This window comes from Dromaius novaehollandiae, chromosome 13, assembly GCF_036370855.1.
Source record: "Dromaius novaehollandiae isolate bDroNov1 chromosome 13, bDroNov1.hap1, whole genome shotgun sequence".
NCBI classification, from domain to species: domain Eukaryota; kingdom Metazoa; phylum Chordata; class Aves; order Casuariiformes; family Dromaiidae; genus Dromaius; species Dromaius novaehollandiae.
In genome coordinates, this window is record NC_088110.1 from 21,294,602 (window position 1) to 21,437,652 (window position 143,051).

Sequence of the window (143,051 nt, forward strand, 5' to 3'; positions counted from 1 at the left end):
GCACATGGTGCCCGGCCCAGCAAGGTGCAAGAGTGCCTGGCAGGACGGTGGAGCCTGAGGACGTGACTTCTCCGCGCCGCAGGTCACCCTCTGCTGCTCCTCAGGCTTCGCTGCTGAAACCTCAAGGGGAAAAGGCAGATGAACACAACTGAAATCATGTGCTAAGAAGCAATAATTAAGGGATATTTTAATGCAGTAGTTTTAATGGCTTCCCATTTCCTGCTGGAGAAATGTGCAACTAATTAGGTCTGTGACATTCATTTAACTCAAACAATAAAAAGTGCTTCGTGTCATCAGAGCTGTTTACTAAATACACATTTTCCTGATGGAAGGAGGGGAGAGCTTGTAGATGAAACAGAAAGTATTTGTTTATCACCTTTCTGGATTACAGATAAAGCTGTTGCTGACATTAATTAGCACTGAAGTGTCTGCAGTAGCAGGAATTTTTTCAGACTATGAAATAATACTTATTTTAAGATGAGGACTTGTTTTTAATACCAGCCAAGGGAGTAAATCTTGTACTTCCAGTACCAGCTCTTGGATAAGTGTGTGCTTATTTGCCCTGTTACTTGCTTGCACCATGAGAAGAGCTCTCAACATGCCGCAGAATGGAGCGAACGGATAGCTGAGATTACCCAAAGGTGTGAGAGAAGGAATTCCTTACTTATTCCTACAGTGACATCTTAAGTAAGGGCTCAAGGCAAAATTACAGCAAAAAAAACCTTTAGTTTGGTGGCCCAGAAGTTTCAGGCACAAGCAATCTCAACTAGTAACCTGAAAGTTATTGCAGATTGTAGTATTAAGTGTGGATTGTCTCATTGAACACTCCAGACTCCTGGTCCTGCCCAGCCCTGTAAACTGGACTAAGTTATGGATGCACCATCTCTCTAAAGCAAACACTTTAGAGGGCCCCTGTGAAGGCCTTTGAAGCCCTTTCATAGGCAGAATGATTCCTGGTATCGCTTCTGTGCTGGGGAGCCTGCAGCTCTTGTTTGCCTCTGGACAAACACACGCTCCTGGGCCGCTCGTTACCATCAGCAGCACTGACAGCACCGGGATCTCACTGACGCGAGGAAATCGCTGTGACTTGAGAACAGGAGGAGGCAGATGTTTTCCATGGAGCCAGCGGGACGTGGGCACCGCTGCTCTTTGCCCTTAAGACGGTTCCTGCCTTTGTGCGAAGCCGAGGAATCTGCCCGGTGTCTCCTCGCATTGCAAGGCCTGCGTGCCAAGAGTCTGACACCTCCGCTTCGCTGCTGGCCTACATAACATCGCTCCCAGCAAGTCTCATGGTGTCTAGTCAGGCACGGTGGCAGGGGGACCCTCGAGTGCATTTCGCTTAGTCTGCCCCTTAGCTTCGGTGCTCGGCGCTACCGGGTTTGTGCCTGGTTTCCTGGTAGAATCTGTTGCGTCTAATTGGAGATTATTCCAAGTGTCACCACAGAGACCAAATCTGACAGTTCAGCTGAGCACCGAAGTAATGAGTTAAATAATGCACCTTGGAAAAGTTAATCCTTAAAAATCTGTCAGACATATCTTGTTTTCCAGGTCAAAGCAGAGCTATGTTTAACCTCTTAGAGGATTCCAGGAATTTGGGGATGGGGGAGAACCAGAGGGCAAAGCTGTTACGGCTACGCTGGGAGCATGCAGGTTCCTCTCTGGGTGCTGGACAGACTTTCTCTAGTGCAGAAGACACAGCTAAAGCTGGATTTTGTTTCATTTCTGCCAGGTCTTTTCCCAGCAGATGACAGCCAGACACAGAAATAAAACAAAGTGCCACATTGAGGAGATATTAAATCCTGCTGCAAACTACTGGCTTTATATTTCCAGTTACTGGTTGCTGTCTAGGACCTGCGTAGGAAAGAGGATACACAATCCTGGTTTGTGACAGGTCGCAGAAAGACAAAGTCTTCAGATTCTTGCTCTGAACACATTTATATTTGCCACTTAAGTACTCACACAAACACTGTTACCTGGTTCCTTAGATCGAGTGGTCCAAGGAGGTGGAAGAAGCAGGCAGCAAACTACTCAGTGTAGTAGTTGCAGCAGTTTGGGGGGTTCTGTGTGAGCACTTCACACAAACAAAATTTGTGCATTCCCCAGTTCCCTCCTCTAGCCAACAGGTAGGGTTTCTTTACTAAATGTGGGGAATCTTTGCAGAGATTGAAACCCCATTCATTTTTTGCTCACAGTTGTTCCATTTTTTCCCTCATCTGTTTCACAGAGGGAGACATGTGCTAGCCCAGTGTACAGCCCTTCCTTTGATCTGTGCACCAGAAAATCTGTATCGAGTCAGCCGCACATTTCTAAGGAGATTAAATTTGCCCTTGTGGTTCATCTGAAGCCTGGCAGATCTCCTTTGCGTGCTTTGTGGTCCAAGATCCCAAACCAGTAAAACCCTACAGACCATCCTTAATTTTAAACATGTGAGTAGTCTTTCTGGCAACCTTCCTTAACATGCTTAAGGTTAAGCACACTCTTAAAGCCTTGCGCAAACAAAATGCTCCGCTTTTATACACACGAGTGACCTTCAGCTGAAGATCACTGAAATGCTCTCGGGCTGTAGTTTAATTCTTTTGTTGGGACTGCTTTAGAAAACTGGAAAATGCCTGTAGCACTTTGCATGGTGAAGGGTCTTAGGTGCTTGTGTATGGTGGAGACACAAGGACATGCAGTAGGACGTAAGTTCAAAGGGCATAGATAATAGTTCTTGAGAAATGGGTAAAAAATTGTTTATTGCAAAATATCTCCTCTTTGGCTTCATGAGGTTACAAGTTCATTTACTCTTTCTGCAGCTCAGCCTAAGTTCAAAGAGTGGTACGTAGCCGTTTTAGAGACCCGAGGTGCAGGAAGGTGTGGGGACCTGAGGGAGGAAGTTATCCCGGGCGTGTGGGAAGAAAAAGGCTGGTCAAAGTGATGTGGCACCTGTGGTTGCAGGCAAAAAGACTGCTTTTCGCTAGCCAGCGTGGAAGGGAGAGGAGTAGCTCAAACATGTCAGACCTTGCAAGGGAACACCGTGTGAGACGAGACGATTCGAATCTGCCCCCAGTGATCTTGTACCTCGCTACCTGTGCACATATGTGAGAGGCAGTAACTAGTCTGTTGTTTGGGAGCTGATAGTTTGAGTATTTTGAGCTGGTCCCAGGTCCCTCTAGTGAAAGAACATACTAACATCAAAACAAGCTCAGCCTGCTGCAGAAAAAGGTTCACGCTCTCCCAAGGACAGCCCAACATTGCGATTAAAGGAGGCATAGAAATTGTAATGCGCGGCTTGCCCAACTGCAGCAAACACAGCCATTGAAAGTCTGTGTCTAAAGAGCATTGCTTATTTGTCTGGGTGAAATGAGGGATGCAAAGTAAAAGTCTAAGGTGTGTTACTGCCTCACTACCTCCCTCAGACCTGGAATAGGAATCATCACAAGTAATAATCAGAGAAAGCCCATTTGGGGATCTGACACCTATCCCCAGGTCCAGGAAGCAGATGTATCACAAAAAATGACTTCTGATAGAGATAAAGGCACCAAACCAACTCTATGATGTCTGCTAGACTCAGCTCCATCCAACAATTAACAACAGAAGTGCAGTGTTCTCCTCCAAACCCGAGGAAAGAAAGAATGGCAAAGAAAAGAACTAGAGACCATATAATATTATCAACTGGTGATCGGCACCGTAAGAATGTAATTTGTTAACTAATTTGTCTGCTTTCCAAACACTTTCTTTATTGCAAGAGAAAATTGAAAGACTCTTGTTCCTGGTGAAATTGATGTTTTAATACGTTCTACTAAAAATGACTTTTTTGCTTTGGCTAGCTATATTTAGCCAAGCATGTCCAGGAAGCTATGTCTGAGTGTGATTCACAATTGAAAATGCTTTTCTGAGGTCAGGAGCAACCAAAGAAGGGCGTCACCCTCAAAGGTATTTCTGTGGACTGTGCACATCCAATCCCATCAAATCTCATCAGCAGAAATGCTCCTGTTTTGGTGCAAATTGCTGTCTGTTAAATGGCAAATGTGAAAATAAAATGTTATGAAAGGAGCTGGAGCAAGAAGAAACTGTGCCTAGTTTTCTCCTCCTTTTGCACTGTTTTACAGCCTTTTTGAAACCTGAAACTGTTTTCTTAATGTTTGCTCTGAATGAACTGGATGTTTTTTTGCTGTTTCTCCTCTGAATCTGAGCTGCTGATAGCTTAGATTTGCATATATATGTATTTGTCGTAAGAAAAATAGAGATCAGTTGCTCGTATGAATCTGTAATGTATTACAAGTGTCCCAATTCTCGACTATGGGCTGTTCAGTGAAATACTTTATCCAAAAGATGAATTGCTCCTTTCAGTCTTTCAACCTGCCAGAAAACAAACAAACTAACCAAAGAAATGCAAAATGAAATGAAAAGCAACAAACCACTTTGTTTCGCGTCAGGTAGAGGAAAAATCTGAATTGATGGGGGAAGAAAATCGGTGATCTGTCCGATCTGCAATCTGGGAAAACTGAGGAAGATAAGAGGACATCTTTGACCTAAGTGCCAGGCCTGAGGGGATGAGCAGCTCTTGCCACTAACATGAAGTTGGGAATGAGCAGGGATTTTATATCATTTTGATGATATTGACAAAGCCATTTTGACTTTTTGTGCCAGCGGCTTTAATTTCCGAAGGGGGAGAGCCCAGTGGGCTATGCTAACGCAGTGCCTTCGACATCAATCCAACCTGGATGCTTCCAAACCCGGGTCTAAACTCCCCGTGATCCCCGGAGCATGCGCTTCCGTATTTATTCACTGCGTAGAAGTAAATGGCAGCGTAACTCTGTGGAATTCGGGAGATTTGTGCTTGCTGACATCAAGATTGCATTTGATATTTAATCTTCAGCCCGTAAAAATTACAGCCCATGCTTTTAAAATACGCTCACAGAAGCTGAGCTGATTGAGCCTCTCCAACTAGAGCTGCTGTACATAGCTGGCCAGGAGGAGAGGCGAGGCACCGTCTTTCACCAGCCCGCCCTCATAAATTGCCTCTGCTTTGATGTTTTGGATGACCCTAGCATAGATCAACAGTTACAGCCCTCAGTAGCTTATTCAGTAAGCTGATGTTTGTAAATAAAGTACAGATTTCAATCCAGGGTAGCAAAAGATCAGTTTGAAAAGGAGAAACGATTTCCACACAGTTTGTGTCCTCACAGAAGTGGGCAGCCCTTCAGGCTCCGAAAGAGCCACAAGCATTTTTTGCACAAAATCGTAAAGAATTTAATTTAATTAGATTTACAGAATAAGTTGCTGTAAAGCTACGGAAGCAACGGCAGGGAGGAATTTCATGGTCTTCATTTGCAAACCTTTAAAACTGCGAGAGCTCTCCTGACTGTGTGTCCCCAAATGTCTTCGGCATTGCTCATGGTGACCTCCGTGTGCGAGCCGGCTTGTGCTCCAAAATACCTTTCCTCCTCAGCGAGTCCCTGCCAAAGGTTGGGGTCACAGCAAGGCGCCGCGAGCAGAGGTACCCCGCCGGCAGCTGCCTTTTCTTTCCCTGAGCCACCAGCTCTTTGCTGACAGTTTTCTAGCTTTTGTGATCTCTGGAATTCATCGCTTTCAGGAAAAAAAAACAGCATCTGTGCAAGAAATGTGTCCTTGGTAACTCGGCGTCGAAGGACGCCGTGCACATAAACCACGGCTTCCCGCGGCAAGCAGCACAGAGCTTCCCTGCAGTTGAGGCACTGATGACAGGAAAGGGAAATCTCCCATAAATTACAGTGGCATTTTTAAAAGTTTGTAACCAAACAGTCCTGAACCTCCTTTGTTCTTCACAAGCGTCTGCTTCTGTGGTGTGCAGGACAGCTGCTGTGTGGGGAGGAGAGCCCTTGAGGAGCCGAGGATGCCCGCGCTCAGCTTCTTTCGTGAATGCCCTAGCGACAGGGCAAAGCAAGCGTCTCCCACCAAGAGCAGAAGTGTTGTGGGGAAAGGAGAAACCTTCTTAAACCAGGCAACTGCATCCCCTGCGGTTTGCAAGAAGCTGGTTTGTTTAGGGTGAGGAACGAGCCATGCGTTTTGCTGGAGAATTCAGAAAGGTTTGCATGGATTTGTAAAGCAGCACAGGCCGGTTGAAGGAGCAACGGGCTCCCTGGGCACTGGTTGCATCTGCTGATACGTCTGGCCTCAGTGCACTAAAGTTTTATGCCAGTTGTGTCTGCTCCAACTCTGAATGGCCATAATGTCTTCGAAACCCATGCTACTGCGGATGCAACGGGTACCCAGAAGTGCTGTGCTGACCAGGACTGCCCCATCGTTTCCTCCTCCTTATATCTCTGTCTGCATCTGCCTGTCAGCAGTTGCTTTATAGTCAGTTGTGAGGTCCTCGGGCAGGAAATCTCCCTCTATTTTTGTACAGCTGACGGCATAGTGGATTCTCAGGGATACCACAATACAACATAACAACCGGCTATTCAACGGGCGCTTGCTCCGGAAAGCAAGCAAAGCTATTCTCTGCTCCTCCGCGTTGGGAGTGCAAGTCTGCTAATGCTCGTGAGCTGCCCAAAGGCAACGGTGACCAACAGCACTGAGCTGTCTTCATCACACAGCTCCTGCAAACACAGGCTTTAGCCAGCGTAGGAAATAGCTGTGAAGCGTGGGAGCTGAAGAGACAGACCCACACCACACTGCTCACGCAAGGGCTAGATGTTACGGTGACCTCCATGTAGCTGTCTTTGCTGTTGGACAGGAGACTGCTCTCTACCTGGCTGCCAAGCCCATTTAAAAAAAATATATCATTATTTTAAGCAGTGGTTATTTCATTACCGTGGTAAAAGAGATTGTGGCCATTTAAAGCATCGTGATAGAGTCTGCAATGTAATTAGATGATCCTGAAAAAGCAATACTGGAATTCAATCACTCCGAGCTATCCGCATTGGCTTCCTGAAAGCAATCAATCCATGTGTCAAAGGAAGCCCATTGTTCTCCGGCCCCCAGGGTCTCTTTCTCCTACAATGTACAAAAGGCTCTTTTGTCAGGACCAGCAGATCTATTTCCCCAGCTTAGCTAAAGATACAAAAACAATGGCCGGACTATCCAAACGATTTGTCCTCCTTCCGACTCTTTGCTTTTCTCTTCCTAGGTTTCAGTGTTTCCCTGTTTTGGGGATCACTGATGTACAACTGATTATACGTCTGGTGGGGCAAGGCTCTGCTGATCTCTGCACCAGTGTAAAACTGTCAATCAGCGAAAATCATTCTGCATTAGGAGCAGGGTACCGAAGGGCAACATTCAAATCCCTATCTCCATTAGCTTTTATAGAATTGACAGAAAGCTTTTAAAAATGTAAGTCACTATCCAAGCTCCTCTTCTGTGGGCCTTACTGTAGAATTAGGCTTTTTTATTGTCGTTAGTATCGTTTCCATGTTATACAACACCCTGCATGCATATATACTGTGAGGTTTGATCTGTAAATATTGGCCCAGAACTTGTCATTCATTCATAATTCTACCAAAAATGTTCTACTCTAATTTTAGGACTTCCTACTTGGTGGCTAGGAAATTGAATTATCCAGGTATTTTTTTCACTTTGTAATAATATACGACTTGTCTGTGTTAAAATACATATGCTTTCTTTCCACCAAGTAAAATTCCACCTGTTTGATACCTGTCCAAGCTTGTTGAGGTTTATAGGAATTACACCACTGAAACCAAAGACAAAATTTAGTCAGTGTCTATCTTCAGTGGATTCTTTCTCCCTGAAGGCCTTCAGGGCTCAAAATACCTGGGAGAAGTAAAATGAAGCATCTGACTCAATGAAGCTACCACGGATTCTAATTATTCTAATCCCAATTGCAACTGATGCAGTTTTTCTAAAGGAAAAACTTTAAGGATCACATCTGCCCTGCAGTGGTGAGAACGCCAGCAGGCCCCCTCCATAAACATGCACTGCTGCAGCAGTCAGAAGAGATTAACAGCGTTTCCCCAAGGCCTTCCAGGGGAATCAATGCTTGCTAATCTTTAGAAAATTACACTAACAAGCTCCAGGCCTGAACTGCAGGAGTTTGGCACGCCAGTCTCCGAAATCATGCACAGGCCGTTAATATATCAAGGCTCTAATGAACCAGAAAATCTCTAGTAGACAGAGGCCAGAAAGATTCCTTAAGGTTCCCGTCTCTCCAGAGCTGGTGTTATGGCAGAAAGTAAAGTCTGAAAGCAAAAATGCTACTTTTGGGACTGATCGAGTCTGGGGAGCGACCCCAGCTCCTCAAAGATATTTAGGCTTTAAAGTCCACTAAAGAAGATGATGATCAGCAGCCCTTGAGAAATCCTGAACTTACTCGGCTTTCTCAGAAATCCTAGAATCGCAGCTTCAGTAAAGACTAGGGGTTGTTGTGGCTGTAGATACTGGGTATCGTTTCAAGAAGAAAACTCACCTCTTTTCTCCTGCTTCAAACCCCTAGGCAGAACTAGAAGATGTAACTGGTCAAAATATGATTGCTAGAGACTGGAAACATGAAAATTAATGAAATCTTGCTATAGCTTGCATTAGAAACCTCTTTTTTACCAATCATTAAAAATACTAATTTCCTGAGCAATTTTCTAATTTGCTTGGTGCTTATGAAATATATTGCCTGATTTCTACTCTGTTTCCTATTGGACACTCTGCAAGGTTGACTAATCTCTAAAAGAAATAAGCATCTGTTTCCTTCATGGTTTGTGTCTGATTTAAGGTAATTATACTCCTACACAACATATTCCAGAGAAAATAAGAACTGATGGGTTTTTCTCGGAAGACTTTCTAGCTTGTAATCCAAGAGGAATGCACTTTGGGTTTTTCTTTAAAAGAATCAGCCTGCAAACTTTTGTCCCTGGTCCTGGAAAGAGTTCAGCGAGCTGGTTTCAAGTTCTTGAAAAGAAACAGGTGCCGACGTCGTTGCAGAATCGGGACCCAACGGTGTCCTGCCTTTAAACTTCTCACGACTAGCACGTCCTCTGCCTGTCCTGGTACAGCAGTGACCTGAGCAGCCCACGGGTGTGACGATAGAAATAAAAAAGCTATTTTGTGCCCAAAACAAAAGGAAAAAAATCCAAAAGTGTTGAGAGAAGAATGCAGAGTGCAGAAGGCCAAGTCCTGGGGCTAATCGCACCACCTTTTGGAGGCAGGGAAGATATTTTCCCTCATTCTTGCCCCTGTAATTTGAAACACTCTGAGCACAGCTCCCTGTGTGTGTTAGCACTGATGGATGGCCCATCAGAGATTTCTGCAGAACATCGATAGACAGACTACTGTGTCCCCAGCTTCCACATCGCGTTTCTCGATCAAGAACACCATGAGAATCTGCATCTTTATGTGTGGTCCTTGTATTTGCACTGATTTAGAAAAATAACATAGCGTCTTTATGTTTGTTTTTTGGGTCAAGTATTTAGCTTTCTAATCCCTAGGGGACAGTTCCTCTAAAACAAAAAACACTCAATATCTCAGCTCCATCTTTGTTTTCAGATTTGGGGCTTTTCTTCATCTCTATCAGCAGCTATTGTTTCCACTCTGCAAACCCTGTCATTTAAAAGGCAAAGCACTGTTCCCATTCAGACAAAAACAACCAGACATGCATCGTAAGGATTTATGTTTTCCAGAGCTCCTTAACCTCTGTGACCTCACTTTCAGATTTTAATAAGACACCTTTTGTCTTTTTTTTTTCATATTGCTCATTTTGACATGGGGAAAGGGTAAGAGCTTAAATTTGGCTCCAAATTAAAAATGCTGTGGAACCAGCATTTTTTTAATGCAGCCCTTGAATAACTGGGATGTTTCCTTGCATAAAATCCTCAATGAAAACTGTGTCGAAAGCCAGTATTTGACCCCCCTGCAGAGTGTGAAACCCACAGATTTCAGCACAGATGCTGGAATTCCTGTGCCAATAGAATCAATAGCAGTTTTGCTTTCAATGGCAACAGGATTTCATCTTAAAATACAGTGGTCCTAAAACATTTTGCCCCAGCTGAGGATCTGCCATTAAGTGGGAGAATTAAAGCAGAGGGACATAACTTGAAACCTTGCCACTTGAAAAATGCATTAGAAGTAGTTTCAGGTTCTTCACTCCACTGCCAGTTTTCTCACTTTACAATCCTACATTTCTACTTTATAGGATTGGGTTTTTTTCTCTTCTTTGTTGTTTCCTGCAACGTGCACTCAAACAGCAAGGGAAGTCGATCATAAATGGGAACCAATCCCAAAATCTTGCCCATCTATGAGGTGGGAGGGCAAACACAGACAGTTGACTGTAGGGCCCTCTGATGGACTCTGGTTTCTGTAAACTAGAATTTCACTCATATTCTAATGTAAACCCTTCTTCGCCCATCCAGAGTGGGATGGGGTGGTATCGCATTACATTTCAGAGTGCCCTGACCCAGAGGAGCCCTCAGAGCCTGTAAATACAACTTCTTCTCATCCCTGAGTCTTGGAAACACTGGTCTGCTGTCAGCTCTGGTCTGCTGTCAAGCATCAGTGATCTTCTAGCATTTCACTCTTCCCTTTCCTCCTCACTCCAGGACACCAGAGAGTCAAAACTTGCAGACTGGGGAGCCCAGGTTAAGTGTAATTCCAGTTGTTAATTGTGCTTTGGGGTCAGGACCATCATTGTGGTCATTTGCACAGCGGCTCAGACCGTGAAGTCGTGCCCTGCGACGAGACCTCCCCAGTGTTACAGTAATTCTTGCAATCTCAGCGGATAAGACGTTTTCATGCGGACGTGTTTTGGGGTTTACCTTGATACTGCCATCCATTAATTCTCACGATCCGAGCTGCCTGAGACGCTACGTCCATCCGCTTGTATCTTAACCGCTTACATTAGTGCTTTTCTTTGTCTCATTTTGGACATCATCATAGAAGCCTCTCTCTGTTTTTCTCCTTTCCTTAAATAGCAGTTTCATCCCCTCGGAGGAATAGCTGCAGATTCCTGGACGTGCCCTGTTCTGCCGACCTTGGGCTCCCGCAGACTCCCCAGCGCGGTGGGAGGGAGGCAGTGGCACCATACAAGGATAAGCAACAGCAGCAGTGGGGCCGATCCACCCCCACTTTGGCCGATGGAAAGACTCCAGCTGGCTCCAGTGGGAGCTGCGTCAGGCCCATACCGGGCACGGTAATGAGCTAGCCAGTTCGCCTGGCATTTATTAGGCCACAGCAGCAGCAGAAGTGCAGACATTACTCATGTCCCAAGATATGTAGGGTTAAGGCCAAGATTTCTTGTGGATCTGCAGGCTCAGTGGGGCTCTTTGGGGCCCTTTCCACATCTCTGTGGCTTCGCCAGTAACCCCTCGTCTTCAGGACAGTGCTTCAGGGCACTCACTAATGTTCGATCAGCAAGGCCCTCTTTTCCGGGTGGCTCCAAACCTCAGATCTGTAAAGGGTTAGTTTACAAAGCTCTGAATCAAAAACATGCTGCTCATGTTTCAAAGAAACCAGAAATTATTTTCTACATCTGCTCTCCACTGAGTTGGGAAATTTAAACCACTTTGGGCTAGTGTATAGTGAGGAGAAGGTGGAACTGACTAAAACGTCTTGCAGTGAAGCTGGTCAGCACACTCTTTGTCTCCCGAGTATTCAAAATTCCCAGGCTAGGCAGAGTAGAAGTTGATAGGATTTTTTTCTGGAAACTAGGGAACTGAGGTTTGCTATTTGGTTTTCTGAATACCTGTCAAAATGTCAGAATTTTTAGTAAAAATGAGTATTAGCCTCTGAAATGTACATTTTTAGGTGGCCTCTTTGTAAGTAGTGGCAACTTAAAATAGTGAATCCTCTTATTTGGCATAAAGCAGTCAGTTATTCCTCTGCTAAACATGTTTTCTCCATGTTTCCAGAAGCTGCTTTGTTTAATGAATCACTGCTCCAATGGGCATATTGTGTCTAATGTGTTTGCGTATGCATTCCTGAGACTTCGCATTTGTCCCAGCAGCCCCTTGGAAATTGCTGACTGCCACCCTCACTAATGGGCTGATCTGGCAAATAGTTATTCGGTTGAAGGAAGTTGTATTCTCAGTTATTATCTGTACCAATCCCTTCGGAAATAATCACTTGCAAAACAGTCAGGATGATATCATGTTACATGTAATTATAAATCTAAGTTCATGTCAGAGGAGGGGGAGCAGCATGTTTTCTTCCTAAGAGAGGGAGGAAGAGTGTAGGAGCTTGACTGCTGTGCCAGGTCATGTGTGACCTGTCTGTAAGTTACAGAATTTCTGACCCAAATTCCAAAGTTTTCACGTGAGTATTGGCATGCCTTCCTGTAGTGTAGGCTGCAGGAGTGGGTTATTAGTCTTCACTCTCCCGTAATTTGAGTAACTCCCTTCAAATTGTTTAAATCTGTTTTCCTTGATAGACCTTTGAGAATGAGGAGTTGCTTTGTAATAATTCACAATTATCACATATGAGCTGATTTTTGAGATGTTTAAATATGCCAGTTTAGTTTAGTAACAGGCAGTGTGAAAAGCAAGTGAGAATTCAGGACCACAGCTCCAAACAAGGTTTCTCCTTAAGAAACAGCAACGAATCCTAAGCTATTAGCTGGGGAAGATCCTACTTCAGCTGAGTTTTGCAGCTTGCTTTGCCAATGTTGATACAGAAATGAGTACAAAGAATGAAGGAACTCTCTGGTCAAGCAATCTTTTGGAAGATGTTTGAATGGAGATGTTTGAATGGAAGATGTTCACTGCTTTGAAGTGTCTAGAAGCAGGCCCATCCAGTCTTCCAGATGGCAATCGTCAGGTAAAGAGCTATGCAGACAGTGCAAATTGCTTCTAGCCCCTTTGAGCCTTATGTTTGGAAAAAATAATTATTTTGGTTTGCAAAAGCTGACTGGGACTTAGGGCTGGCAACAAGCTCCCAAAGCAGAGCGCTGGAGGAGTAGGTGGAGCTAGGAGGGTTTTCTACAAAGCTAATGTAGGCGCTTCGTAAATTTAGGAGAAGTGTGACTTTACCCCATTGAGACAAAGACAAGAGGGAGGTACATCCAGAGATGAAGAGACACAACTAACACTTCCGCTGTTATATTTCAGTTAAGAGTCTGGGAAAGCTCAACTGCAAATGCCATAACTTTTCAATCACAGTCTGAAACAGCTGTTTAAGTCTGCACAGAAAAATAAGTCTTCCCTGCTTCAAACAGCATGTCCTGGGTTTTTTGACAGAAGCATTGAGTTAATGGAGACAGAAAGTTTGTAGCAACTGCAGGTTCTGCTGAACCGAAGCCCCAGATGAAAGGCCTTGTACAGCATTTGTCTCCATTATCACATCATGACAAGGATTTTCCCTCTACATACACATATACGCTCGGTAAGAAAAATGAATAATGGGTTTGCAAACCTCAGTGCTCCCAAATCCTCTGGGACACCCAGCACTGACTCTAGCTGTTCCAGTGCATCCTCCTGACAAGGATCCCTTGCTATGCTAGGGCTGCTCCAAGGAGCTGTGGAAGGTGTCCTTTAGCCATTAGCAGTAGTCTTGCTGTTTTAGCTCTGAAGAAGTTGGTGGGATAAAGAAATGTTGTGAATCCTCTTCTCCAGGCTACCAAGTCTCCTCTTACTCCCAGCACATGGGCTTCAGTCAACATCAGTTTTTGCCAAAAAGTCTGAAGGTGGAAAACATGCAGTGGAGGGCCTTTCGCTCCAGGCGGAGAAGATGTAGCTGAGAGCCCCCAAATATACGTGGACAGTAAGGGACTTGGTATTTAACCACACAGGAAGCTATGATTAAATTAGTCCATCATTCTCGTTTTTGCAGTTGTTTGGAGGATTTACATCAGGAAAGTAACAAAGGAATGCCACAGTCTGCCAATAATGTAATTAAGGGATCAGGCCTCATCTGAGCTTTCTATTGCCAAAGAGCTTGCTGGATAGAAGTTGGAAAAAATCAGATTCAAGACTTTTAAGAGCAGATAAAGAGATATTGTGAAAATGTATTTGAATATTCAACTATTCCCTCTCTCCAGCCCCCTAAACCCCATCAGAATGCAGGAAATGTGAGTGGTGGAATAATGCAGCTTCTGCAGCTTCTGAGATGATTAAGCACATAAAGTGATTTGTTGGGGCTGAATGTACACACATGAGTAAGTTAATGGCCTTGAAAGACAGGTAGACTTGGAAAGGTGTCTGGAATTCAAGCCAAGTCAACTGCAAATGTTTATCCCACACTATGGAAAACTGCTGAAAGAATGGACCAGAATGTGGGGCCAGATGTTCTAGTTTGGCCTGGCTGCTTCTGATGTGTCCTGATAATAGTTTTACGGGTCTTATTTTATTCCTGAATTTTGCCTAAGATGCGGTGTTTTATCTTGATCCCTTTTTCAAGCCACAACGCTGGGAACTTCAGCAGACAAGAAGGAGGCAGAGACCTTGGCCTGTTTGACACCTGAATGGGGTGTGTTGCTCATCACCTGAGTCTGTGTGTGGACGTGTCTCATGGCCTGATGCAGGAGGCAGGCCCCTTGTCTCGATGCCTCTGTCAGACCATTCGGTGTATCCTGGTGTGGTTTTTCACCATTTGTGATTCCATGGACATTGATCAGCAGAAAGTCCACCCAGCCTAACTGGCCCATGGGGCTAGCAGATGAAATGTTCTCTGATACTTAGAGCATATTCTCCTGTTCCTGCTAATTAGATACCTATTCACAGAGGACTTATGTTTGCCGTATTTCAGACTGGACAAAATATATAACTACATGCACTGCAGAAACGATTTGCACTGGAGCATGTCCAGAATTGCTGGGTGCTGGAAATCTCACACAGAAGAACCCTGATGGAGCAACAATGTTGTCAAGTGGGGCAAAACTTGAGCGTAAATCTAAACTCAATACCTGGCAAGCCTGTTACCTGCTCTACAGGTATTAAATAGCCAGCATTAGAAAGAGCTATAATGTACCAAGCAGCTGTAGATAGAGCGATTTGATGTTTCTCCATGACTTTTCAGGGGAAGAAAGGGGGCTATAAACAAACAAGAAACATGTTGGAGATTAATATTTATATATAAATATTAATTTATATAAATGAAATATTTAACTAGAACACTGAACTAAAACTGAACTAAATGTTTTCCAACATATAAAGTTCACATGGTGAACGGCAAAAGCCACTGTCTCATGCAGGGCTGGAAGTATCCTCTCATGAGAGTCAGAGATGTGACCATTTTCTGCGGCTACATTCAGTGCTCAGTAATGACAGAACCCAGGTCTGCAATACAGACTGTTTTTTAGCACTGCTTTTAATCTCTGCCTAGTGCTAACAGGGTGTTTAGAGAGTTTTTGCTTTGTGCTTAGCTAACAATACCCAGATTGTTTTGCTGCAGAAATAGGGTCACCCATTGCTGATGTCTCCATGCAATATTCAAAACATTGACTTTGCAACAGAGATGTCACCATTTCTCGTGCTGTTGTTTGCCCATAACTTAAAAGTCCCCTAGTCCTTCTCAATTCTCCTCTCTCTTCCTTGCCGAAATGCTTTACAGCCGCTGTCAAGAGCAGACCGTGGAAGCAAGCTGAACATGGCAAAGCGTGCAAACCAGCAATTGACTGTGGTTGAGGCACAGCGTGTCGAAAGTACCTTCCTGTTTCCCCTTTATGTCAGGAATGGGAAACTTGGTAATAGGCAACATCTGTGGAAAAATGCAAGTTACTCTCATCCTAAAAATGAGCGGCTCACTGGAGGACAATAACTATCCCGTTAAGGAGACTCTATTCAGATGGAAAGTTTTCTGCTGAGATGAAAGGCGGAAACTCTCCATGTATCTCTCCCAGCCAGTTGAACCATTCAGAAGGAATTCAGGTGGAATACTAAACTTTTCCGTTCAGACCCATTATGCAGAGGCCTCACATGGAGACACAAGGGGAGGAAACCACATATAGTATTCTTCTTCCAGCACCTTCATAAAAAAAGTGAGCTATGTCTGACAACCAAGAAAGTGCCTTGCTCAGCTGAGGAAACAAAATTGGCCAAGATGTAAACTAAGACATGCATCTCTTAATTAGAGGTACATATAGAAAGAACACTAGCTGAGGTCTATTATGTTTGCCAGTCACACTGAAGCTTATAAAAGTGTGGGCTTTTACAGAAGGCTGATCCCCAGGTATTCAAGGACACGTGTGGCTGTCAGCAAACTTCCTTTTTGGAAGTCTTCCCTGCAGGAACTTTTTGCCTCTGTAATACCAGTTTTACACAGCTTGATTTCTGATTTTGGGATGACATGTAATTATATTTTCAGCCCAAGCCAAGACAGAATTCAAAGCATTGCCTAGGGAGAGCACAAAGACAGGAGCCAGATTTGAATCTCTTCCTGGGCACCCAGAAGTCAGTGGAGAATGAGATCTGGCCCACGTAACGGTATCCATCAGAGCTGTTAGATAGCAGAGACCTTCATGTCCCTGTCAGACCAGGTGGATGGTGGAAACACATGTACTGACTTCCAGACACTGCTTAAAGACATAAAAGGGATAAGGTACTGATGACTAATGACTCCCAGATAAGCCTAGTCTGCCACAGCTCGAACTACTGCTGCCTGTCATCAACCAACTTTCGATAAGACCTTCTTTCTCAAGAGGTCAAAGGCAAGTGGGATTTTCTATAGCTTGTTTAACCCTGCTCTTGGGATAAAAGAAGCAAATCCATCTGCCTGCTCATAGCAAACTGAGCAATGGGGTGATACATCAAATGTGACTGTCAGGCTCCAAAATCCTTGGGTCTCTTTTAAGAAATTCTGGAGCAAGATTACTGACGGCAAGTCTCTGTTTCCCCGCACGGCTGCAGCGATGCTCTGCGCCCTGCCGCTCCCTGCCCGGCTCCTGGGTCTTGCAGAGTGTGGAGGCTGTGGTATGTCAGAAACACAGCTCAAGCTGCACATTAGCAGCTATTCTGGAGAGTATCAACACATGCCGGAGGCCAAGTATAGACATCACGCTTGTGGAGGATGCGCTCAGAGCTAACGTAAGGAGCCCTGGCTTTCTCAGAGCCCTTCAGACATCTGCCCTGTGGCTGGACCTGGAAAATCACTTATGGTCCTTGCCAAAGTGTTCATTGCCTCAGAGCAGCCACAGCAAAGAATGAGAGAGTTAATTTTTAATAGTACGTGGGAAGCTGAAGTGAAAGGTTGCATGAAGGAAACCATATGTAAGCACAATGGTGATATATATATAACTGGCCCTTCATCTGCCTTGTTCTGTGTTTGCAGGTGCCACAGACAGGCACTTTATCTATGCAATTACTATTTCTGGATGTAGGCAGGACACTCTTGTAATGGGAAACCATCTGTCTCTGTGGTTACAGGCAGGCATATTTCAAACGCAGAGACATGCAGCCCCCAAAACAAGCTGCCTCGCCATGGGTAAGTCTTCGAGGGTAAGTGCAGGGAGTCAGACACCCCTTCAGGCAGCAAATATCCCCTGTTTCGATGACTGGTGTAAATCCATGCCTGGGCCCATGAAGTGTGCCTTTCAGATGGCTGTATTTGTGTTGTAAAATCCATGTGAATCAGTAGAGAGAATAACGCTCTATGCCTTTTATTTTTGGATGAAGTCTTTCCCCCAGTGAGATTTCCATGAGGTTTCCAGTCCAACTCATCTGCTCTTGGTGGTTGCTGCGTGAGAGCTTCACAGTAAGTTCCCCCCATCCAAAACATGCAGCAAACCCCACTTGCCCATGATGGAAAGGGTCCCGCTCCCCGCAGCCCCTCACCCTGCTCTCCCGCCTCCCTTGCAGGAGCGCTGACTGCTCACAGAGGCCTCTTCGGAGACAAAAGAGCTTGGGACAACAACGCCCCAGAGGGAACAAAATGTTGTGTTCGTACAAGGGAGCCTGTGGGCAAGAACCGCCGCGCTGGGCAGTCCCACCCAGAGGAATTGTTTGGGCTTCCCAGCAGTTTCCCTGGGGCACAGTGTGTCTTGGCAGCCGCCCGCTGCGCGGAAAGGCAGCCGTCCTCCCCGCACTAAGTACCTTTCCCCCTTATAATTAATATAATGTTTTGATCGTATGTTTTAAGACTTCCTGCTAATTTTGTTAGTGGGATGCAGCATTCATGAGAGTGCTTCTCTAATAACATTCTGCTTAATTTATCTCTCATATGCAATAAAACCAGTTAAAAGTAGAAACACTTTATATTCTTCATTACAGGCCGTTCCAAATGGATAGGGACCACTTAACTTAGACCTATGCCAGACTCTGGGAGGGCTTGAGGCCAGATGCTTAAAGAGAATCACCTGTCTGTGTTTTGCATTGCTTTTGATCTTTTATTTCATCCTATAAATTCCCACTGGAGTCCGGCGTTAGCAAACATCTGGCACAGACACAATGGCCAGCTTTTCCTGCTCAGAGGAGGAATGAGTCCATGCTGAAAAACCAGATTTGGTGTCTTCCTGTAGGGCTGCACCTAAAATAACCCCTGGGTGAGGAGGTGTACTTATATGCACTCTGTGTAATAAGAGATCGTCTTCAGTCCATACTACTCCACAGAGATGTTGGAGTTTCTTTTATTCACTTGTTTGCTTGTCACATTCACACGCTTGGCAAGGAACTCTTTTCGTTGCTAGTCCATGCAGTGAGTAATCCCAGTCACTGGTTGGGGTCTTAGACTAGAGAAAAGTAATGATTACAATATTCCTGCTTTAGGATGACTTAGGCAAAAGACAGGTTGGAGGGATGACCATACAGATACAAGTGCTGCTGTCTGCATCATCGCTGGGAAGTACAGCACTTCCCATATGTTTCCCTGCATTTCAAGTGACAGATTTGGCTGATGGAGGCCGGATCAGGGCAATGGTTTTGCTGTGATCACATCCACAACAAAAACACTCTCTGTTTATTTGCTTTTGCTTTTGCTGGTCTCCTAAAACAGAGTCGGAGTCTGACTGATAAGCCCTCAGGGCACAGCCTTCACAGACGGCAGGGAGTAGCAGGGAGGAGTATTAGCTTGGTTTTTTGTCACTGCGGTCAATGTTGTGGCTATGTTTTCCTGACGTATCTGACCCACAAGAAGGTCTGGAAGTTCTCTAGCACACTTTGCTGATCCCAGTGCAGACTTCCCAGGTCTCCCCCAGGACACGTGAACCCATTTCCCAAGCCCTTGCGGTGTGCCAGGCGGGCCCCCGCAGGCTGGCCGGCGGCAGCTGCATTTGCAGGAGATGTGTGGGAGGCAGAACATGCTGCAGCCTTTCTTTCGTATTAGTACAGGTAATATCGACAGTCTCTGTCCTGATTAACCACCGCAAAACCATTGCCCTTTTGTTTTTGCAAAAGACCTATGTAGGGCTGGCAAGAAAACAGCAGGCCTGTAGGCTTTACGGATAAGGAATTGCAGCAAACCCTGGCATGAAGGTACTGTGATTATATCAAGCTAAAATGAGTCACCCCATGCTGCCAGATTGGAGTAAGACTTGTGTGCTCTGAGGAAACTCTCTCTTTGACATAATCTTTCTCTAAGAATCAGATCTTTCCTCTGGGAAAGGGGAAATCTTGGCTTGGACTGACCTACCTCACTTGTTTTTGGCTGCACAAAGACATTTTTCCATGGCTGCACAAACACCCCGTGACTTTCACGCAGAACCTCCCTGAGAACATTTTTTAAAACCATTATTTAATTCATTCTAATTGGGCAGCAAGAATCCTGGTTCCAAAAGTGATTTTGTTCTCCTAGCCTGATAGAGTGCCTGTCCTTCTCTTCAGATACATCTCCCTCAGCTCTTCTTCACTGCACTATAATGAGTGATGCTGAACATTTCACAGGTCCTGGGGATACACTCAGGTCTAGGCCACGTTCTCCTACTATCACCTGACTGCAATTTGTGTTACTGCAGAATCTGCCCTATTGAAGCCATTCATGGACTGGAAACTTGTACAGATCCGTACACAGAAGATGACTCTGCTCAGGGATGGTGTATGAAGCTGTCTCACCTAACGTCCTTGGCGGCCACAGGAATTTTGTGTGAGGAACTGCACCACAAATCTTGAAGCAGAGAAATCTTGGCTTATTGATGTAGCGCGTATTCCCAGTGCATATATCTGCATCACTTATTCCACCTCGCATATGGAATAGCCATTCAGCAGCTTTATATGGAGTAGCTCCACTCAGAGTATATGATCATGGCCCAACTGTTGTGTACAGATAAGATGTAGTTCTATAGAAAAAGGCAGTTAATTTTCTCTCTCTGTTGTAATAACAGTTTTAAAAGCATCATTCATCATTAAATACCTAGCACTTAAAGTAACACAACTCCGAAATCTGGTTAGCAGTAAAGTCATTAGACTAAAGACCTTTAACAAACCATGGAGGAAGCTAGAGGATATTCCTTTTAAACTTCTAATTATTGCCAGTGACTCTTGTTTCCTAAGTATTTGTGCCTGATTCCCACAATTACTTCACATGCTGCTAAGAATCCCTTATAGTACTAGTTGGAGCCATAAACCTGCCCAGAACTGCTTTGATCAACAAGGAATTCTTTACAAAGTCAAAGCTTCTTTTCTTTTTTTTTCCTGAATGGGCTATTTAAGAGTGAATTTTACAAAACACGAACCTCTATAGTAGGAGCAGGAAGCCTTCATGACCTGATAAGCTAGATTTTCTCTTGGTTTAGGTACGTACTAGGCTCCAAAAGAGGATGGTAGTGAGGCTAAGAAATGGGATAAAGCTGTCCTGCAGATGGCTTGTGAAGACACAGCCCCACCGTGGGACAACCAGGAGAAAGAAAATCCAGAGAAGCTGAGAAATATATTGCCTTTCCAGTGTATCCAGTTTTTCCTAGCTCTATAAAAAAGATAAAACCCTCTGCCTAGTGTCCAAAACAAACTGAAGGCAGAATCATGCGAGGACTGGAACTGGGTGGTATGGCGAATTAGCTACTGACCATGAGGTTAGTGCACTCAAGTGAAGGGCCCTGGCCTAGTCTGCAGCACTGATAAGTCCAGCAGTTTGGTCATGCAGACAGGAGAACATCTAATCTGGGCTGTGCTGATATTGTGTAAACCGAGTCTGTGATACCAGCTAGGCAATGAGGTGAGAACATGCTTGGGAAGAGCTTGGGTCTTGAAGGCTCAGCAATAAATCAGGCTGGGCTTAGTAGCTTGGCTACCCTGCTATTCCTGCAATCTTGGAGTGAGCTTGTATATCCATATATATATATATGTGTGTGTAGATGTGCTGCAATGCTCAGCAAATAGCCTAGTTTGCGCCTCAGTTTCCCCAAACAAAAATAGGGATAATCCAGTCCAGGCATTGCATGTGGTCCTTTGAGAAGTTAAAACGAAAACTGTTGTGCACGAGGCCTAAGTATTATAATACCAACATGCGTTTTTATGTAAAGTCCACACCAGCTGCTGCAAGGAGGAGATGCAGGAGGATTCCCACTTTTTCAGCATACAGTCCATGAACTATAATGTACAGACTCTTGTTTCTCCTGGGTAAACGTCAAAGCTACATATCTGCCGAAAGAAAGGCTAGTAAATGGTTTTATGTACTAGCTATTAATCTTTAGAATTAGTTGCTCCAAAACCAGACTGCAAGTATATGAAACAAACAAAAAAATGAAATTAGGGAGATTTATCGAGAACAGTTGTTGTTTCATGCTGTTTGGGGTTTCAGCAAGAGAACAGATCAGCGAAATATCAGCACAAAGGCGTAAATTAAGTGGGAATACTCTAATAAAAAGCACTTGTTTATTCTATGCAACCAGCCCTGTCATTTGTCACCTTACAGCACAGGAGCCAGGACGTTAGTGGTAGCTCCCAGTTGTGCCTGAAAGATGCTTCGTCAAGGTGCAGATATAAATAATTGCAACAAACAGGGGAAATTTGTTCTTAAAAAGAATTGGAGACATCATGTTGTGTGAGACAAAGCTCTGAGCAACAACAAATAAAGCCACAAATAGAAGACTCAGAGCAGTGATATGGATGTACTGGACTCTCAGCTAAAGCTGCCTCAGTGGGTCTGTCACAACTGCTGCCCAGCTGCTGATTTCAGCCAAAATGTAGGCGAGTTTGGGGTGGAGATGACAGTGACTTGTAGGTGCTGAGCTCTGCCTTTGAAGCTAACACTTTGGTCATTAGAGAGTCACTTTGCGTAGCCTTGGACTGAATCGTGAACGTGAGCTGGCCCTCACTGAATGCGGAAGAAATGCGATACCCTGAGGGAAATGGCCCGTTTAAAGGAAAACCAAGAAAGAACCTGTTTTAAAAGTGTGAGCACAGTTCTGGGAGAAAGAAAAACCATCCGGACGGTGTAGAGCACGTAGCAGGGACTTGGAGCTGGGTTTTCTGCTGATACGCTCTTCTCAGCAGGACGGTGGCAGGGAGGTGAAGCCTGTGCGCCTTGGAGGGCTCTTCAGCTCCGGTGGCTCCCTGGCCTGGTCTGTGCCTCAAACACTGGTGGAGTGAGATGCCCCAATCCTGTCAGCCCCCCCAAACCCTGCCCACACCATGAGGACCAACTATCACTGTTACTGCAGGAGCAGCCTATGGATCAAGCAGTGATAAAAAATACACAACCCAAAGCAATATATGGTCATTGCATCAATGAGTTGTGATTAACTGCTGTCACCTCTCCGTTACCCAAGATAACGAGGGCTGAGATAGCCTGGAGAAGGGCGAACAGCCAATAATACTCTTCCTTTCTAGCAAACTAATGGAGCAAGCAGCAATCCTTATAGATCCCTCTGAGAGGTTTGCTGGAAGGACACTCCTGTCCTTTGGGAGGCCGATGACTTCCACACACAGGCACCACGACACGGTGCAGCATCTGCCGATCCCAGGAGGGCCTGCACGGCATGCCTGCAGCTGGGAGAGAGGTTTAGGGGAGAGAGGTGACCTTCTGTGTCCCAGTTTAACTCTTCCTTCTCTTTCCTCGCCCTTCTTCCCCAATTTTCCTCCCAGAGCAGCAGTCCGTGCTTGGCTTTTCTCACCAGTTAAGTTCTCTGGCATCAAGTAAGCAGCTTTTGTTGCTAAGGAGCTTCCTACAGCAACAGAGATGTGGACAGAACTGTCTCAAAGCCCAGTTCCTGTTGGAAACCCTTTAAACCTCTTATCTCTAAATAATTCAAAGGTATTCACTTAAGTACAGAGCTTTTGAAACCTGAGTCTCACTTGTTCTTCAGATTCCCATCATCATATTCCAGCACACTTGAAGAAGAAATCCTTTGGCTACCAGCTACCTGCTGCTATTGACACTTAGGCGTGGCTCAAAGTGACTTATCACAGCTTTCAGGTATAAGGAAGAACTGGAAGTTTTCTGCATATTTGTCCACAGAGTACTGACCTGTGCAACACTCCTGTGCAGGCCCATCTTGCCGGAGTCATGCAGTAAATCCAGTGCGTCCCGCAAGCCTCCACCCTGCTCTGCCTGGGCTAAAGAGTGGAGCTGCACAGGGTAAACCAGAGGCAAGCAGGACTTAGTGCTCAGATGTAGCATAACTACGCGGGTCCGTTTCTTCTTTCATCGCAGGTGGGATCTGATGGAGGCTGAAATGGAGCAGATGGCTGATGGAGGAGAAATTCTTACAGAAGGTAATAAAATACCCATCCTCACCTTTGCCTCAGGAACAGCATGTGATTGAAGGCTGAGAAAGTAATATGTATACATTATATACATATATATATGTAGGCGTATATGTGTGTATATATATACACATATACACACACACACACACGCATACATACACCCGTAACAGTTGCCCTGTTCTCTTCTTTTTTCTTCGGCACCTGCTTTTGGCCCCTGCAGGGTGCTCGATGCTTTCAGTCGGATGTCATGAGGTCATTCTTGTTCTTGAGGCACTTGGGTGCCTGCATATTCACGTAGGTGTCCAACACCCTGCGTCCAGTCTCCCGTCCGTCCCATTGTCAGGCACAGGCTGACTCATGTCCCCTTCCTCACTTTCCATTTGGTCATGTCGTTTCCAAAGCACCTTCCTTCCCTGTTCCCCACCCATGCTTATGGATTGTGTTTACCCTAATGGCCACATCTTCCCCTTCTTCAAAATCACTTGCAGAAAGTTAATGTCAACTTGGTTTAATTAAAGCCTCTGCATGTTTATCATGTTTTTAAGTCACTTCCATCAAGCAGTCTTCATATGAAGTTATCACTTTGTCAAAACATGATCCAAAACCACAGCTCAGGGCACAGAGGGAAGCACATAAAGGGAGCCCCGAGTTGCTCAGAAAGTTTTGGTGAGCTGTATGCTAGAAGCTGCCAAGCCCACCCCTCCAAGACCTTTATTTCCCCCTGCGGCAGCTGTCATCTGATCCCACGCCTTGGCTTTGAATGGGGCTCTCTGAGGATGCCAGATGTTGGGAACAAAGGTCTAAAAATAATCTTTCCAAATAATCTTTCCATCTATCATTCAAGAAGAGCATGTGCTTTGTGTGAACATGTGAGCTGAGAACCTGATCTAACTTGGAGTAAGGAAGTTCAACAGCAGCTTCTGGCTTCTGCTTGTGGGCTCCTTTTTTTTTTTTTTCTCTCCCCTTTCCCTTCCCAGAAGCTGCGCAGCAAAAAGCGGCTCTCTCCAGCGATCAGCCCTCGCTCTCCCTCCCTCTCCGTCTCCCTCCCTCCCTGCCAAGGCTGAATCGTCTGGATCCTGGAAAGCTGGGCTCCTTGTTTGGTCTCTCATTGGGAAAATGGATTCGAGGGCGCTGTCAGAGATGCATTTCTGTAAAAAGATCATCGCTGCAGCCTTGTGTGTCTTAGTTTTACTCCCAGATTCGGGCTGTGCAAGGAATCTCTGGAAACGTGCTCTACATCTGAAAATGACGGAAAAATATGATGTGAGTAGCCAACAGTGGGGCTGTTTTGGGGAGCTGGGGGTGTTTGCTGTGAAATGGGGGGTTTTCTTTATACGCAGTGTGTCATTTTTAGCATAAGAAGTGTTTGAATTTGCAGTCTCTCTCTTTGTAACAGGGCTGCACTAAGTTTCCCAGGCTGTACTAAACTTTTGCCACCTAGCTGCTGCAGTGGGAAACTTGTAGATAAAGGCACGCTTCAGCCCGCGAGAAATACATTGGTGTTGCAGGGATCACTGCTTCTCCTAGAAAATTCGTAGAGCAGCAAGAGAAGCCTGAAGGGAGAAAGGGGGGATGTGGCTGTGAGTATCAAAACCTACATATGTGAGACTAAGTTTACTAGAAAGAAGATGCTGTGCTTCACTGCTTAGAGCAGGGAGCAGGGTTGCCTGCCCAGTTCCTCCACTGTCTTTTTGCGTAAATTTGGGCAAGTGCCTCCAGCGCCCAGTGAGAACGTGTGCTGTAGGGACAGCAGATAGTGGCGTTCCCCAGGGTTGTGTAAATCACTGGAGCACCGAGGTCTCCAGAGGCACAGTGTAACATGCCCATCACACTCGTGGCTCTGCCTTCCCCGGCTCAGTCCCCGGCGGTGGCAGCTCCCGGGTGGTCCTGAACGCTGCCACACTAGTTCCCACCTCTGCTGTGAGTGGAGAAAAGGATGGAGCTGAATCGCCTTCTGCTGTGGGCCAAAAGAGCCTGTCAGAGATCTCCACGGAAAAAAAGGAAAAAGACAGGAAAATAATTTACTAGCTTGACATTCAGGACCTGCTGTTTAAAAAGGAAAAAATAAAATTTGAGTTAATCCACTAAAGTCCCCTGAGAAGCCGGCACTGACCCAAGGCTTTTGCCGCCGGAACGGCTCAGGCAGGAGCGCAGTCAGTGGGCTTTGCTGTGCTCGGGTGGGATCGCACCTCCAGCCACTGCGCGTCCCCGAGCAGCCTCGCAGCGGGGCTTTCTTCACCTGCTTTCTGCAGCCCCCTGCAAAGGCTTTTCGTTTAAAATGGAAATTTTTGGCCCGTGACATCTGGAGTGATCTGTTTGGGAACAGATGCATTTGGTTTGCGTAACTCCTGACTCAGAAGTGTGGCACGTGTGTTTCACCTGCGCTGAATGAGATGAAATACGGTGGTTTGGTCTCCTTGAAGTTTTGCAGCAAAGTTGTACTAACATTTTAAAGGTACGCAGTTATTTTCCAACAAGAAATTTGCTTCATTTCAGTCCCCTTTCAGACAGAGTATCTTCTGGTTTCTATTTTAACTGGGAGATGATGAAGTGCTAAATCACTGATTGGAAAATGTGTTTAGTAGTGTGTTCTTATGCCATTTTTTAATGTAAAGCTCAAATTCAGTAGGAGCTATAAATTAAATGACCCAGAGAGGTAGAACAGGAGTAGAACAGGTATTTACATGTTGATCTTCAGATAATGTGTTGTATAAAGGCACGGAGCCCGCTCCCCTAAGGATATATCCTCTTCTTTCAGCGTGCCGTTCTTCAAAGGAATGTTTTCTCTGGCAGCTATGGATCCAGGTGCTACTGATCTGGCAAACTCAACTAGAATTGCTCATATTGACAGGAACATTTTGTCTAGGGAAAACAGAAAATGCCTTTCTTTTTCCTTCTCCTTAAAAGCAGTCCGCTCTCCTTCCCCCCGCAGCGGATTTGCGAGTCGCTTGGATAGGGAACAGAGGGAGGTACTGGCAGTGCAGTGCGGCGTTACGGGAGATGGGCCGCGGACATCCCCGTGGGACCCCCACGATGACGTGGGCAAGGTCTCTGACGAACACGCTCTAGGAGGAGGTGGGGGGAAGGACGTGAACTGAGAATTACCTTGTCCGAGTCCAAGAAATGGCAATCCGCAGTAGGAGGAACCCGTCCCCCAGGCTGGTAGCAGCAGAATGACGAGGAGGAATGACGATGAGGAACTGGCTTGAGGTCTGGGCAGGAGTGGTTCATTACTGACTTTGATGAAGACTGTTGGTTGGAGAAAAAGGGTCAAGGGGGAGCAGAGAAGGGAGGGGAGGGAATGGAATAAGAAGAAAAAGCTTGAAGTCACGGTAGGATGGAGGAACTGGGGTTCCAGCTGTTAGCAAATACATGTATTTTACAGTCGGAGGGACACTCGTCAGGTTCAGTGATTGCAGTTGGTGCTCCGCAGCCCCCTGCACAGTCTGTGGACTACTTCCAAAGCACGGGGGGGGGGGGGGGGGGGGGAAGCCAGCTGAGCAGAGCAGCGTGCTGTCAGTGGGCTTGCGTTCATTACAAAGAACTTTTAAAAAGACTGGGTAACCCATACCTGGAGACAACCTTAAGCAGGCTGTTTTGTGAATGAGGGAATCTCATTTCCCACTAGGATTTTAGCATACATAAAGCAATGGCAACAGTTTTATTAGATCAAATTTGCAAAAATATTTTCTTGGCCATGAGGTTTTGGAAGAAAGCGATTCAGAGCAATAAGTGATCAGAGAGAAAGGGCAGGGAGGTCATTAGGTACAAAGTGATTTGGCTGAAAATTTTACGTTGTTCCTGAACGGAAATCTCATTCTTTGAGCCAACTGTTCATTGTAGTTTGGCCTTCTTGGTGTGTGAATCATTTGTGAAACAACTGCATTAACTATTTTTTGATGTATCCGTCATTTGCCAGTATTATTTTGGTCCCTACGTTTCAGTCTGTAGCTGACATTGCAAATAATAGAACAGTGAACTGTGACCTTCCAGTATGAACATCGCCAGGAACAAGAAGACCTATTGAAACGTTTGGAAATATTTGCTGTTAAATGCTATCTTATATCCCCAAATTATACTTGGTCCAAGAGTTTTCTGGATTTAAAGACCAACAAAAACAAATAAGTTGTATTTTAAATATCTTCACTTTAAAAACACGTTGGTTCAAAGCTGGAGTGTTTTCAGCTTTTTGAAGAACGGGGATAATGTGTTAATGGGCAGCTTGTCACTTTAAAATTCAAAACATCATCAAAATTTTGAAACAAATTTTTTCATACCTGTCCAGTGCTTCAAACAGCCCATCAATTCATTGCAAAACAGGCTCACTGCAGGGTTTTTGAGCAGTTTCTTGTTCAGTGCTTGGAAACAGCTGAGGAAAGAGCAGAAGGAAAAGCTTTACCCATATTAGGGCCTGGCTGATACTGGGAACAGGGCGTGAGGCTGTCATTTGTAGAAGTATTAGGAATCAAGGGATTTTTTTTCTCTCTCTGTCACACACACACGTTATTTACCAGCTGTAAAAATAACCAGGATTGCATTTTCCTTAACATACACCTAGTTCCATAAAGCAAAACTTTAAATCATTCCGAGTTTGCTCTATATCTCCTACATAATTTTTGGCTGCATCTCGCAGCGAAACCAGGCGTGTGAGAAGGTTCGCTGCTCTCTGTTTCCCCCTAGCTATTGCACGGAGCAACGAGATTCGCTTCGATGAAAGAACAACCCCGTTATCAGTGTGATTATACGCTGGGTACAATACGCAGCAGACCATGGAAGCAAAATTTCTCACATCAGCAGCACAAATGTACATCATTATTTCTTTTTGTGCCCCTCAGAACTGCCTTCGTTTTCTGCGTTGTGAACTAAGCCGAGTGAAGGGGGAATTAGGTTGTTTTCCCAGTTTGCGATAACTGGTTACTGCTCGGTTGTATGGAGTGGCACAGGCCACCGGCCACGGCTGGTCCCCAGGGTGGGGGACCCCAGGGGATGCAGGCAGTCCCCGGCACCACGTGTCCGTAGCTGCAGGGGGGGATCCAGCTGGGGAGAGGAAGGCTGCAGGGACCTCCCCGAAATCAGGGACTGTTGCTGCCCTGTGGTGGGAACACCCCAGTGAAGGGCTCATGATGAAAAGAAGACAGGAAAGGGAAAGGGAAAGAAAAAGGGAAGGGGAAAACCGTATTTTGTGCCCAAAACATGCATTTCAGAAGAAGATGACTGCATAACTTGGAGAAGAAAAGGAGGAAAAATTGCAAAAAGAGAGTGACAGATAAAGGAGGGCAAAGCTTTGGCAAGCCACTTTATTCTAGATCTGAGTGACAGTCAATATTTATTCCCTGTAGTCGCCACCCTGCTGGGTGTATTCAGACTACCAAGGGAGCGTTCAGCCGGTGGATTTTGGATGTCTGTAAAATGCCTCCTTGGGCCTCTCCTAGGACATTTACTTGGACAGCACCTGTGGCAACGTGCTGTTTCGCAAAGGCAACCGTGCTCCACAGGAGCTGTTCAAGTGTGTCAACGATGAAGATGTAGCAGCACCTAGATAAAGAAGGATATTAGCCTCACCCCAAATTTCTCCGCAGCCTGATAGTGAAATTTCCTAGAGAACCCCTTGAGGACAGTTGCACCACACTATTTCTTGCAATAACAAGCCCAGTTGTTTATCAGTGATTTTGAAACACAACAGTGATGAGTCCAAGTATATACAGGGACTCAAGCCAAACAGCCTGGCAGGGAGCGCGTGGCAGCTCTCGCTTTGTACCTTCGGCTAGATGCTGATCTCTGCTAAAAGCACACACTCAAGATCTCTCTTTTGATTTGGCTAGAGCTTATTAGTGTGGATTAATAAATCTGTGCACTGAATTTTGCCCTTTCTGAGTACTGTATACTGCTCTGGGGGATGGAGCTCAAGCCTGGAGATGAATCGTTTGGCCACAGGTGAGAAAGGAATAGGCTTGGCTGATTCACCAGCTTCCCTCTGATGGAGGGAGTTGGCTGCTCGCTAAAATGCCGTCAGTATGAATCATATTGTCTAAATGTCGCCTCTTATAAATGTTTCTGGTAAAATCCTGGGCCTGTTAATCCACTTTAAACCTCCCATGTCATTTTGGTGTGCAATAAACAGCTGGGCTCTTTCTGCTGTAGTTGGTCACGGTCTCATTTTCCTTTTGATTAAATTGCTGTCACCCACACAAAGCCTACACAGATCATATCATGTTTTAGAAAAGGTCTTTAATTAAACAGCCCAGGACCTCATATTGGAAAGCCTGGAAGTGTTTGCACCTCTTCCCTCTAAGTGCTGGTCAAGGAGAAGGTGACAGAGGGAGAAAGAGCCTGTTCAGGAGATAGTCACTGCCTGGGACATTAGCGCCAGGGCTCTTTGGTGACATAACCTTAAAAAGTGCAATGGCATTTTTTCAACCATGGAAAATGTTTTGCCATGGAAATGTTTTAAGGTGATCATCATGATGATGCTTGGGATATTTCTCTCTGTTTCCAAGACCAGCGCAAAAGTCATCTTAGGGATTTTCACCTCCTCATTGCCATTACAATACTGTTAATTACAAAATTAGGCCCACAGCTCGTTTTATGTTGCCAAAGTACTGTGCTAGGTACAAGGTCATGTAACTCTCCCGTCAGTGTATCGAAGGCAGGGCCGGGGGAACTGAATAGTTAATTCTCCTGCTTGAAAGCTGCTGGGAATTCCCTCTTCTGTTGAACTAGTGGGATGTTTGGTATTCGCCTTATGCCAAACTTTTGTTTCCTTTTCTTTTCTTTGCAAGGATTATGAGTACCCTCTTCATTCTCACAGTGCCCACTACCAGAAGAACGACCGCTGCCCCCCACCGCCCCAGACCTTGCCCGACCGAGCCTGCGAGGTGCCCAGCTGCCGATCAGATTCCGAGTGCGAAAGGCACAAGCGTTGCTGTTACAACGGCTGCATCTATGCCTGTCTGGAGTCCGTACAGCCACCGCCAGGTAGGGTGGACCCAGCGATCCAGCTGCAAGAGAGAGAAATGTCAAGAGACATGTAGAAATCATGGTAGTCTGTCCCCACGTGCGTCTGGCCACGGGTAGGACGTTTCAGTGTGAGTCAAGGATGAAAGTTCAGTTGCGTAGCTCTGATTTCCTGGAGCTGAAGGTGTGATGAGTCTTGAATCAAGAGAGTGGAACTGATCTATGATCAGTGGCTGCTGCAAAATTTCTGCCAGTACAAATGGCAGAAATCTTTTGATGCCAGTTCTTTTCCTGGGAATATATATTCAGGAAAAGAAATAACCCCCATCTGAGGAAGTGCTCATTGAAGCCAGGCAGCTACAACCGTCTCATCTCATCCATGCCATGTGAAAAGAGGATGAGAAACAACAGTTGCTTTGGCCATTAAGACACCAGGATCTTGGGGCCCTGGATAACATCCACGGTTGTTTCACCGCTGGGACAATGGGAACATGAATACAAATATCTTGCTACAAAACTGCCAGCCAGATCCATCCTTCAGGAGCCTGGCAGCCTCATCATTGGCTCTTACAGAATAATCAGTGACTTTTTAATAACTATGTGTTCCGGGGCTGTTTCTCCTTGACTATGTGGTTTGCTTGTTTCTATCTTTTACAGTTTTAGACTGGCTGGTTCAGCCCAAACCCCGCTGGTTGGGAGGAAACGGGTGGCTTTTGGATGGCCCTGAGGAAGTCTTACAAGGTACAGTACATTTGACTAAGTGTCTTCTCTGCAATATGAGTAATTGAACACTGTTACACAAAAGGCACTAGTTTGGAAAGTGATATATTCATCACCTACAGGGATGTGATTGGAGCTGCTGGTATTTGTCTGGAGTTTCCATGGAATTAACCCTGTGTTGTGCAAGAGTTTCTCGGGCTGTAAATCAGTTGCTTTTTATGGATATGGCTGGAAATCCTGACCTAGGATAGCCTGATCAGATGTGCCAAACCAGCACAAAATGCCCACACAGGGGAAAGCCTGGAGACGGCAGAGCACTAGGAATACTCTACAGAACTGAATTTTTGTCCTTTTTTGAAATAAGTAGAAATATATCCTTTTTAGAAAAAAGCTTTGTCAACATACATAGATTTTCTGCCAGCTCCCTGATAGCCAGTGGGCAGACTTGCATTTGGAGGTGTCCGGATCCAAACAGGCTGCCTCAGGATGAGGCCTCCACTGTTTTCCAGTTCCTTGTGCCTGAACGCTGCTCGAAATGAGAGCCCTGGCAAGCTGCTGTGAAGATATGTCACACTGACATGGAGCTAGGAGCATCAAAGCCTGGGGAACGCTGTTCAGATTGGGCTTCTCGGGTTAATTCCGTATAGAAGTATCTTTTAATTAATTTTTTCAAATTCTGCAAAATGAAAAAAGGAATGTGTGGGGAGAGGAGAAGAGGATTTTTCTTCTGCAAGACACCCCCGGTCTGTATGGCTGACGTTTTGGATTTCTTCACAGAAGAGCTATTCCAGCTTTTGATCAGCTTTAGTCAGACACGGGTAGTGCCAATAAATTGCCCTCTCTGGAAAACTGGTCTCAGCCAAGAGCTCCAGGCTGTCCTGAAGCACTGTTTTGTGCATGCAGAGACAGTCGAGCAGTTGGAATGGAAAGTGAGCGAATTGCCCGTTAAAGATAGAAAGCGCAAAAGGCCATGCAGCAACAGGTTTGTGAGCACAGCACCAGTGCAGAGGTGACATCAGAGCTTTCAAAGTGACCGTCATATTGCAGTTAAAATAGAAGGGCTTGGCTGTTTTATGTGGCTCTCTGAAAACCTCCAGAGCAGAGACAAAATTGAGCGCTTCTGCCCTTCTTTCAGATGCCTAAATTGCAGTTGTCAGTGCATGAAATTTTGATTCGTGTCAGAGTGAAGTTATGAGCCAGGGATGGATTGCAAACACCTAGAAAGGCAGCGCAAGTTTGACGTTACCCTCAAAGGGCAGGATGCCAGGCTGAGAAACCGCAGGTGCCATTCACGGCAGGAGGAGATCAGCAGCTGGGAGACACCTTCCCTCTAAGTACATAACTGATCCTTTAAAAAGTGAGATCTGAGTTCCAGTCTTGCCTGAGCCTCTAGGAGATCAACAGGGAGATCCAGAACAAGTTGCCTTGCCATCTGCCTCAGTTTTCCACAATACAAAAGGGGCAGAATTATACTCTTCTCTTTTGTAAAGGCTTTGAATTCCAGTAATGAAAAAATCTTCTAAGAGTTATAGTATTCCTGGCCAGGATTTCTCTAATGTCCAATCTTACACAGATAGTACCAGATTCACTGAACCCTGGTTCTCATCTGTTATGGAAACTCCTAGTTCTTCAAGGGAAAATGCTGCCTCCAGCTCACTGGAGTTGCACTGACAGAAATAAGATAAAATAGGTCCCTTCTCATCCATTCCTGTCATGCTTATATTATTTGGTCTTATTTTATCACCTTTATCACAACTTAATGGAGCAATTAGTGGAATAAGAACCATCAGTCATGGCATCAGACTTACAGCAGGAGCCCTTAAAATTAAAATCCCAGCAAATGAAGGGGGAGTGTCCCTGCATAGTCTCTGCATTTAATGTACACAAATACTGCCTGTGAGTCCTGCTTTATTTTCTTATTCTGCTCCACACTTGCGAGATACCAGGGGTCAAGGCAATCAATGCCTATGTTTGTAGCAGGGGACGGTACTGCCTGACCCCATGGTGAGTCACATCCGAAGTTTAAATTCGTCAGTGAGTGAATGGGCGTGGAGCAGAGAACAAAGTGGTAAACTCCAGTTTCGTGGTCACTTCTCCCTGATTCCTCACCCAGCCCTAAACGCTAATTACAACAGATTTACACCTGCTCTAATCAGAGGGAATAACAGCTTGGAGGGACCACCTGTCAGTGAGAACATGGTGGGCAGAGGTCATCTGCCTTCACTGCTTTCCAGCCCTCTCTCAGACCTTGCACAAAAGCTGTGGGAAGGGTGGCACTGGAGGTAACTGGGCTCTGCAATGGGATCTGCAATCCCCATTTTGGGGTAGACAGGTCATTTTTTTATGTAAGGTGTGAACTGCTTCAGCTGTGCTGCCAGGCTTCTTTGGATGTGTCAGCTGTTTGGTATCCTTGCTTGGAAAGTAATCTGAGATCTTCTCTGGGAGGAGATGCAGAAGGGGGTGGCCACATTGCCACGCTGTGGCTGCCTGCGGGTGATGAAGGTGAGGTGTATGACCTGCAGCCTTCTCTTCCAGCGGAGGCCTGCAGTACCACTGAGGACGGCGATGAGCCTCTGCATTGCCCCACTGGATACGAATGCCATATCATCAACCCTGGCAACACCGCCGAAGGAATCCCTAACCGGGGCCAGTGTATCAAGCTGCGGGGAAATCCAGGTCAGCTGGCTGGAAATCACCCTTCTTTTCTTGTTCTGTCATGCAAAAGCAGTAAGATATGGCTCGTTCACTGGCTGCAAAGCAGATCTGGTGGTACATCTGGCCTTGTGCGCTTCCCAGGTTTTGGGGCACCCCAGCGCTCCAGGCAGCTTACAAACACCAGTGCCTGCACCAGCTCTTCATTGCCTCGGGGGTACATGTGCTTTGAAACCCAAATTTCTCTGCTTCCAGCACTGGCAACCATGTGATGTAGCTAAATTACTAAAAATATAAATGGAGCTCACAAGGCAAAAATTCATAGCTAAGTGAACACTGCATAAATGCCAGGGCAAAAAGCGACCTTACCAAGGATGATTAGGTGCCAGTATGTCATTGGAGACACTTGAGGCCATCTGTTTTTGTGGTTTATAAGGAGTGTCCTCTGTGAGCTGTATTACCTGATCAAAACTCCAGAGCCCCAAGACAATGTAAGGTTACAAAGAACTCCACTGAGTAGTGGCAAGCTATATGTAGGTGATGCCCGGACATTAAATCAGACCTTTGACAAATATAGACGGGACCATCGGAGCAGCAGCTCTCTGCCTGGGCACCCTTAAGGAGCTGCGCTCTTGGAGGAGGTGTTGAACGACTGCTGATGTGGGAGATGCTGGACCGTAGGGAGGGCTCGGCGGTCCTGGGACTGGGTCCCCCTGCCACCGCTAGCCTCAGTGAGTGAATGCTGGCTGTGAATCGTCCCAGCCTGCAGAAATCGGCCTCGCCTGGCTGAAGTCTCTAATGCTCTTGGCAGCGGCTGAGCTATGTGAAATACCCATGGAAGGGGACACCATATGTTTGTCCCCTCTGCGATAGTGCAGGTAGAGCGGGTAGGAACCTGCATGTCCCTTTATTAAGCTGCACAGTAAATAGAAATATTTATAATATTACTACACACTTCATTAAGCAGTGTAAGTCTCAAATTCCAATTCTGTCTTCAGACCTTGCTTAATGCATCCAAAACATTATTCTCTTGTTTCTATAGACACATTTGCCCAATAAAGGAGCTCCTGTTGGCCAAACTATTTTCCAGAATATGCTAGACTAGGCTACAAGTCATCTTAACTTAGAGACATGAGAGATGATTTTTGCCATTTAGTCACTGTAAAAGCCAAGGGAACTATCAAACCAGATCTCTGAACTGTTTCTTTAAAAGACTAAGAAATTTTCCATTTTTAGCTTTTAGGCCTTTTATTTTCTTCTTTTGTTTCTTTTCCCTTAAAAAGTCCCTAAGAAGTAGTGTAATGTATATCACTATAGGTATTTCTAGAGCTAAAGGTGTTTCTGAGAGCTTAAATAGCAGTATAAATGGTGAACAGAAAAGACCAAACTGGAACTTGAACTTTGCAGGACACTAATAGATGGTCTGATGTTGTGCATAAATTTTCTTTAATTTCAGAAAAATCCGGGATTCCTTAACTGATAACTCCCAGAAAGAACACAAGCTTCTAGTGATTGGCAGTTAACCACTGGCAGGGAGAGTGAGCTGTAACTGCGTAGTTCAATAATCTAAACAGTTTTATAGGAAGTTTATAGCAGCCTATCTCTAGATCTCTGCGTCAGCTGCAGAGATCCTCTGTTTTCATACCTGAGGTTATTATTCCCATATCTGTAGTTTATCTGTGCTATGCACAAAGCTTAACACACAGAATGAAGGCTGACTGGATGTGTTCTCATTACGTACCTTCTTTTTCAGACGGACGTAACCTAAGGCATAAGTATTACAAGGAATATTTTGGTAAGCTATTGGCATGAAGTGTTTACTATTGCTAAGCTTTACAGTCATTGCATTGCTTAGAGGGAATTTGCTGCTTATGAAATGAAGGTCTGTGCATAGCGAAAGAGATTCTTCGGTCTCAGCTTTCCACGGCTTTGTCGAACGATCTTACTGTAGGAGGTGCAGTGCCCGGACTGGACTCTTGGACAGATATCGCCAGCTGTGACACACTGTGTTAAATGATGCAGCCTTCTCCTGGGGTCCTACCCAGGGGGTGAGAAATACCCAATCCAATACCCTTTGGTTATTTTTAAATAGATCTTTGGAGCTTTGGTCATGGCCTAGGTCTTCTTGCAGATGAACACAGAACTCAGTGAAGACAAGGTCTCTTACCAAGAGCTTTTGCTAAGAGTACTGGGATGTAGGATAAAAGAAGTGCAGAGCCCATTGAGTCAGGCCCTTGTTGTTATCTGCAACCACATCGGGTGTCAGGTCCCTCCCACAAACTGATAGGTCTCCAGGAAAGCTAGCTTTTCTGCCTCCCAGCTTCTAGTAGGACCATCTTCTAGAAACTCTCTGCTCTCGTGGCTAGGAAGCTCCTGATTTCCAATCTAAATGTATTCATGGACAAGTTATGAATTCAAAGTACAGATGAGAGAAAATACGTAGATACAGACACCGGGGGAGCAAAAGGGACTATCTTGCTCATCTAGAAATGAATCAGTCTCGGCACACCAGCAGCCTCTCATTTTTTATTGAAGGCACCATATCAATAGAGTTTGAAGGAGAGACTAGAGGAGGAATAGGAAATGACTGTGTAAATATTCATAGAGGAGGAAGCTGCTGGTGTAAAGGGAGAGCATGAGAGAAACTACAAGGTACATTCTGGTGAAAGCAAATAACACAGTGATGCAGTGAGTCTCATCAGAGTTGCCTCAAGGTCTTGGGAGGGTGGAAGTGTCGGTGCCTTCTTTTTTCCTTCTGCTCCACAGCTTTCATTTTGCTTGTCCCTCCTCTTCAGCTGTAGTTGCCCTGTACTAACTCTGGATCTGGAGGGGAGTGATCAGATCAGATTGGACGTGATATTCCAATCTAACTAGACGACATCTTTGATGTGACCAGAGTTACAAACAGCCACATTTGGCCAGCTTAGTTTAAGAAACTATAAAAGGATTTTCATTCCTCAGTCCAGCCTGCTAGCACACCTCTACCAGAAAACTGCTAAATATTGAGACCAGTAAAAACGTAGTGCTTAGAAATCCTTGTGAAATATTTGGCACAAACGTAAAGTCTAACTCCGCTGAGATTTGTTTTGCAGGGAGCAGTTCCAACAATGTGGTCGGCTATGTGAAAAACCAGCAGAAGCATTTGGGCTAATTGGAGGTGTTCCTGGGTAAGTGCCCTGAGAACGAGGGGACAGCTAGGTGAAACACTTGGTGCTTAGTATGCAATTATATAAAGAAATAGTTGTTGGAGGTGAAATTACCTCTCATCACAGAGCTAGCTTAAGGACAGCATCTTAAAACTATGTAGAGATGCATATCAGTCTCTGAACTGAGCTGAAACACCTGTGCAGACAAGTAGGTGGTGCTGGAAAAGTGTCTTAGGATCCTGTGGCATTGCAGATGGGTCTCTGCAAACTGTCCAGGGAGAAGTCTGTGGCTTTCCCATCTTTTCCTCTCTCCCCTCCACTTTTTATTCTGATTTCATAAAATGCACCTGATTTCTTTGAATAACCCTTACCTTCTGGGTCTTTAGAGGATGGAATGATTTTCAAGATGCAAAATAAATGCTGGAAAACTTTGTCAGTCTCACAAATTAGGAAAAAAAAGCCATTTAAATGGAGATTATCTTATCCAGATAGCATATCAGTTGGGTTTTGGGGGTGTTTTAGTTAATTCTTAGATGACATGTTTAGGGACTGATTGCAATAATGGTCAATTTTGCAAATACTTAGGCATATGGGTGACTTCAGGGGGTAACTTTTTGTGTGTCAACAGCTGCACTGAACAGTGTGGCTCACTCCTGTGCATAAACGTTGTCGTATCTGGCCAGACCAAAGCTAACTGAAAGAGCTCCATTCATTTTATCAGGCTTCGAATTGAGCAAGAGTGAAAATATTTGTTATACCAAAGATTCTGTCTTAAGATGGTTTTCTCAACACTTTAAACTCCACTCTAAAATAAACTTGAGCTTAACTGGCAGTCACTAAAACAAAGCAGTTAAGTATGTCCTTTCTGTGCTTACAAAAGGCCAACTGTTAAGATTACGTGGCTGCGTAAGGACAAGTTCTGCGCAAACATCCCAGGAAGCATAAATATTTTAATTCCTTTTTTTGTCCTTCATCCAGCTGGACCACTCTGTTAAGCAGCTTTCAAGGAACGATTTACCCACTAGTTGTCTGTTCTGGACGGATTCCGGTCCCCGATCTCCAAGAGCACATCTCCAGCGTTACCCTGCTTTGTGCCCACCAGTGCTAAAAAGACTTCACTCTGCAGGAAAAAGCGTGAGTCTAGATTTTAAGCCTATCGACAGAGGGAGAAATGTGATCCCCTGGAAGAAACCTCACCACTTAAGGGCTGTCCTTCTGCAGGCGAAGTGTGGATAGTGTCACGCTGGTCCCTGCAAGCCGCGGCGTCGTTATCAGGCCCTTGGACCGGAGCATGCCCTCGACGTGTGCTCGGTGGCCAACTTGGATGTGGCCAGTTCAGATTTCCCTATCACAAACGTAATTCGGTAGTATAACAATGGAGGAAGTGGTGTCAGAATCAGACCTGAATATTATATCCAAGTTGTATTAATTAAGCAAGACTGACACTGAAAGGGCTCCCTGGGTTGAATCCGGTCCCTGCCTATCTCAAACTGCTTCACGTAATCCTGCAGATTTCTTCTTTTCCTGTTTATGCCTGGGATTCACCAGATTTACACCCAGACTACAAACCTAAGCCTAAAATCTTAAGAATTGAGAAACTCTGAGCTAGGAGCAAAACAAATTTTATCACGTGTTTATCCAGTTACTTTACTTAAATTCCACAGTCTGGTGAGATGCAGATCAAGAGCTAATGTTCAAATAATTTTCTTCCTGCAATATCTAAGCAGTGAGAGACACAGACGTGGCAGCCTTTTTAAGTTGCTATTTTTAGCCAGCACAGTTTATACTCACAGAGTATCCATCTGTATTTTTGTACCTGCAAAACCTCAACGGGAGGACTGAAGTCTGGATATTTATTGCGCATATTAGAAGAGCAAAAGCACGACAAAAATGTGTGATTTAAAAAGATTGTCTGGCAGATGGGCAGCTGCTCTTTAGAAGTCCTGGCCCTTTATGTTGACTTCCACAAATCCTTAAGGATAAGTTATTTGTATCTGGGCCTTACAGCTTCTTTCAGATGCTTAGCATTATAAAATAGAAAACAAATTTTCTGTGAATGTTTTCCTTTACTGTGGCAGCTCCCTAAAGGGACAGTAACATTTTATTTTGATGTAGTTGTCAGAATCAGTAGGCAAAAGAAGTCATTTTTGCTCACTTGTTTAGTACATGTGTCCCTCTGCATTCCTAAAATTAGCATTTTGATATACAGAGTAGTAGTGGTGTGTGTAAATACCCAGTTCACAAATACAAACGCTTGCATTCACCCACAAACCATTTTTTTTTTTCCGTTCACCAAGCAGTTAAAGCCAAAGCTAAGGTGCTTATAAAACACTTGATACCTTGCATATGACGTTTGTGGCTGGAGAGACAGAAGATGCCAGACTGCTCTTTCTGTTTCCTTTCATCCGCAGACACATTCCTCGGTGCTTTACAGTGCACAGGAACAAATGAAGGGCTCCACCTTCCCCTGAATATCTCCATTTGTTAAACTCTGTGCATTTCTCTGTGCTTTTTTCCAAATTCTATGTGTTAAGTGCAACACTGTATTTGCACAGGCCTATTTCTAGAATATTATCATATACAACTTAACAGAATGATTTCTTAACTCCTCCTAAAAAGGCAGGAGTCCATATTTCATAGTGCCAGTCTTAGTTTAGACCAGGAGCTTGCGTTTTCTGGAGTGACAGTACTTGACATCTTAAAACACTGCAGCTTGTAATCAGAAATACAGGCCTTGCTCCCAGATGCTGCTCAGTGAAACAGCCTTTTTTTTTTTTGTTCAGCAATGTATTTTGCAGGAAAGTCAGATTCTGATTAAAATGAGCAAAGCTTTTCAGTCATTACTGCTGGTCACCAAGGAGTAAATGCAAAGTTGTTGTATTTTAGTATAAAACATTCAGAGTCTGAAAAACTGTGAGGATCCTGTTCAAAAACATGTTTTGAGCACGAATGAATTTACAAGATTAAAACTTCAGATCTCAGCCTAATCTTGCAAAGCATCCAAAAATATGCTTAATTTCAGTGGAGACGTTCTCTTCGGTGGCTGCTCTATCATAGCTGCAGGAAGCACTTACCTGACCTCCTTGCTGGATGGAATGGTAGAGATATTTTCTAATTACAAAATGAACTAAAAAGAAAAAAGGAAAGTTGGGTAATTAATAACTTGTTTGTGAATTTCTGTTTACCGGATTTTATCAAAGACATCCCCCTCCCTAGTGGTGCTATAATGTTTGGGTGCTATAATATTTGGGGTTTTGTTCTTTTCAAGTTCCTATTAATTGTCAAACTGAGAAACAAAATCTACAGAAGCAACTTGTATGAATGTTATGTTTTCAGCATTGAAGTCCATCGTACTTTGGAAAAAAAAATGCAGACCGAATTAATTCTCCTGATCTTATTTTTTCCAAAGAAATGGCTGAACATCAGTTATGAAGCACAGTAGGAAATCACTAATGTAGGGGTCTTTTTTAATGTTCCCATGTACACTTTAAAGCATGTTTGGTGCTACAGTAAACTTTCGGTGTATCACTGTGTGCTAGCAATGCTCGTGGGCTTCCGGATCCTCCAGCGTCGCAGCAGCGTCCGTGGAGCTGCTCTGCCCTGCGTCCGCTGAGGATCTGCTGCCCCGAGCCAGGCAATAGCTGTTTGTGCACTTGGTGTTCAGACGTGTACAGGTTCTGCAACTTTGGTGCTCAATAAAAAGTGTCCAGTATATTTTTCAACTATGCCTAGTTTGTCGTGTGTTCTTGGCATAAGCCTGGCTTTAAATTAAGTAAAAAAGGACAAATGTTTTAAATTTTCATCACTGGAAAAGCTTGGAGAACATAGGCACAGAGAGGCACAGGTCATATTTTCCACTGGAAGGGTGGTGACAGACCCCCTCCAAGATGCATCTGCCACTGCCAGTGTCCTCTCAAGATGGACCGCCTCCGTGGGTCAGAAGCTCACTCAGCTCTTGGCGTCTTCATCTCGCTTGCTCTCGGGGGAGCTGATGGAGAGTACTGTGAGGAGGGCAGCCTTCGCTGGGGACTTGTCCCAGCTACCTCCGTTTTCATCCATAAAATGCTGGTCACTACCGCAGGGGTTGGAGCTGTCAGCTCAGGTGCGTTTGCATTGCACAAGCAGCTGCTCAGATAGTTTTGCAGGAAACCAAGCACTGTTCAACCTGGCCTTGCTCAAAGGGTAGAAAAGCAAACTAGATCAGAGGTAAGCGGTGGGGCTGGTGTTCGCTGCAGGATACTGCGGCTGAAAGAAAAGACTGGTGCTGAGACGGTGTGCTGCTAAGCACTGAGTTTCTAGGTGCAGGCGAGACTTTGCCCTGCCAGCAGCTCCACCCATGCTGTTCTTGCTCTACTTGCTAGGCAGGTGCAGCTGGGAGTCCCTCTGCATCGATTTCCCATCTACCTTGAAACTGGAACAGAGGGGCAAAAAGCCCAAATGAGTAGAAAATGTCGGCACTTCAACTCAGACTTTTTTCACTCTTGAAGTAACTTCTGTGACCGTAACAAGGAGTCATTGCCGGGGGTCTGCACTGAAACGGCGGAGTGCATCTCTGGATCAGCAATCTACAGCATTTGCAGGTATGAGAATAAAGCAAAAAACCAAAACAAACAAAAAAAACATAATGTTGAGCTGTCTCATGCAGAGCTCCATTAAGCTCCATGATGGAGAATTGCTTTTGTTACACTGTGAAAGCTGTCCCATAGGTTCACGAGTAGAGAAGACATCTACCAGGCTGAGACAATCGATAGCAGCGTCTTTGGAGACTGGCAGTTTCTCTTCCCATCCTATACGGCAGGGATTTGTTCATTTATGTGGTGGTTTACTTCTCCCACGTCGCACTGCGTACTCAGGTTAGACTTTTCTCCGGAGATGCTGCCAGGTTAGCAGCTATCCTCTGTCCATGGCGAACTGCGACAGCAAAAGAGGCTCAGCTGGTCAAAACACTCCCCATGCCTCGTTCCTCTACCAGCAGAGGAGACCTGGGAGAGCAGCTAGTGAAGCAGTTTTCATTTTCAGAGTGGCTCCAGTGTTTCTAACCTCAGAAGAGATGTCCTGCTAGACTCACAGGATAGAGCAAGGCGAACTGAAAAGGATTTTTAACATCATTTGAAGACAAATAGGAAAGACACCTTTTGCTGGTCAGTATGTATTTCTGCCCATTATTTTCTCCTTGTTGTTACCTTTTTACATAGACGAAGTAGCAAGAACCATGAGAAAAGCTGTGGGTGTTTAAGTCACAAAACCCTGTTCTCTGCCACCCCTTGCTCGCATGCTGTGGGGCACGGCACGGCGTTGCCCTTTTCCCAGTTAAAGAGGTTTTTCCATCTGAAAGCTGTGCCCAGAAGCCTCCTTACAGGCAGGGCCGTGTTCCCGCCGGGAGCGGCGGATGCCTTGCACGGGTGGACACGCAGGACATGACCCGCTACGGACGCAGGACAGGGGAACTGCAGCAAATTCTGCCCACGCACCGGCGTGTTCTTCCCTCAGGGTGGCACAAGAGGAGCAGAAGTGCAACAACCCCTGGTTGCGGAGGAGGAACCAGGGACCAGAAACCCATGTGAGATACTGGTGTTACGCGGCCATCTCATGCCCATCGATGAAGGCTCTGTGCATGGAGCAGCCCTCTGGAGCACCGGGGTGCTGAGCCCTCTGCTTCGGCCACTTTTGGCCAAAAGAGCCAAACCTTCGTGCTGTCTTTTTAGTCTAAGATTACAGCTTCTTTGCTGTTATACCCCTTCCTAATAGGTATTTTTTATTTAAAAAAAAAAAAGTTTTTCCAAATAACCTACTCGGAATTGGAGTCTGACCCTGCCCTTCGTTATTCAGTCGGTGGTGACGGCTTTGAGGGCACATGTTTGCATCGCGGCAAAGTCTGCTCCTGACCCACAAGATGTTGAATAATTAGGGAGGCAGTAGCAGGGGGAGAAATCTTTTGTATTTAAAATCTTGATACTTCTATAGTTAGTTAAGCAGGAAATGCTATTGAATTACTGGATATGCTGTGTTATATCTTTAATAGTGTAAAAATTGTGTGTGTTATACCAGAATTAAGAAATACGGGTTGCATTAGGGCCACTTTCTTAACATTATCCTCCTTACTCTGTTCATTCCCAGCATTTTCTGAGCCATGAGATGGCCAAATACAAGAATCTCCCATAACATTTCCCAACAGACCAAAATCAGAGGCAGCAAGAAAATAAAACTTCAGCAATGCCACAATCTTGCAGAATGCATGGCGAGTCTTCAGAGATAACTACATTTTCTTTCTGTATTTATTCAACTGTATCGGTGCTAAAATGCAATATGCTGCTGCAGGGCTGAATGAACATAAAGGTGACAGATGTGGCCGTGGCCCTGAGCCCAAATAAAATCATTTCACGTGAAGCGCAGGCCTGCTGAATGGCAGACCAACACCTGTACTACCGTGCTGGTTGAGTCATGCCTCTCTTTCCTGTCCCTCTCGGTATTCTTGTCGTTGCCCTCGCTATATCACTTTGCCTCCCTAGTACTAGTATAAAAGCAAGGGGGTTGCAATTCCCGCACACCCCAGGTGCGTCTGGATGCGGCCCCCAGCCACGTGTCCACGTCACGGTTATTCCAGACTCTGTTCTTCTCTTTTGTTCTCTCCATCCGGAGCTGCCTCCGCTGCCACAAGCAGATTCAGCTCTCGGCCAAGAGGAGGAAGGTAAATAAGGCATCGGCAGCAAGAGCCTACTGCTCAATTAGCCGTGCCGTCGGCGGCGCTGGGCTAACGAGCCCCGTGGCGGGGACGGCGCGGTCCCGTGCAGCTCCCGCAGCGCACTGCCAGGGTGCTGGGGAGGGTGGCGAGGAGGAGGAGGAGGAGACCGAAGCGGCGCAGGGCCTCTTCCTCCCTGCGGAGAGAGGGGGGAGACGCTTTTCACCACTTTCCCATCAGGGGCGCGAGGAGCGATCCAGGCTGAGCCCGGGCCCGTGACTCCTGCCGACGCGCTCGGATGAATAGCAGAAGCTGTTTCCTCGCCAGGCCCTACCTGCCCTGCGTATCGAGGCGGGCGCCGAGCCAGCTGGCTTCGGCCCCGGTCCTTGCAAAGCCGCGGAGAGAAGGAAGCAGCTGAAAAGCATATGTGAGCGCAGAGATATTTCGCCACCGAGCTCCCACGCATCTCGATAAGGTTCAAATCGCTGTATCCCTCGGGGGGCTGGGCCCTCCTCCCGCGTTGCCAAGAGCCACAGCCCTTGCTTAACCCTGGGCTGGGCTCATGTACGCACTGCGAGTCGGCGCCCGGCCTTATCCCTTGAGCCCTTCCCGTGGGAAGGAGCGTTGCTCCATTGCAGCGATTCGGGAACTTCCTTCAGCCGCCGGCCGCAGCGCCGGGAAGGGGCATTTCTTAATCGGGAGCCGCGTGGGCTGCAAAGCCTCAGCCGTGGTCGCGGCCCCCATCGCTCCGGCTTCCCCGCCGCCTCTCAGAGCTCCAGGGGCCGCGTCGCGGGGCCACGTGTGTTTTCCGGAGCCGCCGGCAGCACCCGGCACGCGCAGACGTGCGGCCCCGAAACGGTCCACGGGAAAATCCCGCTCTGCTGGGAGCCGGCCGGGTCCGGGCTGTCGTGCAGGCGGGAGCCCAGCGCCTCGGCCCCGTCGGGGCACCCGGGCATCTCCGCGGCCCCGGGCCAGCCCTGGGGCATCCCAACATCACCGGGAAAAACAAAATCATGCATATTTTCCCCCTGCCTGGGAACGACATTTATTCCCTAAACCTGGTGAAGGAAAACCTTAATTTCGTGCTTTACGCCTTCAGGACAATTTAAGTGGATCACGTAGGACTTTACCTGGGGAGGAAGCGAGGTGCCCTGCCGCAAAGCACAGCACCATGTGCCCTGGCAGCTGCATGTAAATCTTTAAAAAGGATGTAATCGGTTAACTTCTGTGTCCGTATGTTAAGCTCCGTGATGAAAACGTTCCCCTCCAGCAAACGCGAGGGAATTTGTATTTTTTAACGGCAAACTCGCAGGTGGGCTCACCTTTGGGAGGGGCAGAGCTGCGCGGGATACGCGCGCTGCACTTCTGCTCCCTCCCTGCCGTGAGGACCTCTAAGCGCTGGCGTTGTGCTGACGGGGGCCTTTCCGCGGGAGGTTTCCCGGCCTGGAAGTGCCCAAACAGGCTCGGCAGCCAGCGCGAAGCGGCGAACCCCCGGCGGCGGCTGCCAGCGAGGTGGCACCCGGCGACGCTCCTCCTGCGCGCGGCTGCCGAGGGCGGAGGAAGGCGTCCGGCGGCGGCGGCGAGGGCTCGGCCCCCGCTATATCAGCGGAGGCTGCCGCGGGCCGGGCTCGGCGGGCGAAGCGGGGCAGGGCGACGGGGCCCGGCGGCGGGTAGCTCTGCCTCTCGCCGCCGCCGCCATGGTCGAAGGAGGCTTCGCCCAGCTCTTCCAGAAACGGGCGCTTCGCCGCGTCGCGCAGAAGACGTACCAGCCCCTGGGCAGCGCCGAGGAGGAGGAGGAGGAGGTGAGGGTTTCCCGCGCCGATCGCCCGCGCCTCGCGCCACAGCCGGGGCTGCGTGGCTCCTGCCGCGCTGATGCGCCCGAGCGGCGGTGCCGTGGCTGCCCCCGCGCCCGGCCCCCGAGGTGGGGGTGACACCGGCGGTGCTACCAGCTCCTGGGGTGGGTGACTTGTTTGCGTGTGATGCTTGCAGGACACATCGCCCAGGCCAAACTCCCGACCGGTAACGTTATTCTCTGCGCTGAGGGTATTAAAAGTTAAAGAAACGCGTATCAGCGTAATCGCGGCACGGTCCGTGGGCCTGGTGCGAGGCTCTGGGCTGCCAGCGCCGTCCCGGCACCGGCGTCTCACCGGCCCGCGGGTGCCCCGGCCACCCGTGACGGCTGCCGTGGACGGCCGCGATGTCCGGCCATACCCCCAGGCTCTCCTCTGTGTTGTTGTTATTGTCACAATTCGCAGTGAATGACCAAAAAAAGAGCTTTACAGCGGTTCTCAGCCCCGCAGAGCCCATTTTGGAGTATTGTTTGCATTTCTTGAAAATAAGAATGCCGATTTCCCGCCCCCCCCTTCACTACCCCTCCTTGGCACCTCTACAGACGGATCAAGGAGTGGCCAGGGGTGGTTTAGGTGTCACATTTTCTTTTCTCTTTTGTTTTACTCTACAAAACCTTTCGGGCTGGGATAAGCTCATCATCACATGTTTGCTCTGCACAGCGGCAGACCGGGATTGCCACTGCCCTAACACAGCTCACGGTTTTGCTCAAGACTCAGTTTTTCATCCCACGTGATGGCTGGACCAGGCGCCCTTCCGCGTGACCCTGGTTCGTCCCGTTCCTTCGGCGCGTAGGGCCGGTCCCTGCTCCCACCCCAGCAAGCACCATCCATGCTCTTGCAGATATTTGTGGTCTCTTCTGTGGCCATTTGGCCATGGCTTGCATCCTGTGAGTGCCTTCGGTCCTTCCCCGATGGCATTTCAGCCAGTTCTGCTCTCTTCTGGTTTTCTGCTGGTCTTGTCTTTGCGGCATGGTGGTTGCTCAGCGCTGTGGAGGGAGGAGGACGGGAGACCTTCGGCTCCTGATCCCATGGACCACCCGGTGCGTTGTGTGATGCTGCGGGACACCTCTTCCACGTAGCTCAAAAATCACAGAAAAGGAAGATCTTGCCGGGCTGCCTGAAAGTGTTTGTAATCTCGCGCTGACGTGAAGCGAAGATTTCTGCTCTTACATAATCAGGAAGCCACTGGCAATGCGCCTGGCCTGTTCTTTGGCAGTACCATGTTTGTTGCACCATCCTATATAATATTTACTTCCAAACGCGCAGCCTTCTGGAGTCTGAGCTCTAGTCTGTGCAGAGCGTGATGCATTTATAACACGCCAGGGAAATGACCAACGTTTTTTGCTGCGGGCCTGGGAAGTATGAAGCAAGGGAAGCAATGGGAAATTTCAATGGGAAACGACTTCCAGGCAGATCCCTTCTGATGTAAATGCAGTGTTGGCCTGATGTCAGTGCAAGCCCCAAGGACAGCTCTGGAATAACCTGAATCCAAAGCCGATGTGGATACTAGATTCAGTTAAATGCACACCCAAAGATCTTTTACCAGTGCTGTCACAGTGAGGCTTGAACATATCGAAACAGTTTAAAAGCAGGGGGATTTTTTTAGATAATGTCTAACACAACTATTACACCCCCAAAAGTTTCTAATTTATTCTGTACAAGTTCACCAAAGCTTTCTTTATATTTTTGCCACTGATAATTACTATTGTTATTAATCTTAATAACTGTACCATGACTTAAGAAGTTTGATAAAAAAAGAACGTATTTCCAGGTTATTTTAAAGGCCGATAATTGACTCACACTTCCTCCAAGGATGTTATTTCACTTCTTTATTTGAAGATACTACAGAACACTTTCAGTCTTGTAGGTCTTACAGTATTTTGGTAAAAGGGTTGTTCTGGTGCTTAGAAGATGTGAGTCCAGTCCCTTGAAACTAGTCTCCTATGTGACCCTGAGTGGGTCCTTCAATTTGTGTCTCAGCTTTTTGTCTTCATCCTTAAAATGAGACTTGTGATCCACGCTCTATTTCTTCTGTCTACAATGCAAAATAAAACCTTGAGTATCACAGCTACTCTATGGGTTATAGCCTCCATCGCAGTGCTAAGATTGTATTCTTATTTTTCATTATCTCTAGTTTTACAGTGATTTCAGCAAAGACAGAACTCAGAAAGAAATGGTCAAATCAGGAATGCAATTTGAACAGGTTATCTGATGAGGCTGAAGACAGGATAAATAAAAAAAAATTGCTGTGAGAAATGAAAAGCTGCGACTTTGGTAACTGAAAGGTGATCGCCAGCTCGCCGTCTCTGCCGGCGGTTACCATCTGGAGGTGCCAGAAGAGTTAACTTTCACGTCAAAGCTCAAATGTAGCCAGTGTCTGGGCTCTACTAGATGCTGTTTCGGGTCTTTTTCCACAGTGGCACATTCAGAATCAGGGTGAATTTCTGGGCAGTTTATGGCTCATAAGAGAAGGACCTACGTGTTTCATGGAGATGGGGTGAAGAACACCCACAGAGCTCCCTCCTGGGTATCCTGTGCCCAGGAAACAGCATATGAACCTCCCGACGTGGCTTTACAGCAGCAGCTGTGGAAATGAGCTGGAAGAGGCTGGCGCAGGAGGGGAGGAGGATGAGGATGAGGAGTTCCCGGGGGACCAGAGCTGCTGTGGTGCCACTGCACCGGTCTGGAGTCCCGGGCACAGGTGTCACCAGCGCAGGGCACAAGCCCTTCGCACCGGCCAGGATGCGGCTGCCTGCCTTGTTGAGCATGGCAAGCTGGAAGCATCTCTAATGTCCCAGAGGCCACCAGGACTGGAGGAGACCTCCCCACCTGGATCCACCTCCAGCTCAGCTGGGGACCTCTTATGGTTTAGGGTCTTTCTCTCTTCTCAGGTTTAGCTTTGGGAAGGATCTGGGTTCTAGTCCAGACAGATCGGGCAGAAGGTTTTGGCGTATTAAGATCTTCCTCAGAGCTTCTTCAAAGATGCTGGGACTTCTTTGCAGTCGCTCCATTTCTAGGCACCAAAACCCCTCTTGATCCTTTTCCCTGCTGCTGTCGATCCATGCCAGGCTCAGCGGTCATAAAAGGGAGGGCAGATCTTTCCCAGGCCTGCTCTACATTCACTGCTAAATTACTAGTCCAGTTTGGATCTAGGCTTTTTTCCATTTTAGGATTCACACCAATGAACATTGACCTGCAGAGGGTTTCACAAACTCCGGTTTCGTATCCTCCCAGAGATGCTGAACATTTATACCACAACATTCTTATTACCATGCAGGTATCTACTTTTATATATGTCCCCAAAATAAAATTAAGTAGCACAACTTCCCTTTCCAGGTGCAAGCAAGGAGAGCGAGGGCTTGCCTCCGCACACCCACGTCAGCAGTAACCGAGACATTTATTTACACAGCCCGTAAGGGATTTTGGTCCAAGAGTGCTGAAGGGGAAGGGTTTAGCCGACCAACGCATCCCAGCTCCTTAGGGGCCGTCCTGTCCTCAGACCTTCTCAGTTTCTACCACAATCACTGATGGTGGAATACACTGTCACAGAAACCCACATCAGCACATTTCATTCCCCCCGGTGTGTTTTCGAACCCACAGAGGTGTCAGGAAGAATAACTGAATTTATCGCTTCTGAAGAGCTTCCAGCAGGCGAGGAGTTAACGTCAGCCCCGCTCTCACACAGGTGTTTTGAGCCAGAGCGATGAAGCGGGGCTGAGGACTGAGGCTCCTGGCTGCCGCGGGGCAGGGATATAAGCAGGTGCCCCGAGCTGCTGCGGGTTTGCTGGTTGTGGGGCAGGATAGGGGGTTTCTGTTCTGCTGTGTCTGCTCGCAGGAATGACGGGCATCAGTGTAAGGCTTTTCCTGCAAGAATAGCAATGCCATCTTCTAGTTTTGGCAAGCTGGAAGGTTTGAAAAATGAATAGGTGAGTCAGAGCAGAGGAAGAGCGTGCTGGGATGGGGGGGGGTCGGTGGCGGCTCTGCATGACGAGGGTCTCGCGCAAGCCGGGGTGATGGGTTTGCAGCCAGGCAGCCCCTGCCTCTGCCTTCAAACAGCCATGGGGGCAACTTCAAATGCAGGGCATGGTCTTAGTGCAGGGCTTCTGCAAAACCGTGGGTTTTCCAGCAGCCAAGGTGTCTATTTGGAGGCTTATATCCACAAGCAGGGCAATTTGGGGCTCTAGTCCACCAAAAATGGTGCGGTGCTGAGGTCCAGGTGCCTGAGAGGAGCAGAAAGCACGGAGGAGCGTGAGAACGTGCCCAGGACCACGGCCACGCTGTGGGACCAGCAGCGCCCAGGGATGACGTGGACCAGGGCTCTCGGGGAGTGAATCCCGAGGCTGCAGCCCCTCTGCCCGCGAAGGCATCCTCCCATGTCCCGTGCCGGTGGCCCTGCTGAGATGAGGCCCCAGTGCCCTCGCCTGCCACACGTGCGAGGAAAAGACCAGTAAAGGCTTTTGGGGCTGCTTGGACTTATTTTTTTAGCAGCCATGAAGAACCTCCAAGAGAAGGCTTTCTGCTTAATGTTATAAAGGGCTCCTTTGACTCAATAGCACAGGCCACTCTTGACCGGATCACAACCTATTAACCAGTCCAAAGTAATCTAAGATGGAAGGAAAAAACATGCAAAATCGCAGCGGAGGCAGAGGTGGGGGATATCCCCAGCGGATGATCTTGGCTTTTTGCCGGAATACGCGGTCAGGGCTGTGTGCTTTGTAGCAAGCCCTGCATTTTTGCCTTTTCCGCCTGGGCTGCTCCGAATGCCGACGGGCGGCTGCGATCCCGGCTCGTGCGTCGCCGGAGCCATAACGAGGGGCAGGACAACGCTTGCCCGTGGCGGGGGGGGGAAGTCACCCGCGGCAGGAGCGAGTCAATACGGATTAACTTGAGCGAGGGTTCGTTTTGCAGCAGCGTGGGCTCGGAGGCGCTGCCGGCGTAGCTATCGATTCGGGCCCGGAGCCAACTGCGAACCCGCCCCGGCGCGTTCGTCCCCCGCGAGCACCGTCACGCGTTTCCTCCGCTCCTTCCCTAGGCAAACAGGAGCGACGAGCCGGTGCCCGGGAGAGAACCGGCGTGGTGATGCGCGCGGGGCTCGTTTCTATATGGACAATCCCACGGTTTATTCCCAGCATGTTCGTCCGTCTTCCCGCATGCCTGGGTGGCTTTCGGCATTGCCACTCGCGGGAGGCAGCGAGGCAGGGGAGAGGGGACGGACCGGCAGCGTACCCGGCTGCTGGCCTAACGCAGGGTCGGGAGACGCCGAGTAGGAGCAAATCATCGGTTTTTAAACGTGGAAGGACATTTTGGTCACTTTTAAGGCTACTCGCTCAGAAATGTTAGAACAAGGGCGATGCCCTGTGCTAAGACGCCTCAGAGTGTATTAGCAGAGCGGAGAAACACTGCAAAGTGCAGTCAGCAGGCAGAGGGACGCGAGTGAGCAGAAGTATTTTTGGCAATTTGGGGTGAGTCGCTGGGACATTGGGAAGGCAGGTTGCTCCCAGGGCAAAACAGCTGCTGCCCCGAGCGAGGGGGGCTGCACGGAGCAGGGGCCGGCGCAGATGCCCCAGCTCCTCCGCTGCCCCTCCGGGGAGCCAGGGATAGCAGCCCCCGCCGCTGTGCCGTGCCCTGTGTTACCGTGGGTCAATAAACGGTGATTAAAGAAAGGGCCGCAACACAAGGAAGCAGCCGGAGGCTTTTTAAGGAGCAGGGCTTAGCAATGCCGCTGGTGCGGCCGGTAAGAGCTCGCGGAAACCACCTCTGGCTGCCAGCACGTGCTAGCTGGAGAGGTTTCTCCGGGGCTGGAGCAGCAACGCGGCCGCCCGAGGTCCCCCTGCTATGAGCGAGCGAAGAAAATCAGCGTAGCCCACCAAATCCCCCTATTTAAGCTTTTTAAGGCTTGTGCTGCATGTGCCTCCTTAAACAGCAGCTCTGGCGATTTGCAGCAGCATCGGGCTGAATTGTTTCCTAAGTCGCACTGAGACAGGCTTGCTTTTCCCAAAGCTGGACACAAAGGGGCCTTTTTTGGGACCGCCTGGCCTATAACCGTAGGTCAGGAGGCGGCTGTCGCAGAAACGCGCCCTTAATTAACACAGGCTCCTGTGCTTTGAGTGAGGGTAGATGGGAACGGGTTTTCCCATCCCCGGGGAAGGGTGAGAGCTCTCCCTGCTTGTCCCTGCCCTGCACCAGCTCCGGCAGGCGACCCGCCGGGATTTCGGGGAACGCTGTGATTTTGCAAAGAGCATTGAAAGGAAGGATGCGGACGGTGGTTATATCACCCGGGTGCTCAGGACTGGGCCCAGCTTGCGGCTCTCGGGCACTGTCCATGCTGGAGCAAAGGCAAGCGGGTCGGCCTCTCATCTGCCCACCTCAGACAGGGCATTTCTCCTCCTCCAGCTGGCTCAGAAACTTTTCTAGCCCCTATTTGCTGTTCATTTTCCCCCTCTCTCAAGCCCATCAGGTTTTTAACGAGGGAAAAACAGGTTTTCCTTGTTCTGAGCCTGGAGCGTGCAGCAGACTGCAAGACATTGGCAGGGAAAAGCCCCTTATCTGCAGCAGGGCACGCGCCGAGCCCCGAGCGCCTTGCCGGCCGCGGCGGTGGGGAGTGTTTGCCTTTCCGGTTACCCGGCTCCTAATCGCTTTTCTTCCCGCAAACCGATAGCGAAGGAGCTCCGGGTTCGACCTTTCGACCGAGGTGGCATCAAAGGCATGGTAAGGGCTTGAGAGAAAAACAGCTGAGTGAACCCAGCGTCCCCCCACAGCCCTCTCGCTGGGCCCCGAGGGGTGTTTTGAGTCTCGGGAAAAAGGTGGTTATCTCCCTGATGGCACAGGCCGGCTCCGCGATGCTCACGGCGGGGCAAAGACCCCTGGTTTTTTCAGGCAGCCATTCTGAGCTTCGTGCCGTGGGCTGGAATTAGGCTTTTCTGTCCAAATGGAAGTGACCCATGAGCTGGATTCTAGTTGGTGTTGCACGACTTTGACTGGTTTTGCCTCATTTCACACCAAAGCAGCTTTACTACTAGCCAGGGGATCAGTCTCCGTTCCCTCGCCTGTAATTTCTTCAGCCTTTACTCTGCAGCAGGAGCTATTTCATACCCACGTTGTTTTGCCTCCCATTTATCTCTATTATAAATAAATATTATATATATGTCTAGCCCTTTCTGCTGTTTGATCATGGTCATAAAACAGTTGCAGCTGTGCCCAAGTCCTCCTTTGCTGGCCATTTCTGTTGCTGTGGCTGATCTCTGATCCTTTTTCCATTGAACCGGTTTGGAAAACCTGGACGAAAGGGTGTAGCTTACCCAAACCCGCACACGTGCCCCCAAAGACAGCGGCGGGTGCAGTTCTGCTGGAGCACGGTTACAAGTGCGGCATGTACGTCTGCGTCCCCTGAAAATATCACTGACCCGTAATCCCTGCCTGGGACTCCTGAGCTTGCCCGGCTATAAAAGAAGGTTTTGTACTCCTGGCTTTCTGTAAAAGTCTCTGATTCTTTTTCTTTTTTCCCTGCTCAGCCACATCTGTTCTGAATTCTTGAAGGTTCGCCCTGAAGACAGGATTAATAGGGAGTTTGCAAGTGTTGCCCCCCGTGTCCGGAGAGTATAGCAATTTCCTGTTCTCCCATCTAACGTGTGTGCCAAAATGAAGGCAAACACTGTCTCTGCCCTCCCTGGGTCCCCCAGCCCGTGAAACGCGTGTCCTCACGCGTAGGGGACGAAGCCTCTCGCAGCCGCCGTCCCAGCTGCTGGCAGTCCCCGCACCACGGACAAGTCACTTAGTGCTCATATTCCTTGCTGTAAAGCGATAGGAAGATGCACCTAGCTTTGAGGCAGCAATAAAGCTTAATTGGTAAATGTTATAAAGTGCAGTGATTTAGGAAGTGTTTTAGTTAATAGTGAAATCACATGGACGAAAAGATAAGGGAAAGGAATGGGATTAAGAGAAGAGCCAAAGAGATAAGGAAATGCTTTTATTAACGGTGTTGCTGCCTGACAACTGCTTTATCTCTCTTCCTCAGCCCTACGAGGAGTGCGAGCTGAAAATCGCTGAGCAAGAGAAGGACGTGGCTGCTCTGCCCCCGAAAGATGCCTGCAGATGCCAGAAAGAAGACTTGGCAAAAGCCTTAAACGTAAGGCTGCGTAGCGTTTGTGAAAACAGCAACGCAGACGGTGTAACCTGACTCGGTGAAGAGACCGAGCTGCAGAACTGGTCTTTGGTTTCACGCACAGGCTTGTGGGGCGCCCGGGGCCCCCGCTTTCGCTGTGGGGCGAAGCCTCGGACCGACCGCATCCAAGACCATGCGGAGCAGGTGCTTCGCCTGGTGCTGGCGGAGGATTTCCCTGGCTGAGCGTCCCCTGACCGCAGCGGAAAGGGTTAAACTGCCTAGACCAGAAACCGGTGGGCTCCCAGCCCTTTGCCAAGAGACAGCAAAATTAGGCTAGGGCCTAGGAAGTGTATAACGCTCGGTATTATTTTGGTGTCTGATGTTGCGATCTTTTAATGCAGGCAAAATATATCTTGTTCCTTCTCTGTTTGTCCTCTTTGAGCTTTATCAGGACACGATCTTTTTTCCCCTCCTTGAAATGTATGGTGAAACCAAAAATCAATTCTTTACTGTTGTAGGTTTTTAATTTGCCATCTACTATATGGCTCCCCACCTCTGGAAATAGGTTTTGTTAATTAACTTGTGCTCGCTTTATGGGCTCTTGTGATGGATGACGGTGAAGTTTTACAGTTTAATAGAAATAAATACATAAACAGAAAAACAGTGGGTAGCTTTACGGTTTTTCCTGTAAGACCATGCTGATCTGGAGCAAAGCTGTGTGCTCTGCCAGGGAAAGAGCGGTTGCTGGATGCTGCAAGAACTGAATCATGAATATCTGGCCCAGTTTACCTACAGTTTTCTAACGTAACTAGATTCGCCCTAAGCCTTTTTCTGCAATGACGGTACAGTGTGTGGTGTTGGCTTTTTTGTTTCCCTCTAGGTTGATTTACAAGCTGGGCTGTCCGAGTTTTCTGTGCTGCAGCGCAGGCTAAGACATGGCTGGAACGAATTTTCGGTAGACAACGTGGAGCCGGTATGGAAGAAATACCTAGACCAGGTGAGGATTTTCTGCCCGGATTCTCATTTCCTGGCGAACCTGCTCTCAATCGGCCTGAGCATTTCGGTACAGTGAAATATTGATGGTTTCTATTTCCACAGATCCAGTCTTGGGACAGGATGTGCCCCGGGTACAGAGACACTCTGTTCCCACAGGAAAGCCGCTGTGAGATTAGGATGCGGGCTCATTTAATGGGGAGATAGCATCTTAAAATAAAAATAAATCCTTTTAACTCCATGCAGCCCACAAAGCAAAAGCTATGGATTAGTGACCTGATTTCTGGAGCGCATTTATTCCCTTTAAGACGAGTGATAAAATCGTGAAAGGTTTGGGAAAACCAGTGGGAGCTGAACCCCCCTCCGATTTCGGTTGCCGCAGTAGGACCAGGCAACGCGTCCCCGGCGCCGGGGCAGTGCCCCCCAGCAAGGCCCTTCCAGCCGCTTCTTCCAGTTGCTGTTTTGTAAAGCACCCGCTTTGACCCAGCATTTATTCAGAGAAACCAAGGGCATTTTCACTGCTGCCTTCAGCAGGGAGCAGGTTTAAGCCTTGACTCTCCTACCGTGCGTCTCTGCACTCCTGTTACCCAAAAAAGCTTGTTTTGCTTTTGCTTGGCTTAATTCAGTGCTGCCAAGTCCCATGCTAGCTGAACAGAGCTACCATCTTCTCAAGCAGCAGCAAGGGCCTTAAAATTCATATATAAGACGACAAAAAGTGAGGAGCTTTCCCAAAGTTTCACAAGTCCCCTTTTCCCTGCGACCCTGTCGGCTCGGCGAAACCCGCCGCGGTTTCAGGGCTGCCTCGAGGCTCGGGTCGAAGTGCCTGCGCGGCGCCGGGCTCCTTTCAGCAGCCCTGTGCCCAGCGAAGAGCTTAGCAGATTAAAAAGAAGAAAAACGGGGGGATTTGTGGTTTCAGATTCTAAAAAGACAATCAAAGGTTTTGTGTGCGCCTACCGTGCCCCAGGCAGCTCGCAGGGTCCGGCCCGCGCTGCGCGGCGGAGGGCGGAGCAGGGCAGGAGAAAGCGCGCGTGCTCCGGGGCTCTTGCTTTTCTCCCTGGTGCCCGACGCCCACGTTGGGCAGGATTAGGCCGCGGGCGATGCATGGCAGAACAGTCGCGCGCGTGCAGGAAAACCGCATTTGCATCCATTTCTATAGACGCCTGATGCCAGCTCAGCTTCAGCGATGCGCAGCGATGTCTTTAACTATATATTGTCATTTTTTTCCTTTTTTTTTAGTTTAAAAATCCGCTCATTCTCCTGCTGCTGGCCTCCGCGTTGGTAAGCGTAATCACGAGGGAATACGAGGACGCCGCCAGCATCGCGACGGTAGGTCGCCCTCCCGCCCGCCGGCCCGCGGCTCGCTGCGGTGCCCGCGGCGGTAACGGCTCTTTGTCCGCAGGCCGTGCTCATCGTGGTCACCGTGGCCTTCATCCAGGTACGTGCGGCGCGCGCTGCGCCGGGCCGGCGAGCCCCCGTGCAGAGCGCGTCGCCCCCTCCTAACCCTTTGTCCTCCTTCCCCGTCGGCAAGGAGTACCGCTCCGAAAAATCGCTGGAGGAGCTGAACAAGCTGGTGCCCCCCGAGTGCAACTGGTAAGGAGCATCCACCCGCGCGGCCGCGCCGTGGCCGGCGTTCCCGCGGAGCCCCCCGACCGCGCGCGGCGTGCCGGGTCGCTTTGGTGCGTGCTACCAGCGCCGCAGGTTGCGGGCGACGCTCCCTCGTTTGCGCCTTTACAAATCGGCTCCGTCGCGGCCAACACAAACAAGCGGTTGGGCTGGGAGGAAGGTTGTGCCTGAAAAGCACCGTGGCTCTTCCTCGTTCCGAAGATTACTCGGCTTTGGATCTTGCTGACGTCACTCTTGGGGTTTTTTGCAATTAGTATGACAGCAGAAGCATCTAAGCATTCAAAAAGCTGTACTTTTAATGTAATAGCAAAATGCCAGGAGTAATTCTACCTTCCAAAAGCTTCCCAAGTCTCTCCTAGGCTAAGCAATCTGCATGGCGTTATTTAAAGCGCGAGCCGGGGAAAGCATGACTTGTGTCTTCTACCTACTACTTAAGTGCTATTTAAGTCACTAATTGCTGAGATGTAAATCTCCCATAATCTGCCCATCTGTTTATGAATTAAAACAGCCCAAAAGGGAACATAATTATCTTTCCTCCTTGTTATGTAGGGTTTTATGTTCTTTTTTGCATCGGAAGCTCTCTGGGGCAGGGCGCTCACCTCCTCGCCAGCCGCGCTGCTGGGCCCGCGGAAGGAGCACCGCGCCGTGCTCACAGCCTGCTTGCTGTTTCTTTTTTTCCATTCTCTTAACGCAGCCTAAGGGAAGGAAAACTGCAGCACCTTCTAGCACGGGAGCTCGTGCCTGGAGATATCATATATCTTTCTGTGGGAGACAGGGTTCCTGCAGACCTCAGACTGATAGAGGTAAATACAGTAATACATCAAAAGCCTGTTTTGGAAGTTTCAAGTCTTGACAGTGCCAGAAATGCGTGTGCTTAATCAGGTTACAGATCTGCTGGTAGATGAATCCAGTTTTACAGGAGAAGCTGAGCCTTGCAACAAGACCGACAGCATAGTGCTGGAAGCGGGAGACATAACAACGCTGAGCAATGTTGTTTTCATGGGAACGCTGGTGCGGTATGGGAAGGGGAAAGTGAGTCCTGCCATCCTCTGTCTTTTCCATGACAGTAGTTACAGAATCTTCTAAGTATGATTGATGTTATGCCAGTTTTTTAATCTCTTTCTTTTTTTTCCCTCTTTTCAGGGGGTAGTTATTGGGACAGGTGAAAATTCACAGTTTGGCGAGGTGTTTAAAATGATGCAAGCTGAAGAGGTAAAGAAGTCTCTGTGTCACTCTTGCAAGGGTGGAAGTCCTAGCTGAAAGCTCGGGAGCAGGAGCTGTTCTGCGCGTTAACGCGCTGGGGTCTCTTTCCCCTTCTGCTCTGCATTTCCCATGTGACTGAGGGACAGGCAAAGTGCCATAGTCAAAAAAGAAGGTTTTAAGCAGCATTTTGGTTTCCAAAACTAAACTTTTGATGCTCAGTTTGCAGCTAACTTTGTAGCCAACTAAACTTCATGGTTGCCTGGTTTCTTCAATTTCCACTAAGTATCTAAAATTTTGCTTCCACACCTGCCAAACCTTCAGGAGCCATCTCTCTGGGCAAACACAGAGAAGGGTCTGGGAACTAGCTAACGCCCTTACCTGAGGTGTCCCAGCCTTTAACACAAGGGATCGCAGCAAAGCGGAGTGACAGCCGCCTCTCCCGTGTCCCGGTGGGCCCCCGGGCCGGGTTGGGGCTTGCTAAGCGCCGGGGTGTATCGGGCAGCTGTTACGGACCGCAGCAACGGTAACAGCAACACAGTGCTTGCCAGTGGTTGCAGGCAGACCGCATTGCTCTCATCTCATGTAATAAGCAAAGAAAAACAACTATTCTCTGTTTCCAGACTCCCAAAACTCCTCTCCAGAAAAGCATGGACAGACTGGGCAAACAGCTCACTCTTTTCTCCTTTGGCATAATCGGTGAGTTGAAGGAAACGCTCATATTTGCCTGGTCAGCTGTGAAAACCTGCTGTGCTCCAGGGCCACTTTTTTCAAACCTACCTGGTGATGTGGGTGGCCTGGATTTTGGAGGCTCCAAGCAGGGATGCTTGGGAAGCAGAGGTCTGGGGGCTTCATCACATACTCAATTCCCCATACATATGAATTTCCTAAGCTTTTTTTTTTTTTAATCAGATATTTTTGCCCCCTCCAGGTTTAATAATGCTCATTGGCTGGTTACAAGGGAAGCATCTTCTCAGCATGTTCACAATTGGAGTTAGGTGAGGACTAGAAAGTACCTTTCTATTTGTATTACAACGAAATATGTCCCAGGGATTTTTCTATTCAAAACAATGAACCTTTCTCCTCATGGAAGAGAACTTGTACAAGATTCTTCATAAATACATATTGATCTTGCACTGGCAAAACTGATGTGAGCTTTACTATAGAGTTTAGTAGGAAAAAAACCCAAAAGTTTGGAGGCTTATCTGGTCTTGAATATATGTTAAATTCAGATCTTATTGCATTATTTTCTTTGAATGATATAGTTTGAAAAATCTTCACAGCTATTTCCACCTCATCCTGCTGTGAATGTCCTTAACTGCACTATGAATTTAGTGGGAGTGTAGCAACAGCAAATATTAGCCTTTGCTGTTCTTACTGCATTTACATATAAAGATTAGAATGTGCATTTTCTATGACATAAAATGGGTGGACAACCCTTTAGTCAAACATAATAAACCATGTGTTTTTACTAGTATCAATAAAACCTGTTGTTCAGTGTTGTCATGGCTCTAAAATCATTCACTTAAAAAAAAAGAGAGAGAAGAAGAAAAAGAAAAGATAAAAAAGATTTAAAAGATTATATGGAAATAAAAATAAAACCACAGATGAGGGAACAACAGAGAAGCCACACTAGCTCAGTGCTCCCCTGCCTCTCTCCTGGGGGAATGTGGTGGCAAAAAGGAAAACTGGTTAAGTCCAACTTTTGGAGAACAGCCTATGGGTTTGAAAGTCCTGTTTGACTACTTTTTGGACCCCTCTAGAAGTGCTCAGAGCTACCCGTGGAATAACCGAGGGACAGAGACGGAAGGTGTCTGAATTTTTCTAGCACACCAGCGGCTGCAGTTTTTAATGCTGCTCCAATTCACTGTGCAGCATAGGGATATTTTGGGAGTTCGCTCCCTCTCTCCATAGCTTGTACCCACATGTAGGAGAGGGAATGAGGGACTGGGTACAGCCAGAGGCCAGTAGCTAACAACAAGCAGTGATGCCGAGGAATATTGAACTTCCATCCTCAGAAAGTTAAATAAATGAAACGAAACCCAACCGCTAAATCCCTGCTTAGCCAGAAGTTAATGCTCTTTGGCAATGTAAAGAAGAAAAGTAATTGCTCTGTCAAAATTACCCAGAAGAAGGTTGAAGAGCTGGATAAATATCCCGCTTTTGTATTTACAGTGTGCCAAGGCTTCCAGCGGTTAGCACTGCGCAGGCAGTCGCTTCCCTCCCAGACAGGCGCAGATAAGCAGGAAAGCCCACTCGCCCTAGAAATGTCCATTTGTTGCATTTCGGTAGACGCTTGCAGTGTTCCCTGTCCACTGAAGCTGTTGTCTCTCTCCGCTGTCCCCAGCCTGGCGGTGGCTGCCATCCCCGAGGGCCTTCCCATCGTGGTCACCGTAACGCTGGTGCTGGGCGTTCTCCGGATGGCCAAGAAAAGAGTGATTGTGAAGAAGCTGCCCATAGTAGAAACCTTGGGTAAGCCTGCAAACAGGCCACAGAGTCTGGTCACCTGCCTGGCTGCTTCAAAGCCTGAACTGAATAGCAATAGGCTGTCCAGGTGGGCCTTGATTAGATAAACTGGGGATATGCTTACTGGGCCAGAGAAACCCACTCAGTCTTAAATACATTTTCTGCCCTACATTTGTCTCCCTTTTCCTTTATTTTAGTGCTATGAAGGTGGGCAGGAGCTAACCTGCTTTAGGAATGGTGCAGAGATGAAACACTTGGGGCAGCTTTCTGCTGCAACCCAATTCCAGGCGCAGGCGCATGGGCACCAGAGCCTCTCTGCAGACATGCCTGCTCGGGTTGATTTGCTTGGTTCCTCTTTCCTCCCCGCTCTGCGGGACAATCCTGCAGGTCCATCCTGCCCACTTTTTTCATGTCTGGCTAGAAAACCTTACGACCCCTCCAGCCAAGCCTGATGGCGCAGACAAAACCATCTGCTGTTCTGCAGTCTGCGTGGCCATCTCCCTGATGTCCAGAGGGTCATGGAAAATAGGGCTAGAGAGGACCTTGAGAAGACATCCAGCCCGTGCTCACTGCCACAGGGAGGGTTGAATTACAACAAAATTATTCTTCTGCCTCCCCTTACCTCCAGCTTGGCCCCAGATTGCCATATTCAAGGCTCTGCTCCTCTAACCTTCTTGCTCAGTATAGGAATTATTCAAAAGAGAAGACATGCTGCCTATTTAGTACTAATTTGCATTCTAATCAGAAAGTACCATTAAATTCCAGTCCTGACCCACGCAATTTCAAATATGTGCTGCAGAGCCTGATCCTTCAGTTAAGACTTGTCTTGCTTGGAAACGCTGCCATTGTTGGAACTGCCCTTGTTTGTTCTGCTGCAAAGGATTCCTACCATCCTTATTTTATTGCCTCTCCCCTGACCCAGGACATCTGGAACTGCCTTATCTCGTTGAGAATTTCATTTGAACAGGGCTGTGCCCAAAGAGGCATCACGGCAAGATGCCTGGTTTCGCTGCAAGGCAGTCCAAGTGTGGCGAAAAGCTGTACTCTCCTGCACATTAATTGCACCAAGTCTGTTAAAAGTTTGAAAGGAAGAAAAATAATCCTGCTTCTTCATCTGATTCCTCAGTTGTAAATAATTAAAAATTAAATATTAGAGGTGATGGCTTTGCTCTGTGCTAATCCTTCAAAACTTCAGTTAATTTAATCAAAGCCCTATCTATTTTATTCTCCCTGGGCTCTTACCTGGTGGTGGTCATGCTAACAGGGTCTGTGCTTCAGCCATTTGGTCACTTCCAGAACCACAAGAGAAATTCAGACCTACAAGGGAGCTGGATTCTGATTCTCTTTTATGTTAAAGTCCTTTTCCCCCACCTTTTTTGGAGTGGAAACTAACCTTAATGTGGCCACTGTGCTAATTCTCTCCTTTGCTGTATTATGGTGTAAATGGGCTCTGGAACAAATGTGAACTGGCTTCCAAATTGTTACGTGCTTTAGTGAAATAGTATTGACAAAAAGCAGAGATTGAATGGAGCAACTGCTGCCCTTAGCACTTGATTTGTAAGTACCTTTTGTTGCAGTCTTTAACACATTACCCTCACAGCCCCTTGGTGAGATATGGAAGTGCTGTTATTTCTGATTCAGAGACGGGGAAGCAAAGGTTAAACAACTATTTGAGGAAGTATGTGGCAGAGCGGGAATTTGATATCTCTTTTCACTGCTGATGTGTAATATTGCAGCTCAGAAACACTGGTCACTTCCCTGGAAGTCAGTGCCTTCGCTGACTGTCCATGATGTGATGCTTAATACAGCGTAGCCTTCTTCAGCTGTCTTCTACCAAATCTCACATCCAAATTATGTGCATGGTACCCTCATGTGCAACCAACTCCTTTCCCTCTCATCTTTTCCTTAACGATGTCCTCTCAGGAAACTCATCCACTTCTTGGTATTTTTTCCTTTTATGCCCGTGTGCAGTTTAAGTAACATCAGAGCAACGTGTTCTCCCTCTTCTGGGCCTTGAATCTCATTGTTCTGCTGCATTATTTATTAGTTCTGATGAAAAACTTTCTGGCATCAGGTTGCTGCAATGTCATCTGCTCCGATAAGACAGGCACCCTGACAGCCAACGAGATGACGGTGACTCAGCTCGTAACCTCAGATGGATTCCAGGCAGAGGTACGGATGATGCAAGAACATGGGCTATTCAAACCCACCAGGGCCCAACTACCTTTTAGTTCAACTTTTACTATAAGCATTGCTTTGAGCTACCAAAAATAATCCCAGCATATGCTGAAAATCATAAATTTGCCCAAATGCCCTGTATAAAGATGAAGTATAATAGTATATTCCGGCTTGGTACTGAGAAGTTTGCTCTTTCTCTCTCTCCTTTCCTCAGGTTAGTGGGGTGGGCTACAACGGAGAAGGAAATGTTTATCTTTTGCCATCGAGGGAGATTCTTAAGGAATTTTCCAATGTCTCAGTTGGGAAATTAGTGGAGGTAAGTATAAATTATGAACCAGCGCGTTCTAGCTGCATGTAATTTTGACTTGCACATATGACTTTCAGTAATGAGTAGGAAAAATACTACTTTCATAACTCCAAAATGAACTGCCTTGCTAGAGCATTCTTCTAGAAAGATTCTGAGTAATTATTATAGGATACCTGGAGCTTATTGGTGAAAGATAGTAAGCATAAGACATTTAGGGAGAGACCGGAGTCATCAGCTTCAAGTGTCATTGAAGTTTTGGATAAAAATGCAATTCTGATAGAGGAGAGAACAATTACTGTGATCATGTTCACAGTAATGTGTTCATGTTTAACGTGGCCACGTTCTAAACTTTATCCAGCCAAGTAGCCAACATATAAAATCTGCAGCAATAGTCTCTAGTTTTCATGTTAGCATTGAATAAAATTTGCACATTCAAATATAGGTGAAAGCAGATTGTAATCTCGGAGTAAGGTTAGGCTTTATGGTACCCATATTGCAGGTCAGAAGCAATAGTAAGAGAAACTGATTTTCCTTATCATGATTTGTCAAGCCGATTAGATATGTTTTGGGTTTTGCTTCATGTTGATTTCTCCAAAACATAACGTTTTGCAAAAATTTTGGTGTATTCTGTGGATTCAGTGAGTTTAGAAAGCCCAAGAACTGAGCTTGGGAGAATGTTGCTATTGGGCATGAAGGTGTTCTGAGGCTGCAAAGTGTCTGTTCTACCAGACTTGCTTCTCGGCTCTCCTTCTTTTGACAAAGGGTGTTTGGAATTTGGACTATCTGAAATCTGGAGACATTTGCTATTTTGGAATGTGGCTGCTTTCAGTCTGCAATTATTTCCTTGTAAGAATTGAAAAAGCTATGAATTTAGTTTAAAAATAAACTATGTAAATATGTCACTTTCTCTAGGCTGGCTGTGTAGTTAATAATGCCGTTATCAGGAAAAATAATGTAATTGGACAGCCCACAGAAGGAGCTCTCATTGCCCTTGCAATGAAGGTAAGATTGCTAAGATTTAAAATTTTCCAGAAATTAAAAAAAAAAAAAAAAGAGCTGCACTTGTGAGAATTGATGGACAGCAGTGAGCAGTCTCCTTTAAAGTCTTCACACTGGTTTTAGTTTTTCTTGGTCTCTTCTCTCCAAGGTCACATATGTACATCTCTCCCACATAAACCTGCTGTCACGGACAAACACCTTCCCTGAGCTTCTGTATTAATAGTAATAATTGTTTTGCTTGGTTAATCTGTGCAATTACTCTGCATAATGGATTTCTTCTGGGCTCAAATCAGACTGCTTTTTTTTATATTTTCTGCAGACTCCAGTTAAGAGTTCAGGAGGAGGAGAGGAGAGTAGAAAAAGGAGAACAGGCCATATTAGAAATCATGGCACAGGGCATCCTGCAGTTGGGTCATCTGCTAGCTTTTTACTTTTTTCTAGTCATGAGTATGTAGAACAAACATTTCTACTGAATATTGTATTCATGCTCATTGATAAAGAAAGAGGGCTGTAAAACAGCTCGAGATGTCATCTAATCAGTGTTACTCAGCCTGCGGTTCACAGAGCTCAGGTGGGCTGTAAAGCACAAAAGTTAGCTGATTAAATGATTACACAGAAATTTTACCTGCAAACATCTGTTGGTTCCTCATTTTAAAGTGTGCAGCTGTACCAGTGAAACCATAATTTTTTTGTAAAACAATAACATTGTATTTTTCTAAATGCTAAATTAAAATCGTCCTCCTGTATTAGCCAAGGAATAGCAGAATATGAGGGGTTCTTGGTTTTTACTGAAGTCAATAGGCAGCAAGCTTCAAACTCAAGTTTAACTTATTCCTTATCAGGCAGGCACCAAAATGAGAAGACAGTTTTGAAAGTGTAAATTTTAATCTTCCCCATGCTTCCTGCAGCTGTATGAAATACGACTGCCTGAAAGTACATGGTCAATGGTTAGTGCTTATAATATACTGTGCCATAGAAAATGTATGCAAGTATGGTTCAGCATTACAGCGCTCTTTTTGTTTTACTTTATTTTAGATGGAGTTAACTGACATAAAAGATATTTATATAAGAAAGAAGGAAATTCCATTTAGCTCTGAACAAAAGTGGATGGCTGTAAAATGCATGCTGAAAAATCAGGTAAAGCAAACAGTTCTGTTAGCTGGTTTCATGTTTCTAATTGTGCAACTCAACAATGGGTATGAAATGGTATCTCTTCAGCAAATAAGGTTTTCAAAAATTAACTATGTCAGGAGAAAAACTGAGCAAACTTCAGAATTCCCAACTTGGGCGTAATTCTAGCTTGCAATTCTGAGTTTGAAAGGGGGAAGATGATACTTATTGTATACTGGTCTGAACAGGAAAACAAAAGCTTTTCTGTGAAAACTCACAGAGGAAGAAAAGCACAATGTTTGGAAGAAAATGTTAGCCAATTTTCCCCTACCAGATTAAGGAGCTAATCTTAGCTGATATTGTGCTCTGTTTTAAAAACACACCACCTTTTTCATTACCATTCTGTCTGTGTCTCCGATGGCTCAGCATGAAAAATGGCTATAGCAAAAATATCACATCCTATAAATTATACATGCATATGGGTATTTCACAAAACAGGTAAAAGAGCGAACAAAAGAACTGTTTTATCTAAGATGTAAAGCCTTATATGCTATCAGTATTTTAAAAATGTTCTCGTTTCTTTTTTTGATAAAGTCTACTGTCTCCTTACTTTAAAGGATCAGGAAGATATTTACTTCATGAAGGGAGCATTTGAAGAAGTTATTCGACATTGTACTATGTATAACAGCGGTGGCATTTCATTATCACTCACACCCCAGCAGAAAGCCTTCTACCAGCAGGAAGAGAAAAGAATGGGATCCTCAGGTCTACGGGGTCAGTCTTTACGGTCTATGTCCCTTAAGCTTACGGGTTGTCATGCCCTAACGTTTTCCAGCTCTATTAAGTCTCTGCTTCTGTACTTCATTGTGCATGCATGTGTAGAGCTGGGTGCATGCTGCTGCTTTTGCAGGCACGTCTAGTGGAGCTCCCTCCCTCCTCCCCTTACCTTCACCATGTTGATTGTCCTCTCTGTTTTGGGATGCAAACTGTTGATAGACTGGCAGGCAGAAAAAAATCTGGTCAGGGTGTTCTCACTGACAGAAAGGGCTCCAAAGCAAAGCAGCATATCCTGGAAAATGAAGACGGACTGAGATCTGCTTTCCTGCCTTGTGTTAAGCACTTGCTGTGCGGTGTTAGGCAAATTACCTGCTTTAGCTTCCACCAGGCAGAAAGCGGTGAAGATAAGCAGAGAGCAGAGTTTTGGGTAGGATCGATAGAGGCTCAGTCCGTAGCCCAGCATGCACGATCACTTGTCAGCATTGGCCAAGGGCACTGTCTTTGGCTTGCTGGATGCTTGCTTTCCATTAATCCGTTATTGCTAGTTTAAATGAGTGAGATTGAAAGGAGCTGGAAATAAACGCTGGAAACGGTGAATGTTTTTCTTCTGTGAACTGTTCTACTTGTCTGAGATACGGTCTGGATGTTGCACTGAAAAGCTTTGCACTAAACCTGTTTTAATAAGCAGCCTGCCAAGATTTGCTTTTAGAGAAGCTGTTTCAAGAGCAACAAAAAGCAGCTGGGGGGAGGGGGATCGAAACATGGATTTGGGCACTGAGATTTTCATTTGAAGTTTGGTTCAGTTCTTTATTAGCACCAAATCCAATGATCCTTTTTTGACCCCGAATTCATGTCAGTGCACAACCCATCGAAGTTCTTGTACACATGCCATTTCCGTCACCACTAGAAACATCATCTCAGAAACATCTTAGCCTTCTCACACAATAATCAAGACACTTTCTCTTGTGCCTGCTCCCAGGATATAAATAGGTGAGAACAAGTCTTGGCAGCAGAATCTGGAAGAAGGTGTAGTTAACATATATATTCTCCAGGCCTGTGTCTTGCGGTTAGTAACTCACGTATGCAGTTTGCTTGACAGTCTCAGCATCATCTGCTGTTGTGAATGGCAAATTACTGCTCTGAAGAAAAGCGATTAGCTCAGGTAGCTGGTGCGAGCTTGTGGTTCAGATGTCCAAGAAACACTGACACGAACCCCTGGCAAAATACCCTTGAGTTATTTAGGGACTACTGAACGGTATGGTTAGGCACCAAAAACAGAGACAAAATGTTCAGAGCGTTGTTGTTTACGTGATGACAGTTGCACTGGTTTAACCGGAGTTACATTTTTATCTAAAAAATGTAAATCTCCGCAGAGGCATTATTGTTTAACATAATTGTTTAATAGTGTCTGCTCTAACGTTGCACATCCCCAATTTAATCCATCTATATTTAGGCAAGACTTGGTAGATAAATTTAAACTAGACAGACATAAATCTTAGAGAGATAAATGTGAGGCAGAAAGGCACTGATCTGGATAAACTGGTCCTATTTGAAGTGGAGTAAATTTTTCTATCTATACAAGACCTGAATATCTCGTTTAATCACTTTTTCAGCTGAAAAACTGGAAACTTAGGATCTTCTCTAAATGTTCATTTTAATGTTTTTTTAATGAATAATAAATAATTCAGCCTTCTTGTCTTCATTTCTTTCTCTTTTTCTAGTACTTGCTTTGGCTTCAGGTCCAGAACTGGGCAGACTAACATTTTTAGGTCTGGTTGGAATAATTGATCCCCCAAGGGCTGGAGTGAGAGAAGCTGTTCAAGTCCTTTTTGAGTCTGGTGTATCAGTGAAGATGATAACTGGAGATGCTCTGGAAACTGCTGTGGCTATAGGTACCAAAATTAGCTTTGCTCCTACAAATCTGTATTCTGTCTGTCCAGTCAGTCAAATGTTATTTACTTAACACTGATCATCTTTATCATTCTTTTCATATGTGTAGCATAGGCTTTAAATCTCAGTCTCGCTAACTGACGTCTTACTTTTCCACTGAAGCGATTTATATTAAATGCAATAATAAAGCAGCTAAGAACTACGGATCAAATTCCAGTAATCCAAATTCCGCCATTTTAGCACCATAAATGCAAAATCTCAGTGTAATACACCACGATGAGACCAATAGCACTGCTGGGATTGTGGACCCTGCTAATGTTGTGAGTGCAAGTGTCTCCGTGCTCTCTGTTCTTTGCATTTTGCAGTTAGAAATAAGCTGTCTGAGCAGCAGCTGGGGGAGGCCTGGGCTCTCAGCTGGGGCGGTTGGCCCTGCTCTCCTGCAATTAGTGGCAGAGCACAGACTGCCCCAGGGGGCAGTTTGTTTTCTGTTGACTCAGGAATGCTTTTCCTGTTCTTCATAGTTTACAAGCTAACTCACAAAGGATGACTTTGGACAGGAGAGGTTAACTACTGCCTTCTTTTTCTCCAGATGTCATACGGGGGGGGGGGGCAGTACTGCAGTTGAAAATGTGAAGTGTCTAAATTTTTCTGCAGGTTATTCTGGAATAAAGTTGCATTCTCATTGTTAAACATACCTTAGTATTAGATCAAGTTCTGGGTATCGTACTGTTTTTGTAACTCCAATTGAGTAAGGACAGTGCGACCAGCCCAGCTCAGAGCCTCTCTGGCCTGTGCCCTTCCAGGTGCTCCAGGTTGATAAGTATTTCCAAGTAAATTCTTAAATCACTGCCTCTGTTCTTCAAGACAAGAGGTAAGTGTCCTCTTCCAGAGCTGAAGGACAAATGTCATTCTGGACTTCTCTTTGCAGGACAGAATATTGGTCTCTGCAATGGGAAGCTGAAAGCCATGTCTGGGGAAGAGCTCGAACAGCTGCCAGAGTCAGAGCTAACATCCACTGTCAAGAATGTAACGGTTTTTGATTACAATATGGTCCAGTTTCATCTACAGCAGCATCAGTCTAACACAATTGTATTTTTTCTTTGTTATGCAGGTTTCCATCTTCTTCAGAACAAGTCCAAAGCACAAACTGAAAATCATAAAGGTACTAAGAGCCTCTCGACTCCAGTATATGCCTCACAATACCAAGGTGTGAGGGGGCTTCAGGAGTTCCCTAGATCACCTGGTTTTCCAGGAAAAGGTCAACTCAAACTACAGGGCAATAAAACCCAAGCTAGAGCATTGGCACTATTTACACCGAAGTCACTAGTGTTTCTCTTGCAGACTAGGCCTGGGTCATTTAGCAGCTACTAGTAAGATATTATTGAAGCATATTATCAGGAAACTGATTTCTCAGGATGTGTCCCCTTTAATTCCTGCTGGAGTTAAGATACTCAATACTCCTGAAAATCCAGTCTCTTAATTTTTAGTCTTTCTGAGTTTTTTCCTGTGCTCCATACAGTTTATATAGATGTGGGCTGCTAAAGTCCATTTGACCCTCAAGGTTCATAGTGTAGCATTCCTTCTGCTCTTTGCATAGTAAGTGCGACTCCTGGGATTGCCAAGAGGACTTATTTGTCTTCTTCTGGCTTCAGTGTGTCTCATCTCTCCACCTCCACAGGCTTTGCAAAGGGCTGGTGCTGTTGTGTCAATGACAGGAGACGGTGTTAATGATGCTGTGGCCCTTAAGTCTGCTGATATTGGGATTGCAATGGGACAAGCAGGTACAGATGTCAGCAAAGAGGCTGCCAACATGATCCTCGTGGACGATGACTTCTCAACAGTAATGTAGGTTCAGCTACTTTCTTACTATCAGGCACTTTCTTTCTTCAGCTACTTTCTTGCTGTCCATTGCAATGAGTTTGTTATGTGACTAGCCCTGAAACTATTGCAAACACAGTGGGGGCATGTAAGCCAGCAGGCAGTAGCTGGAGGTACCCCAGTGTCTCATTTTCAGTGGCATACACTGCAAAGACTTTTCTGTTTCAAGTGGTGGTGACAAAGCTACCTTTCATCCAAAAGCCCTGGTTTCTCATTTTTACAGCTGACTGTGGGGATTTGAAAGCCCCTAGAAGTCTTGGTAGTTCATAACTTGCTCTGCCTGCTTCATCCAGGAAACTCAGAGGAAAGATGCGTAATTGGCAACGCTCTGTTGGTTCGTAACAACAGACACAGTGGGCAGAGTAAAGATATAAATAGATCGCGTGCCTGCTTTATGAACCAAGACCTGGCTTTAAGAACCAGTGTTTTCAGGTCTACCAATCTTTTAACTATCAGTCATTTAACTAAGAAGCTGCACTGCTGTCCCTCTCTGAAGCTGGGGTCTGAATTGCAGCTGAACTAAGGGCTGGAAAACGGAACTTGTCTTTCAAGTTTCAAAGGAAGCACAATTTAAAGTAGAGAGAATGCTAGTTATTTAATAAATTCTCCTCTCCCTTCCAGGAATGCAATAGAAGAGGGAAAGGGAATATTTTACAACATAAAAAATTTTGTGCGATTCCAGCTTAGCACGTAAGTTCTTGTTTGCTTAGATTTCAGTGGCAGCACCTTTGAGGTGAGGCGACCCAAAATAACACTCTTCTGTGATCTGCAGGAGTATTTCAGCTTTGAGCCTAATTACTCTGTCTACAGTGCTCAATCTACCTAATCCACTCAATGCTATGCAGATTTTATGGATTAACATCATCATGGATGGGCCTCCAGCCCAGAGGTATGGAAGACAAAATATTCTGGATGCAACCGTTGATTTTAAGATGTTTGAATTTGGCTTTGAAACACAAGCTGTTATGATTTTCTTATCAAAGAACCAGTCATTTGGTGGTTAGATAGGACAAATTGCTCTTCTCTTCCCTTTCCCTCCAAAATTATTTACTCCAAGTCCTGAGGTTTTAGATGTTCCTGTTTTGGGGTGGTTTCTCTTTCATCAGCAGTACTGTTTGGGTAAGATCCGCATTAATTAAGCATGGTTCTCTGCTTCTATTTGAGGCAGCTTGGGAGTTGAACCTGTTGATAAGGATACTATCAAACAGCCCCCCCGATGTATTACGGATACTATACTCAGCAAATCATTGATCCTGAAAATCTTCATGTCAGCTATAATCATCATCAGTGGAACCCTCTTTGTCTTCTGGAAAGAGGTGAGGAAAATCTGAAATCGTATCTTATTTTTATCAAGGTGGAGAACAAAGTGAAGGGAAACCAGGGTCAGCTCCTAGCTCTGCTTCTGCCTTCCTGTGTGGCCTCATCCCTTCTCTGTCTTGGAGCTTCCCGTCTAGGATGGGAAAACTATTACTTGATATCATTATGATGCTTTAAGGTACTTTTCATCTCTAGATTTCCATGTAAGTGGAGAGTACCAAGTATGTAAGCACAATGATTTACTGCTGGTAAAGACTGTTAATACTGTAACAGTTAAAGAATTAAATTCTGAATTAAATTACTTAAATAATTTTTCTTTGATTAACCACACATCAACATTATACTTCTGAAGATAAGCAAGGGACACCTTGCAGATTAATTATAGTATTCATTAATGATGACACTGAGAACACTGAAATTTGAATGTGAATCCTGACACAGTATTACTGCTACTGCAGGTATAGGAAAGGCCAAGTTTCTGGCGAAAGATTCTCTCATTAAACCAGCTAATATGTATGTATGTATATTAAGTATTCCTCTGTCACAACATTGTATTTTGCAGACACTCCTTTGTATAAGACATCAATACGCTTTAAGAATTTCTAGTCAAATTCCACGTTAAGAATTTAAAATACTGTTGATAAGATCATAAACTCAACAGTTAGCAGTGAGAAATGAATGCTACCTAAACGTGCTATAATTAGACTTATTCCTTTGCTCTACTAAACTTCAAGTTGACTGCGATCCTTAAAGGAGGGCATATTTAATTCATGTATTGCATTGACGTATTTTTTCTAAATGACCCCTTAAATAGCGCCTGAACTTTCACATGTGCTTTCAGAATCCAAAAAGTGGCATAACTCCCCGAACCACAACAATGACTTTTACGTGTTTTGTGTTTTTTGACCTCTTCAATGCCCTGACATGCCGCTCTCAGGTAAGATGAATGATTGCTCTGTCAGCAATAATTTTTTGTCTCAATACGCTAACATAAATATTAGTCATGTAAATATTTTGCCTTGAAAGATTTTTAATGTCATTTAAAGCAGCACAATTTTTATCATGCTTTTTTAAATAAAACTAACCATCATAGTCCAACTGTAACTACACTTTCAACTGTATCTAGCTCTGCCTGAGTTAGTATTCATGTAACTTCAATTTTCCCCAAAGCAATAGATTTTATCTGCAAAGAAACAGCTTGACATTCAAGTACCACGAGCAGACTGGGAAATACTACATTTCCTTTTTTTTCTCCCCTTTCTAGACAAAGCTGATATCTGAGATAGGCTTTTTTCGAAACCGCATGTTCTTGTATTCTGTGCTTGGGTCATTTTTGGGACAGCTGGCTGTTATATATGTCCCTCCATTACAAAAGATCTTCCAGACGGAGAATTTAGCAGTGTTAGGTAAGTTGCAAAATAGGTAATGCTTTTTTTTCTTAAAGCTACTTTAAAAAGCAGATGAGATTTGCCCAGTTGTTACATGATAGCCCCCAAGAGAACACTAGTGGAAGAAATCAATCAACAGCTCATGTGTCTATATACATAGCTACACACAAAAATTTGAATTACTACACATAAATGAATGTAAATACAGACATGCCAAGATTTACCATAAGCTCTGTATTGTCATCTTTGTCTTCTGTAAAGAAAGCTATCTAAGATCACTACACAGTCACTCCATTTTGAAATAGCAGGGTAGATGTTTCCTCATTGAAATACAATGCATCTTTTACCATGTCAGTCAGTCTAGGCAAACTCTACCATACTATACTGGTATCGTACCTACATTAGGCGCATTGTTAGAGGCAGGGTTCAATGACCCCAAATGGTTATGTAGAAGTTACCATCCATCAGGTGGACCTTACCATACCAACCTAGCTGTATGTGCATTCCTTGTCGATTGCAGTCACTTCTCTAATTCATCAGCTAGCAGAAGTCTAGCCTGGTCATGCAGCTATGTCGTGGCACAAATACCTGCTGTAGGAAGGCCCTTACCTGGGAATTCCTGCCTAGCACAAAATGCAGCTGCCCCCTGTGTTCCACTCCGCTCTGTTTCATCTTGCCAGACTTGCTGTTTCTCACTGGACTGGCTTCATCGGTTTTCATCGTGTCTGAACTCATCAAACTCTGTGAAAAGCACTGCTGCCGAACGGAGCACACAAAGGGACATCACAACTGAGTGCAACAGATGCAGGCTTCCTCTGGGGACCTACTTGGAACAGAGCTGTGATGCTGGCTAATTTCAAATGCACCATTTTCTGATGATGCACATCCTTTCTGAAGACATTCAGGTGAATCTGTGCTGACAGTCTTTCCTATTCCAGAGTCTGTTTCTGTTACATGTTCTACCTAAGCTATCTGAGCTGTCTGCAGGGACCTCTGGAGCTGCTCCTGTTTAAACCAAGATCATGTATATTTTTAATAACACACTGATCTATATGCCAAGAATGGCATGATAGCACCAGCTAAAACAATGCAGTTTCATACCTGTACAGAAAAATCTATTGTGTATAAACTGAAATTTTATTTATTTTATTGCAAAGATTTTTATTAATAAAATCTGTTTTAAAATGTTACAGAAAATTATGTGAGTGAGACTCTTGATTTAGACCCTTTCTTTCCTCTTAAGTAAGAAGAATGTAAAAGACCTGCCTTTACAAGCAGTTTTTTTCCTATGGGCAATTTATAGTGTTTCTAGATTCCTGGCTAACTAGCCTTGATTCAGCAAGACTCTTAAGCAAACTGAGGGGCATGTCAAACCAAGATCAGAGGGCAAAAATGCTAGCCCTCAGCTGTCAGCTATAGCTGAGCCCTGTGTCATGAGCTGCTGCACCCAGGTGAGTAATAGGAGCAGAGCAGATGGTTGATGGGATGGGATGCAAGAGGGAGAAATGGGCACAGTAGCAATTTAATGGAGAAGGGACTCTTTGACAAGTGCATTAGAATGAAGATGACTCATGTACATACAGCAGAGAGACGTTGAGCTTTACAGGTGAAATAGCAGCTTCACGGAAGTGACTAAGAGAGATGCTTAGACCGTAGCTAAGCCCATTACGGACAAGCACTTTCTGGACATCTCTCTATGCACGAACATGCAGCACAGATTGGCTTGAAAGATTGGCTTGATGGACCTAATGATTCAGCAATCTTTTACATCTGAAAAGCAGACCTGAATAATCCCACTTGCTGGCTAGATCAGTAGTTTTCCCAGTAAATACAACGTCCTGGACACATTTACTAAAAGCACCACATTGTCAGTTTTCTTCTTCTTGCCCCAACTTAACACCATCACCTTAATTTGAAGATAGGAGTCTCAGACACAAACTTACCATAAAACATAGTTACAGAGGTCAAAATACTACACTGATTTTCAAGATGATATTTAAACAGGATTACATTTTGGACTGATATCCTGAAAAGAACTGACTAGACTGATACTTATTTTGAGACAGAGAGAAATCAGCAACAAATATTTTTTGGTGGAGAAACTTTTTGTAATTCACCCTTCTCAGCAACAGTCTGCAAATGTTTCTGCTCATTATTAAACAAATCCGTGTCAATGGTTTCAGTCCTCAAAGAAAAGTCCCTTCATTATGGGAGAAAGAAGTCTAGTAGTTTGCTTAACGTGCAACTTCAGAAATTTAGCAATGTCCCATTTCTATATGCCACCCCACTTCAGCAGTACTTAAGAAGGTTATTAAAAGTGTGGAAGTGAAGAATACTTTTGAGGCTTATGGTGGGAGCTAGAGGAAACAACGTTTAAAAAAAAGCCAACATCACCCCACTTATGGAAAGCATCATGCACTTACTTGTTTTCTATAGCAGTTTCTATTGTACATCATTTAAAAATCTTTCAAAAATACACACAGGAGAAAACAATTACATAAGAAGATCAGTTTTAATTGAGGATTGTTTTAAAGCTTACATTTTCCTACATCTTACAAACTTTGGAGACTATCTGGTTTATTTAAATGGACACAACATACAACGAGATTAGCTCGGGCCTTTCACAGCATACTCTGTACTAGAACATGTAACTTACATGCCCCAACCATTAGCCCATATAATATACAAAATGCACCATTGATTTCTAGGATCTGCAGCTGTAGTGTTTTCTTCATGACTGCCTCTCAAGGGTAAATTCATTTTGTAAAAAAAAGTAAGTGGGGTCTAAATTAAGGCACAAATGCAGATTATTTAAAATGTTCAAATCCAGTGCACTATGAAAAAGCACCAGAGGGGGGGAAAAGTGCATACAAGAAAGTGCTGAAGGATAGCATTCGGAATGAAAGCCCCAGGATCAGGAATCACAATAAATAACTATATACATTTTTTCAATATATTTTTTGCACTAAGTTTCATGGAAATTCAGACTTTTTCTACAACAAACTGACTCTGGTACAAAAAGGATTTGATACAGTCCTTTTCCTTAGGAGGAGAAAGACTGACAGTCATACATACTAATAACATGAAACACTGTGGGTTTTTTTCCTCCAAGTCCAAACACAATTTGCTAAGTTAGAAATGACAATCCCTGGCAGAAATGAGGTTTTTTTTGACAAATTAATCACACAGAGAAGTAGAAATGTCAAACCAATAATTAGTGATAGATGTGAATGGGTTCAAGTAGAAAAAGTCCTGAGTATAAGAGACTTCACACAGCTTGGCCTTGACTGGTGAACAGACAATAGAACAGGGACAAAAACCCCAACACACTAGTTAATTTTCAGATTTCAGCCATTTTTTTCATAACAGAGTGATCAATAACACAGTGATCATTAATTCTGTGGCAATAAACTGTGCAGCAATGTTCTTTAAACAAGTTAAAGACACAACCTCGAATTTTTTCAAGCTATCTGCAGATATTATTCACAGCTGACTACAGGTGTTTCCTACCTATTCCTTTTTACAGCCTAATCTTTTACTCCAATCTCAAGTGAGGCTACTAAAGAAAGTTGTCTTGCCTAGGAATTCCTGCTGGAATATGTTTGTTCAAGGATCACAGGGTTGGCCTGTTCTTAAGGCAAATACGACTGAAAGACTGCGACAGCTCTGTTCTACTAAGTTTAAAAGGCAAAAGGCTGACTTCTGCAGAAGAATATCAAGTGAAATTCACGGAAGTGTAGCGTGTTATTATAAAAGTGGATGCTCTATATTTAGCCATCTGTACTTCTCACAGCCCATATGGTATCACCCTATTGAAATCAGACTTAGAAAGTCTGAAATTTACAGCTTTAACTAGAGCAATACAAATTAATAGCATCCTTTATATGGAATCATTTGGACTGTTGTATATGTACAAAAGTAGGACATACCAACAATTTGCAAGCTTCACTGACAAATTCCATCGCATGCAAATAAATACTTTCAGCTGAGGTATGAGAAGCTTAATCGATGTCTTGACAAGTCTTTATATAAATATAAATCAATATATATTTATATAAATATATATATAAATATATATCAAACTCTAGGTCAACAAGCAGTTTTGTCAATAACTTGTTCCTTGTTTTTAACTGTGTATGCAGACAGGATCTATCAGGAATGCTAGCAAATTCATATTCAGCTAGAACTTACAGATGTCTAATAATTAATTACCTAGTTAATTTTTCTATCCTCCCCAAACAAAACCCTTCAAGCAGGATGTTTTCTTGGATCTAAATATTACGTAAGTCCTAGACTTAAGCTTAGTCCCAGATACCTAATTAAATGTGAAAAAAATATGGGGAAAAATATCCTGTCCAAGGAACATTAACATTCAGGAGTAAAAAAAAGTTTTTCAAGACACTGTGATTCCTTTAGTTACCATCATCATCATCTTCAACGGGTTCTCGTAAACCATCACTATGCCGAGTTTTTCCAGTCATTTCTAATAATGCCTGAGCCTCAGGATCTACATCCAGGATACTCTTCTTTCCTTTTATCTTAAAAATGAAAGAAAATAAAATCTACTCAGTTTAAATGTAATTACAAATGAATCAACAGCAGGTCACAAGCAATGGTCATACTCAAAAGTCCACAAGTAACGTGGCTTGCAAGCTTGTCACTATGAAGCATACATACTTCCCAAGTACAGCATTTAAGATTCATGGGGATATGTCAAGTGATGTTATCGCTTCAGTAACATAAGTCATAAAATCTTCCTACAAGGACAGTAGACTATTTCACGCTTATTCAGGTTGAAAAACAGCCAGAACACACTAGTTAATCTGACCTCAGTTTCAAGTACAGATGTGAATTTTTTCTGAAGAAGACATTCAAGTATAGTTTAATATTTCTGTAAACAATTAGGTCCGTTTCTATTTATAGCTATGTGTCCACTGAATAGACAGAACACATTAATTTAGTATGAAAAGAAAAAAAAAACCCACCTGTGCAGAGCAGACAGTTTAACAAGACAATAAATTACAGGGACAGAGGAGACTGGAAAGAGGTCTCCTACTCGTTCCCAGGAACAAACCAGACACAGAAAGACTAGCATAAATCTTTTTACACACAATTTAAGCAACAAAGCTCTCTCTATGTATCCTTACAGAAACAAGGCTCCCCAGAAATTTTGTGCATTCCTGTTCTATACAGAGCATTAGCTGTTTTACTGCAGCTCTTGTGTTTTTATTAGTCCTCTGTCATACAAAAAAGTGCTGGGACTGGAGCTGCAAGGATTATAAACAGATAATCTACTGTAAAAAGATAGTAAATTGTAAAAGTTACCAATAAACAGCTTCTGTGTCACTCAGTTCTCTTCCTGAACTACAAATTAGGCTTCACCTGCAAGTTTCTAGTATTTGGTTTCAGTTTTACATATGATGGGTTTTACTGAACTCCTCCAAAAAGGTTCCTCTCAGAGACCATTCCTCAATGTCAAAAAGGCCTTTGGAATTTCAGAATAAAATGTTGCTCTTCCAACTCTGTCCTCTCATGATTTCTGATGTTCTTTCATACTGGCAACCTCAATAATGCCACTACTGTTTTGCCACTTACTTGCTACAAAATATAGGGCACCACAAGGCCATTAAAATAGACAGATAGACAGATAGATATAGATAGATAGATATATTCATTAAACACTGGCTTGTCTATTGTAATGAGAAAATTGCAGTTGTGAGTTTTTTATTCACATCTCCCATTCCAATCAGAACACAATTTCACAGGTTTCAATTTCTGCCACCTACCACTGCACTTTCCGGGAGGTCTCCCACTGCCCAAACTTCCACAGCATCCAGTGTAAAATTCTCTTTAGCTGACAGCTGAGGACTGTTGTAGGTGGTGCATCGAGGTTTTGCTTTACTGTGCCCTTTCCCATAGTCGCTGTCTACCCAGAGTCCGAAGTAATCATGTTGTCCGCCCATACCCTGTGAATCAGAGCAGCACATGAAATACTTGCCCACTCTGTTTTATATGTGTAGCAAGTTATGAAACCTAGAGTATGAATTGCTAGTTTCAGCATTTATGCCACACATCTATGAGTAGGTAGAGAAGGATATTCTGAGTGAACCTGCGCCTCTGTACTCAAATCAAGTATTCCTGAAGACAAACAAGAATCTACCTGTGTGCTACTACTCTCCTTCTATGCTTTACAGAACATCAGTATTTGCAAGCACTTCAGCTGTATCTTCTTCCAGAAGTGTAGCATACTGGCTTTTGTTTATTGACTAACAGTTCCATTTTAAATGGGGTGGAGGGACTGCGTTTAGATGTCTCTCTTTTGTTAAGAAAAAGTATCCACATTAAAGGATAAGGTAGTTTGATGTACTTCACTTTTAGAGCAAATTTATTCTAGATTGCTGCAAGTCCCAGAGTTATGAGCACATAATCCTGCAAAACTGTTCAAAATAGGTGGTGTGCTGTGGTTGTGTAGAAAGTCCCCTGCATCTGGAGAGGTCATTTGTGGATTTCAGTAAGGGGAACTTCTGCCACTGAAATCACACAATAGCAGCAGCCTACGTACAACTCTTGTACACTACATTGGGCTTTCTCTGTCTTCTGTATTTTAAAAGCACTCAGTGTGGCAGTGAGAACAGCTGATGGATAAATCTTCAATTATACAGATGAGCTAGCCAGTGCAGCCAGTTCTTCTGGACAACAGGAACAGACAACTGCTTGAAGGGCTTGCATGATAATCAAACTTGGGAGGAAAATTTCTTCCCAGAATCTCCATAAACCTAACCTGCACAGAGCCCAACTACTTGGGTCAGATACAAATATATTCTACCTTAACTGATTTAGTACTTTAGTATAAATATCAACCGTAAAGGAAAGTAAAAAAACTACCAGTACTAAGCAGTTCTCCATAACTATTCACAGTTCACATTTTATGCTCATTGAAGATGTTTCAAGGCAAAAAAACCCCAAACAAACAAACAAAACCCCCAAAACCTCTCCTAGTAAAACAGTGGCACAAATAGCACAGAGAAAGGATGAAAACTTTCTCTGAGAATAACAAGTGAAATAAATCTGCTCAAAACAGCAGAAGCAAAAACATGGGACACTTTCAGATATCAGCCATGAATCCAATTTCCAAACTGTCATTTCTTCGTACTTACAAGTCCATTTGGCATTGTTTGTTGGCCATGGTTCAAATACATGTAGTGGTCATTGTATCCAGTGCATGTGTACACAGCAAGAGAGGGAAAAACAGAAAACAGAAAGCATCTGTTGTCACCTGCAAAAAGAAAAAGAGTCTGAGGTCAGACAACTGGCTGAGCAGTAACTGGCTTACAAATATGAGAGAGGAAAAAGAAAAAAGGAAGAAAAATCTTGAAGAAATGTAGCTGAATAAATCAAAGGCAGCATCTGCAATCTCTGAAAGCCAGTCTTGATGTCTAATCAAGATCTAGACCTATTGTTTACTCTTGGTTAACTCTGTGCAGGGTCACAGAAATCAGAGGGATCATATGGCTGTGATCAAGGGCAGAGTCAGAGGCATGACTAGTACATTGCATTACTATGTAAGGGTACACCTATCACAGGCTTGCATTGTATCACTAAAACTGGCTGACTGCTAGACCCAAACAAACTGATACGAGTCTAGACTCCCTTCATTCTGACTCTACAGATATACAGATCAGTTTGGGCTCAATGATTTAGAGAACAATTTTCATTATGCCCAGCTTTCGATTCAGAGGGGCCTGTGGCATGATTGTCCTGTACCTTGCACGTTATCCTATCAGTAAAAAATAAAACGTTGTCTAGTTAACATAATGGAATAGTATACTAACTGGGTGAAGCAATAATCATCATATATTGATCATGCATAGGAACTGATGAGTTTTTATTTATCAAAAGTGAGGTTTCTCAGCAGGACAGATTGATATTCAGAGTCCATCAATTTTTTTTTTCTGAAAACTGTCACAAGAGGTCTTTCCAAAGAGTTAAAAAAAAAAAAAAGTCCTGCCCTCTAAGTTTTCAAGGGAACAAAAAGTTCAGTCTGTCCAAAGAAACCTTTTGCTACAGAATTTTAAAAGTGAAACAAAGGCAAAGTGCACAAAAGGCAATAGGAGAGCCCAGGAGGCTTAGCCTGGTGTTTGGCTCAGTTGTTCTGAGATAGAAGATTGCCATCTGCTGGACATGTTATTTAAATACTAATTCATCTGCTATGCTGTATTTCCTTCATTTTCACCTATGCAACTCCAGGGGTTGATGGATTTCACTTAAAAGAGAACTTGTTCCATGATCATTAAGTCCTGTAATTTTAAAATTCTTATCAAATAACAAATGAACATTCATAAGTAATAGGCCTGACTAGGTACAAGGAATGAATAACTTAGCATGTATTGGCATACTTGCAAAATGACTGTTATTTTTGCCATAAGAAAATACTCCTAAAGTATAGGAAATGTATTTCATGTTATCTAAGCAAAATAACAGTATCCATTAAGTGGACAGGATTGCTGTAGCTGTACAGAAGAAACAATGTTCATCAAAGCCATGAGATATTAGCAAAAAAAAAAAAAAAGAAAAGTGAGTCTTGCCTTGAAACTGTGGCTTCACCTCCCAGGAGTGAGATGCAAATCCACCAAAGATATAACCATCTAAGTCCTTTAAGATCACTATGCAGGGACCTTTGTTCACAATATGCCCACATAACTGTGTAAAGCTTTCCCCATGAACTCTAGAAGAAAATAAAAGCCGCCACTTCTGCTGTAGCTCTGCAGGCAGATGGGAGTTGACGTATATGATGGATGGGATGTCCAAGAGACTGGTAAGTCCTCTTCCTTTGAGGCCTTTGCAGTCTGGAACCAAGTTGACTATGTCTGTGGTTTGGTCTGGGAGAGAATGCAAGACATGGAAGCCTTGTCTGATAACAACACTGAGGAAAGTTGAGATCTGTGGAACTCGGTACACCCAGTCCTCAATGGCACTTTGCTCAAAAGTGGCCTCCAACAGCTGAGGACCCACAGGATTCTTCCCACCTAAATAACAAAATACATGGGAACATTAATCAGCTGGCATAAGTACTATCCATTGGTTGGGCTGACACGACTAAGAAACATGAACTCCTAATTATATGAGATTTTCTCTGTAAGACAGCGAAATCTATTATTACAACAGTGCAAAGATAATCCTGGGCTCTGCAAAAGCACATACGTTCATAAATGTATGCAGATCCATCAAAATACCAGTCACCTGCAAGTTAGGTGTTTGTAAAATACACGTGTTCCATGACAAAGAGCTTTGCACGCCCTTTTAAACTGGGTCTTCAAACCAAAAGAATTTAGGTAAGGAACTTGGCAAGGTAAAACAATCAAAATTCCTATGTCACTCTCAAACTCTCAGGTTTTAAATACTGATCTCACCATTTAAATTCAAGGCAGATATGACCCCAAGAGCATAACCCTTGTGAGATCAGTGATCCTGCAAGTTCTGTGCCATTCTGGGATACACTACACCAGCACTGCTTACCTGCAAACTTCAACTCTGATAGCAGCTGAGAAGCCAAAGCCTTCGCTCCACTTGCAGAATCTCTAGTATTCTCCAAATTCCAACCTTTCAGTTCCTTCCTGTAATTCAGTACATGGACTAGAGACATGATCAGATCCTCTGTGAACTTAAAAGGTTAAAATGTTACCATTATGGTATTTTTTCAAGAAAATTGCTAAGAGCTTCAAAAGACCACCACACACTTTCTGGGAACAGAGACAAGTGGTACCAATACTGTAATCCCAGTGGCAGAAACCTCTTCTCATGAAGAGTCAGAAAGAACACAAGTGCTATCTCATATATTCTGTGTCACAGATTTTGAAAAAGCACCCTTTTCCAAGACACTTTTCAAATGTTACTTGACAAAGCATCTCTAAATTACAGCGATGGGTGGGGGGCATATTTTGCAGTGATAGGAGCTGGTAGTGAATTAATGTTTTGCGAGACCCGACTCCCCCACCTTGCCAGTTACATGTTTGGTTCACACGTCTAGCCTGTGCCTGTAGGACCATGTCACCACCAGTGATACCACAGCAGGAAGACTGGTGAGGTGAGCAGAGGCCTGCATTCAAGTTGGACAGCTGTTAAAGTGTTAAACAGCTCTGACATTTGGAGGAGCTAAGACACAGATAAGGGGTTAGACTGTGTCCCTTCAACTCAGTCTGTGCTCCCACGTGGAGTCGCAGTGCCTCATAATTGCTCTAGAAACTGTTTTTTCCTCAGTTCCAGGAAGCAAGTGCCAGCCACACCATAACATTCGTTAGCTCTCAACTCTGGCCATTCTCTGCACCTTTCAGAGCATGCTTGTGAACCCTCAGATGAAGCAGTCAGTGAGGTCCCCAAAATCCAGCTCCTGATTCTCAAAGTAGGCAGACTGGCATAGAAAATGCTTGAAAATAGTCATCCTATACAACCTGATTTGCTTACACTGTCCAAGATTAGCAAGTCAGTGGCAGAGATGTGGAAAAGAAAAAAAGCCAAAAATCCCTAATCTGAATCTCATGGCCTAAGGATCACCTTCAAGTGAACAATTAACAGCCCACAGTCTCTGCTACCTTATAGCCCCCTTCGCTAGACCACGTTTAACTGCCTGTTTACCTCTTGGATTTGTTTGCCCTTCACGGGTCCTTCTGTCTTGGAGATCATCTTCGTTATTATGGTAATCTTCTCATCTGCATTCCCTTTTAAGAGGTTTGACATAAAAATTACAAACTGCTCTTTAGCAATCTGTTCACTTGCTCCAGATGACTTCCCAGTCAAGTCAATACTTTTCATTCCATTGTACAACCGAACAGTCATTTGCTCTGGTAATGGTTCCCGCATATAGGCCTACCAGCAGAAAAATAGCAAAGAACATATTTTAAAAATGAAGAATAGTTAATATTTTCCAGCTAATCTGTGCAGAGGTATACCACTTATACACCAAATATCTACTAACAGAAACAAACTTTTGTTAAAGGATGGGTTTTCCAAAAGAAAAAACTCAAGTATTTATAGTATCCTCTTTTCAATGCAATTCAGCGATTTCAATTGGTACAGTTATTCTAAAAATGCCACAGACTTTAAAAAGAAAGCTGAAAAGCATTAACAGGATACTAGCAAGAGATTTCTATATGGTGACTGTTGCAAAGGTTTACAACTCCTGCAGTCCAAGATTTAAAAATATGTTACGCTAGTAATAACTCTGTATTTGGTAGTGGAGCTCACAGATATTTAAAAACAAATGGAAAGTAAAGCTTTTGCATGTCTCAGTTTTGGCCTCATGAAAATGCAAGCAAGGTTTTTAACTAGAATGTATGCGTAGAAACAATTTTGAAAAGCTTCGCACTGCAGAGCAACATCCAATTCAAACATCAAACTAAATTTAAATCACCTGACTTATATAAGGCATCCCTGCTGTTAAGACAGTTGAAATCAAACTTTATTCATCCAAGTTGCATGACTGGCCTTTTGAATTGCAGTCTGACTTGTATACATCATCATATACCACAACACAGTGGGAAAGATTTGACTCTTTATTCAAGAAACTTTCACAGTGTTCAAGATAATTACAGGTTTTAAAAATAAATCATACAAAACACGTCCATACACTAGGATATGATTACACAGTGTCTTCACTGTGCAAAGGACTGTGCATAACATGCTAAATACCTGACCTCACTCTTACATGGAGAGGTGTAGCCCAATGGGGACTGCACTGAAATCAATGGAGCTCCACCTGCGTAAAAGCACTCTAGAACTATTCAATGGAGTTGCTATTACCAACCCACTGCCGGCTCAATACCACTCCTACTGAAGCCACCAGGGCTATTCCTGTTTGCTGTTGATGGTTATTGCTGCGCACAGAGGTTGTGATCCAATATGCCCACCTCTAGCCTGCTTCTGTTGACGTCAATGGTAAAACTCCCACTGATTTCAGTAGGAGCAGAATTGGCAACCACAGCCATAGATATTAGAGCGCTTTATACTGAGAGTGGGACTGTCAAAGGGGGTACAGCTGTCTTTCAGAGGCTTTCTAAAAGTGCTACATGAGCCTGAAGTGACACAAGCAGCAGGGAAAATCATTACATAGGCTATTCTTCAGGGCTTTTTACTTCACACTGCAGCATTACCTGCCCACTCCCTACTTTTTCCCACCCTCCACTAACTTTGTTGCACTGTTCTGTTATGCTCTGTGCTATTCCAGTGAGTAGATTTGGTGGGGAGAGGGAAGAGGACTGCAAAAAGGGAAGCTTTAATAAACATCTAACAAACTCACACCACCGACATTTTAAAATCCTTGTCTTAGATGGCTTCAAGGGAGTAAGTACCTAGAGATTCCTGCTTTACCTGCTATCCAAGCTATGCAGCGCTGCCTGCACTCTGGTCCAGAAGCCAGGCAGCTTCCTTCTAGTTAAGTGCTGAGCCTAGGCAGAGTACAGTAGCTTGGGGATGGTGCACTGTCAATGATATCAGATTGTTGCTAGATTAAATCCATCACATATCCATCTAGCTCAGGCATGAGCATAGATGCATACTACGCAGGTGTGCCATTGCAATAGTCCCTGTACTAAGTAATTAGGCACAAAAAGACAGTCTTTTAAAAGACTTTAATTTAAGTAGGCAAAGCAAAAAGGTGGGCAGTGAAAAGAAAAGGGTTCATCAAGTGTCACATCAAGCTAGGGGCAAATCTTGAAAGAGGAATTCTTCCAGGTCCCAACCGAAAAAAGGGCCACAGTTTTAGAGGTATTAGGATTGAAAGGCTGGGCAGCGGCAACACTGTTTCCAAACTGGTGACAGCTTGTAAAAAGCCAGGCTGGAACAAGGCTAATGCTTGTCTACATGCAAATGTATTACTCAATACCTTAAAACATCCTGCCTCTTTCATGGAGTTTTAATTTAACTGATTCTATTAACTGTGTAGTGTATATAAAAATGCACTTTTAATATTGCTTTCATTTGGCCATTTTGATTCCTAATTGAAGATTTCAAGCATTACAACAAATCATTTTCCTCTTCTTTCTTGATTAGAAAATGAATGCAAAGTTAATCAGAGAGCATAATATATGTTAATTAACTAAAACAGGGAGCTGTCACTTAATCAAGTAAAATTAAATTCTCTTCTTTTGATGCAAGTGAAAAGATTAGAGACAGGGATGCAACTGAGAAAGATATAATCAAATACAAACTGAATTCGTGACAGCTTTGCAAGAAAATCTATAAATAATCACACGCTACGGACTTTGTGGGGGAAGACCATTCTCCTATTTTTCTAGTTTCTGTAAAAATATTTTCATACCTCCCAAGTTACTTCAGAACTGGGAAAGCTGTGGATGGATCCAATAGCGCAATTTAAGAGACATATTAATTCAAACTCAATAGTCATTATTCACCTTAAACTGTAAGAAAACATTAGACATCATTAACTATTCAACTCAAACAAACAACCCTTAAAAGCAACTATTGGCACATCTCAAATTCCTTTTTGGAACTACGTTCTATACACTGCATTACAGACGTAATAGATTTTCTTGCCTGTAGTGCTGCCAGAGTCACAGTCTTTTTCGTAGCTTTTCCATTTTTCGCTCCTGCTGCGCCACTCAATCCTGATAAGGTATCAAACATTTCATCAATGTCAGTCTGTTCCTCGGGAAGAAATCTGGAAAGGTGATTCTGATAGGTGTTGCTTTCTGCATTTCCCATCTTTTCAAAAAGGTAATGAAAACCTGAAACAAAGGAAAAGGAAGACAAAAAATGTAGAGAGAGACGAACCACAATGGCAGCAAAAGCCACATCAGACTTGTGCAAGTTTTGTCAGAGGAGCAAATCACTAGCTTTCTAATAAGCTATTAAAGCTGGTGGCAAGTCTCCATGAATACAGAGGCTAAACGATTTTGAAGGAAAAACGTGAACATTAACTAGAGTTTAGAAAAAAATGATGATCTGTCTGCTCTTTGCTAAGATCACCCTGTCTACCAATTCAGACCTCATCAACTCTTATCAAATGGAAAAACCAATATGATTTAATGATTAAATTAGCTTGTACGAAGCAACCGTGACTCTGTTGGCTGGAATACATCAGTAACAGGAAGGGAATAGCCTGATTATGGATTGTTTATGACAGATTATGCTACACCTTTCTGATGCATTAATGGACTGAAGCTAAGTCTCTCCACAGTACATGACACTAAAACACCACCGCTCCTAAGTCTCTGAAGACCACATGAGAATGTTTTTCTATGGACGCAATTCAGAAGACATTCAAAAGGCTGCCAAGAAACACAAAGTAACCAAAACATGTGGGAAGAGGACTCAAGATCATCAAAAACACACAGCTTCATATGACGTTGGTAAATTGTGAGAGCTGGCAACCACAGAACTAGTTTGTTTGGTTTTTTTTAATGTTTAATGGTACAACTATGATTTCTCTCCCTGTACCAGGATTCACCCTCATTATGCAGACTAGTTTAATTTAGCCTAAATTTGTACATTCCTCAGGCAGGGAATCTACTGCTCAGGATCCCAAAGGGCCATTAACTATGAGCACTTTCTATTAAAATGAAAGACAGATTTTTGAAATAAGAACCAAAAAAAGTGGTAAGCTGAAGTTGAAAAACCAGATTATATGCACTGTTCCTGTACGTCAGCAATCCAAGTGCTTGTTCTGAAGCTTTTATCTATTCCTAGTAAGATTTCATAGCAAGAGCAAGGGGAATAGGAGGAAAAAGTACATGCAGACACTTCAATGGACCTGGAGAGTAAAAGGTGCTTGCCCCATCTCCCTGTACAGTAACCTTGTCTAAAAAGGGGCTGGATTTCATAGAAACATTGCCCTGTTGAGTGCTGTAAGCAATATTTCACCTTTTGATTAAACTGAATAATACTTATTAACAGAATTTAATAAACGATTCCAAAATATTGATAATTTAGAAAAAAATAAAGGAGACGAGGCATCAGAAATGGGCAATATTAAGCTAGAAATTCATTCTAACATTTTTTTTAAGCTGTGGGGAGATCTCTGCTGGGCAGAAATTATGTCCTTTAAGTCCCTTAAAATATCAGCTGCCTTTTCCGGCAGGAAAAGGCGAGTTTAGAGGAGCGGGGTTCCAATGTGGCCCTCGCTTCTCTTGTTTATTACCACAGTCTGTTCCTGCTTCCTGAAAAGAAAAAGAAAAAAAAAAGAAAAGAAAAGAAAAGAAGAAAAGAATAGCTGCACAGAGAGGGAGACCCGCCTCTGGCTCAGCGCCCCCGGCCCCCCGCTGATGCTGTTTTCCAGCCTGGGCCCTGCCGCAGCCCCCGGCGGCCCCGCAAGGCCTCGGCTCGGGCCGCTCCGGCTTCCTGCCGCGAACTAACGCTGAATTTAACGAGCGCAAGCGGCGCCGCGGCCCGGCGCCGACCCCCAGCAGCCATTTGGGGCGTTTTGCCCCATTTCCCTGAGCGTTGACTGCTTCTCCCTACCCCTACCCGCTGCGCGGAGACGGCTGGGGCCTCCCGGGGGGCCTGGGCAGAGCCGTGGAGGGCGGCGCGAGGCCCGGCCGCGGCGCCCCCTCCTGCCTCCCTCCTTACCGGCAGGGCGCCACCGGCCGCCGCCTCGCCGCGTACAACCCCCCCGCACCGGCTCAACCCCCGCCTCTCACCACCGCCGCCGCGGCAGCAGCTCAGCTCGGCTCGGCCCGGCCCGGCCCGGCCCCCCGGGCCGCCCGCCTGGGGAGGAGCCGGCCGCGGCGCAAAATGGCGCCGCCCCTCGGCCACCCTGGGAAATGGCGCCGCCCCTCGGCCACCCTGGGAAATGGCGCCGGCCGCCGGCCGCCGCGGGAAATGGCGCCGCCCGCCGGCCTCCCTAGGAAATGGCGTCGCCCCTCGGCCTCTCTGTGCCGGCCGGTTTTCCAAAGCCCCCCGAGGCGAGGCCTCGCCAGCGCTGGTCTGCGCTGGGAAACGGCTCTTCGCTTTTCCTCTTCCTTTTTTTGGGTCGGGGGGAGCTGTACGTATCTGTGTACATACCTGTGTATTTATACACGCAGCGACAGAAGGCTGACGGGGCAAAGGAGGACCAACGGAGGTTACTAGGATGAGACGCTAAACTGAGATTTTTCTCTCATAGGTGGAAATACAAAAAAATCGCTTATCGCAAGGGTTAAACTTCTCTGCCACGGCTGGAGCAATAACGCCAGTCCGCTGACTGGGAGATAAACGCTGAGAGACAAAAGCGAGGTTACAGCGACGGTGTTTCAGCAGGAGCCATAAATGCTTGTGAGAACGTTATCAGCTAAGCGCTTGCAAAGCTATTGCCAGAACTTGCTTTTTTTCTGATCAGTAACCGGTTCTTTTCATCTCAGTTAAGGGACTTCAGCAGCGTTCCTCTTTCACTTTGAGCCGCCGGGTTTGTTTCACATCCAGGCCGTCGCCCGCTTGGCAGCGAGGCTTCGCGTGCCCGGGGCGGTCGAGTCCCCGCGTTTGCTGCCAGGCTTCGGCGTGAGGCCTCCCTCCGGCCTGGAGGGGACTACGCGCAGATTCCCGCCAAGCCAGCGCTGTCCGCGTTCCTGCAGCCAGACACCGCGGGACGCGTTAGCCGCTTCGGCGTTTAACTTTCAGTAATAGTCTGATCAGTGTCTTCTCAGCAGAAAGTGTCTATGTTCCTCTTTGTGTAGAAAACAAAGAAAACTGTCGGCAGTAGTCAAGGCAGAGATCCCGCTTGTTTTCTTCTTGCATTCCAAGCAAAAATCCTGATAAAGTTAAGTTCCCCAAATACTGTTTCCTTAAATCTTCATAGTGCTCAAAACTCTATAAAAACCGTATAGAATATTCTTGTTGCCAATCAAAGTTAGAAACACCTTGTTCAGGATTCCTAGATTTACAAACTGGGAGAAGGTCATGTGTGAATAAATGGATACTGGTTTTGCTTTATGTTAGTTACTAGAATCGCGTAAGGTTACCAGTTTGTTTCAGCAGGGTCAGGACATAACAAGTAAAACCTGATTAAATGAATGGGAAGTTGATGTAGTGTAAGCTCAAATTCCGCAGTTAATCTAGAAACGGCTTCAGACTAATTCGTCCACGAGATGGCATAGTACATTAAAAAACATAGGTGTGTAGCCTTAACTGGGTGTTCAAAGTGTGTTTAGATTTCTGGGTTCATAGACTACATGTGCATAGAAGGAAAACTCTTATAGGAAATTATTTTCATTTCTTTTACATGAACTCTATAAACATAATATGGCCAATGAGGTCAAAACTCTATTCTTGGTAACATTCCCTCCCCAGGCTACCCAAGTGCTTTCCTGGTAAACGTCTGTTGTGATAGTTTGGTTTCAATCATTATTAATATAAATTTCCAGCTGGTGCCTATGGGAAAAAATGAAGCATATAAAATAAGAGAAAACAAAGTTTTTGAATTCAGGTTAGGTTTTTCTTTCTTTCTTTAACTTACTTTTGAAGATCAATATTTCTGCAAATGTATTATTTCACGTGCAGTTGGCTTTTTTTTCCCTTCAGGTTGCATTTTAAATTGTTGTAGCTCTTTCTTTAAGATACTTTCTCAGTCTGGAAATACAGGACTAGAGATTCCAGTCTAACTGACCTTACGCTAGGACTGACGGACAGCACCAACGTCTCCACAAAGATACACTGACTTCATGACCTGCCTTGTCTAACTACTGAGCTCAGAATCAGTCAAAAGCTGCTGAGGGGTGCCCAGCTTTCCATGGCTCCATAGATTATTCACCTACTGTGGGAGAATTTCCAGGTCACAGGGTAATAACACCCTTTTATAGCCTTTTTCTACCAAGAGTGTATACTGTCAAGCTAGAAACCTGGCCCATAAGGGGAATAGTTTGCAACACTCTTTGAATGACTAGTCACTTCCTCAAGTGTATTCTCAGATGCTCTAGTTGAACTAATTAGGTCTCTCAAGTCACTTTGCTTCCACCAGTAAGAAAGAGAGAATGCATTAAGAAGCCTTTTAAGGACAGTCAAGGATATGCCGGTGTAAGAAAAAGAGGAAGAAAGTAGAAACAACAAAAGTTCTGGAAACATTTGTGGCTAGCGTTGTGAACTAGTGATAAATGTGTATTTGTTTGCAGAGTTGGGGGAAAAAAACCCTTTCTTTAAAAAGTATACTTTAGATTTCTACATAATGGAGTGGTTATGGTTTTATTCACTTGCCAGAACTGTAGAAAACCTAAATGACCTTAATTCCAGGTAATTCTAGTATCAGCAGTTCTGCTTTTTAGTTTATGGAAAGCTAGAATGTAAATGATGTGTTTAGCAGCCTGTATGTTTATATCAGGTGGGTCTATTTTACCTAGGTTGTCTTTTATTTTCTTTAAAATGATTTTTTTTTCCTATTGAGTCAGAAGAGAGAGAAATTTTGCTCCTGGTCAGTCTTGTATGCCTGTGTTAAGATAGTTACTCTCTGGTGGCAGTGATACAGAGAATCGTTCTTATTTGCCTTAGATACAGTACACCTTTCACTGTGGTAACATGTTTCGCTGTTGGTTTTTTTGTTACTAAAGATCAGCTGAGAATGGGACCCCATCCTGGCACAGAGTATGAAGACAGACAGATAGAGGTGATTTCTGTTCCCAAAACCTTATTAGCTGCATTAATGCATGCATGAAGCAGAGAAACAGCCCTCACAGGCCACAGGCATCGGAGAAATTCTGTGAGCTCCCAAGAACGATGATATCGCATCAGTGGCACTTTTCGACAGGGTGTCTGTTCGGGGAGGGGAGACTGGGACTTTGCTTCCAAACAGGACGTTGGGCTACATCTTCAAAGCTCTCTTCCAACCTTTAGTCAGAAGGAGCAGTATTTTAAATCACGTGGAAGAAATGCATTTGGTGCTTTTAACTTCTTAGTTATTACTCAGTATCTTAGTTAAATTATGTTGGAGAACTTTGGCACTTGCAAAAGAAGTCAAACTTGATCTCTTGAAGATAGCAGAGTTAAATTATAAATGAACTTTGTTCATGTTTTGGGGTCTAGTAAACACAACAGTCATTGTACCTCTTTTTAATGCTGTTTGGCTCTGTATTTAGTATTTTGGATATATATTTCCATTTTTACAAACCATCTACAGTCACCTTCAACTAACTCCTGCAAAAATGTTGTCACTCAATTAAACTGATCATCTTGTAGCATGAGCTCAGCACAAAATTTCTTTGACTATAAAAGGTATAGTCTTAACCTTCACACTGATGCTCTTTTATAAATGTATTGTTCAGCTCCACATTTAATTGGTTCCTCTAGTCTTTTTTTCTCTGTGACAGCCCCAGCTTTGCAGTTACTCACCTGATTTGTCTTCTGTTTTTATCGGATTGCCATATATGGCTAAAAAAAGTCTCAGCGTAATCACAACTGCATCCTTAGGTAGTCATAAAGGAAGTTCTGAGTTTTGCAAGAGCCTTTGCACTTCTCTTTACAAACCCCCCTGCCAACTCCCTTTTATAAAGGGAAGAAAAGAAAAGGGTGTGCTATAGAGGTGATTCTGATTATGAGTAAAAATGGCAATATGTAGTATCTTAGAAAATGTAGCTCAGATGGGATAAACCCTGCATGTCATAGCCTGTTTGCTTAGCAGAGAGAATTGGGCAGGATACCTTGCTGAAGTCCTCTCTGGGAGGAATCACAAAGAGTTTTTTGGGGGGTCAGAGAGGGTTCTCTCACCAAGTTTTCTATGAATAAAAATCATATGAGATAGGCAGTTTGTTTCCTTCATCTGGTGTAAATCTAACTTGTATCACTGGTCAACATTTGCTGCATTTCCAGTTGTTTGATCTAATAGAAAATCAGTAGAATTGCAGTAGATATGATTATATGCAGCATGTGTTGCCTTGAGCAAGTAATTTTAACTCTCCTTTGTCTTGTTGTTCTCTAGGATTTTGAGAGGACTAAAAGTCTGCACAACACAAGCACCAGAAAAGTGCTATACTTTATTATTTGTAACTCAGCAAGTGTGATCAAATAGCTCTGTCAAAAATCCAGACTGCTGCTTACAGGATCTTTCTGCATAAATTGATGGGCTCATACTTCACTGTAACTGTTTTCACAGCCCTGTGTTCGGAAGGAAGTATTTCAGTACAGGCGTTAATGATACCGATGTATGATAAGGGATGCAAGCCGTTTCCCTTCACTGTCTAGGCTGTGCGTGGCCAAGTCCCACAGAAAGGACAACAGTAATGTTAAGCCACAATGACATCTCTGAGCAGTCTGATCTTTTTTTGATCGAACACATGGCTAGGCTATCTCCTTTTAAGTCACTAGAGCAGCACTAGGGAGTCTATTCTCAGGAGTATGTGTGGTAGGAGCAGGTCTTTAAAAGGGATGAAGTGAGGGTGTGCTCAGAAACATAGACTTTTAAGAGCCATAGCTCTGAATCCTAAAGATGGAGATAAAAATGATCTTTTTTCTTTCTTTTTTTCTTTTTTAAGGAAAGGTGGGAGAAAAAAGACAACTCGGCTGTAATGGTGCATATCCATTGACATTTCTCAGTTGTGTAAATATGAATAACACGATAGCTTGATGTCTCTCTTTCTGGGTTTTCTGAAGGTAAATGCCTTCAAGTTCCCTAGCTCCATCCAGTGACAAGACTAGCTGGTGAGCCACCCTGAGCTCTGACATTTCCCAATTCCCAGGTTTTAATACTTACATTAGCTAAAGTTAATACACTTTTAACATAGTTGTAGATTTATGACTTATTTCATAACAAAGCCTGTGACCCAGGTTGGAATATGAGATCTTCTGCTATAATCTTTGTATAAACTAGAGTAAATTTAACAGGGCAAATCATCCTTAACAGGGGAACCTTTTCCATGAAATATGCAATCTGTGATGCTTAGAAACTATAAACAACCACATCTGTTTATTTTCTGCTTAGCCCAAGCCTAGTTTGAATGAAATACACCAGATAACTCACTATATTAACTAACTCTTTCATATTGTTTACAAAAATTTATAATCAGTGTTTAATAAAAAACTGTAGGGAGGTAGAGCAAGCATCTGCAATCCTAACTGACGAAAGGAGTCAGATGCGAGGACTCTGTCTCTGCCTGAATATAAACAGTCTTTTTTTTCCCCCCTCTAGAATTTGTTGAGGGTTTTTGTTCTGATGAGAAAGTTTCCTATAGAGTGTTACAATTCATAACTTTAGCTGTTTCCACTTACACTACTTCAGGATGAAAAGCAGAGTATCTGTTTGCTCTCAGTGGAAACAGAAGGTCTGATTTCCTCGGAACAGAGCCTGCATTTCATCTGTTATAATACAGCGAAAGCTATGTGCAGTAGCACTGTGGCCCAGATTTTTGGAACTGGATATGAACATAGTTTCACGCACAGGATGTGTGATCATGAGTGGTCTTGTGCTCAGACTGTTTGGTCTGCTGGTCCAAAACCCTGAAAGTGTTAATGCCAGAAGAGACAATAAGGTGGAAATAAAGTGAGGAAATAAAACGATTTTAGAGCATTATATTCAGCAAACAGAAAGCATTTGAGTAGGAGATGGGAGAACTGTGTAACATTCTTGAACCCATTTTCACCCCTGTTCACCTCTATTATACACACAGACTCTCTCTTTCTTCAAATGGTGGGAGAAAAACCCTTACAAACATCTTAGGTTTGTAGTTACTAGTGAAGGAAGTCTTTTTCAGCAGGACAGCTGTGTTTCTTGGCACTGTAGAGTATTTACACCCACATGTAACAAGAAACCGGTGTTTTGTCATCTGCTGCATTATGAACTCAGGTTTTGAAAAGAAGTGATGGAAACATGATCAGGGCTTGTGAGATTTTAAGAGCCATTAAATAAATCTTGCCATTTTAGAGTGTTTGTGCAACTAGTATGGCACACATTTAATTGTTATTTGCAGCTTTTTTCCCTTACCACTAGCCTCATTCCTACCATGTGGGCTTGATTTCATCTCTTAATTTTCTTTTTGTGCAATGTAGTTTATTTTCCAACATAGCTGATCTTTTGACTGCTTCCCATGCTTCTGTCCAGGTTCAAGCAGAGTGTCTGTTTCCAAACATAGTCCGAAAGAGTCCTAAATCCTTGGCTCACCTTTCACTGAGCAAAGAAGTGTCCTTGATGGGATGAGATTATCACGCAGAGCAATACTTGCCAAACCAGTGCAGATTATTGGAGCACCCGGCTGTCGCTGATTACTCAGCTCTGTGATCTCTGCTCCAAGAGCACATGGTAAAAGATGGGACACCAGATGAGAATGAGAGCGCTGGAGCAGTTCCTGCCTCATCCCTTTCCCAGAGGTTGCTGTCCTCGTTGCTTCAGTAGTATGCAGCCACGTTCCTGTGTTCTTCAGCATTGCCAGGTTACCCCAAATCGGTTACAGTTTATTTCAAAGCACTGGGCTATCAAAGATTGCTTCTGAGTCAGCTTTCTGTGTGGTCCAGCTGTCTCTGCTGGGGCAGTGTAGGCCCTGGGAGGAAGGTGGGACAGTAAATTGCTTCCACCTTCTCTTTTTATCCCATGTGTGTGTAGTCCAGGACCTTCCCAAAACAAGTGTGGCAGATCTGTCTCTCACAGATGCTTTCCAGAGCAAAACATACCAGCTGTCTCTTTATTTCCTGTTTTCAAGTTATACTGACCTGCTCTATTTGAGTGAAACCATCATTAACAACAAATGATCTTAAAGCGTAAATCCAGCCATTCTCTGCAGCATAATGAGCAGTCTTGAAGGTCAGCCTGGCTTTTTACAGCTTGGGCCCTATTATGTATTACACAAGCAAGGAGCATAACATTGCTTTTATACTGACTAATGTACCATTGAGATCAGAATAACAACAAGGTGCTGTGATACCTTTGAAAGAGCACAGCGTAAGTCACCTGCTCCGAGAGCTGACTCGGAGCATGCGTTTCCCCAGACAGGGCTCAAGTTGCAGTCTGAGGTGGTGATTTCCAACATTAAACAAGAGGTATGTCACTGATTGGAGTCCAAACCAACATGTTCTGCCCAGGCTTCAGGTTGGGCTGGCAGCTGCCCAGCGCAAGATGAGATGCAAGGGTTGGGTGGAAGGAAGGTGGAGCAGTAAAACTGTGTCTGCTAGAGGTTTTGGCCTCCGGGGAAGCAAAATAAGGCATTGAAATAAGAGATGGGAGAAGTCAATTTTATTCAAGGTCTCTCCTTGTCTTGCTGTATGGCCTCAGGCATGCTAGCTCTTCTCTTGTACCTCTTCTCTGTGCTTCTTTGGGTCACACCGCAAGCGTGCTGTGGCAGAGATTGCCCATGCAAGCATTTGAAGAATGCAGGGCACAAGGGCCCTGATTTTGCTTAAGCACTTTTGTGATGTGCATTGTAACAAAACAGGTTAAAAATAGCGTTGTCGTTACAGGTAACCCTGGAGCCACCTTTTATTCTTATTCATCCCCCCGCATGACGCTCCAGCATTCGGAAGTAGTGCACCTGCCGAGGGATGCAGTCACACAGCGTGAAACGTGCCACCTCCGGCAGCTTGAGGTGTACCAGAAACCTCCTCCCACGCAAAAGCAGCCACGCAGCCCTTCCTGGCGCGACTGTGAGGCCACCACCGAAACTGCCTGTTACGTGGTACTTTATGCCACTCAGGAAGAACAGGCTGTTTCTATGGCTACTACTGTCTTTCTGCCTCTCTCTCTCAAACACAAGTACCTCTGAGTCTGATGAGATCATGTTGTATTACGGAAAATAATTACGTACTTCTTTACACGGCAGCATTTGTTGAGCTCGTAGGTATCTGACTTCCCAAAATAAAGACGTTTTCCCCTTAAGGTATTGTTATAAATGGACAGGATTTTCCCAGGATTTATAAATACATCTAGTTTGGCCTCCAAAACCCTTGTTCTGGTTGCCATGGCAACAAGTCTGATTTTTTTGATGCTGTTTCCTCCCCTCTCCGTCTTGGGTGGGAAAGAGTTGCTGTCCCCTTCCCATAACAGTGCGGGGGGCAAGCAAAACAATTGGCTCAAAGAAAAATCTGCAGACCTGAAACCAGAAACTTCAGGTGGTTTTTTTGGAATGTGAGTGAGGAATACGTGAGACGAGTATCACAGGCCTGAGTCAGTTTTTTCATACGCAAAAAGTCCAGGGCATACGTAACTCCAGGAAAAGCATTCATATGCCGCACTGTTGTGTACTTACAAACTGATCCAGCAGCCCCCAAATTACACTGTGTTGCCACGTAGCACAATAACCAAAGAAGAGCTAGCCGGTGTGTTTGTAAAGTAAGTTCAAGACAAATTAGTACTGGATGCTCTTTATTGTTTGAAATGGACTCTCATCTGTTTTTTCCCCTTGATAGAGCCATTCCCAGTAATGGGTTCCAAGCCATACTGTGTCAATCCGATACAGCGAGTCTGAGACTATGGGTAGTAAATAATCCACAGCTGCTCTGCAATAATCTTTCTAGTGTTTTCTTGCACTGTTAACACTTCTATGCAAAAAGGAGATAGGGGGCTGCCGGTAGTCCATGGTTCAAATATTTACCGCTGTTCTAAACTGATAAAGAAGTTGTTTTTACTCAGGGATACTGAATCAAAGAAGCCTTAAAAAGCAAACTCCTTAGAAAGTCCTGGAGAGGATCTTGGTTCCCTTTCCTTGCAGAGGAGAATCACCCAGATACCTGCATCTTTCTGCTACATAGGTACCTCCAAATGTGCCATTCATGAAGGCTGCAGGTGAAATGTTCCTTTTTTTGCTTACCACAGAGTGCTTCAGAATTTATGCTAGTGTTGGAGAGTAAAAGACCAGAATTTATGCTAGTGTTGGAGAGTAAAAGACATTATGAAGCCATATAGAAAGGTATCATTGTATAATGACATCCTAATCTGAAATACATTTGAGACAGGACAGTGTGACAGATCATCTAGCTATTCCTTAAACCAGTGCAGAACTGCTGCAAGTGTTTAGTGGGAACGCTGAAGTTTCCAACCCTTCTTTTGGGGTGGAACATCCAAGTGTAGGTTAGATATTCCCCATCAAGACATAATGCAGGAATAAGTGTTTTGTTGAAAAAACATGCCGTTCTCACCCGTGCAGAGAGATCACATCTGTAGCTTGTCTTAGAGGCTAATTTTTGAATCCTAAACAAAGAACGCTTTGTCCTTAACTAAGCAATGCCTAGTGTGCCTCATGCTAGGATGAAATTGCCTATAAGCATCATTGAAAGCCAAGCATGATTAAGAGTGAATCGATATCAGACACACCGCAAAAGCGGTTCAGTGATTGTCTTAAATAACCATGCACAGGTTTTCCCTTTGGTCCGGACTGAAACATGATGATCAGGCTGCTGGAGCAGCGAGTCCCTTGGTGAGAATGAAGTCATAGCAGTACAATTTGTAGTTGTGCAGCCAAGTAGAAACAATATAAATGCACTTGTTTTCTGTGCACTACTGTTATGATTTAGGGGATTAAAAAAGTGAGTCGTTTGCTTGAAAATGTACTGATCCTGTGGATGTAGTATGACTCTTAGGAAAGTTCTTGCCTTCTGTAAACTTATAAGAGCAGTGAATTTGTGCTTTGACTAAAGTGAGAACATAGAAAATAGGCACCAAAGGTTGTTGATTGAACATAGTGTATCCTATGTTACTGTGTGTTGCATTTTTAACTTTTCAGATATTAACCTTTGCTTCTCTAAATTGCCATCACATGATGAACACTTCCATGCTTTTTACATGCCATGGCATGGGAAAAGAATTGATTTTTACAGGTTTGGGTTTGTTTCCTTTCTTGTACAACTCGACGTGATATTGCATCCTAAAGAAGTATATGGTTAAACTAAATTTTGTTTGTGTCACTGTCTGAAAATTCCCTCAAATAGGTAAAGATTCTTGTTTTTCATGTAGTCTAGGGCAGGTTTAGAGGAAATATATGTAACATGGAGTTAGTCACGCTTAAATAATCTTCAAAGCAGGGAGCCCTACATTAATAGGAGGCTGGTAATAAGCTCTGTAGTGCGATCTTCAGTAAAGCTTTTCTCATGACACAGAATAAATTTATGAGCTGTCGTTCATTTGTTTGTTTGCTTTTTCTCAGTGGGAGAATATATTCTCTGGTTGCTGAAGTGTTAATTATTCTTGTAAAATTGTGTACTACTGTCTTCAGATCACACACATAGGAGCTAACATAATTTGAGACATGGTAAAAATTAATAAGATACCAACCCTGGTATGACATCTGTGATAAGTGCTCTTTGTGTTAGAAGATAACTCTTATGCTGGAAGAATAGGGAATGGAAGCAAAGAATGGGATTTACAGGAGCCATCAGACTTGATCTAACCCTGTAATTTTTTATTTTTGCAGGCTTCTGCTGTCAGACCATCTGCAGCTGTTGTCGGTCAACCAATGATCTGACCTCTCAGAGGTAGAAATCCATTCTATTCCCTTGCTGATCATTCAAGTCTTTTTATTCTAGCATTTAAATTGGATTTTATTCAATTTTATTTAAACCCATTATATCAACACCTAATGAACACAGTCCCTCCAAATCTTCTTTGTGGCATCCCTTTGTATCCCAGCAGGTTATTCTTTTTTTTTTTTTCCTATACATATTCATTTCCCTTAATCCTTCATGCTAATATATCTTTCCTTTTTCCATTCTCTTTCTCCTTCTGATTATTATTGAGTGCCTCGATGGCACTTAAATGTCAAGAAAGCCCTGAGAAATGTCACATACTGAAGGAGAACATGATAGTTTATGTTTATAAAGCCCTGAGCATGGTTAAATCTGCTTTACAGGCCGTGGGACTGTTCTGGCCACCTCTCAAAAGAAATAAATCTCTGGAGAGAAAAAGATTTATGTTGCTGATGGTGTTTTGTTGTTGAACCTTGGTACTGAAATTGGAGGTTCAGAAATGAATGCTATCTTCTCTCTGGTTCATCTCGGCCCTGACATGATAATAGGTCATTTGGAACAATCAGCTGGTTTCATTCATTATTAATGCTAACACATGGCAAAAGCAATCTGGGGATTCACTGGATGCGTGTGGGTCTGTTGATGGAAATGTAAAGGGTGCGTGATCATCAGTTTGAAAATAAATGAGTGGCAAGTGCCAAAGAGGTGGAGGATCAATGGAGATCTTAGATCTAGTTGAAAGAATAGGATGATATTTTATTTTACAGTCAGATGCGTATCTTAAGTTACATAAAGTGAAAATGCCTAAAGTAGGGCATGCAGTTCACATGAGTATTAGATTACTTTGCTGTACTGTGGTGTATGCAAATATGCATTTTTAAACCTTTACAAGAATTCTGATACTTGCTGAGTGTGTAGAAAAAGCAGTATGCCATTCACTATTAGGGAACTGTATACCGAGACAAACAAGAAGGATATAACTCTTATCCATGCATCTTAGTAGCCTTCTTGTGTATTTATGTTGGGGGGTGAAATAGAAGTCCTGAGGCCATGGAGGAAGAGCAGCTAAATAGTGTGAATATTATTTGAAGGTGATCTTTCTTCTACATCCGCTTAGGCAGTCTAAAGAACGGCAATTCTTACTGCTACTGTGGAAGAGGAACTGTGTGAATTTGCCCTGAAGTGCGATACAGTGGGGTGGGTTATTTCTACGGTCTCTCCCTCTGTTTGCTGCACAGACACTGCTCATCATAACAGGAGCACAGGTGCTAGTAGATTCAAAATGGCTGAAAAAATCAGGAACAGAAGGAGCTCCCCAAACATTTTCCTACTACTGCCCTAAAGAGAAAGATTGTGCTGACAGGCTTTGTGCACAGTATCATATCTGAATGTCTTAAACACAAGCTCCTGAGAGGGTGGTGTGTTGTTCGAAACCCCTACCCCAGTCCGTGATGTATTGCCAAGGTCCCCTGGCCTCCTCGAGACGTCGTCTGGATTCAGCTTCTGGAGAGCTTTCCCTCCTCGTGGCCCCCGTGACAGTAACGTGTGCTGTGACACAGTTCCAGACATGTCAGCTCTGTATCTCCCAGAAGTCTCGGGGACGGTTTTATTTTGCACTTTGCAACCGCATCTCATCAGTGGCACTGGAGGAGGAGGCTTTGCAAAGTTAGCAACCCCCCACCGCCAACTTGCTGGGGAGCACAGGGGAGAAGAAAACGCGCAACAGCTTTCCCGTCCTTAGGCTGCAGCAGCTACTGCAGTGCCGCAGATTAATGAAGCTCCAGACAGGCTGATGGGGTTTTTCCCACAGAGCAAAATATTAACTAAGTCAATTGATTGCATTTGCGTTTCTTGAGGGAGCGTTCAGCCCACACATCCTATTGTGTGTCTGATCACAAAGAAGTGTCTGCTGGGGCAATATAGTGTTATCTCACAGCTGCTTTGTGCTGCATCTTGAGCTGTTGTCTGTGATGTCAAAAGGAAATGGAAATTCTTGCTCAAAAGACCTACCTGAGAGAGAAATGTGTTCTCGTAAATTCAGTGTCCCAAACTTAGGAAATTACAGTAGCTGCTGCTGAAAAATACAGCGACAAATCCCTGTCTCGAGTATTTCCATAATCCACTACAGATTGCCAATTAATTGCATACTTAATGCTGGGTAATAAGGACAGATAATAGGCTGTATTAATGTAAGTCCCCCAGAGACAGCGGAAATACATCACAATATTCTTAAACAGCATATTTTTTATTAGAGCAATGCCTGCAGGCTCCTCTCTGGTACTGGAGACCTATTGTGCTAGGAACTGTTCATGTAATGAAAGGCCAGATTTACAACATAGTCCTATTTAGTGAAGCACTTAATTGCTTACCTCAAGTGCCAGTTTAAATAAACTGATCTCATCTATTTTTTAATTAAATGTGGGAAATTATTATTATCATTTGGCCGGTTGGGACACGTGGTTTTTAACTCCTACTTCTAGTACAAGGGAAACTGTAAATAGTCTCTTAGTTTATTAAGATTAAAATGAGAATGTTGTATCACAGATACCTTTGAACAATGGCATTTGCAATACTTGGGATATCGCTCACCCAAATCAATCATTGATTTTGTGCTAATTTATGGACAACCTTTTGTTGGTCAGTTTGGATTTAGATTTAGATTGCTATTCATTAAACCAATTATGTAGTAGGAAGATGTCATTTTCAAAAATATATATCTAATTTTGTACGGATTAATTAGTTTTTTTCGCTGCTCCACTGAACATAATGTAAGTGATGACCTTTCACTGCTTACAGTAGTCTTAATATTTTATTACAATGTTTCAGGGAAGCAATGCAATAAATCATAATTATTGTCCAGAGGGGATAAAATGAAAAATCTGTATTTTCTAAAATCAAGTCAGATTGTAACAGGATTGTTAAGTCTAAATTAAAAATGCATCTTCACATTTTGTTTTCATTTACTGGTAGAGTAAGATTTTCCTGCATGACTGTGACAGCTGTAAGAGAATCAGGTAATTTTTTCAGTTTAAATTTTTTTGGAACATTTTGTGTTTGCCTCATGTAACTGGAGACTTTTTAATGCAGGGAGAAAACTAGCTGATTTCTGACTCTCTGAGCATTGCTCCTCTGTTTTGAGTGAGACTTTCAGAAAGGAGAAAGCTGCCCACTCAGATTTGCTGCTATCAAGAAGACTATGAATTTTTTTGTTGTTTCCTTCCTTCACTTGAGGTTGCCACACGACTGGATAGGCAAAAACTCTGTTTGTGCACCACTAGGTGTGAGAAAAGCCAGACTGAGCCTGTCCCTCCCTGCCCTCTCATGTATTATACATCTGAACCTCATGATAATTTCATATGATTCTAGTGTCTAGAAATAGTGTCCTGATGACCTAGGGCCTCTGGGTCTTCCTAGGAGCAGGCACCAAATAAATTAAGCATTCAGCTCCACCTTCACTTTTGTGCTACAGACTTGGCTTAGCTTAATTCCCAGGAGGGCCAAGGCTGCATTTGCCAGTTACAACAAGGGATACTTTATTTATTATCCCTGGAAACACCAAGTGGTTGTGTCCAGTGGGAGAGTCATCTTGCATTAGCTTATGCACAAGCCCATGTGCAAGAGACATTATTTTAGGACAATTTAGCTTTTCTGTGTTTCTAGGGAGAAGTCAGTTCAATAGATTACAACTAGATGCGTGTTTTTTCCCCTAAGGAGATTTTTTTTTCTGCTCTCAAAGTTTTTTTATAATATCAAAATAGAAAATCAAACTCCACTAATCCAATCAAAGACGTTAATAACCTGAGCACTGGTTAAAAACCAGATAGAAAACTGCCACCATCTCTTTTTCGTCCTGATGAGACTGTTTTCTTTTAGCTGCCTCTGTTATCTGCCAGCCTGGGAAGCTGTCTGCATTGCCTGTAGGCTCATGCCTGCCTTGGTAGTCGGTTGTGGAAATGCTGATTAGAACCATTTGATTTGGATTGGTATTAACGTGCTTAGAGGAACTCACTTCCACGGTGCAAGATAAACATGTTGGTTCTTTACATGTGACAGATTTCAGGAGGTTTCTTACTTCTTAGACCTTCAGCTACAAGAGGACATTTTCCTGAATTTAAAGTCTTCTGAATGTTATAACAGAATTCCATCCGAGTTTTTCCATAATAAAGAAGACTTGCTCCTACCTATTGTTTTTTTCCTTTACTTTTTTAATAAAAAGTCCCCTTTGAATATAAGAATGGATTTTTCTCTAACCCTAAGAAATCATCTCACTAAATATGGCAATGTACCAGCACATTGCCATTCTCATTTCCAGATGCAAAATACTTTAACATCTGATGGTGATCAGCCACTTGGGAAGAAAAGCAGAAAATTAAAAAAAAATGCTATCAATTTAGCACATCTCTGTGAATGTATCTGTATATATATATATATGCATATTAAAAGCACACATGTATGCACAGACAAATGCATACCTTTAAATATGTGTATGTTTAAACATTGGATGGATAGATAGAGAATAAGCTTCTTTTTGCTGTATTGGTAGATTCATTTCAGAACAGATAGACCAACTCCTCAGCCACAGGAATGATTTCAGCCTTTTTGAAGTCACAGGGCCATCTATACCACCCGAAGCTATAGGCTTGTGTTCTTCGAACTGTATGACCAGCTGTTTGCAATTCCCATGTAACTTTGCAGAAGTGTATTCTTCTGAAGTAACTCCGCAATTCTGCTGCCATAACTGAGTGATAACAGGAACTGACAAATCCTTTTTATGTGTATAGCTACTATATACTTAACAAACAATATTGGCCCCACCACCTCCACAGACGCACTCTTGTAAATCTAAATTGAAGCCCATTCAGGGCACTTCATTTTAAGTGGTTTCATTTTACTGTAATTACCAAGTCATGTGAGGAATAGCTAAACAATTGTCTGCACAACAATAGGGATGAAATAAAGATAGCCTCTAATTAATTCCATCTAGGTTATAATTAATTTTGACTGAGTTGCTCAGGACAATATCCCCAAGTCTTGCAGACTTCTATAAAGAGGACTGATTGCCAGCTGCTGCTCTTTGATTTTTAAAGCAGATGGGGCTATTTTCAGCAATTGCTTGAAAGAAAATGATGAGGATGAAGGTAAAGAGTGATTGATTGACTTTGAAAAGGCCCTGGGGTAAGACTGCTAGAAGGAATGCTCTGAAGACAGACTGGTCTCTGCCAGTGTCTGTTAAAGACTTAGAATGGCGAGACTGTGTTGTAGGTTGCCTTTAAATTTGTAAGAATCTCTTTTCTATTCTGCTAGAAAAAAATAAAAATCTGCAATGCAAAATTATGTCAGTAAATGTTTTATCATACACTGCATGTTTAATCTGCTTTGGGTCATGGTGGTGCTAAATGCAGTGAAGTAGCATAGGCATATGGATGTTTCTAGTCTTTGGTTTCTAGAAATGAAAGATAAAAAATATCTATCAGATCATTACCCCAGTTCTGTCTGTCAATGCAGAATTGTTCTCTACTACATTATGCTGTAAGCTTTGGTGAATAATTCATTAAAACTAATTTATCTGAGAAATTCTGCCACTTCTTTTGTTTACTGACAAATTGCAAAATTCTCAGATGGATTTGTTGTTAGAAATTATTCATAAATTTCTGGAATAAATAAATCCCAGCTTGCTGGTAGGCTGTGCTTGTTGAAAGTAATGGATATGTAAACTGACAGTTTCTCAAATAACATGGTATTTAGATTTCTTGGTTGGGTAGCTTCAAGAACTAGCTAATACCTGGGCATGCTTTTAGTCATGCATTCAAATGTAAAAGGTGAAAATTAAGTTTGGAAAGTAGCATTCTCTGACTAACTCTAGTACAATGCTTGTGTAGAAACAGAGCGGATACATGAGAACTTTGGGATGAAATTTTAAAAGCTGCTAACCCCCCTCTGCAAATGTTAGTGGGGAAAAATAGTCAGTATGTTTGCCCAATTGTGAGATGCACTATGGATCAATAGCGAAGCTGATGATTTAAACTTGAAATTATGGTGTATCAAATATTTTTTTCTAAGAACTTCTTGATATTCAGTTTACATTTTTCTGTGCTAAATTTACTGCTTATAATCTCTTTAGCTGCCCTAACTTATTCTGTTTTCCCTGCTGTAGTATTTACATGGTCCTAATAGCTCTTAAAGACCAGATCCCACATGCTTTTGTAGATGAAATTCCCACTGAAAGCACTGACAAGAGAAACTCTAAAAAAAATCACATTAGCAAGCTAAGTCTTATACAGAGGTTTCTAAATTCGCTGAAGTGTGTTCCCCAACATAGTCTTTCTACTACGCATAATATGCAGCTCTAGTCCAAGTCTGTTCTTGGGTACTGTTTAGTCTGAGAGAGAACTTACAGTTCTGTCTGAGGAAAGCATCAATCTACCATCTGGAAACATGGCTTGCATCATCTGTTTATTTGACCTTGAATTTGCTAATTTTGTTAAATCTATTAGTGGTATTTTTTGGTTTTCATTCAGGAAGGCAGGAATGTGACAACGTTTCCTGGTGTGCTTGTGGTCTAAATAGGTGAAACACAGACAGGAAAATCAAATTAAGGAACCAAAAAAAAACTGTTTCAAATGAAGTAGAAGGGAGTTCAGCAACCGACTTCGGTGGAGCTAGAATTTCTCCTAGAGAAGAATTACTGTACAGCGATAGCTGAGTTGGTTTGTTCTCCTGCGGACTAATTAAGCCAGGTAGGGCTCCTTGCTGCAGGGACCCTCACCTCTCCTTGCGAGGCACCACACTGCTCAGTGCAGGTATGCCCACGGTCATTTGCCAGTAGGTAATTAGGAAATCAGTTTTGGAACAATAAACTTAAGTCTCCTGAAGTCCTTCCCCATGTCTTAGCTACAGGAGTCTATTCCCTCATTTCCCCTACAGTGCATTAATTTTCTGAAGCCAGTGAGACCATTATAATGCTCTAACCTGCCTTCTGCGTAATGGAGTTATGCACAAAATTTCACCCAGTAATTTTTGCATAGAGCTCAAAAATCAGGCCTTGAATGTAAATTCTGCAATAACTAATTGTGCCTTTTTCCCTCTGAATACACCCGGTGTCCTTAAACTCTCTGGTCCTCTCAAGTAGGTGATGTATTTTAATAGTTGCTTGTGGGCATGTCTGTGTTATACAGAGCTGGTACAATACTACTTAACCACCTCTAGTCAGGCTGGTATCCCTATAGCAACATGCAGTATCCTGAGGACCCAGCAGCTAAAGTAAGGAGTACAACTTGTCACCAGCAATGTGACACTGTGCTGAATGCTTTAACAGTCTTTAATTGACTTAGAGGAATGGTGCTGATGATGGGAGCAAGCTTTTTTGTAGGGGAGAGGCATGTCCCAACTATTTTATAGAGCTGTAATAATCCTGGATTATAATCCTGCTGAATGTATGTCTATGTTTTGAAATAAATGAAGAATGGAGTAGGGTTTTTTCTCTTCAGTTTTTCTTCCTTAGCAATATGGTATATCCCTCAGTTCCAGCTACAGGCCCTGCAAAGCATTGCACTGACAGATTCACTGCTCTCTAGCAACTTCCAGCCTGCCTGGACACCATAAGTAAATTGTCTTCCAAGACACTAACACAGACTGAGGCAGAAGAGTCATAGCTTTGTGACTAGTACCTGTCCCAACTAGCATGGATGAGTAAGTCAGTTCTTGGTTTAAAGGGAGATCATTTAAATGATTCATACATTTGTTCCTTTTCTTCAAAGGATTCTTACATGTTAGCAAAGTCTCACTTGGAAAGTGCTACTGAAGAGTCAAGATCTACAGATTTGACAGTTTGGCATTGCTCACTTCTGGTTTACTCAGGTATGTTGTTAAATTAGCCATACTTCCTTATTATCTACTCTCAGACTGCGTAACAGGAGCAGAAATCCCTCTGTGCTTACTAACTGACAAATTTAGCCCATGTTGCATTGAATATACACAGAAGGCCTGTCCTTTCCCAGGATTTCAATGGTCTTCCTGATTAAGCCCTTAAGGAGAAAGCAGAGGAAGAAAAAAACCCATGGAACTCTCTGAAATCCCTGCTTGACAGTTTTCAGAGCTAATGCAGATCTTTTCATCAATCTGGGATGTAAGATACTTAGGAAGGAGCTTTATATATATATATGTTAAGATGTTCTAAATCTTATGCTGAGAAAGAATGACCGCGCATGCCCATTTTGGCTCAAGGCATGTCGTATTTTTTTCAAGTAGGGGTTTCTCAAGCTGAAGTTTTCTGAGGTTGTGAGGGCACAAGCAGCTTTCCAGATCTCCCTATTATCAGTAGTATCTGATTCCATGTAAGTCACAGTAAGGTGATTTCTGTCATGACTTCATGACTTGAATGACTTTGTTCAGTGGTAATGCCGGATTACTGTGTTCTTGCCCTACTTTTTCCATTTCTTTCTCCATTTGTCCCTGCCTTTGTCCTTCCCTCTCTGTTTTGTAAAAGGAATTTGTATAGCTGTACTACAAAGTGGATCAGCAAACTGATCTGGCTTAAAAATCACCTGATTTTAAAGCCAGATCAGTCTCCTGACTGGTTCACATTGTGGCCCCTTGGGCACCTGCAGGGAAGAAAAGGGTGGTACTATCATGACTTGGTGTCATGAAGTGAAGTCGTTAGCCACAGGACTCCAGTCTGAGGGATGGGTTCATAATGTTGGCTGGGTTCCCTGCAACGAACAGGAAAAACTACTGCAGCTATCCTGAAAGCATCTAACTGTGTGAAGGCCTGACCAAGAGGCCAGAGGACTCACAAAAAGGAAGCACAGGCCCAAGAGGAATCTCAGAAGGGTTGTTTGGTAGGAAGGTGCATCCCTATCTGTTTTGTGAAGAGAGTACCTATAAAATTTTTCCACCCACCTTATTTTTTTGCTAACTTTCTGCTCTTTTGGGTTGTGACTGTATTTGCAATGACCCCATGTGCATGTGATGCTGGGAATGGGGTCAAGGTTTGTCTCTTCTCAGAAATAGATCGTGTGAATTTCTTGTGGGTTAGCTTCTGCTTTCAGCTTGGCGAGGGAATGTCAGTTTGGACCATCGCACTGGGATACTCACTGAGTCCTTGACTTCCTAGGTTATGGATCCTATTGGAGAGTTTTTTGGTACTACTAGCTAACACAGCTCCCTCAAAGGAAGTAGTATCTTGGAAGGTCGTTTGGAAGAGCTGTCTTGTAAAACCCTTTTTTTGGGCAGCGATTCCCTTCCGCAGTCCTTTGAGACCAGTTTCTGCACTGAATAAGTTCTTACCTTTGCCAGTAAGAATTCCTCTGTCTTATTCTTACGTCTGTATACAAGTGTTGCTCTTTCGATTTCCTGCACATCTATATTTGTAAGATCATATCTGCTAACATGAAATACTTTGTTCCATACATTAGAAACTGGAAAAATATAGATGTAATTTTGGCTGCTATTTCCAACTTTTCTTCTCCTTTCTAGACTTTGATCTGTGCATGGCCAGTGGTGGAGAATGGCCTGCACAAGCTGTAGTATTTAGAATTAAATGGAGGTGGTGGGGGTGTGGATCTAGCTGACTTCCTCCCATTTTAGGCTTGATATCTGGGCCCCATCACAAAGCGCACTGATTCAGAAGTGGGAATGGCTCACTTTAGAATGGTTATAAGACTCTTCTTCATCAGCTACCTGTCCTGCTTCTACCCTGAAGATTGCCACTGGGACTCAGATTTTAGACAAAAAGATTCTTGGGGAAATAATTAATAAAAAGAATAAGAAGAATAAGAATGCTTTAGTTTCTAGTCCTGAAAAGATCAACTTTCAGGATCCGACCATAGTCCTCCAAAGTGATCTTACTGTGGATAATTGCAAAAAAATATTAGTTTAGTTTTTTGTTTGTTTCTTTGGGTGGTGGGGTTTTTTTCAGAGGCAAAAACTGAGCTACACTGAAGCAAACAAGCTTGCCTGAAATGTCATAGCCAACTAGGAGCCAACTTGGTAGTACAGTCAGGTCTCCAAACATCTTATTGAGGTCTTTTCAACCTTTTTTTTATTTTTAGACCCTTGTTGAACAAATTTAGCATGACAACGGCTTGCTTTTCTTAGTACCCTTCTCAGTCCTTTATGAGTAGTCTACAGACCTGTAGTGCTTCATGCACTACAGGTTAAAAACCCACCAGGCAATCTCATATCCTGTTCTCTAACTTTCCTCAACTTTCCTTTGAACTATAACTCAGAAATAGCTAGAACAGAAATAAATAAAGTGGGGTGTCTCTAGAAATACTTAACCATTTTGAAGCTCTCTCACACATATTAAACTATGGAAATGGTCTGATCACAGATGATTCTTCTGTAGCCAAGATCTTGACCAACTTGTAAGTTTATTATCTTTTCCTAATGTGTTGCTGAGATATGCAGAATAGATTTTAGTCTTTTACCTGTGAATATTTATTTTTCCACACAGTTTCCAGTTAGTCTTGGAAAGGAGCTTGGTCTGACCTTGGGAGAGAAATGTGGAAAGGGGAACTAGACAGCCACACCTGGTTCCACACATGTCCTTATTGATGCTTACTCTGCTCTTTACAATCAGCATTTCAATGTTAGTAAGTTCCCTCTTGGATACACAAAGTGATACCAGTATGGTATTTCAAGTTGCAGTTGCTGAAACCTAAGGCATTTTTATGGTGTCTTAGTTGTGCCTCCTTTGTCCACTTGAAACAGGTTTTTCAAATATAAGAAGCTTACTTAACCCAGGGTTTAAAGCTATTTTTATCCAGCATGAAATGTGCATGGAGAGAAAGCACTCAGAGATAGAGGACAACACTGTTCATTTTTTTTTTCAAGGTCTCCTTTATGTGTAAGAGAGGTGAAAAGATTTTCCAGAAAAGCTAGGGAAGATTCAGATATCCCGCATATCCACACTGGGCAAATTCTTTGAGGGACAAAGAGGCCCATTCATTTGCAAAAGCCTGCTGGTGTAGTCAATTCAAATCACTGTAACTCTTTTGCTTTGGATGACTCTAACTTCTACTAACTGAGATTCTGGGCCCATATTTCTGAGATTTTTACCAAGTCGTATCAAATTGCATGTGGAAATTTCTCCTTCCCAGACCACTGCTCCTGCACAGTTTGCAGTATTAAATGAGAGCCTTCTCATGGTAACCTCACCAATGAGGTACCAAAAATTGCCATTATTCTAGCAATATATCCTAGTGCAAGATCTTTCTGAAAACACAGATCCATAGTACATCTTGGAGGTTAACAGCTCCCTTTACGCTTCAGTTCCCTGACAATGGTTGGAAGTGTTTATGTAGGTACCAGCTTTCAGGAGTGAGCTTTGCGGAATTAAAAACACTAAGGCAGAGATCACTGAGGTAATTCATCAGGCTTTACAGAGCAGCCATGTTCACTATTAAAAGACAGTTTCGCTCCACCTTAAATGGAGAAGCATGTCTGCTGCCATTGTGAGCTTTTAATCACTCCAATTACAGTGCTTTTCCTATCCTGACAGCTGGTGTGCACTGGAGTCCCTTGTTAAGGCTTGCATGAGAGGTGGATTTGTCTTTTTTTTTTTTTTTTTTTTTTTTTCTTCTTCCTTAGTCGAGCAAATGACCACAGCCCCGAACACGGTCCCAGTACAACACCCAGCAATTTGCTCAGCTGGAGAGTTTGCTGATTTCACACAGCAGATGTTTAATGCGGTACCCACTATAGTGTGAACAATAACTGCCCTTCCAGAGTTTGCAGCGACACAAAGCATACTGCATCCAGGAGGTTGTTAAAGAGCTGCTATTCCAGGGTTAGCATTAAACAAGAGGTGGGTTAAAAGAGCTGTGTATGTTGTAGCTGGAGGTTTAGCAACACAGACTATTTGGCTTTTGAGTCAAAATTGGGTAAACTCTATGGCAGCAGAACAGAAAAGCACATCAATCTATAGAAGAAAACATGTTCTGCAATCCAGATAAAGGAACAATGTTGTCTGAAGTATTAGGGGAAGTTCCAGTACTCAGACTTGCAGCTTCTCCTCAATGGCCACACTGTGCCAACATTTTAAGCAAGAACATGGCAGAGTTTTTGTCTAATGGAGGTGGACTCTTTCTGCTTCTCAGCATCATAACAAGTTCTGGTATTATCACAGAAAATGTCACCTCCTGATTATTTTATGAACATAGAGTCAAAATCCAGTCCCACTTACACTGAGAGTTTACACTACAAGCATAATTTGCCTCTTTAATACTCATATCCCAGAGGTAGATCCTGTTGCTCTTATAAAATTTAGTACCGAAGACTGAATAAGGGCTGTGGCTTTCACCCCCCACAAGGACTGTCATCGCTTCTGATGGGACAAAGATTAAGTAACTAGCCAAAGGCCACACAGGCTGTTCAGCATGTGTTTTTGTCTTAGCAGCAAGGCCAGTTTGTGCAACTGTCTAGTTGACCATCCAGTGACCTATATAGGGGAACTGGTTAAGCTGAAAATTAACTATTTTTTTTCTTTTGATTTTTTTTTTTTTTTTAATTCAGGTAGCTCATTTCCTTGACTTGATTTAACCAAACAGCCATGCAGACAGTTGTTCTGAGGAGATGCAGGTTGTGCTTAAATTGGTTCCCACTGCCCTGCTACCTAGTATCTTACTATTACTCCACTGTCACTGAACTCCCAGGAGTTCCTCAGAATGCCTTAGGAAATCTTTTCTTTGGAAAACCTCTCCAAAGTGCACTGAGTTGAAAACTCCCACCTGAAACAGACTGTCTAAATCAGATACAAAAAGCCTGTTTGAGAAGAAATAAGTCGATGCCTTTGCCATACTGGCCTGTTAGCACAAACTAGCTTATGCACCAAAAGCAACTGCATTGAAAGGATTCTCAAAGGCACAAGGATAACCTGACTGCCTCCCGCATCCCCACCTCATCCCTCAGCTCTTCTTAGATGGTGGGTGGCCCCTGGGACATTCAAGGCTTCATGAACAGATGCCAGGTCTCAAAATAGTGAAGAATCTGCCTCAGAAGAACAGGTCTACCCAGCTCCCTTGCAAGTCCCTCCTCTCACTGCCAGTGAGCCTCACAGCTCTGTGGAGCTGGCTGCTTTGACCTCTTTCATTTTGGGGTTAATATACAACTGCTTGTCTTTAGTGCTGAGCTGGAACTGTAGCTGCTGTTGCCTTCTCTAGTGATCAGAAAGCCTTGCAGAAGTATTACCATGTTGGCTTTAGCTCCCATACAAATAGCAGGGAATCCAAGAGCCAAGAAATGAGCAAAACACAAGTACCCTGGAGAGAGATGTGTCATGGCTATGATTTTACACCCGCCTCCCCTGCCCTCCTTCTCCCCACTGCAAAGATTTTTGTTTGGAAGTTGTAGAATAAAAGTTGCTATGGGATCTTTTCCCTCTTTAGAACAGTGCAGAGCTACAGGCTTGCTTTTGTATGCGACCCCAGAGAAAGTGCCTGCAGGACTATGTGATCACTCTCCATATATCCTGCGAGTTAAATGCTCCATTTGGGGTGCTGAGCATGTTCCAGCAAGCAAATGAATGCTGGTAGTTCTCAGCACTTTGCAGAACTAACTTTGGTGTGTGTGTGTTTGAGGGGGGTAGGTTTTTTTCTTTTTTTTTTCCATTCAGGATTCAGTCCTGCTGCTTGTAGTTAGCTGTTCATTGATTTCGGTGTGCATGGGACCAGATCCCAGGTTCACCGTGCTCTGAATCTCCCCAGCAAGACCACTCTGTGAGACCCTGAAAACGTGCTCTCCTGGCCCTGTGCTGCTGACTGCCTGTGCTGAGCAACCTCTCGTCCCTCCCTCTCCAAAGTGAGTGAGCAGGTGGCTTACCATGTCTTGGGAACGGGCTTTGGAATAAGAGTTTGTGTTTAAAAGGCACTTGAGTTTTTAATCCTTACCCAGACAGCAACCCTGACATGGTGCAGGCACCTGCTTGGTGACATTGCTGGTAGCCACAGGTACCCAGGCAGTTAGGGAAGGGCTGCTGGGAAGATGTGTGGATGCCAGAGAGGTTACAGACACTGGCAACTTGTATGTCGCTTCGCCTATCTACCTTTATTCAAAAAGGCTCAGGGTTGCTATGGCAACCCCAATCATCAACCCTAGAGGACTCCTACTAAAACCTCAGAAGGCTCGCACTTACGGGCTTTTCTCTCTTCCTTTTCTTCTTTCTTATTTTCTCCATCACGGAAATGACTTTGGAGCAGATGGGCCTACGGCAGCTTTGACGTGGGCCCTTTGTGTGCTGGCAGCCCTTTGTTTCCCGGCTTCAGCAGGAGCAAAAGCAGCTGCTCTCGGAGTCAGTGGGAATATCAGGGGTTTGTTTTCCGGTTACTCCGATCAGCAGGATCCTTGCAGTGAAATCACCCAGTCTGGGGGTTCTTTTTAGACCTAGAATATCTTGGTGGGGTGAGGTCCATAACGGCTGGTCTCGCATTGCCCTGTTTGGAAGGCCTCTTCCTCATTGCAGCCAGAAAAGCTTTAGTGCATTTGCACGGTGCCAGAATTTTAGGGCTCTGGGAGATGAGCTCTGTTAAACCTTGCAGGAGTGACCGAAGAGGTTACTGCCTCATCTGTTCATTCCACCCTGCCGCCAAAGGTTACTAGCCTCAATACCAGAAGCAGCTACATGCACACCGCTAAACACAGCCTAGAAGAGAACTATGAACTTCCATGGATGGAAGTTTATTTGGCTCCTTGTTTGACTGTGATGTTTTTGGCTCTGTAGCTGCTTGCTTGGTCCCATCTTCGTTATCTCTTTATGGTGGCATAAATGTTCCTTTAACTTTTCTATCCTTTCGTTTACTTATGTAAATAACATGTTTACACAAAGCTCTGCCCATCAGGTGAGCGTCTGGATGTGCAGGAGCTTCAGGGAATTCCTTTGCTTGCCTACAGTGTAGAAGACTAGCTCGGGGGGGGGTCTTTCATCATATTTTATTCCTCATATGCTGAGTGCACTTCAGAGCTATCTTCCTCTCCCGAAGTGGAATGTAAAAAATGATTCTAACCAGCCCACTCACTGGTGTCCTTGTCCCTGTAGACAGGAGGAGTTCCTACACGGTTAATGTTTTGCCTGCCTCTAAGAAAAATCTCTTCTTAATCTGCTCTGAGTCACAGTGGATGTCACCAGTGGCTCCATGATTACATAATTCACCATTTTGCTACCTCCTACCATTTGCCACAAGATTGTCAGTTGGCAGAAACTGGAGGACCCCTCCTGAACTTCCCTGATTTATCCTACTTGACCTTCTGGCCGTTTGCTGAAACAACTCGCTCTGAGTCCATCCATGATTTTACACAAATGGGTGTGGTGGGCAAGAGTTATAAAACAACACATTTGCACTTGCATCCTTTGGCTTAAAGGGGAACCAGCTGTACGGGTGGGGGGATTTCCTGGATCGTAGCAGCTGAAACGGGAAATAGGGAAAATTCAGCCAAAAAGACTTCAGTTCTCTAGAAAATACTCCTTGGTGAACTTCCAGACATATCTGGCTTTGATTATCTCTTGCTCAATATAAGGGAAAGAGAGATTTCAATTTTTTTATTTTATTTTTAAACAGAAGTATCAGATTAGCGAGGCCAAAAGTGAATAGAAACAATCTGGGGAATTGCTACTAAAAGAAAATGATATAAACTAATTAAGATGACCTGAGGGTTTATATTGTCATTGTTTTGTCAAGCTTTAAAGAACAGAATGTACAGTATTTGTTCTTACCCTTACATGATTATGTTTAATGAATATGTTTGAAATCATATGTATGAAATAATGATGTCAGTTCAGTAGTGCCCTTATGGGTACCATGGGATGATTTTTTTCTTTTTATTGTGATATCTGGTTTGGTCTGATCTAGACTCTCAAATGTTACTTCTTACAAATGAACAAGTTCCAGTGCATATGAAATGACTGCTGTGGTATGTAGACTCTCCCAGAGAAATAAATCATGAATGATTGCCCCCTCCCCATCTCAAGAGTGCAACACAACAAATGTTTGCAGGATATAGCATTTTAACAGTAATTACTGTATTGATCCTATTACTTCTACATTAAAATGCACAACTGAATAGCTACAAAAATCAAAATATTCCCTGGGCATAAATCCAAAGTAGAATAATTTACCCACATTGAAATATTTCATGTTGTTGGGGTGTTTTTACATGCTAACACACGAACATCAACACATTCTCAAAGAAAGCAGAGGTACTGCAGAAACAGCCCTTTGGAGTTGCAGAATGTTTTGTCTTTGAATTTTGACCCATGTTCTTTAGGCTTAATGTTCAACACGCAGGTGTTGAAGAGAAGCGTGAGGGGATGGGAGGCGGCTCTAGTTTTTTGATTCTTGCCAATGTCAAACCTAGCTCTGATTAATTAGGCTACAAGATTATCATCACAGAATAAGAATATGAACGGGGGAGCTATTCTACTCTGCCAGCCTCTAGGCTGAAGAGTTGGAAGGAGCCCAGAAATGCTGAGGGGTAGGAAATGAAGCCTTGCAGATATAACAGTTGGTGATGAACTTTTGCTAGAGGCTTAGCATGACTTCCTCTTCCCCTGTTTATGGCTGTGTAAGTTCCAGTCACAGTCTCCTTCCTGAAGTCACGGTCTCTCTCCAGGACACAAAGCTGCTGTGCAGTCCTGTTCTCTTTGCTCATGTGGAAAGGCACCAGGAAATGACTGTTCTGCTCTTGACACACTGTGGATTCACAGGTATGTTATGCCTGGGCCCTGTATTATGTACAAAAGCCCTCCAGAATAAATAACCACAAGAGTTTTTGCTGAACAACCCAATTCACACAGACAAAGGAGGGAGCGCTAGCTGCCTTTTTGTGTCCGCAAGCAAAATAACTGAGGTCGTCCATCCCTTCCCCAGAAAGTGGAAGGTGGGAATAAGCAGCTGTAGAATCCTGCTGGGCAGATGTCCAATAACAAACCCATTCAGTTGAGCTCTCCATCATGGAAAATAAAGGAATATAAGAACTCATTATTACCAATGCCCCAAGCAGGAGCTTAGCAGCTAGCAGTAGCAACAGCTCAGATTATTAGTGTATTTATAATAAAGTCTTTTAAGTCTGCCACATGGAAGGATTTGTGAGTCAGCAAACATAGCAAATAGGTCTGTAAGGGACAGGTCAGCACAGAAAGGAAAATTGTCAGGGATTATTCAACACTGAACGTGCCCAAGTCTGCTTCTATTTACTTTAGCAGTAACTATTGTTCTGTGAATAAGAGGTCTGGTAGTTTTAATTTCTTCGAAAACCAAGTGCACAGAAAGCAAAGAAAAGTGTTGCTTTGTGACATATTACAATAAAGCAAGTCAGCCTGGCAGAGCTGACATGAGCACAGAGATGAAATGTGTGCAAGGATGTTCTACCAAATCACCTGTCCTGCAAAGGCTGCTACGCATTTTACACTCTTAACGTGTGTATGGAAGTATATCATGCCTTACAGATGCATATTGCAGTAGGTTTAGGGGAGCTGATGGACTTTCTAATAGGTTTACAGGTGAAGATTCCAGCTGAGGGTTCACAGGAACGAGAGCCCTTAGTCCTGTTCAATCTGGAGGTTCCTTGCGGGATTGACCCCACAAAGGGCCCAAAAGCAAAAGGCAAAAAGAGATATCTAGATCTCAGTTGTTTGGCATTTAGTAGCAATGTTTTAAATGTGGAAGAACTGTGTTATATGTAATTTTTTTTGCTGGTAAGCCTCAGGCAACAAATGACGTACATGTACTGTTATGACTAGCCGAAAAGTAGCAGCTGAATGCTGCCATGTAAAGGAAAGATTTTAAAGACATGGATGCCCAACTCATACTGCAAGTTGGTTGGAATGTGATGCTTAATTCGCATTAGTATCTTTAAAGGCTTTTGCTAAACACGGATCCTAATTACTTGTGCTCAGTGGTGGTCCCATTCTGCTTTTCTTAGCAGTAGTAATCCAGGTAACCTGGACCAACTCCAACTTGGGTAATTATGTTCTCCTGACCTAAATTCTTCCTGCTCTTTCAATGGATACTATTCTTGGTCTGATATCCTAAATGAGCAATTGGTGTTATATGCACTCTTAAAGGCTTTCTGGGTTTCACCTGAGTTAGCTCCATATCACTGGAGATACAGTCTATCTTAGGTACGTTATGTTATGTTTATGAACTCAAAAATCCTTTTGTATGGATAGAGTGGGAGGGGAATTAGTAAATTTAATTTACATGTTCTAGTATCTATATAGAAAAGATTTTTTGGTTGGTATGTATCAGATATGTATTCGATATTTAAGATATATGCTCTGTGATGTGGCCATTGTAGGCACTTTAATAGGCAGTCCCAGAACTTCAACATTTCTTTGCATTTATCACAGATTTTGGAGAATGCTCATAATTTTACCAAACTTTTGAGTAGTGAAAATTTCAGCTGAACTTTTACAGCTTGTTCTTCCCAATTCCAGCTGGTCAGCCAATGCTTGACACAGACCAGTGTTTCCTGAAACTACAAGTCCTCCAGGAAGACTCAGCAGAGACCAATACATATGCACAGCAGAGAGAAATACACAGGTGAATTCTGCTTCAATTTTTATGTAGATCCCAAGATGGGGCAGCAGCCACTGCAAAAGCAGTGGATCACCCTGGGGCCATTAGCTAAATCAACAAGACTTTCCTCCACACCTTGACTGCAGTGTGCTCTGAGTGTGAAATATGTGTTTGCTTTCACTGTTGCGTTATCTATTTTGCCATGCATTTTTATCAAAAACGTTTTATTGAACCTTGTCCTTCAGATGGTGCTTAGACTTTACCAGCCCTTCTTCACATGCTGTGATTTGTTAGATCTCTCCTGTGGCCTGAGTTCCTGACACATACCCAGACAGGCTTCCTTCACAAATGTATTTACAGCTGAAGTTGGGCAAGCGCAGGAAAACAGTAAGTTAGGCAACAGTTCAGGGGTAAGTATCTGACGCAAAGAAATGAATGTGGGAAGGGATCAGAAGGGAAATCAGTGTTAAAGCCCCTGATTTGAAGAAGGATGAGAGGAAGTTGGAGGCTTGCTGGAAAGGATGTGAAAAGCTCCTGCAGCTAAGAGACGTGGCAGTAGGGTATGGAAAAGCTCCATGGGAGGAAAGTGGAAAGGTGGAGTGCCAGTTGTTAAAAAGAAGAGAAGGGAGGATGGAGCCATGAGGTGAAAGGACAAGGGCTGGGGCTGGAAAGAGGAAACAGCACAAAAACACTGCCCAGAGGAAGCTGGCAAAAATTCAGTCATCAGAAGCCCAGCCACGCTGACATCCCACTGTCACTGATTGCAGTGCGGCACCTAAAATGAGCCTCAGCCATTCACAGCAAAAACTCATTGTTTTTTGTCAGGTCATGGCCACAAGGCCATTACGTTTTCATTAACATAGTAAAATCCATGAATTATAAGTGTTTGATTATATAAATCTTGTTCTTTGCTCAGATACAAGCATTGTTGCTTTTTTGAACAGTCAAACAAATTGGGATGCACAAAATGGCACAGATCATTCCCTGATGCATTAACCAAGGAGGAACTTGACCCAAAATCTTTAAAATCGCATTTACTTCTCTCTGTGACTAGCAGAAGTATGAGTTATGAATGCTGGAGCCAACTGAGGCTACGGATTCCTTGAAATAAGGACATTATGTACTTAAAGCCACTTGGAGTAGACACAAGAATGATTGTAGTTTATCGTTTAGTATCTTGAATAAAGCACTCCTGGGATTTTGGAGAGGACTCAATATAGTAATTGCGATGTGTTGCTGCAGGCACTCTGCTAGGGTCTGAGCATTCATTCTGGCCAGAGCAGAGCCCTTGTGATGTTTTCAAGAGGCCAGCATGATTATAGAAGTAAGAAGAGGCTATACAATCACTCTCAATTGACTTCTACAGTGGTTTAGCTACAGGTTTCAGGCCATGAGTAAATTTAGCAAGTTGTGTTTTATTTCCTCTGTGCTTCAGTGAAAGAAAAGTAGGAAACCCCGTTGCAAATGAATCTGCTTTGAACTTGGTCCGTTTCTTAGCATTGTCATTTTTGTTCCCTTTTGCTTTTGTTTTGGGCTAGGTTCATGCTACGGTCTTCAGAAACTTCAGAGATAAAAGACCTTTGGTGTCCCAGAGCATACGGTATGTAAAGCCCCTTTCTCTGTGTAAGCAGAGGTTTGAAATAACACAAGCAGCCAGAGATGGGCAGTGGTTTCTGAGAAAAGGAACTCCTCGCTGAAAAAGGAGAGAGACTCTCTTTAAGGGGAAATGAATACTGAAGCAAGTAACAAAAACATGGTCGCACACTGTTACTGCCACTGTCGAGTATGGTACAGGAGGAAACTTTCACAGTACTGTCTTCAGAACTGCATCATCATTAAACGATTAACGATAATCACCACTGCAGTGGCGGCATGACATTGTCTTTCTCCAGCACTATTTTATCTTTGAGGAGCTGAAAGCATGTCCCACACGTGTTCACTATTACACTTCATAGCATTGCCCTGGAGTAGAGATCTGTACAGGGGGAGCAGTTAAAATTAAATTGGAGTCACTCAGTGTTTGCATCAATTTACTTCAGCTTACCTCAGTTTACCTCACAGTATCGTTCTGTAAACAAATGGGATAAAAATATTATTTTTATATGGTAAGGCTTGCTTTATGTTGGAATGTGTAATGGGCTCAGCCAATTGTCTCACATTTACAGAACAAGAAAACCTTAAGATTTGAGACTAAGGAGTCCTTCCGGGTCACTCTGCAGATGTCCCAGGTCATATCACCAAAGCTCAGACACAGCAAAAGGTGTTCTCATGATCTTGAGCCTTTTCCTTCCTTTATTCCTTACAGACGTGTCTCTCTGTATCACTCTCCTTTTCCTAGTTTGAGTTCATTTGCATCCTCTCCCTCCATCTTTGCCACTTGGAAATCATGTGAAACACCACACTCAGGTCAGGAAAAAGAGTGGAAGCACTGAGCAGCATCTGATATATCTACAGATTAAAACTACTCACCTGGGGCAAGATCTAGGCACTACCGAAGTCAAGAGGAGTCCCATGAATTTCTCTAAGGGAAGCCACTCCACCTCCTCGCTCAAGGCTTGTCATGTGGTCTGATCACACCACGCAGTCAACACTATTGATGAGCTGCTGACAGATCTAGCAAAAAGCTACTCTGCTTTTGTATGTTCTCTGGAAAAAAATCATTGTTCAGAGGAACAAATTTTACGCCTCTTCCTTATATCCATACTTAAGACATGGTGACTATAAGTAACAGAAAGTAGAGACAACTCTGGCACAGGCAACAAGTGTTTCCTGGCCTGCCTGCAAAGGTCAGAGGGGCTTCTTTAAACCTGAAGGGAATGTTTCCCTCACACTCATTGCTTTCCCACTGATGAAAAGCCTATTAGGGAAAATGGTTTATCTGGGATGTCTAGGTCTAAGAACTAACATCGGAAATTGTTAATTTGATCATTTCTTCCACATCTTCTGGTCTTTTGTGTGGTTATGCAATAAACTCAATGTATGTCTGAGTTCATATAGAAGATATGCATATGTCTCCTGGGCAATGCAAAAAGCAGTGATCATATACGTTTACCAAAAGCTCTATTATGCAGTTACCATGGAGACAGCACTTTAAAAGAACTCTTCCTCCTTCCTTATCACTGTTCTAGAATTAAAATCAACACCTTTTCCATTCTTGTTGGTTTCTTTTTGTTTTTGTTGCATATGAGGAAGGTGCAGAGTTGCTGGTCCAATCCCTGCCTTTAAGGTCCGTGAACAGTTTCATGCATGCTCTTCTGACCTGCCGAAAACCAAGAACGCAGGCTCCATCCCACCATCTCTGGGGTTGAGCAGAGTTCAGATCTCCGAGCTCTCCACTTTGTTCCTTAAATTGTGCTCGCACAATTTCCTGTTTAGAAGCAAAAAGAGACTAAAGAGATGTTGGCATTTCCTGCTCCAGGCTCAATACAGTCTGTTGCTTCCACAGCAGTAGCTGACTGTTGGGTATTTCTCTGAAAGGCACTTGAGTTATTTTTTCACATTCTTATCAGATCATATGGCTCATTTGTAAGAGCAGATTCAAAACCTAATTTCAAGTGGCCATAAAAATCAGATCAAAGATGTTCTGCAGCTTGTAAAAGTATTAGTTGCCAAGATCTGTTCTTGTGTCAGACTAGCACAAAGCAATCTGGAGGTAGTTAACACCCTGGAAAAGCTCTCTGTAAGCTTTGTGAAAAAGGTACAAGATTTCTGAATCAAACTTATGCACGCGCTGCTGTACCTTTGCTACGTTCTCCGAGGTTCCACCATCTCCCCCAAATTAGCAATGTCTGTTTGAAAAGGGTCCTGATGATTGTTAGCTGCTACAGATAAATGTGTGTTGTTGTACTGAGTTCAGAAGGGTAGCAGTACAGTCTGGATGTAATGTGATTTTGGGGATGTAGCTTGCACTCACAGAAATGCACAGTCTAGCTGCACCCTCATGGCGCAGCACCAAAGAGCTTTGCAGCCCAGGCCCTTTGATTGTTAATTTCTTCTTGCTGTTTGGGGAAATTAAAGTGTCACAGTGACCAATGTTAATGGATTCAATGAAAGGTCAGCGAGACATGTCATATATGAGCAAAGAAAAAAATCCTGATCGAGGCTTCTCTGTTGTTCTGATTGGTTTGACTGAAATCTTTCCAAGATGGCAAGTCTGAAGAAAAGCTCTGTAGAAGCCAGTAGAAAGAGACCTCCAAGAAGAAAACAAGTTTTTAAAATGTACGGGGAGGTCAATACAGTTCAGGTGACTGCAGTTTCATATTATAACAACGCTAAAAAGGCCTAGCTGCACGAGCTGCTGGGTGAAGGCAAGACCTTTGTTCCATAGCATATTCCTCCTCCCAAGATGGACTATGTCCAGGAGATAAAGGGACATAAACCAAGTGACATCATGGTGCTACTTCTTCCAACCTTCAGTGTACCCTTCCCAATGTCAACATCTACCCTGAACCTGTTTCCTGCTCTGTATTATTCTGTCACCCAGAGCACCATAATTCTTCAACTACTGCAGACGAGAGGAAATGGAAATCCATCTGTTGGATGGATTGTTCTTATGTGTTCTTATGACTCTTCCTGACCCAAATTCGGAAAGGCTCCACCTGGCACCTCCCTTCCATTCCCTAAGAGTGTTGACTCCCAAGCAGTCGCAGGTTAAATTCAAGTGCGAAGTGTCAGCAGTCTGCCCAGTCTAGCTCCCAGCAATTAATTGTCTTGCAGAAGGGACAGCTGAACCACGTGTCAAGTAGCATCCTGAATCATGCTGTAGTTTGTAGGCCATGATTCTCAAGTCGTGAAATCAAAGCCATTTACTTACATATGCAAGGCCAAAAACTAGTGATTCAGGAGCCGACTGGGCTGAGAGAACTGTAGAGCTGAAAGCTGGGGAGAAAAAGGCATCAATTCTCTGCGCATAGACTGTCTGCATTCATAAGTCAGCGCTCTAGATGCCGTGTAATCCTGCATTAGACTTCTTGCCCAGTAGCCCTTCACTCCAACAATAACTGTCCTTCTGAACTCATATCATATATGCACCCAGATGCACACACTCCATTCTTATTTCTCCTTGCCATTAGTGTAAATTACTAATAGATGATGGTATACGGGGTCTTAAGGTCAGTTAGTTAGATCCCATTTGTCGTCGAGCAGTGCAATTAGATACCTCTCCTAGTAATTCAGAGAAGACAGTTCTTGTTATCAAAGCACTTAGACCAGGTGTATTCTTTTACTTTTCCAAAAGCTTACACCAAATCAGACTGATGAGAGGGAGAGACATGCAAGTGAGAAGCATTTCAGTATGTTGTAGGAAATCACACTTTCTGCTTCCAAGAAAAAGAAGGCTTTGCCTTTGGATCCCAGGGGATAGCTTCAGCTAGGAATAAACTGAGATCCCTAATTAGACCCTCTCTCTTTTTGCTGTCATCTGGATGATCCGTGCCATTTGTGCAGAGTGATAAACAGCAGCACATAATTCAGGCTTAGAAGGACGCAGCATCCAGCAGGGTTGGTAGGGCAGGGAGCAATGCTTGGGGGGGGGGGGGGGGTTGGTATTTTTACTCTGTAATTTTATGATTCTGTTGCCTTTCAAAATATAGTAATAAGCACTTTCATATCTTCAAAGTGCTTTACAGATACTATCTCAATCTCCTAGGGAGGGAAAATTAGAAAATGATCGGTATCAGATAAGTAAGTGATTTAATTTAATGATTAAAGAACTCAAAGCTTAGGGGAATTAAAGACCTGATCCCAAGCTAAATCAAAACAATGGAAATGAGCTAGATCTTGGATCTATTGAAGGTTTCTTGTAGGAAAAACTAAATTTCGCCACCCTACGATTATGGTCCTGGCATGGAGGTGCTTGTCAGAGAAGGGGCAGAAGTAAAAAGGGGAAGAACAATATAAAAAGCTGAGCTGAGATCCCTGGGGAACAGGGCTTACTGCTTTTGCTACCAGCATGGTGGCAGGACTAGCAATAGCTGGTGCTGGGAAAAACACTCATCCTCCAGCCCCTCCTAGTAGCCATTTGAGTCCCTCCGCTGGGACAGCTAGCTTGTAGGCATTTTGCCATGCTCTCACTCCCCAACAGTTTACTGTCCTAAATAATTGCCTACCTCGCTCTGGATAAAGCCAGCTCTGGTGCAGCCGTGACTTGCCAATGTCGTCGTGCTGGGAATATACATGAAAGAATAAATTAGAGGTAGGAGTTCCCGTATCCTAGATAAATGCCTGGTTTACCATTTAACACACTACATCTCACAAAGATCTTGGCTTATTTTGCTACATGGGATGCCAGTTGGATGAAAATATTTCTTTCTGGATGGTAGTTACAGAAGAATAGGAGGACATGAGGTCATAGAAAGCTAAAATCTTTGCAAGAGCCAAGTGCTGGTTTGAATGCACTTCTTTCTTTCAAGATCTTCAGCTATTCCCTGCATGCTTAGAAACACTTTCTCAAGAACCAGTTTTGAAGTGGTACAGCACAAGAAAAGCATTCCTTCTTCAGTGCACTGAATACTGATTCACTCTTGGCAGGTTTTGGAAAAAAAGATTCATCGTGGCCCCTTTTCACTAGGGTGTTTTTTTCCTCTCCTTTTTGCATTTAATAATGTGTCAAATTAGGGTTAAAGTGCTCTGTTTCCTCAACTCTGCTCTGGCTTTGATGTTATTCAAGACCTACCCGACACTGCCTTTCTATAGCACTGCTCAGATGTAAGAATGTCCCAAAGGCATTCTGTAAAGCTGTTAATTAGGGAGTGTTAAAGGAGTGACAAGTGAAGGGAGTATGTAAACATGGCAGGCATTATATCCGCCCTGATATCCTACATACTGACCTGACCACTGGCACCAGTTAAGATCTGGTTGATTTTATGTCTGACTAGCCAGGACACTGCAGTTATACACCAGATTGGCTTTGAAAACCCTATTCCATTTCAATTTGAGCAGTCACCCGCTCTTGGATAAATTTTTGCAGGTCATCTCTCAGATGTTAAACATCTGAGCACTGTTTGGATGAGAAATCTCATAGCTTTAGGTTAGAGTCTATATATGTTGAATACTTTGTTCATGTTCAAAAATCTTTTAGAATAAATTGGATCATGAAAAGAAAAATGCTTGGGTTTTTTTGCTTTTTTTTTTTTTTTTTTTTTTCCCACAGCTCCTCAAGGTTAAACTGTCTAAGAGCTCCCTCTGTCCTTGTGGGACATGGTAGAGAGAGACAAATGTCCCACAGCAGCAACGTGGCAAATACATCCTCCCTTGGATCTGCATTAGCGGGTAGCATAGGCCTGACCGTTCACTAGAGAAATCTCACCAAATTGCCTCAAGCCTGTACCTAAGTATGCCTTGCCCATACAGACAGAGGAGAGCCCAGACTATGGTGCAAACTGGCAATAAGCTCTGAGCCAAGCTAGGTTTTATGTCATAGTGATAGTTCATTTGACTAAATTATGCCTTTAGTGACATCTTTGAACCTTGTCATTGCCTTCAGAGAGTTCATCGTGGAGACACGTTCCTGGCTCGTGAAGGCAAATGCAGCCACAGATCTTAGTCCTTCACTTGGGTTATAGGGCCTTCAATCTTTTACACCCATGAAAACATGTGGAAATTAGTTTTCAATGGTGTTGTTACAGCTGGTCATTACAAAACATAGGACAAGCCACATATGTAAACTGCGTGCGTTTTGGAAAGGTTTCGAAGGTGTCGTATCTGTGTAGCGATTAGACTCTAATCTGTGTGTCGATTCTCTGTAAAAAAGTGCACTGCACTCTTGGACCTCCGTAAGCCTCCAGATGTTTACAGGAAGTGTTTCCTTTTTTACTTATGGCCAGAGTGCTGGTTTGGAGCAGGGCTGGCTGACAGGCAGAGCGTTCAGGGATGCCCGACCCTGCCATACAGACAACAGCAGTGGTGTACTGTGAGGAGCAGGGACTTAAATCCCTTTTTATGTGAGATGCCAAAACGACTCTAAGAAGCTGTCGTTATTACAGTTTGTCTGACCTAGAGTTAAAGGTATATTCAAAAATAAATCAAACCATACTGAGCTTTGGAGGAATATCACATATGAAGTGTTGTTTGGTTCATATGCTATTCATTTCCCAGATACTGGATAAATGAAAGGTTGAATAAGGAAAGAACAACAGGAGAACGAAGTGCAGGCACCTAGCTAGCACACACTATCCAATGCTTTTGATAACATAATTATAACTATAATGCTATAATTTTTCTATCCTGTACAAGCAATGTCAGGCAACACAGATGACAACCTGGCATTCATTATATTGATCTGAATGCATGGATGGTTTTTTCAGATCCTGCAGATTTGTTGAGGTAGATTGTGAACTGAAATTAAACAGAATGACCCAGAAAATGTTTGGGTTGTTTGTAAGCATGCACTGCACACATGTCTATGGGAAAGTTATCGTGTAATTTTTATATATTCCTTCTCTAGGTGAATTCCTTTAGTGATACCAAGTTTTCAGACCTGAGAGGTCAAGACTGGGAATGCTGTCCAGTTCTGAATGGTTCCGTACTGGAACAAGTGGCTCTAATCAGCAGAAAGACTTTGCCAGAGAGTTTATTAAAGAAGCTGTTGCCACACTACAGCAGGACCTGAAGGTCTTGTTATGAATTTTAGCTGGGCGTCTCTCTGGCCTTTGGCATTTCACATACGTGTTTATGTCCATGACCATGTGTATTTAATGTAATTTATTGCATCTGTGGTGAACTTATTTACCTAATTAATATCCACCTGTGTGATCTGGAAGGCATCAACATGGAAGAAGAGTTATATCAGCCTAGCATTTAAACCTATTTTTGGAAATTATATGTTCTGTGCAGAAACATTCTAATTTGAAAGCAAGACTTGGCCTAGTCTGCTCAGGCCATAGCCTTGATTTTTCCTTGCACTTAAGCACAGTTATAAAGGAGTCTATAGCAGCTATATGGAAATGGTTTTGATTCAGAACTTCCTTTTCCTGGCATAATTTAGAGCTCTGACTTAGTTACTGGGACTGTAGCAGAAATTCCCTTAAGGCACCAGAATAATCGACAGAGCACATTCAGCTCCATCCTCTTCCTTCTTGCTTCTTGCGCTGTTACCACGGTCTCCCCTGGATCCTCTAGCACAAGGAATTTCATGAGGGCTGCTCATGCACATAGACCCAAGAAGGAAATGTTTGGTAAAGCTACAATGTAAAAGGAAGACAGCAAAAATTACCAGTACTCTCCTTTAGCTTTCTAATTTTAAGTTTCTTTTTCTTCTTCCTCCCCCTCTCTTCTCAGTTTTGTTTCTCTTTTTCTTCCTCATTTACTCTGTTTTATGTGGAATGAAGTACCAATTGCTAAAACAGACAAAAAAATAAAAAATAAAAAGAGATAACACCTATTCTTTTTTCTTTTTGTAGCAGTCTTCTTCACGTAGGCAAAGGTTTTTTGCATTGTATTCTGTAATTAACTTGTCTTTGAGTCAACCAGTGCACCGTACTAATGCAAATCATTTTCCAGCTCAGAGCATTTCTTGGTTGAAAGAAAATTCATGTTTTAATCAAAATAGCACTAAAAAGTAACTCAGTTGATTTACTGGTTCTGAAAATTTGGCAATGGAGAATTTGCTAAGGATGTCAATATTCATTATATACTAATCTGAACTTTCCTGAAATTTGAAATCAAAATGACGCTTGCTTGATTTTGCAGCACGAAGCGGAAAAGAAATCCTCTTAGAATAGTGGGGTTGTGGCAAGCTCTTTGTTCTGCCGAGTGACCCTGCTCGCAAAGTACTGTTCAGGGCTTCAGATCCAAGGTTTTATTTGTGAGCATTTTTAGAGCTAGGAGCAAACAGGAAGAGGTATGTAAACCTAAAGGAAGGTTTGACTGGATCCGATTGGGGTGATTTCCGCATCCTGCAATTTATATATATAAATACATGTCTTAGATTTCCCCCTCCCAAAATATTTCCATTCCACAGCAGAACAAAGCTTGAGCCCTTCAAAATGTTTAGGAAAAGAATCTGAAGAAGAGACAGGGAAGAAATGGCTTTTCCTCAGCTCAGACTAGTTAGTCACTGGCTAGAAGGACACCTATGACAGATAGGGGAGGATTAAACCCTTCTTCAAAGCAGTTGTTTTAGTGTTTCCCAACCGCCTGAATAAGTGTAAATGTGGGAGCCGTAAACTGCAACAGCGGGGCGGGAAGACTGCAGAGTGGCTTTGCCACCGCAGAGGGAGCGTGGGGCAGTGTGCTGGCACGCTCGAGTCTGCTCCAGTGCCTTCCTCAGATGAAGGGCGGGATGGGCTCTTCGTTACTAATCCGAGGGGATATTCCCCCCCTTCTTGGAAATTCAGACCAGAAATTCCAGCCACACTGAGCCTAGTCCGTATGTTCCTACCAAAAGTTTGTATTTCAGCAAACCAGTTCTTTTCACAGAAACAGAATAGAGTTTTGCTGTTGACTTCAGTATGGCCAAGAATTCACTCCGAAATTGCCTTAAAATCTTTGACACTTGGCTGCAGCTCGTTTCTCTTGCAAATCCCTGAGGTCATGATTCAACAATACAGTAAATCCAGCTTAAGGGCTCCTTGTGTCAGATCAGAAAAGCCATGACACAGAATCACAAGACACAGAGCACTGATCCAGAATAAACAAACTCTGCCTATTCATATGTATTAAGAATAATGGCAATTTACATTGGAGCAGAAATCTCAATCCTTGATTCCACATCTTCTGTCACTACTGCTCCAGCTTTTTTGCTTTATCAGGAATCATCTGTCCTCTTTTAGGCAGCAGAAAACCAGTGTAAACACTGTACTATGCACTCCAGCTAATTCATCAGAAATATGATCATGTGCTGAGGTATGAATCACATCAGCTGTGTTCTCCTGGCCGGTCAGCAGTGCGGAGGTCTGGTATTAAGGATCACAGAACCAGGGCCTCAATCCAGAAGCACAGAAAGCCGCTTGAAAAAAGGAACTGTGCTTTTTCAGAGGCACTCTGGGGAGGTCAGGAAAGTCGTTTCTCTTGGTCCCTTCACCAGGAAAGTGAACAAAAGCCGTATGGGCAAATCACTGTAAAGAATTCTTCCTTAAGCACTGGAAAGATTGAGGGGGCTGATGAGATAGCACCAAAGAGGAAAGCAGCTGTGAAACATCAGCGCAGTGGCTGGAACGCAGAGCTGTCCATCTCCGCTCCGTCGTGGGAAGGTCTCCCAAGGTGGCCCCTGCCCAGCGTGGCCTGGTAGCACAGCAGCCCGCACAAAGCACCGAGGCAGTCAGGCCCGACATAGTTGAAATACTTTGTCACAGCAAAGAGATTAGCAAGTCAAGGTGACTGATCTAAGAAATTCCTTTGGCTAGTAGCATCTGATTTGAAGGAAATAAATTATACTTTTCCCTAAAGCACATGAAAACTCCAAACTGAGCTCCTAATAAAAAAAGAAAAAAGACCTCTGACTGCCAATTTGCTTGAGTTTATCTGGATTTTTCTGTGGCGTGAAACCATCCTTGCATTTGTTTTCAGCGTTTTGAAGAGACACCTCTTTTCCATGCGACACGTCGCTGTGTAATGAAGCTTTATGACACACTTCCATTTGGGCAGTTCGCATCGAGGAGTAGCTATGTACTGCGGCGGGTGATATTGCATTTTGCTGCACCGACGCCAGGTGAACACTTCATACTAACTGGGGACATTTCTTTGCAGTCCCCAGACCGTGCCGACAAATCCTCATGAGGATAGAAGTAATCACTGAGACACCTCCGCTCACATTCACAATAGCCCGAACAAGTCTGCGGTCTCTTCCAGAAGACAAGAAATGTGCAGTAAACAAGGGAGAGGCTTCCCAGAAAGAGTCATTGCACAGCGAGCTCAGTACATCGTGGGCCGTAGAGAATTTGGTCAGTTTTTCATAGCTGTTCATGCAGGTCATCCCTGATCGAGAGTTAACACAGGGATTTGCAGTGTTTACAAATCTGAGGGCTTTGGCTGAGGTATTTGGGGGCAACGTCCTCTTTCTGAGCTGTGATGTTACTCCTTCTTCAGTACAGCGCTTTCCTCTTTGTGGCTGTTACATATAATCTGTGCTGAATTAATTCATTAGTGACCATGCCGCTAATGCCCGTCGTTTTCTTGCACAGTCTGTGCACAGAACACACTCGTGGGTGTAGCGTGGCCCCAGAAACCTCACCCCTTGCGACAACCCAAGGAGAGGAGCTCCAGAGACAGGACTTTCCCATGGCATAACGCTGATGCTCTGAAATGCGTAGGGTATTTAGTGCTGCTCAGAGGCAAAGTCTGCAGTCAGATAGTTATTCTTGCTGATTCTTCTTTTTTTTCAGTAAGAAAACCTCTCCAAAGCAAACAGGATGAAAGTTTGTCAGGAAAGCCACTGGTTCAGTTTCCTGGAGTCCATAAAAATTGCAGAGCTCCTGGAATGGAAGGATTCCTGGCACTAAAGCAAAATCAGGCGGAAAAAAAGGAGAACAATATCTGGGCATATAAAATAATCACAATGCAGATTTTCTTCTTTTTGTCGTGTCCTGAAGGAAAGGACCATTGTGTATAGCAACACAAATGAACGGGATGATTGTAATTGGAAGCATGATAGCGATGTTCTGACGGGGAAGATTCTAATCAGGAGAGAGGGTCTGTTGTGTTCAGCGCTAGATAAATACATAAGAGGATGCAGTCGCTATCCTGGAGAAATTATATTCTAATAGGCAAGACTCGGAGAGGACAGGGGAGGGACTGAGGCGCAGAGAGGGGAAGCGACATGCCTGAAGTCAGACAGTAGCTTAGTGGCAGAGGCAAAAATAGAATGCGAGCCTGCTTCGTGCCCCACCGCCGGGCAGGATCTCCCTCCCTCCTCGACTGATTTGTGCAATAGATCCTCGTCCGCGAGGGTGAGATACTTATTGCTCAGATATCTAACTGCGAATCGATTCCCCAGCCGAGCTTTTCAGTGAGTTTTGATCTGTACGTTTCCTGTTACATGCGTAATCCCAGAATAGTGAATTTAAGCCTTCTAACAAGAGGACTGGTTTTCTTAGTAATGTCTTATGGGTCCCTTAGAAGTAGTCCATGAAATCCCAGTTGTCTGCAAATTACAATTGGAAAGGTAGTGTTTTATAGCAATCTTTATACATTCATAGTCGTCAGTGTTTTTTGGATATTTACACTCGATACTAACAGCTGCAGAAATTCAGAGACATGCAATTTTTTTGTCATCTTTTAACTAGAGCAAATGGAATAGTTGAAATATTCATGGTGAATGAAGACCGTGAAAGTGAAATAAAATGAACTTTGCACAGCCCCTATTACAACTCAGGAATGTACAATCAAAACTACATCCAAGCTAATTCCACTTCTTTCAAAACCCATAGCCCCCTAGAAATGGGTATTGCCAATAAACACTTCTAATCGGCATCGGAAACATGTACCATTGTATCCAGGAATCAGTATTTTAGAAATCTCCATGGAGATAATTGCCATGGCAATTCAACAAAGCCTAATATGCGCAACACATTCATATTAATATCAGTGGTTGTCCAAAATGCTCTCTTTTCTTTCTTACGGTATGCTAGAAAGAGAAAAAATACTGCACATTGGCTTACATTTCCAATTACTAGCAGAATATTCAGATATTTCTTCCTATTGGAAATAAATATAAACCTGAACAGGAAAAATGAATTAATCAAAATTAAGGTCTTTTCGAAGTGAAAAATAGAACAATTACCAGATGCAACTAAATACAAATTTTCCTGTGGAACATAAATTCTTTGAAACATGCTGTTTCCTCAAAATTAAAACCTTTTACAGAAATACACCGATTCAATCTAGCATTGAAGAAAAAGAATTGATAAGTCGAATTTTTAAATTTATTTTTATTATTATTTCTTGAAAAAATAATAATGAAAGAAATGTCTTTGAAAGGACATTTAATTTCTAAGGCTCTTTATACATATACAAATGTAATGTCAAAATCAATGCGAAATGCTTTAGTTGTATCAAAAAATTAATATTTTGCTTTGCTAGAAGGATCACAACCTTGTGTGCTGTTTTTTCACTTTGGAACAAAGCAAATTTTGTAGCCTTATAGGAAAATTGAGGTTGGAAGGGACCTCTGGAGGTCATGTGCCTCCTGCTCAGTGCAGGGCTAATTTCAAAGCTGGGTCGGGTTGTTGAGGGCCTTGTCCACTGAAGTTTTGAAAATCTCCAAGGATGGAGATTCCACGTCTTCTCTGGATCCCTGCTCCCTGCTCAACCGCTCTCTTTGTAAATCCTTTTTTCCTTAGATTGGAACTGAATTTCCTTTGTTGCAGCTTGTGACCGTCTCCTGTCGAACCGCGGCAAAGCGTTATGCCAGGAAGTTGAGCTGGGAAAGGATGATCACGGGGGATTTCTCCTCTCCAGGCATCCTGGAATTCAGATCGGTGTTTGTGCCCCAGGAGGTCGGCCAGCCACTGCGGAAGGGTCAGGGAACGCAGGATGTTGTGGTGATGAGGAAGCAAGTGGGACTGATTTGCTTTTTGAGTGTTTCTGTGAAACACCATCTGAAAAAGGAACCGGCTAACACTTACCACACTAAAAAAGCAAAAAGACAGGGTGACAGAGAGCCCTGCTCCGGCGGTGCCTCACTTGTCAAATCCATGTTTTTCAGTTGCTCTCTTGTATTCTCTGCACCCAGTGCTTCTTCACCATCTTTAGCCTCCCTTATCATCAACATCTTCCAGGGAGCCAGTCTCGGGCTCAGCAGCAGTTCAGCTGTGCGGATCACAAATCTCTCTTGGCCTTGGCGTGTTGTGTAAAAAGCTGTAAACCAAAATAGCATTTCAACCCTTCTGCCAAGTTTCTGGGTCATTTTGAGCAAATGGATGAAGCGAAGAAGCAGGTTCAGGCTATAGCATGGAGATCTGCAGCATTCTTTGCCCTGATTTTTTTAGCGCTAGGTAGAACTGGAAAACACTAACAGTCAGGGATGTGCCTGGCCTCCAAGGACAAGGCACAGCAAAGACGGCTTCTCGAGCACGTGAGTGAGGGAAGGTGACTGCGTAACACCACGAAAGCCTGCGAAGCACTGAGCTCTCGGATTGTTTTGCAGCTGGTTGAAGTGGGTGACCATAGCACGTCATAAGAGGCAAACAACAACCTACAGGATTCCTCGGGGTTTTGATGGAAAATGCAGTCTCTGTACTTGAAAAGAGAATCAAGGAAGTAATAGGTTGCTTGGCACATCCTATGGCATCGTACAAGTTTTATTAAACTTGGTAAACATCTGCAATGTATAAAATGCTGCAGTCAGAATTGGCTCACTTTACACTGTGCAAATGTAATGCAGCACATTTGAAGAACTATCTCGTAAACATCGATTTGTGCTTACAGTAAGCAGCCCGCTTAATCAAAGGTTTCACCTTGCTGTGCACTGTGAAACAGTAGTGGTAACTTGGTTAAACAACAAGTATATTGTCTGAAAATACAGCTGTTTTTAAAATCTTTCATCACTTGAAATACAGTCAAAATGAAATAAAATATATGCTCTATTATCCAGTCATCTTGAGGGTGTATGGAGAGGAGAGGGGAATTAGTGAATAAGCCGAAAAGACTTTCAGTTCATGTTTTCTGGCAATTCAAGCTGTTGGACTGTGTATGAGACTTTGCAATCTTTTTACCATGTTGGTTTTCCTGCTTGTGAAGTAACATGCGATTTCCTGTCTCACTAAGACACAGATTGCTCATCCGAGGGGGGAGCGAAGTTTCTCCTTAACGTAAGTCACAGCTGAAGAGTGAAGGGCAGCAGAACTAGGTCTCAGGAGAGCTCAGCACGCCTGGCCTTCCACATGCACGTATGCATGGAAGTGGGATGCTAATATCACTTAATGGCTAGAAGTACCTGGCCAGAAACACCTGCCAAAGGAAGGTGTCGACATTTTCTCCCTGACATTTCAGAAAAGAAATTCAGAAGGGTGAAGAGAATATGCTCAGTAATTTTAAGATGAAAATAACAAATAAATAACTTAATTTGCAAAGTGCCTTACATGAACAAGAACAGTTCTCCGTAGTACAGGATGAAATGCAAACCCGTACCAGTAAAGCATGCGCAAGCCGTCTGACACATGCACAGTTCCGGTGCTGGTTCAGTTCGAAGTGGGATATGCAGTCTGCCAGAAAATACTGGCTAGATCCCTCGGAGAAGTCAAGCAGAACTGCCACTGCCCATGACTGAGCAAAATTAAACCATTCGACTCTGCTAGTGCCAGCCGTTGCCCTCAACCTGGGGAATTTTCAGAATCCAGCAATAAAGCAAATTCTTGTATCGTATTGGCAGGCTACAGTCAGACTGAGGAAATACCCAGAGAGATTTGGATGCCTGAGGATGCACCAGTAGAGAAGATACTCTGTTACACTGGAGCAGACAAAATGGATTCCTCTGTTATTTACCTCTCCCGTTACCATCGAGGGATGCAGGAAAGCAGACATAATAGCTGAAACATCCTCTCTTCCCCAGTCCCCAGATCTTGTTATGGTCCTTTGGCAGCCAAAATAAGTCGAGACTACCCTCAGACAGATCTGAGTTGGTGCAGGGACATGACAGGGTCAGTGGCAATGATGTGGAACAGCATAATGACATTTGGGGCTCTCCAGATGAGCCCCAGTGATTGCCATCATCACATATCACCCACCACAGCTGCACCTCTGTCACTTGTGTTTTGAGCAGATAGTCTGGAGTCCTATCTCCTACAGTAATGAGAAAGGGGCTAGGATAATTGAGAAGGGTTTTTCCACATCTAACTTCTCTGATGCTGTCTTTTGAAAAGGACCGTAGGGTATTGCTTTATTTCCACCTTTGTAGAAAAATTATAACTTAAAAAGACTGTTATTAAATAGCTTCCTGCTGGGATTAAGTTACAGAGCTGGGTTATCTGAGCACTCCAGAACGCTCTGCAAATAGGAGCGGGAAAGTGCTTCAGTGAGGGGGAAAATACATGCCTGTTCATGAATGTTAATGTCAATTTTGCTAGTGTGTTGGACACACAGAGTATTGTGGCTATTGAATTCGTTTTCTCATAAAAATCTTCATGAAAACTCCAGATATGCAGTCTCCTCCATCCATCTGTGTTTTCCAAGCTTCTCAGTGCTGTTGTCAGGCTGGCTCATACGTAACCGCTGCTGTGTCTTCCGTTACAGATGTGCCTCACTTGTGGTAGCATCTGGAAGCCCATTTGCGAACAAGGACTCTTTGGTTTAAAGTGCTCCACTGCCATGGGAAGGCAGCCCCTCCATCAAGGGATTTCTGATCTAACCCCCTGTTCTAGCAGTCCAGCCCTAACTCTACTCTACCCATCCTCATCCTACTGATCTAATTTACAATGTGAGGTGAAAAAAAGGCAGATACAAACACCTGGAGACAACAGTTTTTCTGGTTATGTAGCCACAGTCTCTGCTGAGGGCGAGATGGAAGTTTCCCTTTTAAATCCAGACCACCATAATTTTACGCCTTACTGGTTGTTGAGTCCTCACCTTGGTATTTAGCAGGTATTCAAGATGGGCTGGTAGCAGTGAATGCGTGTACTGGGCTGCTGGACCGTCAGGGCAACACTGGTCTGCTGTGGTGATGTTGTGCCTCTAAGGGGTCGCGTCTCTAATCCCTAGTGTTTTCTCACTGATTTTCTGTTATAAAAGGAGAAAACTATTAAGTAAATGGCCACCAAAGACATCCTTGCTAATTACTCAGTCCTGATCTGGAATTTGGTACGTGAGATAAGTCAGGCCTCTGATAAAGCTGTGTGTTGCACATGAGGGGGAATGACCGGGTCTTTATGATGAATCGTGTCAAGAGCCTTGGTTTTTTGTATGCATCTTCCACAGTGTAGGGTAATTAACTGATCCTTAAGGTAGTTAACTGATCCTTAACCATATCAATGTCCAGCCAGATTATTCCAAGCATGGAAGTTAGAGAACAGTTAGCTGCTATTTTAGAACATGTCCTGTGAACTCAGCTACCTCTCTCCATCGATCCAGCGTAATCTGAAGGAAATGAAAACTAAACAGGGAGGGGATCCAGGCTGTGCCATTGCTTGACCTATGATGCACAGTGATGTCTGGGTGGGAAGAAAGCACAGAAATTCTGTATGTCCTCACCTTTATCACCAGGCACTAACCAAACATAGAAAATGTTGTTCTGCTTTAAAGCCTTTCTCAAGGGCAATGTGATGATCTGTGACTGAAGAAAAAAAAAATCTTATCACCTGTACTTTCTCAAGTTGTCCTAAGAGACTGCTTCAGCATGTAGAGTACTTTTCGAGAAACTACATTAAAGAGAGATTACAGCTACTAGCGAAATCATATTAGTGGAGATGAACCACTGTCAACATTAAGCTGCTCCTCAAGTCAACATGAAGCCGTCACACTGGAAGGAAGGCGTAAAAATGCAACCACACTGCCGTGATGAAGCTGTCAAAGGCAGAGCACTATAATACCTTCCTTTTAGTGATCCTCTCTCCTTGAGCTCATCAAGTAGAACATCTTGGCTCGGTGATCTTGCTGAGAAACACTATTTAAATTTAATAGATACCCAGCATGGTGCCCAGCCTCCAGCCATCCTTTCTATAGCACTCACTGAAAACTCATTCAGAAATCCTGGCCGTGTGCTCGAGATTAATCTGAGCTTGTTTCGAACCAGCGTAGAGGGGAAGTGCTGCAGCATCACAGATGTATGCTGGATGCAATATGTGCTTGATTTATGGTGGTGAAAGCAAATGTACCTTCTGGTGCGAAAGGAGGTAGGGGAGAGATAATCTTACTCCTGAATCAAATTTTCCTTTCTTTTCATACTTAATTAAGAACACAATCTTCCTAGAGGCTGAAAAGCTTTGGCTTCAGTTGACAGAGACATGTTGTATCTGTCTGCCTGCCTGTCCAAATTTTTTACCCCTGCACATTAAAGTGATATCTCTGTGTCTGGTCCTATGAAAATTGATGGCAAAAAGTCCATTGATTTCAACTGAGCAGGAGCCAGTAGATGCTGATCCTACCTGGACAGTGTTCTGTAACAGATGTAGCTCAGTAATAATTCATGTAGTTGAATACATGATAAAACTATGAATATGCAATAAAAAAAAATTACAGTTCAGAGACTTTTGTTTCCTTTCCACTTAATCAAAAGGAACAAAGAGAAGGACCAGACAACCTGTTACAAAAGCTCTTTATCATTTCTTCTGTACTTTCTTTATTGCTGAAGTGAACATCTTTATCTCTGAGATGTACAGTGCCCAGTTATTATTTAGAAGATGCTTTCTCTACCACACATTTGTAACAGCTGAAACATAATCTGAATCGGACAGCCCGGTAAAGTGAAAAAGCCCGTTGTTCTGTAGAAGGGGATAATGAGGTCCCAAGTTGATTACAGGGTAACAAACGGTGAGTTTGTATGAGATGATCCCAGGGCAGGGGAGATGACTGCTGCAACCTTTGTGCTGAGGACTTCTGGAAGTACACGAGTTATTCACTGCAGCCACCGCTGGGGTATCCGACCACAGGGGAGCTTTGAGTGCATGACAGCACAAAGAAGAGGTCACAAATTGTGAGCCTGGAAAAAACTCCGGGTCCCTGGAAGACTCTGAGTATCCACAGTTCTCTCAGGTCTTTCCAGGGCTCCACGGAGATTTATCCTAAATGCCTCTCGTAGAGCGGTTCACCGCCGGCGCTGAAGCAGAATTCTCTTCCTTGCTGCACTGATCAGTGATTTCTGACATGGGTCTGATTGCAGGCTGTAGTATGTCCTCCCCCATCCCTTGAAATACAGTGGAAGTTCATTCAAATACTGGATTTCAGACCTATCTGTGATTTATATGCGTCTGTCATGCTTGTAACATGAAAAGTACTCTGTTTAATGAGAAAGTGGACTGTGTTCCTATTCCAGCTCCTCCATCCCTGCTTCAATCTGAACCACATTGCCCTCACAAAGAACCTTTCAAAAGCAAAGAATTTGAAAAATTACCGCTATGAATGGTCCAAGAACCTACATTGTAAAGAGGTCCCCAAATGATCTATCACCATTGCAGATTTGTTTGCTAGCTTGGATTTCTTGCTCCAGCAACGGGTCGATTTTCACACACATACAAAAAGATCTTTTGTTTTCCTAAGTATGTGTGAGGCTTATGGAATCCTTTTAGAAAAAACACGTCTTTAGTTTCAAAGTGTAACATGCCAGAAGCAGTTGCTTTGAAAACATCCTTGCCTCTAACATGTTTTTTATTAGGAAAATGTATTCCAAAATGAAATTAGTACCAGTTTTCAGGAAGGACTCGAGCGTGTTCTTGCCTCCACTTCTGTTGTTGTAAATAATGGAGTAAAATGTGAGTTCAGAAGAATATCTGTAACTGGGTAGTAGTTCTGACAACCTGCTTGTAAATGCAGAGCTGTACCCAGGTCGAGTACGAAACCCTGCATAAAGGAACACCGTAATTATAGCTGGATCACACTTGCAGACCAGTTTTACAACTTCCAACCAAATAAAAGAGAGAAATTGCAGACTGGCCCAGAAGTGTCACCGGGGAGCAACCTTGGGAATGGTTAAGCTTGGAGAGGAAGTTTACAGTGAAAGCTGTTTTGTTGTGATTTACACTTCCAATAAAGCTAAACCCCAGGAGAATTTTGGCCTGTGTGGGGTTTTTGCAGTCTGGGGAATGCAGGATGTGGACTTTCTCCACTCACCATATTTTAAAACTCTCCCCCAAGAATAGCCTTGCAAAATTGAAAACCTGTAAGTGGTGGGATAGTTGCATTAACAGGACATTAGTTAGTGGGTGGTTGCCTTAACAGGACTCCTCTGACCTTAGTTTAAATCTAATCATTATCACTTTCCGTGGGATTCAGTATGCTGGGGAGCAACCTCCTCCCCTTTCCTCGAATCCTGCACTGCTCCCTGGGAAGTTACACTCGTTTTTTTTCTGCAAACAGTGAGATGGACTTGCTGGAAGCAGTTTAAATGCCTGAAGGGAAAAGACAGAAACTTGAACACACAATTCACTGCTTTTACTTCTGTTTTTAGAGCATTGGCCCCTCTTGTCTCGAGTGAACAGTCGAATTTGGGGTCCTACCTTGTGGTGGCCCTAGCAGGAGTATAAGAGAGCCACCTTACCTGGCTCGCAGGCACCGGGCAGGGCTGTTGCTCAGTTTTGTGGCTCTGTGTTGAGTGGAGGCTTCTTATGTTCCTGCTCTTTATTCTGTTAGGAGACTTTCAGTTACCCTTAATCAGCTGGGAGGAGAACTCGGTGGTCTGCAAGCTGCTTCAGAGGTGGTTGTTTGGGGTGGCAACATTTGCCATGCGGGCAGAGCAGATGGCTGGGGTCAGCAACCGGTTCCAAACCCAGGTTTTAATCTCCCCTAATGCATCTATTAGAGATCTTTCCCAGCATGTCACTCGGTGTCTTTTTTTAAATTTTGGTCCAATATGCACTAAGACCAAACTTTCTTGATTTCTTGCCTGCTTTAGATTTAAGAGGATGAACTTTTGATGGTTTAATTTAATTCCACATCAGTTCTTACATTCTTTTCCCACTGGAAGGCTTCAGCTTTTCTGGCTGTACTGAAAGTAGCATTTGGCATAAATCATAAACCCATCTTCAGACAACCTAATCTATTCAAAATGGTGCTGAAAGGAAAAAGAGACTACTATTGCAAACAAAGGCTTGTATATCTTTATCTAATGCTGAAAAACTTAGGGCTGCGACAGAAAAGTTTTGTCTTTAGATCCAGCTGTAACACTTTAAGACATTACTATTTCAGCTGTTGGCCACGTCCCTGCACGCTGGCTAGAGCAGAGCTGCCTCATTTATGCCTTATGCCTGCAAACACGTCCGACTTCAGTGAAGATGCACGTTGAATCAGTTTTCATATCGTGGTACCTGAGACAGTGAAGGTGCTTGGAGTTTAAGGTCAGAGAGTACATTAGCTCGAGTGTAGTCTGTGCACAACAGACAATTATATTCCTCCTCTTTGCTGAGCCCGATAATTTGTGTCACTCAAGTCTCTATTCCAGAAAGCAAGCATTCTTGTTTGCGTAGGGGAAGAAATGGAGAATCAGTTAATTCCCTTGACTGTTTCTTCCAGAGGTTAATCACCTTCACTTATAAAAATGTGTGCTTTAGTTTCTTGTGTGAGTTTGTCTGTCTTCAGCCTTTAGCCACTGATTCTTGTCACTGACACTATGGTCAACTGCAAGATACCACCTCAGCCTCCAGCCAAACGTCATCTTCTCTCTTCACCCCAGCAGCAGGTAGCGCGGCGCAAGGTCTCACAGCTTGATGCCCAGTCATGGTCCGTTTTGTTGGCTGGATAAAATTGTTGATTAGATCTCCTCTATGCTCCAGTTTAATGATTCTTCTTGGAATATGCCATCCCGCTGGTTGCAAATAAATCGCCAACTAGGGCAAAAATGTGCTCAGTTTGTGACTGACTCTTCTGTGCACATGTGTAATAATCCTCAGCTAAACTGATCAGGAGATTGTGCTGCTTAAAGACGGTGTTTATCTTTGCAAGCACTTAAGGCATTAAATATCAGTATGGAAGGAAAAGGAAATGTTTGCAGAGAGTTTTCAGAAACAAGCATGAACTGGAATATTAAGTAAGGGGTTAGCTCCAAGAAGGGCCATCTAGCAGATCTGTGCTTTATCTGACAGGTTCCTAGCCTTTAACTAAGAAAGACGAAGATCATAAATTTTGTAGTGTTTTTGATTTACAGCTCTGATATAAGTTGTACTACTCTATACAGGTCACGATTGAGATTCTCTGTCAAATCACCCCATAATTGCGTCTGTATTAACCCCAGAGCAATGCAAGTCTTGAAGCATAAGGGTTCTCCAGAAAGCTTGCTGAAGTGTGTCAGAAGGAAGATATAGCTAGATGCAAGATGCTTCTGGGAAAACAGTTTAAAGGAGAAAGGAAGTGCTTATTTATGCTCCTAGAAGTTTTTTGTGTTGATGTCTGAAATGTTTTTCATTAACTCTGTAATTGCACCTGAACTGAAGGTGTTTAGAAAAAAAGTGAAAACGTTTGCAAACGGAATGTGGTACGTGATGACACCCAAGGAAAAGATAGTGAAAACAGCTACTTATCTAAGTGATGCGGTGAATATTGTTAAAAATTTTAAACCATTTCATTCCAAAATAAAAAACAGTCTGCTTCTGTCTATTCTTAGTAGTTATTTTCAAATGCTTTTAATAACATACAAATAACAGAACAGTTTGTCACTTCATAACATGAATATCATTTTATGATAAAGAACTGTGATACTTTTTTTGAACAACACTAGTAATTTTCTGAATAAAACTTGAGGGCTTTTTTGAAAGATTTCTTCTCTGCAAGCATTGTGGCAGCCTTTGTTTTCATCTTGCTCGGGAACAAAACAAAATGAAACCTTGAGGTTTTCGGTTAAACACAGCTCCCGCGCTTTGCTTGCTGTTTGCTGTGACAACACACGCTGTGCTGTTACGGTCTAGACGGAATTAAGCTGAGAATTCAAATCTTATCACAACGCGTTTAAAGCGCTTTGTGCTTTGTAGGTAGATTCTGTATAACAGGTCCCTTACGTGAAACTGCCTCGTCCGTCGTAGCCTAGACAGCCGTGCGAGAAGCCAGCATTTAGCCCTTCGCCCACAGCTCCGATGCTCCCCCCGCTAAAGCCAACGTCAGCATCAACTTCAACACGACAAGAGTCAACCCTCATTGCTTTCAAAGCGTTTCACTGCTATGCTCGTTGGAGTCTTGCCCCAGGTATAATAAAATCCTAGTTTAAACCGTTGCCCGGTTCAGCTGCAGCTGGGAACAGCTGCATTGCTGCAACTTGCCAATAGGATGTATTACATCCTGATTACAGTTTCTGTTGAGTGATAGGCCAAAATTACAAGGCAGAAATGTGGCTAATCATGATAAAGGAGATAAGGCTATTCATCTACTGCCCATATTTAACATTTGCAGAACAGATGCTGTTTGTTCCCCTTTGGCTGTATTTGCATGGAAATGCTCTTCCATTCTGAAAGTGTCTTAAGGTTAATGAAAAAAACCCTTATGGACATTTTGATGGGGGAGGGAGGAGAGGTGCAATATGTTGGTGGGCTTCTCTTTATTTCACAGCACGGAGGAACCTAAGCGGATGAAGCAGCCCTGTAAAGTGAACAAGGCCGGCAGCTCCCAGGCCAGAGGCAGATGTCTGTGAAGCTGAAGAGAGCCTGCTTTTAGCATAGGGATTGCCAGCGTATGTGCTAGTCACGCCAAGAAAGACCGTACCCCTGCAGGGGTTAAGGCCTGAGTAGGCTGTGAATGGTCTTTTATTGCAGTCATTCCCTCCCAGCAATCTAAATACAGCCTCATGCTGTATTTAAACCATCGCTTGCAGTGTTTTGCCTCATTCTGCTGTAGAGCCCGGCCTTGGATTAGGGTTGCATTAACACATTGCCCCTATTATATCCTGGAACAGTCCCAAAAGTGTGAGATTTGGGGGTGGGGAGGGGGGGTGTCTTGCTTTATCATGCCTGCAACAGAGCTTATCGGTCCTGGGCTGACGGCGGTCAGACAATGTGTCTTTTCGTGCTGCGTCCCGGAGCGCTGCCCTGAACCAGCCTGCTGCTGGGATGCACAGACCGCCCGCAGCTCCCCTTCGCCCGCGCCCCGGCTTCCCCGGCACTGGGTGCTAAGCAGCCGCAGCAGTCCAGGCTGCAGAGATTAGATCCCCGCGGGGCGCCGCGCAGCAGAGCCTGCTTAACCCCGCCAGTAATCTGGCATTAGGCAGCCTTTGGGCGAGCGGTCTACAAAAACGCGCGCCGGCTGCCACGGTGGCCCACCCGCTCGTGGGAGCGGGTCCGCGAGCGTGCCGCGTGGGCGATGCAGCCCACGGTCACTCGGAGCAGCCTCGCCGCCGCGGCCGTGCACCAACCCCGGCCTCGTCCCGGGGCGCCGAGCCTTCCTCCCCCCTGACGGCGGACGGGACGTGGCCTCCTCGGATCCCCTGGGGGCCACCCAGCCGCCCCCATCCCTTAGCACCATCCGACCGTCAGGCCTCCGAGCTCCCCTGAACTGATAAAGCATACATAAAAAATGAAAAGAAAAGTCCGTGCTTCACACAGCCATTAGCATAAATGCCAGGAGGGAGCATTATAGCATTATCGGCGTCGCCCTGATAAGGCGAGGAATGCATACGTTAAGCCGCCGGGCCAGGCTGTGGGGCCCGCTAACACACTGGCTAGCAGTTAGGCTTCAATTCCTTGATAAAAGGCCCTTTTCAGAACAAAAGTATTGTGCTCTAGGAAGGATAGTACAGTCTGGCTTATACTAATCTCTGTGGAACACTCTGAGACCTCCGTACGAAAAATACCCTAGAAAAATGAGGTTTTATTAGCTGCTTCTTTCCCTCCACCATTTGGCATACGAAAAGCAGTCCATAACGCAGTCCCTGATCCCTCCGATCAGAGATCAGGCACTTGCAGCCGTTCAGCAACGCTAATACAGTGACAGAGATGCTACTGAGGTTGCTCCAGGAGACCTCTAGTCTTAAAATAGACCCTTTCCAGTTTATACCGTGCTACTGTGATATGTCAAGTGTAAGATCCCAAATGAACCCGAAATAATTAGTGGAGTACTTTTACTCTTCACGTCCCCGTCTTTCTTCTGCTTCGTTTTTGTCAATCTTTTCTTACATTCTTAATTATTATCAAGGAAGGATAACGCGTGAGAGCTCTGTGGGGTAAATACTTCTCCAGCAAAGCAAGAGCAGACCCCGGAGACAAGTTGTAGTCTGCGGAGCAGATTGTAGGAGTTATACCAGGTGACTTGCTCAGCTGCTCGTACTACAAACATGAGAAGGATTTGACTTAGTACCGATAAAGTCACTCTCCTGAGGAAGAAAAGAGCATTTGGTAATGCTGAAGTATCAACATCCTAAAAACTTAGCCATTTAATTTCTAGTTCAGCTCACTCTCACAGGTGCGATGAGCAGAGAGGGAGGGAGGGTTATAATTTTTGAGAGCCCTTTCGCCCCGCGCACCTACAAAATGCTTCTGAACATTAGCAAGGCGGTATCATTAGCTGAGAGATGATGAGAAGATGAGATTGAGGCCAGAAACGAAAAAACCCCACAAATTCTGTGTTGTTAGTATCATTTGTTCGGTTTGAGTTTTCCATAAGGATTTGTCCTGAAGTCCTATCATGAATGAATGATTCCTTCTCTTCCTCATTTTGCTTACGTGGATGAAGTGTTGCTCGTGCAAGCACTGTGCTGGAGACTGCAAGCTTGGCACGCCTGCCGCCAAATGGGACCGCACATGCCAGTACGTTACAGAGGCACTTCGAAGAGGTGACGGGGTATCTTGTACGGGTTGGAAACTGGAGTGATAAAGAGTAAATGGGATGGTTTTCTCATGCGAGTGCTCGGGAGTCCTATCCCTTCCTCCGTCCCCGGAGGCAGCCCAAGCTCCCTGCTTTGTCCTGCTGAGGTGCCTCAGGGAGGCCGAGAAGGACGTTT

General features: G+C 44.0%; 3 protein-coding genes across 7 annotated transcripts; 2 read left to right on the forward strand and 1 right to left on the reverse strand.

Moving 5' to 3' along the window:
* Positions 1-24,223: 24,223 nt before the first annotated feature.
* WFDC1 (WAP four-disulfide core domain 1) lies at positions 24,224-40,665 on the forward strand. 3 transcript variants are annotated; one of them, XM_026092598.2, is made up of 7 exons: positions 24,229-24,731; positions 30,248-30,443; positions 31,080-31,163; positions 33,678-33,818; positions 35,548-35,589; positions 36,887-36,961; positions 37,919-40,665. In XM_026092598.2, exons 1-6 carry the CDS (start codon positions 24,585-24,587, stop codon positions 36,943-36,945), a joined length of 669 nt encoding a protein of 222 aa, XP_025948383.1. In that variant the 5' UTR covers positions 24,229-24,584; the 3' UTR covers positions 36,946-36,961; positions 37,919-40,665. The 3 variants fall into 3 exon arrangements, with proteins under 3 accessions (XP_064375823.1, XP_025948383.1, XP_064375824.1); XM_064519754.1 differs by lacking the exon at positions 24,229-24,731 and adding an exon at positions 26,504-26,678; XM_064519753.1 differs by lacking the exon at positions 35,548-35,589 and having other exon boundaries at positions 24,224-24,731.
* Positions 40,666-45,005: 4,340 nt separating this feature from the next.
* Positions 45,006-72,893, forward strand: ATP2C2 (ATPase secretory pathway Ca2+ transporting 2). The gene is made up of 27 exons (XM_026092618.2): positions 45,006-45,421; positions 53,484-53,594; positions 54,451-54,567; positions 55,800-55,889; positions 55,963-55,998; positions 56,092-56,153; positions 56,881-56,989; positions 57,069-57,218; positions 57,330-57,398; positions 58,010-58,085; positions 58,318-58,384; positions 59,734-59,858; positions 61,927-62,024; positions 62,245-62,346; positions 63,250-63,339; positions 64,372-64,473; positions 65,064-65,220; positions 66,945-67,115; positions 68,042-68,139; positions 68,225-68,275; positions 68,792-68,958; positions 69,613-69,681; positions 69,764-69,880; positions 70,160-70,307; positions 71,150-71,245; positions 71,573-71,714; positions 72,377-72,893. The coding sequence occupies exons 1-27, from the start codon at positions 45,317-45,319 to the stop codon at positions 72,487-72,489; spliced, it is 2,838 nt and encodes a 945-aa protein (XP_025948403.2). The 5' UTR covers positions 45,006-45,316; the 3' UTR covers positions 72,490-72,893.
* Positions 72,894-74,189: 1,296 nt separating this feature from the next.
* Positions 74,190-87,442, reverse strand: MEAK7 (MTOR associated protein, eak-7 homolog). 3 transcript variants are annotated; one of them, XM_026092596.2, is made up of 8 exons: positions 87,347-87,442; positions 85,245-85,435; positions 82,329-82,559; positions 81,213-81,357; positions 80,282-80,722; positions 78,854-78,972; positions 77,483-77,662; positions 74,190-76,234 (listed from the first exon to the last, which is right to left on the reverse strand). In XM_026092596.2, the coding sequence occupies exons 2-8, from the start codon at positions 85,410-85,412 to the stop codon at positions 76,109-76,111; spliced, it is 1,410 nt and encodes a 469-aa protein (XP_025948381.2). In that variant the 5' UTR covers positions 85,413-85,435; positions 87,347-87,442; the 3' UTR covers positions 74,190-76,108. The 3 variants fall into 3 exon arrangements, with proteins under 3 accessions (XP_025948381.2, XP_064375821.1, XP_064375822.1); XM_064519751.1 differs by having other exon boundaries at positions 87,276-87,364; XM_064519752.1 differs by lacking the exon at positions 87,347-87,442 and adding an exon at positions 87,174-87,197.
* Positions 87,443-143,051: the final 55,609 nt, after the last annotated feature.

Excerpts from the sequence above, each read along its gene's own strand:
- ATP2C2 (XM_026092618.2), top strand. The coding sequence starts at position 45,317 with ATGGTCGAAGGAGGCTTCGCCCAGCTCTTCCAGAAACGGGCGCTTCGC. Across the intron at positions 53,595-54,450 it reads ACTTGGCAAAAGCCTTAAAC|GTTGATTTACAAGCTGGGCT; the intron begins GTAAGGCTGCGT and ends GTTTCCCTCTAG. Across the intron at positions 56,990-57,068 it reads CAGACCTCAGACTGATAGAG|GTTACAGATCTGCTGGTAGA; the intron begins GTAAATACAGTA and ends GTGCTTAATCAG.
- MEAK7 (XM_026092596.2), bottom strand. The coding sequence starts at position 85,412 with ATGGGAAATGCAGAAAGCAACACCTATCAGAATCACCTTTCCAGATTT. Across the intron at positions 78,973-80,281 it reads GGTGAAGCCACAGTTTCAAG|GTGACAACAGATGCTTTCTG; the intron begins GCAAGACTCACT and ends TTCTTTTTGCAG. Across the intron at positions 77,663-78,853 it reads AAACAATGCCAAATGGACTT|GGTATGGGCGGACAACATGA; the intron begins GTAAGTACGAAG and ends TCTGATTCACAG.
- WFDC1 (XM_026092598.2), top strand. The coding sequence starts at position 24,585 with ATGGATTCGAGGGCGCTGTCAGAGATGCATTTCTGTAAAAAGATCATC. Across the intron at positions 30,444-31,079 it reads GTCCGTACAGCCACCGCCAG|TTTTAGACTGGCTGGTTCAG; the intron begins GTAGGGTGGACC and ends TATCTTTTACAG. Across the intron at positions 33,819-35,547 it reads CAAGCTGCGGGGAAATCCAG|ACGGACGTAACCTAAGGCAT; the intron begins GTCAGCTGGCTG and ends CTTCTTTTTCAG.